Raw genomic sequence first — 116,357 nt, forward strand, 5'->3', positions numbered from 1 at the left:
GCATGGAAATAAAGCCAGTTTCCCGTTTGTGCTATTGCAGCTGTTGGCTCACACAATTGTCACTGGAGTTTGACTACCAAATCAAGGCCTGGTGGGAAGTACAGCAGCACTTGCTTCTCAGAGAGAGCGCTTATTTTCCGCTCACAGGGCACAGATGAGGACTCCAGAAGGGGGGAAATCCTTCACAAGCGTCCTGTGGTTAGGACGCCTTCATTCTGCTTCCTGTCCACAATCCCAGGATACAGATTCCCACTTCACATGTGAAGAACGAAGACAAAAGAGGCAAATTACTTAAAACCATTAACAATGTTGTGGTCAAGTCCATTTGGTTACTGAAAGCAAGCAGTCAAGAGAGAAAACTGAAGGGAGCCTCTGAGCTGAGTGTTGTTAGGAACACTGGCTGACACAGCCTGTCCTTCCTGAGGGGTACCGGGTACCTGGCTTTTGTCCCTTGGCATCCCTCTATCAGGGTACTTCCATCTGTTTGCCTCCTTGCTAACAATCTGGTAACATAGGGCACATGTTTTCGCTGACATTTTGCCCCAAATAACCACATGCCAGAGTCACCGTAACTGGGAACTGAAGATAGGCACTTTTTTCTTTAACTTGTTTTAATTAATTAACTTAATTTTAACTTGTTTAAAACTAAGAAAATCAGCATTTTCATGCATGCGTATTGCTATACTCCAGTCTAATTTGTGTCTGCCCCCAGGTCACCAGCCCCAACTCTTGTTAACCTTCTTCCTCCCCCAAATAAGTCTTCTTTCTAATTTCACACCAAATCAATCAAGGCACCTTAGAAGCTACTAGAAATTCTGGGAGCAGGAATATTCTATCATAAAAACATTGTACAGACCTGCCAGCATGACGCCAACTGGAAGGCTTACATTTGGGAGATACACTAGACACAAATGCCCTTCCTGTTCAGCCTAAGAAACTTTTTTGATTCCTTCCTAATCCCGAGGGAAACATGAAGTCACAGCTAACTTGGAGCTGACCTTGAGGTTAAACATGAAGTCACAGATATCTTGGAACTGACTTTGAGATTATACATGAATTTGGTTGACTTACGTAGAGATCTCCTGGCTCCCAGCTTGCCTGAAGCCTCTTGATTCCTGCCATGTCCACAGAGATGGCAATGTAGACCCTCATTGTTCTAACTTTTCTTCTGGGTGGCCTTGTTATTCCGTTCTGGACACTGAGAGCCAAGGAAATATGTGAAATGCTGGGCAGATTTCCTTCCTGGAAGAAAGTAACATGGGACTTTCACATGTGAGAATTTTCTACTTTCCCTGCTTTGTACAATTGCAGGACATCTGGGGCTGCAGCAGCCATAGATGGCCATGAAGGGGATAGGCCTAAAGATGGGACAGCATGCTGAAGATGGTAGGACAAAAAAATAACAACACTGTGTCAACCAAACCCTGACTGGGCATAGGACAGTGTGCTAGACTTGTAGGGTTGGAATGAGGGTGGCAGAGACTCAGTCTGCTCCGTGTGCATGTGTGTGGAGGGGGGAGGGGTGAAGCATGTGGAATCCAAAGAACAACGTTGGCTGTCGATCTTCAGGAGCCATTTATCTTGTTTGGGGGACCTGAGGCATGCTGGTTAGGTTCAGCGGGATCTGTCTTTCTCTGCTGCACCACCATGATGGGCTCTATACCTGGATTCCAGGAGTCGAACAAAATCCTTACACTTTTGCCACAAGTAATTTGCTACTTGAGCTATGTCCCCAGACCCTTGTTTAGTAATCTTTTATTTAAGGTTCTAACTTTAATTTAACAAACATTTATTGTAAGATTACAGAAAGATCCTTGAGGTTTTTTTTCCTGCTAAATCACCTCTTACATTGCTCAGAAGTATCAATTTAGCATATTACATAAAGATCAACAATTAAGAATACACTTGAATTGGTTTGAGCATATTGACAGAAAGTAAGCTAAAAATGGAATTTTCATGAAAAAAAAAGTATTTCTTTGCTTTACAACTTCAGAAACCCCAAATGATCCTTTTCCCTATCACGTTGTCCAAAGGGATCCTGCAACCACCCTCTGGCTCTCTGTCTTACTGCAGACTACCTGTCAACAGTCAATCAGCCATGGCCCAAATCCAGGAGTGAAAGCAGTCCTTCTTCCTTTTAAATCAGTGGTCTAAAGTATAGTGTCTCTGCAGCATCTCGGGTGCTTAGAACTGTTTATAAGACCGTGGTGAGACAGGCACTGGAGGGAACGTATTCAGAACAGGATTCAAAACATAAGCACCAGCCGGGCGGTGGTGGCGCACACCTTTAATCCCAGCACTCGGGAGGCAGAGGCAGGCAGATCTCTGTGAGTTCGAGGCCAGCCTGGTCTACAAGAGCTAGTTCCAGGACAGGCTCTAAAAAAAAAAAAAAAAAAAAAAAAAAAAGCTACAGAGAAACCCTGTCTCGAAAAACCAAAAAAGAAAAAGAAAAAATAAAACATAAGCACCACATAGTTGACAGCTAATGATATTACAATCAGTACGACTTCAGTTACAACAGCTGAAAAGAAACCTTAGGAAGGGTGCTTAAACCGTCTTGCTTGTCTCTAGACAGGCAGAGCTGACCACACTCAACACCCTGCCTGATCAGTCACGTGTCCCTGTCATCAAATAGCTCACATAAGGATAAAAAGAACAATGGTTCAAGGCAAAATGTGTTCATAAAGAGTCCAGGGAAGGTAAAAACCTAGTGCAGTATTCAATGGGCCCAGTGCTGTCTTCCTGTGACCTCGGGAATTCACTTAATCACCCATGCCTCAGTTTCCTCCTCTGAATAAAATGGATATAAGACTGACGCATGAAGTAACAGAGTAAGTTAACAGAGCTACTATATGGCGAGGCCCGAGGCTTTCAAATGTGGTTCTTGTTGTTCCCAGATGCAGTGTGTAAGGAAAGTGTCAGAAATGTAACACGACCAAAAGCTGAAGAATCAGTCATCTAACCAGAATCACTTAGGCTTTGGTGGTAGAGAACCAAAGGAGATGCCTACCACCGGTGGGGACCACAAGGGGGCGCCTGGAGACGTTAGCGTCATCGTTGCCCGTGGCAACCGTGTTCCTCTGACTTCGCCAGCGCTAATCCCAGCAAGATGGCCCTACGCTCCTGGACCCCCGACAAGGGGTTTGTCAGCGAGAAAGTGAAGCAGCAGGCCTCGGTCTCCACAAGCCCCTCCCTGGAGATATGCAGCTTCCCCGCCACTCTGGGCTCCTCCGTAGCGGCCGCCGCGTTAGAGCAGCTCTTAGTTGTGGGTGAGAAGTTCTAGAGACACCAGGAGTCAGGTCCTCCTTGGAGATGGTGGCCTGCTAGACGCTTGACAGGAGTCTGGGCAGGCGTTCTCCTCCTGAAACTACAACAGTTCCTCGTTAGTGGGGGAGATGAGAGACAAGGAGAGATTAAGTGTTCAGCGCGCCTGCTCAAGCGCTGTAGGGTGAAGGATGACTATAACCATTGGGTGTCCCAGGCCATCGACCTGGACCAGAGTATCTGATTTCCACTTCAGCCGGCTCCTCTCGCCTTTCTTTCATGGGGTTTTCTCCCGCCACCCTTTACTGTGGGAAACTGGAGACTTTAAAGACACGTAGAAGGAATGCTTAAGAGGCACCTGTTGTATTAGGCAAAGAAAATTAGATAAAAGACAGTGGGATTGGGAGACTTGGATCAAAAATGATTTTGCGTGTGTGACAGGCTAACACACGTGGTACGCTTTGGCTCTGAACTGTCTCCCACGGGATCATAATATATGGATGCTTGTTTCCTGGCTAGTGGGGCTGTTTGTAGGAGGCTGGGAACGCTTTAGAGGGCGGGGTTCAGCGAAGAGAAGTCTGTCACTGAGCAGGATGGGAGTGGACTTTGTTTTTTGTTTTTGTTTTGTTTTGCTTCTTTGTTTAGTTTTTTGTTTTTTCAAGACAGGGTTTCTCTGTAGCTTTGGAGCCTGTCCTGGAACTAGCTCTTGTAGACCAGGCTGGCCCCGAACTCACAGAGATCCGCCTCCCAAGTGCTGGGATTAAAGGCATGCACCACCACCACCACCGAGCTGGGAGTGAACTTTGAAGGTCTTAACAAGCCCCGGGGTGCTGCTTGCCCTCTGCTTCCAGGAAACAGCTTTCCTACACACTGGCTGCAGTGATCTGCAGTGCCTTCCCCACCATGATGGACTGGGGTCCTCTAAACCCTGAGTGAAAATAAAAAACTCCTTCCCTAAGCTGTTTCCATTAGGCATTTTGACCACAGCCATTCAAAAGTAACTAATAAGATGCTTATTCAGTTAGAATTCTCAATATGTTAGTCCCAAAAAGGCATTTCTAGTTGGGAGCAAAAGCCGTTTAGACCATTAAGAGCAAAGCATCTAATTGTTTGACTGTGGCCACTGTACTGCTTCAGGACAAGCATTTCTGTGGTGGCTTGCAGTTGAAGTGATTTCCCTCTCACCTTCTTAGAGAACTGAGTTTAATTTCCCACTTCTCCATGGACAAGCAGAGGTAAGTATTCCCACAAAAAATGTTAATAATCAACGACAAAAATTGCCCCCTGTGTAGCCAAAGGTCATTGTTAGAACTTGAACCCTGAGTTCTCATCATGCTTATCTCTAGATCAGTGTGTCCATTCAACCCTATTAATCATGCACAAAATAGTTTTCATATGCTAATAATGTCTTGTAGTGTAGAGCAGCATTGGGCTGCTTTCCGCCTCCCAGCTCTCGGCCGCCTGGCTAGCTTATGTCCTGAAATAACAACATACAAATTGTATTATTTTAAACACTGCCTGGCCCATTAGTTTCAGCCTCTTACTCACATCTTGATTAACCCATATCGAATCTGTGTAGCACCACAAAGTGGTGCCTTACCGGGAAGATTCTACAATACGTCCAGAGCTTCATCACATCTTGCTCAGAGAGGAGAGGCATGACAATTTATTAACTTCCCTTCCCAGCATTCTGTTCTGTCTACTCCACCCACCTAAGGGCTGGCCAATCAAATGGTTTCTTTATTAACAAGTGAAATCAACTCAAACAGAAGACCCTCCCACATCAAATGTCTGGAGAGTTGAGAAATTTTCTATTTTTTCCTTGATAATTGTGTGCATGCATACATAGTATCTTGAGCATAGCCATCTCTCCTTCCTCTCACCCACTCCTCCCAACACCAAACTTCCTCTCTGCCTCTTTGTTACTTCTCCTCCTCCCACTGAGCTCAACTAAAGTTACGTGTAGAAAATACTGACTGAGCTTACTGACTCCACCTGGTGCAGGTCTTGTATAGGTGATCATAGCTGCAGTGAGCTTGGAGGTGCAGTGGCCATGTCTGGAAGACAGCCTGTCACAGCATCTCAGGATCTTTTTCTTAGGAAGAAACTTCATTAACGCTTCTTATACCTGGGTGTGGGAATCCCAGCACTTGTGAGGGTGAAGACAAGATCGGAAGGTCGGGGTCATCCCCGGCTACATAGCAAGTTGGAGACCAGCCTGAGCAACAACTGAAATTTTCTATAAATAACTTTATCTAAAGTAACAAATATTTCTTGCTCTGAGTTTAGTTAGAAAGTGTGTAAGTCTCCAGAATATTCTAATAAGCAATAACAGGTATGTGATCACTTACTCCATAAAGACCAAAGAAAGGACTGTAGTGCACTCTTGCCTTTTTAACACATCTGGCTATACAGAACATAGTTCTGCAGAAGAGTCTAGCTTCCCTGGAACTGAGGGAAGATGCTACAGTTCACTCTACCGAGAGATGGAAATGGCTACTTGTGTTCTCTTCCTAGAGCTCCCTATTTGCCGAGACTATGGGAAAAGGAGAGTTCTTTGAGTACACCAGTGAGCAAAGGGGGATTGAAACACACTCTCACATCTCCCTAGTGACAAATATCGAATCTCATCTACAGTTTGCAGTTTTGTACAGAAGTACCTGACATGAGGGATTCTTTAATTAAAGTGATTTGGTGTGTACTTCAACATAATTTTATGTTTTATATATATACACATATATACATATGTGTGTATAGATATGAAACCCTTTAAACCTATATTACAGACACCTGATCTTTTTCTCATTTGTAAATGCTTATTGATATTTCATCTATTTAAAATCTCTTCCTGTCATGAGATATATCTACAAAGATGAATTTAGTGGGAGATTTTCCTTAAAGATAATAAAACATATATCTAAGTTAGGATACTATGCAATAGGAAACATATTCAAAGGAAATTCATAATGTTCAATAGACATTCAAATAGCATAAGGTTCAGCATTTGAACCAGATCATAAAGGCTGAACCAAGCAGGATTGGAACAAATCCCTTAAGATATCTTAATATTCTAATCTTTTGTTTTCCAGAAAAATCTCTGCAAGGTGACTATTTCACTTGCAATGAAGAAGTTAAAACCTTCCTTAAGAACATTATTGTTGCTGTCAAAAAACTGGTACTGTATTTATCTTTAAGATATTTTTCAGACTTTCACTTATACCTTCATTAACCCTTAATTTATGTGTGACTCTACTCAAGGTGCATAAATATGTGAACAGAGAAAATATTTAAATATTAAATATTAAATGTTAATATTTAAGTAGTATTATTAAATATGGGTTTGCATAGAAGTCAAGATTTTCACTGTGCCTAATTAAAGAATCTAGTCCCCTTCCACTTAATACCTGAGTCATCAAATCTTTCAAGTAGCAGACATAAATCCCTCTATTTTAAAAAATAACCAATATTTATAAAAGTAATACACGTTCTTTCTAGAAAATTTACAAAATAAATCAGCAGAAAAAAAATAAAAGCCACCATCAACTCCACTATCTTCAAATATTCACAATTAATTCTCTTCAGAGCACAGGTGATACCCGCATTGAATTTTATTTTTTGCAGAAACAATACACTAGTAAGAAAACGTCCTACAGCCTGATCTTATGAAGGCATTTTCTCAACTGAGGTTTCCTCCTTTCAGATAACTCTAGCTTGTGCCAAGTTGACATAAAACTAGCCAGCACACCACCACCCACCATACCCTCTCCCCGACAGCTGACGTGACGCTGAGCTTTGGGAAATTATGGTCGAAAAGGAAGAATTTCTTCTTAGGTTCCAGCGAGCAGCCCGGCAGACCCCTCTACTACACATGATAGAGTATGCAATTATACAATCTGACTTTCAGTTGGTAAATGCAAGAGAAGTTTCTCGGGTTACAAAATAGCTATGTCTTTATCTACGTAAAAGATGATCTTTGAGTGTTTCTCCTCCTTTAAATGCATTTGTACCTAAAGCAAGCAAATGAATCATCATTCTCAAGACTGTTTAGATTTAGAGATATGAAAAAGCCTGGGGGCTGGAGAGATGCTCAGCAGTTAAGAGCACTTGCTGCTCTTGTAGAGGATGCAGGGTTGGTTCCCAGCACCCACATCATGGTACATGACTCCAGTTCCAGGATCCAGGGCTCTCTTTTGACCTCTGCTGGTACCATATGTATACATGGTATACACTATACATGGTGTACACATGTACACGGATACATATATTTTAAAGGAGAAAAGCATTGCTCTCTTTATTCCCACATGGGTATTTATGGGAAATTTGATTTTTAGTGAGTGGCCTTAGTTTTGCCCTTCTTGCTGGACTCTTTCCATTTAAATGAATTGAAGCTGGATATAGGAAACAGGTATCCAGAAGGAAAATGTTCTGAGTAAAAGAAAACCAGCAGAAATTAAAAGATAAATCAGCAGTGGCAGATTAAAATCTGATTGTAAGTCGTCATCTTTCCCTGCCGTCTGCCACGTAAAAACAGCAGCAGGAGAGGTCTGGTGGAAATGGCCTTTCAACCCCCCAAACAGACAGACCCTTTCTTAGGAAATAAACATTATTTTTCTGCATTACCTTTTTAACAATGCAATCTAATTATTTTTTCAGGAAGAAATGAGAAAAAACACAGTTGAGCTTCTGGAAATTGAAAGTATGGAACTGAGCAGACTCTATTTTCTGCTGGAGACTGTGCCCAACAGCATCAACAGGGAGCTAGAAGGTACTTCCGGCCGTCAGTGTCAATCACAGGCAAAGAGAACCCCAAGGGGTTTGGAAAAAAGGGTTTAATAGTTGTGCTTATATAAGCACTCATAGATTACCTGGTGTGAATATTGTGATCAGCAGCAAGTCCCCATTTCATTTTTAAGTGGCATAATATACTCTATAGAAATTTAATTTATGTAATTTTGCGGCTAAATTGATTAAAAGATGGCTCAGTCCATTTCTGATAGATAGCTACCCACGTAAGTTAGGCACTGTGGGTGTCCTCACGTTTTGTTTAAATGGCGTTGGTGACTCTGGGTACTCTAGGTAATCTTGTTGTGATTGGCTTACTTCACTTAATGAATGTCTTCCAAGTTTATTCATATGGGAGCACGTGTGGGATGTTCTTCCTTTTTAGGTTGAACCACATTCCCTGGTACGTACCCACCAGGCTTTGCTTATGTTTTGTGAGCTTTTGACTTTTGGCTGTTGTGAATAATGATGTTTATGACCTGTGTCCGACTGCACAGGTGAGCTCCGCTTTTAACTCTCTTGGCTCTGTATCAATAAATGGAATCAGGGGATTGCATGATAACTCCACATGCAGCTATTACAAGCCAGCCATCATGTGTAGCCACCAGCAATGCACAAGGATTCATATCCTCCATATCCTTGCCAACACTTGTGCTTTTATGCTTTTGTTTTAATGAGATCTAGCCTACCCCGCATTAATTAGACTCTCATTGTGGTTTTAATTTGAATTTTCCCCAACGATTGGTGCCTTTGGGTGTCTTTTCCTGTGTTTGTTGGCTGCCCAGGCCCCTTGTCCTATAGTGGTTATAGTTGTTGTCATTGTTGGGTTGTGGCGTTTTTATTACTCTCAATGTTAGCCTCTACTGGAAATATCATTTACAAATACCCGCTCCTACTCCAGAGCTTGCCCTTACCCTCCGTTGATGGTGAGCACTGACATAAGCTTATAATCTGAAGCTCTAACTTGTCTATTTTTTCTTTGGCTGGCTATGCTTTGGGTGTTGTATCAAAGAAATCACTCCCAAATCTGATGACATAAAGATTTTAACTGAGCCTGAAAAGATGGCTCAGTGGTTAAGATCGCTTGCTGCTCTTGCAGAGGACCTGGGTTCAGTTCCCAGCTCCCACATGGCAGCTCACAGCCATCCACAGCTTCCGTTCTAGAGGCTCTGATGCCCTCTTCTGGCCTCCATGGGCACCAGGCATTTACAACGTTCACAGAAACTCACACAGGCTTACTCACGTACACATAAATAAAAAGAAATGAATGGAGTTTTTAAAACTGACCTTAATCCGTCTTTTCCTCTGAGAGCATCTCTTAAATGTTTTGATTCGGATTTCGTGGCACTGGAGATCAAACACATGGTCTCCCACACACGCTAGAGGAACATCCCATTGCCGAGATGTATTTCCAGTCCCTAAGAAATGTAAACTATTAGCTCTTGCATTTATCTATTGGAATCGTTTAGTTAAATTTGTGGTGTCAGGCCAGGACCTAACTTTATTTTTCCAGCAAAAAAAAAAAAAAATCAGTCAAGACTCATAACTGAGTTCCTCTCTAATAATCACCTTGAGCATAGAGAGTAGCCCCCGCCCACGGGTGACACCCCCTCCCTGGGTCAGAGTTTGTTCAAGAATCAGCCAGTATGGCTCCCTTATGTCAGCATAGACCGACTCTAACTGTCTTCACAGTTTGACTTCCCTCTGCAGCTTTGCCACCTTCACCCCACCAGAGATATTCCTAAAAATATTACACATTTTTTACACGTAGACCTTAGAATCTGTTTCCCCAGGAGCCCACCTTGAAAGATCAATTCAAATAAGAAAATATTTTATTTGTTTGTATTTTGTTTTTTAGCTTTGACTGTATTTGTTAGTTTGAAAACAGGGTTTCATTCAGCTCAGGCTCTACTTTCCCTAGGGCTGAGATGATAGGCATGGGACATCCTGCCTGGCATGAAACATCTATTTTAAAGATAGGTGTGCCAGTTATCTACTTGCTGACTCTCAGTTCTCAATCCATATTTCAGTGTCTTATGGACAATAAGGGAGCTGAACCTTATAGGTCTTATCATTAAAAGCAGTGAGGGCAGGAACCTGGAGGCAGAAGCTGGTTCAGAGATCATGAAGGGCTGTTGCTTACTGGTTTGCCCATCATGACTTGCTCAGCCTGTTTTCTCTTGGAATCCAGGACTACCAGCCCAGAGATGTCACCACCCACAATGAGCTGGGCCCTCCTCCATCAATCACTAATTAGAAAATGCCCTACATTTGGATCGTATGGAGTCATTTTCTCAATCAAGTTTCCCTTCTTTTGGATAACTCTAGCTTGTGTTGAAAAAAAAAAAAAAACTAGCCAACATCCCCCCCATCCCTTGCTAACAGAATGCTACTCAACTTTAGCAGCAGAGGACACTGGGAAGTATGAGAGAGAAGGAAGAGGTTTTGTGTTTAGGTTCCAGTGTTCGGCTTGGCAGACCCCTCCACTGCATGTGATAGTGGCAAGCCTCAGCCCTACAGGGCCCCTCAGCCTTCGATGCCCAACGCATCCCCATCACCCAGAAAGAACCCTTTTGAGTAGCTTCATGGTAGTGCCAAAGAGAGACACAACTCAGTGGGGGACTTCTCTTGATTTCCTTGAGCAGCTATGCTCCGTCTGTGTGAAGTCCTCTAGCACTCTAGAGAGGTTTCCAGAAAGTTCCATGCATCTTTTTGCTGTTCCATAGAGCACAGCTTTTTCTAGTAAGGGCTGTCTCTCAAGGCTGAAGCTGCAACTTCCCGACTTCCCATACTTTCATCTTTGGTTGTAGCTAGTAGGTAGCACTTTTATTCATTTATGTATTTATTTGTCCAAAGACAAGCACCACTGACTGGCTAGTTCGTGGCACTCTTAAAAAAAACTTTTGCTGTTGGATTTCTGAGAGTTCTAACCTCCAACTGTGTCCTAACTGGTCCTGTAGGTTACATAACCAAGCAGTATGCTTAGCGTTGCATCAGCCGGGAAGGAAAGCACAATGACGCATGCGCGCAGGAAAACAAGAAACAGACTAATTAGAATCTCCATCCGAGGGAGAGTTAGAAAAATGTTTCTGGTTTACTTTCCTTGGTTGTTTTTCTCTGTTTTCCAGATCAGGTTACATTTCTATAAGCAGAAAAAAAATATATCCGTAGGAAAGTTGCACATCACGTTAGCCTGTAGGGTCCTTGATGCAGGCTGTATGTGTAACCGAGAAAGTTTAATTGGCTTTCTGTCAGTATCAGAAACACCAAGGGCAGACCAGTTAGAAAGGTCAGAATCTCCAGGCACCTCCCAGACACATTGTTTGGAAGCAGAGCCTGCACGTGAATAGGATTTCCTAGTGATAAAGATGTGCATCTGAGACACAAAGTTGGAGAAGTTTTGTTACCACAATTTAATTAGTGACCCAGAAAAAAGATAGACTGGGGGCAGTAGCCTGAGTCTCTAAGGGAAGCTATCAGCTAGTTGCTGGGGAAGTTGCCGTGTAGAAGTGTGTTGACCCTTGGTTAACATGCTGGATAACCCTCTAAAGTGGTGGTTCTCAACCTTCCTGATGCTGTGACCCTTTAATACAGCTCCTCAGGTTGTGGTGAGCCCCAAACCATAAGGTTATTTTCATTGCTGATTTATAACTGTACATTTGCTACCGTTATGAATTGTGATGTAAATATCTGGGAAGTGGTAGGGGTCGCGACCCACAGGTTGAGACCCGCTACTCTAAAGACTCCCATAGTTGCACTGGGTTCTCACAAGCAGAGAGTCTTGAGGTAATGGTTTTTGCACCATTATAGTTTTAGGATATATAATCTGAAGAGGAGGGTGGGATAAAGAACCAAGACAGCAGAGAAGGGAGAGCCAACATGGAGTGCATTACAACGTCAGCTGCAACTAGCCACAATTAGTGAGGAGAGCATGCTTGCGCCAATAAAGCTCCTTCTCAATAGCATCCACTGTTGGGAAGGAAGAAAGCAGCACTCACGCCCTGCTTCCTTTCACCCACGTTTCAATGTCTGTCCCTCCTCCTGGACTTCTGACCACACATGCATGGTCACGGATGGTCAATCCTGTACGAGAGACAGCAGAAAGTCCTTGGTGGGAGCTAATAGCATGGGGCCAGTGGGAGTCAGTTGCGGCCAGACTCTGCCCTGTGAAGCTTCTCGGGGCATGGAAGCTGGTTACACCCGACTGAGATGGTCCAGATGACTAAGTACAGAGGGTCTGGTGCAGAAACATGATGAAGGGAATAGTTCAGTGAAAGGCCGTTCTCTTAGGGTAGGAAGAGCACCTCTGTGGCTCTCCCTGGAATGACGGGCGCGTTTTCACTTGCTTTTAAGAATGTGTCAGAGACGCTCGCAGACTCAACATTTTTGAGCTGCAGCAAATGAGAATCAAGATGGAAAGGATGGATAACGAAGTAGAGTTTCTAAAGAAGAAAATCTGTGATCTGGCAGAAGTGAATGAAGCTCTGGGGTAGGTACTTCTCCTTTCAGAGACTGGAAATGCTCATTGGCGAACTAGATGCTTCCTTCCGAGGCACCTCCCAAGGTCGAAGCTTACAGTGTTTTCAGTTTCTGCTCTTACAGAATTAAGTTTGCAACCCTGCTCTGCTACAAGGAAAGCCCTCTTGTTGGAAATACAAGTACATATCAATGAAATTCTGCTTCATCCAGTTCAGTTCCTTAAAGGTCTTCAGTCTGGCCTATAATCTACTGATGGGTGAAGTTAGTTTGAGGGTTTATACAGAGTTAACGAGACCATGTAGGTAACTGCCTATAGTGTGGGAATCTCCCGGCACCCTTTCTTTATTCCTGAGCTGTTGCCTTGAGCCAACACTTTATCCCTTGGGTCTCATTTTCTGTAAAACAGGATTCAGAACTCCTGGCCCAACCTAGCCCATAAGAGGAAGGTATATTCTAAAAGGAGAAAACGTTAAAAAGTTTGAAGAATAACTCATCACTGTGAGCAAATTTGCAAGTCTCAGACATAACTATCAGCATGCTGGCATTCCATATTAAGAAATGTTCAAGGGGCCCCATCATAGCATAGACGTTGGTGCACAGGGACTGGTATGATCTCAAAGCCCATGGGCTTGCTTTCCAAACTAGGTCCTCAGAACACTTGCCCTGGAAGATATGTTATAAATGAGGCTCATAATTACATACTGAGTAATACTAATTATTCTAGCTCCTACTAAGGATTCACAAAGCATTTTATGCATGGACCGTGCTAGCCACCATTTCCAGAGATAGCTATAAACCAGACTACTTCTAAACCGATAACCAGAAATAAAACATGCAGCTGGATACACCAAGTGACATCACCCCTTTCTGCTCCCATGATTTTGGGGTTTGAGTGGGGATCAGGATCCAGAGGGGGGCTTGTTCACACAGAGACTTCTGGGATTTTGGTAGGCCTAGCTGGTAGCAGGGTGGGGATAAAGATGAGTATTTCTAATAGCTTCTGGGTAACTCTCATCCTGTAGTTCCACCATGATTGGAAACTCTGCTGTAGATAAATCTTGAGGGAAAGAGGAGGTCCAAATAGAGGTTGGTGGATTGATGAGCCAGGACTGTAAAGCTACAATCACCGCCTGCTCTTCTACTTTTCAAAGGCAGATGTATTATCCAGATCCTCACAGGCTCTACAAGCAGCCGTGAGACCCTGCCGGCTCCTGCTCACTGCTGGGAAACTATGGAGGCTTTGGGATGTGTTTTCCCTAGGCCTGCATCCTGCCTGTGTGTGCCTGTTTCTCAAAGCACCACCATCTGCACCACCAGCAGCAGCACCACAAATAGTTGAGGTTTTCAGTTGATTTGGTTTCTTCCATGAAGAGCTGAAATCCTTGGACTGATTCCCTTTCTAGTTTTCCCATGCTCAACCCACAAAACACCCAATGATTCACTCCGTCACCACATCTCCCACGCGGGCTGTTTTTATTTATCTTTTGTGATGTTTTGAGGTTTCAAGTACCCTTCCCGCCATCAAAATTCTCTAAGCTGGACACTAAATGTTAGGAAAGGACTTTGTGTTGCAAGAGCTTCTAAAGACTGAAACACGGAACAGCATCAATTATTCCTTCTTCCAACCTCTTCGCTATCTCTGTGCTAGATGTTTCCTCCCAGAATTCAGATCTTCCTCGGGGAGATGCAGCCTACAGTGCGTGTGTGAGATACATGACACATTTTGTGCTCAGATCTGGGAAGCAAGAGGAGAATCAGGTCTCAAACGTCGTCTGAGCAGTAGACTTGGTAGCATCCTCGCCTTCCCGTAGGTTCTGTCCAGAGGAAGGCTAGATTTCTCTTGGGCCCACTCCACAGAGTTATGGCATCAGGGCTAATAGACACACGACAGAATGTATGTTTCTTTGACTGAATGGCCTGCCTCCAAACACTCACGGCCAGATTCCATTCACTCATTCAAAATGACTTCTGAACCATCTTATTCTTTAAGCCAAAATATCCTCCAATATCCTGGCACATGAGATGGGTAGGGTCAAGCGGAGCCGGGGGACTGACGTTTTAGCAGTGACTAAAAAAGTTGCAAACTTGTTCTGCTTCCTTATATGCTTACCAAGTTTAAATTTCAACCACGAGAGCAGTGAGAGGATAAGCATTGTCACCGGGGTATCCACATTCCTTCCTTCCCTGAATGCCAGCCTTTTCTACCGAGGGTCCTTCTCTCCTTCCAGGGTAAAGCAAGCAGAGCTGGCAAAGCAGCATGCCAAGTTTGTCCTGTCGCTCAACCAAACCCTGGAAGAGAAAGCCATAGCTACCATTTACATAAACGACACCTACACCAGGATAAATTTTGAGAGGGAAGAGATTTTACTGCAGAAGCAATGTCTGCAGGAGGCCCATGAGTTAATGGAAAGGCATAAAGTGGAGTATCTTGAGAAGAAAAGTGAGTTAGATGCCCAGGTAAGGAGTGGGGCTTATTCTTTTTGAATTCAGAGTTGTCTTGAATCTAAGGTAGGCGATGGGATTTTTTTTTTTTTTTTTTTTTTTTTTTTTTTTTTTTGGTCTGTCCTGGAGGCTAGCTGATAAGGTGCACTGTGATTGTCTTCTGGGAACTACTGCACAGCAGGTGAGTGAGAAGCTCATGGATGTACTTATTTGCTTTCTTGCTTGTTTGGGGGCCTCCAGGAAGAGACATTCACAGTTGTGCACATTCAGTTCATAGAACAGAATACAGGACAGAATTCTCTGTCGTGGTCCCATGCCTACGTAGAGATGAGGGATTTGCCACCATCTTATCTAGTTCCACTTCTGTATACACAGAACGCAGGAGTCGGGCAGAATACCTGCAATGCCTGCTATTCCAGTTGCAGCAATCTGAGACAGGAGTAGCCTTCAGAGGGGCTGCCAGACCCCAGTGCGCAAAAATCAAACTGTAGTCTGAAGCCAGACGCAGAGGTGGCCACCGCCTCTTCTGCTCCCGGTGGTGATTGGCTGTGCTGTGTTTGGCAAGGTAACTGCCCAACTGCTTAGGGTTCTTTTATTTCTCATTGTGCCTTGGTTGCACTGGAAAAGGTAGAGCCCTCTCCCTTCTTCCTTTATATAAAGGAGCTGCACCTAAGGTGGGAACTTCTGCAGAGCTTTGGTTGTGTCCTTCCCAAAGTGGGAATGGGCGTAAGCTCGGGGACTTCCTCCATTTTCACCCTGAGCCGCCTGTTTCCACCTTCAGACGCAGGAACTCAAACTTGAGCTTAAACGATACATTAAATAGGAAGGGAAGAAGGAAGGTTAATTTACTACATTACTTTTTTTAATTTTGTGGGGGTTTTTCTAATTTTTAACAAAATGTATCTATCAACAAGTTTTACTCATATGTATGTGTACCCTGGTGCAGAGATATTGATTGTGGTCACATTCATTCAAAGTAGATAACACTGAAGAAAGGGGCCGATGGCACCAGTGGAAAGATAGCCAGGCATAAGCGTCCATAAGTGTCACTCAATACGCTTTCCTACGCCTCTCTGCTCAGTATTACCTTGTTCTTGATTATTCAGTTTGCTGACAATCAGGTTTGATTTTTAATAAGCATCACTCATTTCCCTAGAGTATGACATGTGGCCAGATGTTTGATTTGAGAAAAAAAAAACACAGGAAAACTTCCATTATTATAAACTGCCCTGTCTCCAGTGACTTTGTATTCTCCATCTTTAGTTGGCTTTGTTTTTAAAGGTAGTGTGAACTGGGGTTTCTAGGGAAGTGATTGCTCCCTTCATTCCCCTTATCTGCTTAATGCACAGTAGTGTGGTACCCACGGCTGTGATGTTGCGGCAAGTCCCTACAGTGGTAGGATGCTTTCATCCTTCCTCAGCAGCGCTCCCTGCCATACAGCTCCTGTAAGTGTGCCATGTCAACCATGTATAACTGAAGTTTGGCCCACAGGACTCGTGCGCTTGTCTTTTACACTAGGGGATAAGCAAACACTGGTTTGTTTCATTTTCTTTTAAATTGATAGTTTACCTAGACGGAAAATGGTGCTTTTAAATGAAGCAGGAATTGGGTTGACAAACGGAAAGATCTCTCTTAGCTCTGGTGTGTTAATCAGCTCTGTAATTGGCTTACCGTTGTCACTGTAGGTGAAAGAGTTTAAGCAATACTGTGAAGCCAGGAGAAAAGAGACGTACAGTAAGAAGAAAGAATTGACCAGGTTGCAAAACAAAATAATAAAAATGAAGCAAACAGTTACTACCAGCACAGTGGTAAGAAAAAAATAAACACCTTCCTTTAGCTCAATCTAAGCATACCTGTTTTTTTTTTAAGTTTATTTAATTCATCTTCCTGATGGCCTGAGAGGATACCGATGGCAAGTTAACAGTTCCTGACGCTTTCTTTAAAACTGCATGTAGAACTAGCTAAATATATATCAACACCTGCTAATCTTTTACCACAATTAGCTGAGTGACTGGGCCTGTGGTCTTATCAGAAAGCACATGCAAAACCACACAGCGCAGCAGTTACAGGAAAACAACACACTTTTCTGCCAGAATGCATCCATGATTCCATCATATGTTACAGGAGGGGCACGTGCTAACCTTCATGATGCTATATGTCCATTATGGTATCTAATTTTTGTAGCCCTGGTAAAAGTGAAAGGCTCCTCTCACACGTATGTGTTTGAAGAGAGCACAATGCCTTTAGATTCCCAACACGCAGAGGTCAGACTAGGCTGAAGAAAGTCGCCCTGCTCAGCACTGTGTCTTCTCTGTGGCCAAGCTCAGACCTCCACTTTGAGCCTCCTAAAGTAGGAGGAAGCACTCCAAGTTTGGCAGCTGTAATAATCTCACCCCAGAACCTGCTGCACCCCTTGCCAGCCCCGAACTGCATCACATCCACCTGAACTTAAAGCTGGAACCACTAACGTAATAAATTGGGGAGGGGGTTATAATACTGCCTAGTATGGTGGATTTTTGTGGAGATTCCCAGAGCATAGACTGAGGCCACAGGAAGGTACAGACTAGCAGGCCCATGGGATCTTCAGTTCAGACACCTCTTTGGCCAGGCCACACTGGGAACGTTGGCAGGAAAAGAATGGAATGTGATTCTTCAGGCAGGGGTGGCTGAGGGTTAGAGGCAATGAATATTAGGTCCATCCGTTTGGCTGGCATGTACGATTCATGAAACCCAAACCGGAAAATGTGAATTTGGGCACTGAATAGTAGGTCTAACCCCAGTGACTTGATCAGGGTTCTCTCAGCATCCTGCTGACTTTGATGGCTCTTCTAGAACTTCTGTTGACTCTGGAGCTGTGCTCCTACAGTCAGTCATGTGGTGCTCTAGAGAGAGAAGCCTCTTTGAATATATTTTAGTCTGTTGGGTGACTTTCTAGAAAGTTACTAAATTAGCATCTGTCCCCAAAGTGGTAACACACCAGTCACTTAAAGAATGGCTCATTCAGTTTCATCTTGAATACAGATGAATTTATTAGAGGAGATATGTACACACACATACACACACACACACACACACGCACGCACACACACACATGCACACACACACATGTATTTTCTCACTACTGATTTTAGTCATCTACCCCAACAAATTTTGTGTTTTCTGGTTGTTTCATAATTGCCTTTTTTTGCCAAATTGAGTTTTAAAGAGATCATAAAAATGATTTCTTTTTTTTTTTTTTACTAAAGCGGGGCCCTATCACAAACGTTGCTTGGATGATGTATAAACTCCTCAGAGAACCTGAACTGCAGTTGTGAGTCATGCGCTGATGACTGGCTGTGATATTTTTGTTGACTTTTCACTAGATGCTTAGTGATCACAGTCTAGAGATGTCCCGGCTGCAGGAATCATTACCCATATGGGAGAGAAAGGTAGAAGATGTAAAGAGAGTTTGCACAAGTCTGGAGGAGAAGCTGTAAGTGAGACACTTCATTTTTCCCGGGGCCCTGCTGGATGCCAGTTAGCCAAGTTGTTTGCTTGTTTGTTTGTTCGTCTGTTTGTTTTTATCACCTTAACAAAATACCTGGTGTAAGCAATCTATGAAGAGAAAAGCGTCCTTTGGTCCACAGTTGCAGAGGCTACAGACCGTGCTCATGTGGTCCCTCTGTCCCGTGCCATGTATAGACTGTACATGCGTGAAACAGAGAGCACACTTACAACATAGGAAGCAGAAAAAATGGAAACTAGAGACTATGGCCTACAGTCCCAATCAAGGATCTGTCCAGTGACCTTTCACCTGTACTAGACCCTGTCCCTTAAAGACTCTACAGTCTCTTCATATCACCACCCTGGAGACGGATTCTTTAATTCATGCATCTTTGGAAGACCAGTCAAGGTTCAAGGGTAACAACTAATAAGTCACTTTCATTCTCAGAAACACATCGTTAATATTAAACGGGAACTATATTCGGTTTATTCAAATCCATGCAATTGCTTTATAGACTCACCACCCCACTTAGTCAGATTTCAGATGAGCTATGGTGTGGGGAGGTGGGGATTGCAGGTGATGTAGACACTTGCCAAAGAAAGGAACTCTTTGGAATGAATTATCCTTACTTCAGTTCCTCAGTCTAAACTAACAACACAGGAATATGGGAAGGGCATTGATGGGGCACAGCATGAGTCTGTAACACGCCCAGCTACACGTTAACATGTGCCTTACACTTAGTTGAGGAGTCTTGTATCCTTTACTGAGAAAACACAGGGAAGCCTTGAGCAAAAAAAATTATTCTTACATGAGTAACCGTATTCAGAACCCAAAGAAAGTCTTCCGTTCATCTAAAAGATCACAGTCTGCTTCCTTTGAAGAAAGTGTTGTGTAGCATGAATAATAAAAACCCAGAGAGAGAAATTGGGGTTCAATCTGAAGATCAGAAGAGCAAAACAGCCAAGCCACTAGTGAGCTCTTACTTCTAAGAAATCCTCAGACTGAAAGAGTAAGCGTTCCTGTCTCATCCTGCCTTACACTCTTCTCTAGTGCTGGGATGAGAGGTGTGAGCCACCACCACCTGGATCTGTTTCTGCATTAACCCTGTGTAGTCCAGGGTGGCCTTGAACACACAGTTTGGTAACTAAAGATATATTGGTTAGCTTCCTTTCCTTTTCTTTTTTTTTTTCTTTTGGTTTTTCGAGACAGGGTTTCTCTGTGGCTTTTGGAGCCTGTTCTGGAATTAGCTCTTGTAGACCAGGCTGGCCTCGAACTCACAGAGATCCGCCTGCCTCTGCCTCCCAAGTGCTGGGATTAAAGGTGTGCGCCACCACCGCCCGGCCTTCCTTTTTATTCTTTAAGCTGATTCTGCATTTCATCACTGAGAAAATTAGGAGACAGTCTCCTGGAGTCTTTATTTCCTTCCTTGGTGCAGTTCCTCAGTCCCCAGAGATGGGGAAAGTGAACCTTGCTCTCGCTTGGTGTGGCTGAAGAATCAGTGTTCTATAGGACTGTGAAATTTGTGTGGCCCTTAACCTCCTGCTGTAAAAATCTTTGATTTCCTGGTGAATAGCACCATTGCTCATGTTGACATCAAAATGTTGAGCACTCCATGAGTACAAAGTGTGTGCGTTTCTGTGCGTTGAACAATTAAGAGCACCCAAATCACCACGAATCCATTGACATTTTGATCTCTGTTCTCTGCCGGGATTGCTTTCTAGCATGGTATGCCAGCACTGCTAAAGTCAAATCTGCTGTTTGTCTCTCTTGGTTGCTGTGGTCTCGCTTTGCCAGTTAACTGGGTTTTAGTCCATAGGACATGCATATTTGGGAGCTAAATATTGCTCACAAATGACATCCAATTCCCAGCACGTATTTGCCATTAAAATGCCTAAGATTGTGAAGATTCTGCATTCTTAGAAGCCTGAAACAGTATGCAAGTCTTCCAAGTTACCAAAGACTTCTACTCTGTCAGCTTTAGTCTTTAACATCCTCCAATTTACAGTGAAGTTGTAGCACAGCTTATTTTTCACCTTCTTTCAAGGCATCCTCCCTAGCCGGGCGGTGGTGGCGCACGCCTTTAATCCCAGCACTCGGGAGGCTGAGGCAGGCGGATCTCTGTGAGTTCGAGGCCAGCCTGGTCTACAAGAGCTAGCTCCAGGACAGGCTCTAAAGCTGCAGAGAAACCCTGTCTCGAAAAACCAAAAAAAAAAAAACAAGGCATCATCCCTCACTTACCTCCCAAAGGCCATGTTCTCATGTGTCACTCACTGCACTGGTTGCTCCTTTTAAGAGTATTTACTGATGCGTTCTGGTTCGGAATTGTGTCATTCTCGGTTCTTCACTGACCTCTGTTCATGCTCTTGATTGTGATTTTATCCTGTCTCTTAGGGGTTTTTGTTTTGTTTTGTTTTGTTTTGTTTTTCGAGACAGGGTTTCTCTGCAGCTTTTTTAGAGCCTGTTCTGGAGCTAGCTCTTGTAGACCAGGCTGGTCTCGAACTCACAGAGATCCGCCTGCCTCTGCCTCCCGAGTGCTGGGATTAAAGGCGTGCGCCACCACCGCCCGGCCTGTCTCTTAGTTTTAAATAATTTCTATACTCTGAAGACATCTAAATGCAGACAGCCAGCCCTGATCTCTTCCCCAGGCTCTAACTGCAGTCTGCTAACTGCTCAGCTTCTCTACCTGGGCAGGTCTCCGCTGGGTTTGTCACCTATAACCTGCCTGTCTCAGTTCCCTTCCTGTTGCTGTGAGAAAGCACAGCAACTAAAATAAACTTTGGGAAGTGTGGTGGTTTGAATAAGAATGGCCCCCATAGACTCCTATATTTAACTACTTGGTCACTAGGCAGTGGCGCTATTTGAAAGGATTTGGAGGTGTGGCCTTGTTGGAGGAAGCTTGTCAGTGGGGACGGGCTTTGAGTTTCTAAAAGCCCATTCTAAGCCCAGGGTCTCTCTCTTCCTGCTGCCTGCAGATCCCAATGTAAAAGTCTCAGCACTCCTCCAGCACTGTGGCTGCCTGCGTGCCATCATGCCCCCCACCATGATGATGGGACTACACCTCTGACACTGTACGCAAGCGCCCATTAAATGGTTTCCTTTATAAAAGTTGCCACGGTCATGGTTTCCCTTCACAGATCTGGAACACTGCCTAAGCTAAGATAGGGAAGAAAGACTTTCTATCGTTTCACACTTCCAGGTCACTGTCCTCCACTGAGGAGAGTCACACCAGGAGCCTGAAGTCTGGACTGCTGCCATTCCAAACACTGTTACCTTCATCCAGAGAACTCCCTCACAACAGGGAACATGGAACATGTCTGCTCTCTGGCTCGCTCTCAGGCTCATGCTTAGGTAGCTCTTTTTCATACAGCCCAGGAGCACTTACAAAGTAAAAGTGCTGCCCATGGTGGGCTGGGCCCTCCCACATCAATTAATATGTAAAACAACCTCCCAAAGATAAGCTCACAGGCCAATCCGCTCTAAGCAACTCCCTAGTTGAGGCTTCTTCTCAGGTGACTTCAGGCTGGGTCAGATTGCCAATGAAAGCTCATTTGGAGAATATCCTAAACAGAACTCTTGGTCTGCTCCTTCCCGGGTCAGAAACGACTCTTGCTGAAGTTTTCTGCATCACTGAATGTGACCCAACCATGTACTTTGTTTCTCATGCCAAAAGCCTAGGAGTCATCTGGAATTCGGGCTTTCCTCACTACTGCCTACAACACAACTTGAGTGCTAAGCAAACCTCCTCCTCTTCCATACCTTCAAACTCTATCCTGTCAGCTGAGTTGAGGTTCTGTTACTGTGAAGAGACACCATGACCACAGCAGCTCTCATGAAGTAAAGCATTTAGCTGAGGATTGCTTACAGTCCAGAGGTTTAGTCCACTGTCATCATGGTGGAAAGAACAGCATCAGGAAGTCAGACACAGTCCTGGAGAAGTAGCTTGAGAGTTCTAATCTGGATCCTTAGGCAGCAAGAAGAGAAAGACATGGCCTGGCGTGAGCATTTGAAACCCCAAAGCCCACACCCCCCTCCCCCCCCCGTGACACACTTCCTCCAATAAGGCCACATCTCCTAATCCCTGTTGAGTAGTGCTACTCCCTACTCAAATACCAAGCACTCAAATACATGTGTCTACGGGGCTATTCCTATTCAAACGATCACACTGAATACACCTGTGGATACCCACTTGTGACTATCACCCCTGCCGGATTATACTGCAGTTATCGCTTTCAGCATGGTTCTTCCTCCATTTTTGTCTTTTTCCACAAAGACACGAGTCCTCTTTACAAAGCATGGATAATTTATGGTTGCTCCTCTGCATTCCTTCCCGGTTCCCTTCAGACTCAAACATGGAATCCTGCCTGACCTTTCGAACCCCACATGATCTAAACACCATGGCCCCCTCCCTCCCTCCAGTCAGGTCATCCTTCCATTTTAACAATACCAGTCTAGCGCTAATCTCGGGGTCTTATCTTTCCTGAAGGCTTTTAGATCTGTATGCAGTTGGCTCCTTCTCGTCATTTAAAGGCTTTCATGGGTCAGCCCTGTAGAGATCATCCTAAACCACTTGAGCATTCTTGTTCTCAGGGTTTTAAGAGCCTTACTCTAGTTTGCATTTCTTGGAATATTTAACACTCCCTGAAATATAGTTTAAATTTTGTATGTCATTTTATTCTGACCACTCACTAGATTTAATTTCCATAAGCGTAAGGATTTGACGTATTTTGAGTCCCTAGTACCAAGAACAAATCTTGCACAGTACAAGTGTTCAATAATTTCTTCTCAAATACATGAATAAGCAAATGGTACATTCATTCATTAATTTCAGCAGAGTAAAAACATAGAGTGATAAATAAAAAATAGATTTTACATAGATGGGGCCAAAGAATTTAAGATGTCATAAGTAAGTGTGACTTTGTGGAAAAACAGGTTCTAACATTCATGGGTTTTCTTTCCTGTGTTCATAAGGTTGTTTTTTCAGACTCACAAGGAATTCCTGGATGGGACATCTACTTTGAAGAAGAATGGGTACTTGAATAAGATACAGCAGGTAGGGTGGCAGAAATGACTTAGCTGACAATTACATCTTATGTTTTAGTTAATATATTAAGTGTCCAATAAATGTTGAACATTTCAAAAGTAGTCTTTTCATAGAACACTATGAAAATTCATAGCAACTAATTCAGTTTAGCTCCTACCCAAGTAACAACAAAGATTGTCCATGTGAAATGAATAGGATCCAGTTTGGTTACTTTTCATTTGATAGTTTTATATCAGGAATAATTATGTTTAATGGACATGAATATTAGGGAAATACAACAATCATGCTATTATATGGCATCTGTATAGCATGACTATCATTCTACATTTAATAACATTAATGTTATTTTAAAGTATTTGAGTTAGATTTATCACCAGGAGAATGCTCTAGATATTTTATTTTGTTTCTTGTTAATCTATTTTTTTCTATTAAATTTTTCCCAAGTTTTGCTTTTATTTTGATTTTTAAAATTTTACACCAAATTTACCCTTATGGAAATTCAATCTAGACATTTTCTAAACTTAATTCAAAATAAAATGAAAAAAATAAGTAACCATGAATATAAACCAAGATTTATCTATGAGCTATTCAATTAAGCATTCAATGGGAAAGTAAAAATTAAGGAGTGGGAAATATGAATTAGATCTAACATAAGGGAATTAGTTGAGTATTAATTAGCATTGCTCACAATATGCTATTGAATGGCAAGTGCTATACTGTAGAGCAGTATATATCATAGGGTCTATTCATTTATGAATATGGACAAATGCCTGAGATGTCTCTAATTACTGGCATTGAAGGAGAAATGTCTCTGGTCCCTCTTCTCTACCTCCATAGTCTCGCGAGTCCTGCAGTTCACTCTTAGAATAAGTATCCTCTTCTCACAGCTTCTCTTTCTGTCTTGCTCCAAATCAGCGAAGGTATGAAATCTTTCCTTTCAGCGAGTTCCAGAAGCAAATTTAACAACACTGATTACTCCATAAGCTCCTGCAAAAATTTTCAGTGAATGTGGGAGAGATCTCCCATTTCAACATCTCCCAAGTCTGTTGCCACTTATATTAGGCCCTGCTTACCACATTTTTTACTTTCTGCTTCTATATAGTCAATGTTTTATATTCCATATGTAAATGTGACCGTGCAATATTTATCTGCCTATGCCGATATTATTTTGCTTTACACATTGCCCCATCCATGTTTTTATCAACAACAGGATTTCCTCCTGCTTAAAGGCCAAATAGTGTTTTAATGCATGCCAGCTGTCACTAGCTTTCCTTTGAGAGACACTTAGGGTTGGCTGTGTACCTTAGCTATTGTGAATAGAGTTATGGCAAGCATTTCTTTGGCCTGTCAATACATTACTAATCTAGCCTGTTTGTTATAAAATGCCATACACAGAACAGTAAACAACTGCGCATAACTGTGCAGTGTATATATATATAATTTTCTGATGAATATAATTAGTTATTTTTAATGATAAAAGTTTATCTTTTCTTTTTTGGTGAATTTTGGTTTTGTAGCCTATATCACGAGAATATTCTCCCCCATTGTCCTTCTAGACCTTCCACATTGAAGTCTACAAAGCATCTGGAATTTGTGTGTGTGTCTATGCTATGAGATCAAGGTCAAGTTTTCCCAATTGACCAAAACAGTCCTTTCATCTACGATATTGCTTTTCGGCTATTGCTGGAAGTCAAGTGGGAGTCATATCATAAATATATGCTCAGATTATAGACTTTCTGTTCTGCTCATTCAAACTATTTTTATAACAATAGTAATTTGTAGTAAGTTTAAGATAAGTCTTCACAGCCAAAAGAGGACAATTTTAGCTAGTCCTAGGCCTTTGGATTTCTAATATGGTCTATTAGGAAGCCCATTTGGATTTTGATGGGACTTGTCTTAAGGCTATGAATGACCTTGAGAAGGATTTCATATCTTCACAGTATGGAAGCTTCTAGTCTATGAAGATTGCCTATATCTCCTTGTATCAAATCTTCCTTGTTTGATTGTTTGTTTGGTTGGTTGGTTATTTTTAACTATTCAGTTTCACTGATGTAGCCAACCTTTTCTTTTGATTAATCCTCATTCAGATTTCTGTCTTTGGCTTTGTCTGTCCCTTTGTTTGATGCTGTTTCCTTTTAGTTGGCTCATTCGCTGAGTTTCTGTGTCTCCTAAGTTCTGCTGTCACATGTCCACACGACTGTACCACTGTCTTCTTTAGCAGACTCTAGCTGTGTATGCTATTGCTGATGCTTCCCTGCTTCAGTTTGTCTTTCCCTGCTTTCCCGTGTTTCCTGTGCTCTTCTCCCACTGCAGCGCTCCAGAGAGAACACTCTCACTCGTGCTTTTAAGTGGGCTGCTATATTTCTCAGTTGCTAAGTATTTGGTACCTTTTCAAATCTGCTATCTCACTCTCCCATTTCCAGTTCCCAGCCCCAGCTGTCAAGCAGCCATGCTTCTTTGAGCAAAATAAGCAGAAGTTATGTAGTTTAATGTTTGATAATTCTAATAGCAGATGCTTTCATGGATCTGTGGTCTATTATTTCTCCCTCTTGGGGGGAAACTGTAAGCTGGCTATTGTGCAATTAAAATGTTTAGAACACAGTTTGATACCTACGATGATGATGATTTCCTCGGGAGAAGATCATCTTTGACTTTATGTCAAACATGGGGGGGAGGGGTGTTAGCAGTGTTACCTTAATCCACCTCAACTTTCCCTGGGAAAAACCCTCCCGCATCTCAGCCTACAGTGACAGAGGAATCACCAGGCCTGATGTCTGGATTTTCTCTCTGCATTGGCTTTTGTCCCCTGGGCATCTAAAAAAACTAAATCTCCATATGGCACTTTCCATATTGGTGAATGCCTAAGGGCAGAAATTTTCTATGGCAGCCATCTCACGCTATGTTCTTGCCTTCTCCTAGAACAAGGTTGACTTCTACCTCACGATATTATTAGCTATTGAACACTCACAAGAAGACTGTTCTCACTGTATTATTTTCATGGCACTCAGCCAGAGAGTCATTTTGAACTACCCACCATTCCCACTAAAGCGAACTTTCGTCTCTCACTTAAAGCATCTCAATATAGACTTCCAGCTACAAGCTCTTCCCTCCTGAAGGGCATCAGTGGGCACGGGTGGCTTTGTTTGTCCTCATTTAGCATTTTTCTGGATCTGTCAAGGAATTGGGCTCAAACACTTCTGCCAAATTCAAAATCTCTTCTATCAAATACCATCACGATTCTTGCATTCTAATGCCTATCCTCCCATATTCTGTATCTCTACAATTTACAATACCTTACATATATATGTGTATGTGTGTATATCACTTCACTTCATCCGTGTGAATTCCATGTGTACATAGAAAATGCAAAGTTTGCCTTTTAGAATCTTCTGGGTTTTCTTATTTCTCAAACATCTCCCATCGGTGTTGGGTTGAAGGAAGAACTTCATGGTGCTGACACTTTGCTAAGGGGTTAGAGGATACAGAAGATCCAGTTCTATTTACTGTGGAGCAAGCATGGTCAGTGAATCATTGAGTGAGGGCTTCTAATGGAACGACATTTCCTTTGCCCTATTACACCTTATATTCTTGGAAAGGGACACAAAATTGTTTTATGATCAAAGATTGTCTGTAATATTCCCTTTCAGCATGGATTATCATTCTACGGCTTCATGTCAATGTTTACAGCCTTTATTTTCTTGTCAAAGTTCCCAGAAAAAGCTCCAAAGCATGCAGTCACATATTTGCTGCAGAATTAAGCTGCTTGCCCTCTGTGCGAGATCTGCTGTTTTATGAGCAGCATATGCTATACTCTTGATACTGCTCATCCAAAGACTACTATCTATCGAATCAATTCCTTTAATCCTATCTCTTTCTCACTCCCCTTTTTCCAGCTGGGGGAAAAACTACACAAAGCCGAAATGGACAACATAGAACTCCAAGAGAGTCTGAACTCACTCACCAGACAGTATGAGACGGTCACAGAGGAGGAAGATAAAGTGTACCTCCAGAAACAGAAGGTCGATGATGAGTACGTCTCTCCTCTGCTTGCCACAGCTATGGCTGTCTGCTTTGCTGTCCATGTGATGGCCCATCTAAGCTCATCTTTGCTTTCAACCCTGTTGACAACAAGATGCTCTTTATTTGATAATCAGTTGGCATACTTCTAATCTGCCTCTACAGTGCTAAGAAATGCTTTTCTCTTCTAGATCAGATTAAATCCGTCAAAATTAAGTGCATTAGTAACACTTGTAAATCAGACCCAGGAAACAATAATTACTGTGTGAGACTTGGCAGAGAGTGCATTCCCTTTCTCAGGTAGGAGTTTGATTCCCTGCCATGACTTCAGAAAAGACTCGTTTCCTGTTTACTACCTATTGAACTCCATTTGGTCCCCAAAGTTTGGTAATTTTACCTCCCAAATATTTCTCCGCTCCATTCCTTCCTCTCTGCCCCACTGCTTGCTTTGACCTGCCTCTCCAAACATCTCTTCTCTTTCACCCCCAACTTGTCTACTTCCAACCCTTTGACTCAACACTGTCCTATAACAACAGGGTGCAAACCTTTGTTCTTGTTGGTCTACAGAGACACCAGAAAAGGCATTCCGTCTCATTCTTCCCGTGCGCCTAGGACTTCACCTACTGCTGTGCGGGTGCTAGTGCTCACTGATGCCTTCTGCAGGAACACCACACAGTGGTGTCTTGAAAAGTGAGATGTTGTAAGAAAAGAAAGCCCACTAGTACAACCAGAGTTACAGTCCATGAAATCTAACTGCTGTGCACACCCAGGGCCATTTATGTGAGGCTGAGTTTACGCTCGTTCTGTAACCTTTGAGCTATACGGTTGCTGCAACCAAAGGGCCTCATCTGATTGCACAGAATACCAGCGGTTACGACTCCACGAGTGAAAACTGTCCCCGGATAACTACTAGAGTAATCATCTAGAATAGTAAATTGTGCTGATGGCAAATGACCACAGCACTAAAAATTCGCTGTCGTTGTGGCCTTTTGTCTTCAGTTCAGTCTCCATAACACAATACCATCAACTGGTTGGCCTAAACAGAAATCTATTTTCTCTCTGCTGTAAATGCTGGGAACCTTGACGACACTGCCAACACGAACATGCTTAGGTTCTAGTGAGGAAGTGAGGACCCTCTTTCTGACTTACAAATACCTCTCTCGGCCGGGCGGTGGTGGCGCACGCCTTTAATCCCAGCACTCGGGAGGCAGAGGCAGGCGGATCTCTGTGAGTTCGAGACCAGCCTGGTCTACAAGAGCTAGTTCCAGGACAGGCTCTAAAGCTGCAGAGAAACCCTGTCTCGAAAAACCAAAAAAAAAAAAAAAACAAATACCTCTCTCTCTCTCTCTCTCTCTCTCTCTCTCTCTCTCTCTCTCTCTCCCTCTCCCTCTCCCCTCCTCTTTTTCTCTTTTACATAGAGAAAGAGTGGCACTGATCTCATCATGAGGACCCCACCCCCAACACCTCATCCACACTAAATCCCTTCCGAAAGGTCCCATGGCAATATGTGCCCAAAACATCATCAAATCCTTAAACATAGAAACATGGAACTTAGAGAGCATAGGTTACTTGGCTTCCGGCATCACATGAGGTTTTGAAGGTGAATCACTTCGATGGGATGCTTTCTCTTCCAGAGAAGTTCTTATCACCATCATTTAAACAAAACTGCGACTTTCTCTTAGTTTCGTTTTCTCTGCTATATATCAACACAAAAAAAAATACCAACCATAAGAAGTCTCATTGATCTGCATACCCTGTCCAGTAGTGAACTATTCCATTCTAGCAATGAGACAGGTATTGTAGCCCTAATTTTTGAGATACTGAAATGGAGACTTATCCACAGGGAAGGTTTCTTGCCCAAGGTCCCATTGTAGTTCAGCCTGCCCTCAGAGTTGGTCTAACTGAGTTCCTCGCCTTTCTCAGGAACACCTGATGGAAGTTGTAAATGTATTAAGAGAGGCGCAGTCACTTGATGGAGTGCTAGACAACTCCCCCTGCCGTCTTGTGCTAATATTACAGTTAGTGTTCTTTTGGTGACTTGAGAATTGTAAAGTTTATGCAAGTTCTATGTGTAAATTTACATTAATCCACTGCTTGAATAGAGACTTGTTTGTTTCTATTGGTTTATTTGGTAAATTATTCATAATCTAAGCGTCCCAAGCTCCTTTTCATTTTTTTTAAAGATTTACTTATTTTATGTGCACGGATGTTTTTATTGCATGTATACTTACTTGTGCACTGCCCGTGTGCCTGGTGCACAGGGAGGTCAGAAGAGGGCACTGGATCCCTGGTGCACAGGGAGGTCAGAAGAGGGCACTGGATCCCTGGTGCACAGGGAGGTCAGAAGAGGGCACTGGATCCCTGGGGACTGGAGTTGTAGATGGGTGTGAGCTGTCATCCGGATGCTGAGAATCAAACCCAGCTGGTCCTCTGCAAGAAGAGAGCTCTTAACCACTGAGCCATCTCTCCAGCCCTTGCTTCCTTTAAAAAGGATTTATATATGCAAATTTTTGTATTGGTAAATAGAGAGAATTTTTTTGCCTATGGTGTCTAAACTCGGCATTCAAACCTCCAGCTCCTCTGGATAATCATCCCCACGTTCAGTAAAATGGCCATCACTTCTTTTTCCACGCTAGAAATCAGAAACAGATCGCGCTCATTAATCAGAAGGAAAACTTCCTAGCACAGAGAAAAGTCGACATCAAAAACATGGAAGAAGGATACGATACCCTGGAGAGTCTTCACGAGTATGTTTGTGCCTTTGCCATCTTTACTATTCTTGTGTTTATTTCTTTAAGCTGGAAACCATAAGTCTGTATGGACATGCAGTGTATTACAAGGAAGTAAGTTTATAATTAGCTCTCTCTGTTTCACATTCAGAAAGGTCATGGTCAATGAATATTTTACTAAAGGGGTAGACAGGTGCTCCAGAAACAGAGTGACAAAGGGAAGGACCAGACTTAGGGCCGGTGACAAGTGTGTGCCTGCCCATTATCTCAACACTCTTCACCATTATCCGTCATTTCTGCCATTCTAAGTCACTTACACTTCTCCCAACAAAGTAGTACTTAGTCCCAGATTTAATTTTTAAAGGTAAAAATGTGTAACTTATGGAAAAATGTTACCCTAATCTCTCCGTAGAAATAATTATTAACAGTTTGCTGCACATATTTTGTATGCATATTAATAGAAAGACAGGTGTATCTATTGTGCAAATTTAAAATTGGAATTTATGACTCTATAACATGATCTTCCACTTAAATTTTTTTTCTATGTAAAGACGGGAGCTGGGCTCAACACGGTCATCTTCATACTCGAGTTCTCGGTTCAGTCTCTGGCACCATCAGAGCCAACAAAGCAGAAACAAAAGACTGAGTAAGACTCTGAGATAGCTACAAGAAAAAGAAAAAACATTTCAAGACAAAGGCATAAATAACAACTTTCTGAATAGACTTCCAGTAGCCCAGACATAACAACAAAAACTGTCAGACAGGTTATAAAGTTATAAAGTACCAAATTATAATTTCCTTTATGTGCTTGAATGCAAAAAGTCTCAGCAAAATGCTTGCAAACCGAATTCACCAAAACATATAAAAAATGATACTTCTTGACTGCGTTGTTTCATCCTAAGAACGCATAAACAGACTCAGGAGCGCAAACCGCGCACAAAAGAGCACGGTATTTGAATACAAGGCAGTGACAAGGCCAGCTTACACAACCAGGACATGTGGTGTGGAAACCACACACAGCAGAGGAGCTCTGGGTGTGACACTGTATTAGATAAGGTCACTACTGCTGGGAAAAAAACACCATGACCAAAGCAATCTGGGGAGGAAAGGGGTCTTGCCCTTCCACATCCTGTTCCTCATCTAAGGAAGTCAGGGTAAGAACTCAAGCAAGGCAGGAGCCTAGAGGCAGGAGCTGATGCAGAGGCATGGAGGAGTATTGCTTATAGGCTTGTTCTCTATGGTTTGCTCAGCCTTCTTTCTTATAGAACCCAGGACCACCAGCCCAGTGGTGTCCCCACTCACAATAGGCTGGGCCCTCCCACATCCACCACCAGTTAAGAAAATGCCCCCACAAGTTTTCCTACAGCCTGATCTTATGGAGCCATTTTCTCAACTTTGGTTTCCTCCTTTCAGATGACTTTAGCTTGTGTCAAGTTGACATAAAACTAGCCAGCCAGCACAAACATGAGGTATAGGTTCTTTGCATGATTGTCTCTGCATAGATAAGCAACCACTTAAATATCTATTTTTCTTTGTGCTAGCTTCAGAAGGAAAACTATGACCTTCTCCTATGAAGGAGCAGGAAAACAGAATTGGGCACATTCAGATTTTACTTTTCTAACAAATAACGCAAATTTATTATTAGTTATAGATTTTTTTTTGAGATCGGATCTCACTATGTAGCCGTGGCTATCTCAAACTTACTATGTAGACCAGGCTGTCCTTGGACTCACAGAGATCCATCTGCCTCTGCCTCTCGAATGATGGGATTAAAGGAAGGTGCCACCACACACCCAGCCCTTTTGATCAGTTATTGTGTGGTTCTTGCTGTGGTCACCAAGAAGCTCAGAATCAAATGTGTAGCTCAATGTTGTTATGAACTTTGGTAATTCTGTATTATTTTTACCTTATTTTAAATTGGCTTAGATCATTTTTGGAACATGTTATGCACATATATAAATCAACAAACTCAAAAAGCATAGGTAAGATTGTGAAGAACCTTAGAGATCTAAAATAGGCTACTAGATCATTTCAAATAGAATATGAGACAGAGGTGTGGTTGTTCCTGGTTGACTTAATTCCATTTTGAATTCTTTAATTTGTGTTTCTGACCTTCAAAAACACATGCAACAATATTTCAAGTGTATGTTTCATTTATGAGTCTTTCCGTCTTTGAAAAGACACAAAGTCACATTTTACCTAAGTGGTATTTGACTTTGTTTCTGTGTATGAAGCAGTGCTGGGAGGGAAAAAATTAGAAACAAAGCCTTCTGCTCCCTGGGGTGGAGTCTTTGCATTTCCTTCCAGCCTACCAGGAGAAACGCCACACACTTAAGAGCCGCTCTTAGTTCAAGAATGTGTCTTGCCTTTTTGTGTTCTGTATTGTACAGACTTAGAGCTGTGTAGAATGCAGAGTGACTCTACAGTCTGTTGATCTCGACCCCTCCCATAGCCCAGTGTTGGGTTCCCGGAACAGTCCCTGGGCAGCAAGCCCCTCACCTGTGCTGTGGCAGGGTTCTGACTTTCTGTGCTTTCTTCTGCATCTTTACAAATGTTCACACCCTTTCCTTGGTAAGATCACACCTCTATTCTGGCCATCCACATTCCTCTCTTAACCAATAGCCTCCAGAGACTTAAATGCTTTCCTAGACCCTCTCCTCCATTTTTGGATATTCAACCCAAGGCTTGCAGGAGCACTTCAAATGCCCCTCTGTAAGAAGGTCAACAACATTTCAGTTGTTTTACAATTAGCCATACTCATTATAATAAATATGTTAAGACTTTTATATGTATTTGACAAACTACAAATACAAAATCCAATATGTATATTTATTGTTTTTAGAGCAACAAAGGAAGTGTATCGGATACAAATAAAAATCTTGAGCGATAATCTAGAAAAAGAAATCCAGAGGAGGTAATGTGATATTGTGTGTGTGTGTGTGTGTGTGTTATAATCAGTAGTATGTATTATCTACAGCCTAATAGATTACTGTCTTAAATTAAATTATCTATAAATTCACTCAAGTCTAGATGTGTTTGTTAGATTGTGTTTTGTTTTGCATTGAAAATAACCAGAATTTTCCATCTCAGTCAAGGAAAATCACCAAAGACTGCGACTGCCAGTATTGACGTAATGTCTGCTGTCCAGCCAGACTTCTGGGTCAATGTGCAGAAAGGGTGACATGGGGGATAATAATTAAGGTCACAGACTTTCACATGGGCCACTCTATCTTTTAGTTCTAAGTATGGTTCAGTTAACCTCTTCTCATCCCTACTCCTTGAGTTGGTAATAATGGTGGCCCCCTCCTTACGAATTTGTTGTGGATGTCAAAGAGACGATCCCTCAAAAGTATGCAGATCAAATGTACCTAATAAGCACCCACTAGCACTTAAGGATATTTTATTAGTATTGTTGTTGTTGTTATTTTAACTTATAAAGCTCAAGTTGTACATTTTTACCAGTCTCAAAAAATATAGGGTTTTTTTTGTTTTTGTTTATTTTGTTTTGTTTGTTTTGAGAACCTAAACCTTGAACGTTTCTTATTGGTGTTTTGGGTGCTTTGGGTAATCCCATTACTATTTCTGCCCACACCTCTGCTTTCTCTACCTTCCCTGGCGCCTCCATCCTCAACCTGAAAGAGGAGAGCAGCCCAGTGTGGTTTCCACAATGTTCTGATGGACGTCAGAACAGTTCCTGACTGGGAAACTGCCAACGACGGGTGGTGCTGAGGCCGCCAGCATCCCGCCTTCTCACCCAGGCAATGCAGTAAAATGGTAGTCAGACTTGTTTTGCTTTGTATTTTGTGTAAGCTGCTGTGCCAATATAACGGCCATTCTGTTTTGTTCTGATGTCCAGTGTCATCACTCAGTGGAAAATAGTCTGTGCACGAAACAGGCACGCACGCTGGCTGCTTAAGATAAAGACGACCATGCGAAACATTATTGCTAAAATTGAGAATGCAGAAGAGAGGCGAACTGAATTGCTTAAAGAGGTAAGGAAATCCAAAGTGTTTAGAATTATTGGTGTTCCCCACCTTAGAAATCATTAACATCCGCTCAATATTCAAAGAAACCTTATTTTACTGAAAAGTATTTTCCTTTCTCCTGAGTGTATGGTTAGTGTGAGTATTGTTTTCCTTTCTTTAGAGGTCTGTCTACTTGGTGTGTGTTAACTAGAGATGTTTAAATCTTTTTTGTTTTATGATATTTATCTATTATGTATGAGCAAATGCTCAAGTGGAGGTCAGAGGAAAACTCCATGGAACTAGCCCTCCACTTCTACCATATGCGTCCCAGAAATGAAACTCAGGTCATCAGCCTTGGTGAGATGCAGCAGCTTGGGGGCAAACTGGCCCAAGGGAGATGCAACAAATGAAGGAACAGTGCTCTCCAAGGTGTGCCTTTGAGGCACGCGAGCAGATCCTCACTTCCCATGCACCCTGTAAGACTCCTGTGTTTACCCTTTGTACAATCACCACTGTCCAACCCTCCCGTACTCTGTGTGCTGTAGATACCATTTGGTGGAAGACTAAACTTTTAAAGGAAAAGAGTTTACCGGGCAGTTTAGCAATGTAAAGCTAACTGTGACGCGAGAAATGACAAATCTCATTTCCCTCTGCTTAGACAAAACGTAGAGAAGAGGAGATCCGTAGCTTTGTGAAAGAGATTGAGAACCTTAAAGTGAAATTGGTAGAAGAAGAAAAGGAATTTGTCAAGAAAGAAAAAAAGTTAATGAAAGAATTAAGCAAATATGAGGTAATTTTTATTTTGCATCTAAGCATAACTTTGGAGGATTCTGTGAGGGAAACGGGAATGATAATACGTGTGATCTTGATCGTGTGGATGTAAAATAAATCTTCCAGTATGAACAAAGGCAGGGTCACAAGTCTACTCTGCATCTTTCTTCTTTTTCTGAAAAAAATAAACAGAAATAGGACAGTTACTTTTTCACTCAAACAAAATAAAGCAAATTTTGCCAAGCAACAGGCAAGGAACATTGTTGGGAAGGGTGTAGTTGTTGTCGGAAGCCAGCGGGAGATGGGGGAGTGCTGAGGAGCGCATCCCAGAACTCCTTACACAGTCCCAAAAGCCAACCAGGGGTAAATCAAGGAATGGATATTAGAGAAAGTGGAGACGACAGACTCCAAACGCATCGAGGCTTCTAGATGTTGTAGATTGCAGACAGCCACCCACCCACCCCCACCACGCACACACAAATACACATTTTCTGAATGGTAGTATTAAGTAAGGGCAGGTATCTTGAAGGCAGCCCCTGGAAGAACAGCTGAAGAGACTGAAGTTCGGGGTAGAAGCAAAATCAATGGATTTTCATGATTCGGGTCAGAAGTTGGGGTGTATAATGATTGTCAAGCACGTGTACGTTTCATCCAAGCTGTAATGTGCATGCTTCTAATTGTTGGTGAGGCTCTACACACCCTGCTGATGTCTGTCTTGCTTTGAATTCACTGTGTGCCGGACACTGTGTTACTTAGTTTTCTGTTGCTGTGATAAAATGCCATAGCCATGGTAGCTTAGAGAAGAAAGATTTTTTTTTTGACAGTTCTCCAACTTTATTTGAGATTCAGTAGGTTAGTTCTCATCCACATTGACTGCCTGTAGATTTTTGAATGTGGTAACAGACACGTAAGTTACCAATGCGTAGAGTTTGTTTGGTGAGTCCTCATCCTATTACGTTTTCTGACAAACGTACCTGGATACGGTATGGAACATTCCTTATTCCTTTGGCCCAGACGGCTTTATTGAGCTGGTATCAATCTGCACATCTGGAGTCCCCCATCTCCTTCATGGAAAATTTCCGGATTTCTTTGAGTGGCCTAGGAGCACGCTTCTTGAAGCCCACGCCATGGATGCGCTTGTGAATGTTGATGGTGTATTCTCGGGTGACAACCTCGCTGATGGCAGAACGGCCCTTCTTCTTCTCGCCACCCTTCTTTGCGGGAACCATTCTGCCCGGCCTAAGCTGGAAAGGACGGGGCGCGAGGGATTGTGGGAAGGAAAGCCGAGTCGAAGAAAGATTTTTTTTTTTTTAGCTTACAGTTCCAGAGGGCAAAGAGTCCATTCTTGGTGGGAGACAATGGCTGCGAGTGACATACAAGGTGGTCAGAGCAGGGAGCTGAGAGCTGCTATCTCAACCACAAGCCAGATGCAGAGAGAGCAAGCTGAAAGTAGGGCAAGGTATTAAGAACTCCAAGCCTGCCCCAGTGATACACTTCCTGCAGCAAGGCCACACTTCCTAAGCCTCTCAAATGACATCACACACTGGGGAGCAAGGACTCAAATGCCCAAGACTATGGGGGACATTTTTTCATTCAAGCCAGCAGAGGTACATTAATTAGCTTTCCATTTGCATGTGATGAATACACAGGAGAACAAGTTAAAAAAAATACTTTTATTTTAAACTCATACTTTCAGAGGCTCACATCCATGGCTTGCTCCACTGTTATGAGTTTGTGATAAGACAGGACTATAGGTGGATGTTTCCTTCCTGCCCACCAGTTTTCAGATAACCAACTCAGAGGCTGAATATGAATTATAAATGCTTGACCGATAGTTCAGGCTTATTACTAGCTAACTCTTACACTTAATCTATCTTTCTCATCTACCCTCGGTTCCATGGTGGTTCCTTCTTTCAACACGGCACATTCATCTTGCTTCTAGACTCCTCTGACTCTACCTTTCTTCCCCCCAATGTTCTCAAATTTGACTTAATCTCTGCTTAATCCTATCTTGCCTTATAATAGACCAATCAGCTTTTCTATTAACCAATGAGAGTAATACATATTCACAGTATACAGAAGGATTACTCTATAGTAGAACATCATGGCATCAAGAGACCGTGTAGAATGAAGTTGCTGCTTTCTCATGGCCAGAATGAAAAAAGAAAGAGAGAGTCTGGAAGGAACCATGGGCAAAACACCAGTGCAAGGCACATTGCCCCATCAGCTGCTCCCTCCAGCTAGATCCCACCTACTTGTTTCCAAACCACCACCACTACCACCCCAAATAACAATAGGGAGCTAAGTGTTCGATGCAAAGGTTGTAGGCAACAATCCTGATTCAAAGTGAGGTAACCCAGACTCAGAACGACTAACATGCTATGTACTCACTCATAAGTGGATAGAAGATATAAAACAAAGCAGAGGATCAACAGACTACGATCCACAGCTCCAGAGAATTGGTGGGGCGGGAGGGTGGAAGGGGAGAAGGGAGGAAGGAAAGAGAGTGGGAAGAAATATATATAACTCAATAAAAAAAAAGTTTTTTTTTAAAAAAAAAGATGGCACCGACATCCCTGGCCCTGTGCAGACAAGTGGAGGTGAATGAATGTACTCGAGTGTGTGGCTGTAATTCCCATGTACCCTTCTTCAGAAGAGCAGTGTAGAAAATACATAACTGAATTTCTTAACCTATGCAATGCTAAAGCCTGGAGATATTTGTTTCTGCTTCTTCATTATAATATCTTTAAATTGCAGTTAAAGCATATGCATATTTATCTCTGGCTTTTTTTCACAAACATTCTAATGGTAATTCTGGTGGCAATACAGAAGCTGTGAGGAAGATGCTGTATCAAAGAGATGGAGAGCCGGGCGGTGGTGGCGCACACCTTTAATCCCAGCACTCAGGAGGAGGAAGGCAGGCGGATCTCTGAGTTCGAGGCCAGCCTGGTCTACAAGAGCTAGTTCCAGGACAGGCTCTAGAAACTACAGGGAAACCCTGTCTCGAAAAACCAAGAGAGACAGAGAGAGAGAGAGAGAGAGAGACAGAGAGAGAGAGAGAGAGAGAGAGAGAGGGAGAAACAAGATCTATACTAGGGAGTTAATCATCCTGAAAATTGACCTTGGGTAAACTTCTGGGGTTCTTAACCCACTAGTCTGGAAAGGTAGGATGAGATCATCACAGTATCATCCTGCAGCCCTGCTTATATTAAGGACGACTTACCTGTGCTGTGGGAATGATCTGTGGGAAACCAGAGTCTAGGGACTGGCACTCTCAGTGACCTGCAAGGTGAGACTGAGCTACATTTGAACTTGGGGTCACCAAGGCAGAAGGACTATGATGTCCACGCATGTGGGTATCCACCTTTCACATCTAACGTGCCATCATGGTAGAGTCCAAGATCAGTGCTTGGGTCTACTGGGTTATGAGAATGCCCCCCAACCCCCAATAAAAACCCATCTTTGTCTTTGTTTGCTCTGCCGGGTCACAATCCTTCCTTCAACAAGTACACAACTTGAATAAAAACTAAACTAAAAATAAAGGTTTTTAAATACCAAACTCTAAAGTTGACCTTGTGGACTTGTGTGCATCTGACTACCTAACTAAAAGATATCCAAAAATAGTCATTATATAACCACACAAGGTTTGGTTTTCAGCCTCCTAATGGATTCCATCAAGATGCAGAGAGATGATGAGGGAAGGAACTTTAGTAAGAAGATAGCATGTTGGAAGACAGTCTTCTGATGACTGTCTTCCCGAGAGAAACTCTTCTATATGATTTTTCACAGAAGAATATGAGTCCCAGACATCTCAGTAGTTTATATGAAAATAAGCAGCCTCTTTTGAAGTGTGAGCTGTGTGAATATAGCAAGTCAGCAGGAACCACAGTACAGTGCATCCAAAGAAGACACTGATGACTGTCTCTGCATTGATGAAAGGCACCATGTCTAGTTTTTTGTGTTTCTGGCAAGCACCCTTGCAGGTGTGACCTTTCCCTGCAACTTGGTACTAAGGGGTGTGCAAGGGAGTATTGGTGCATTCCAGAGTAATTTCCCTGTGCAGTTAATCAGTAAAAAGTAGACTTGAATCTGGAGGATCACATGTTTGAAGTAGCCTGGGTTAAGCAAGACCATGTCTCCTAAAAATACGGCCCAATAAACAAACAAACAAAAATATAGACTTCAGTGGGAAGTTAATCCTTAAGAAAGATCAGGTCAGGGCAAGAGGAAAGTTCTGTGAATTGGTCTTGATATGAGGGTGTTTGTGCAGTGATTTGAGTAGGAATGGTCCCTACAGGCTCATAGATTTGAATGTGTGGTCACCAGGGGAACTACTTGGAACTGTGGCCTTGTTGGAGGAGGTGTGGCCTTCATGGAGGAAGTGAGTCACTGGGGTGGGCCTTGAGGATTCAAATGCTCAAGCCAGGGCCAGTGTCTCTCTCTCTCTCTCTCTCTGTCTTCCTGTTGCCTGTCAATCCAGATGTAGAACACTCAACTCCTTCTCCAGCATCCTGTCTGCCTGTGCGCCACCATGTTTTCTCCACTATGATGATAATGGGCGAAACCCCTGGACCTGTAAGCAAGCCCCAGTTAAATGCTTTCCTTTGTAAGAGTTGCCATGGTCATGGTGTCTCTTCACAGCAATAGAGCAATGACTAAGACATTTATGTGTCCTTCCAATGGAAGCACAGACCTTCATTTCTCCTTCCTGGTGCAGGTCATGGTAAGAGCACAGGGCTGGTAGACATCTTTGCTACCTCAGCCTGAGGCTGACATGAAGATTCAAAGATGGCTTCCACCTTTATCCCAGCCATCCAGGAAAAGGATAAAAGGGTCATTTCTGTGGAGGGCCTGGGTCTAGAAGCAGCACCCATGACTTGTGCTTATAGACATACCCACATACAAGGGATGTCATACTCCAGATGGGAACCAGGTCCCTAGCTACAACTCAGAATGCCTGTCATTGAAGGAAGAGAGAATAGAGAGTAAATATCAGCTCACTGTTTCTGCTTTTTAAACACCACGTACAAATCTACTCTAATTTTCTAAAAGAAATGATTATTACATTGGAACTAAATATAACCCAAGATTGATGAATGTTTGAGTTAGGTTTCTATTGCTTCCATAAAACACTGACCAAAAACAACCTGGCCGTGAAAGCCTTTATTTGGCTTACATAGCCCAGGCTATGGACAGTACATTGAGGGAAGCCAAGGCAGGCACTCAATGCAGGAACCTGGAGGCAGGAACTGAAGCAGAACCTACAGAGACACACCGCTTCCTGGCCTGCTCTTCACAACTCGCTCAGCCTGCTTTAACAAGCCACCGGTTCAGGACTGACATCTTCCCAGCACAAACACACATTCGACTGAGCCCTCCCACGTCAGTCATCATTCAAGAGCATGTTCCACAGACCAATCATGTGGGGCCATGTTTTCAATTGAGTTTCTCTCTTCGCAAGTGACCCCGGCCCGTGTCGAACTGACAAAACCAAGCAGCACAATTAAATACACCGATACCTTCCTGCTTTCCTCAGCGCTCCTTTTCCCATTTATTCATTTATATCCAGTTGTTTCTACATTGCCCACGTTTCTTGGAGCATGAATGAAACACAGACAGTGTAGACAAAGGCGGGCAAACCTTATAGAACGTGATGAGCCAAAGGCGGGCAAACCTTATAGAACGTGATGAGCCAAAGGCGGGCAAACCTTATAGAACGTGATGAGCCAAAGGCGGTTTTTCTCAAGCACGTTTTTGTTGTGTAGACAGTAGGAACGGAGACACAGCAGCAGAGACTCTGAACTGACAGCATCTTTGTAGATGGAATGACAAATCTCCAGGGCGGCTGTTTAGGACAGCCCGTAGCTATCAACCACAGAGTGTGTGTGTGCCAGCTACCTCTCTCTGTACTCCCCTCCCCTTTTACTCCAAGCTGTACAACTGGTCCAACTCACTTTCCTCAACTGACTTGACTTTCTTTAAAGGACCTAATTATTAGGGAAGTGCAGATTAACAAAGAAAAAGAGGAAGAGCTAGAGGACACCATCCCCTACCTTCAGGTAGCAGAGGAAGACTACAAAGAAAAGAACAGGGACCTCAAGTCCCTCCACAGCGATATTTCAGGTGTGTATGAAGCTTTGGTGACGACTCCTCTCCCCTCTGCTCCGCCAGCACTACAGAGGTGAGAATCCACCAGACACCCAAGGATAAGCGCATCTAACCTGCCCATCCCATTAAATCCACTTTCTAGTTTGCTTCATCTACCACTTCCTCTTTCCACACCAAGTTCTTCCTCCCAGTCAGTTCCCCCTCCCTCTTCCCTTCTCCCCTCTGCTCCCCTCCCTTCTCCCCTTCTCGCCTCCTCTCCCTCCTTCCTCCAAGTAGAATGCCCCCCCCACACTGACCTATCCTTAAGACTTATCATAGATGGAACTTTCAGAGGTATGAACCATGTCTGTAAGTATGTATCTTTTGCATTCCATCACACAGCATAACATATTAACACAATGTGTGCATATAGCTATGTGTGTTCAAATAAAAAACAATTGTTTCCACCACAAAAATTAGGCCATGTGTGTTCAAATAAAAAACAATTGTTTCCACCACAAAAATTAGGTTTGGTCACCTAACCCTGCACCTAAGGTCCAGAATGTTTGACTCTTGCCTTCATCCGGAAGTGGAGGGCATTGTCCAGGTACTCTGAACAGGTCTTTAAGCAGCTTCCACTTCCAGATGTCGTGTATTCTAAATGATGACAGAGCCATGGGAATCAGAAGGCCAGATCCCAAACTAAAAGAAGGACAGGGATGGAAATGATAAAATAACAATCTTCTGGGGTAGGAGAGGGAGTGAACTGCTAGCAGATAACTGTAAAGATGTGGATTAGCACAGCCTGTATCAATAAGATAAACTGTGAAGGAAATAAATACTTAAAAATGAATAGCAATTACTTCCAAGAATTTAAAATGTCAGGACTATATAGATATAATAGTAGGAGCCTGAGCAGTCACTCTTGTCTTCTTCCATCTGAGTTGATTTTCTATTTCTTATCAGATTTTCATTCGATCAATTCATGTAGGCTTTCACTTGATGCTTTAATCGGGTTCGTAGAAACTTCATTCTCCCCCGTCTTTCCAAGTTCTCCTCTTAGTACAAAGCAGAGAGTGAAGAAAACACTGTAAAGAGAAAGATAGGCAACACTTCACACGCTCTGAATCTCTTACAAAGGAAAGATGGGAAGGAGAAGACAGCAGCAAGGAAGAAGGAATGGAAGGGTGAAGCACTTAGTGCCTGTTGGATGGACGGCACAGGCGCAGTTCCCACACCAGGCGAGGAGGGCAGTGAAACACAGTGCCTGACATGTACATCCATCTCAGCACTCTCCCGAAGCCCGACACCAGCGTGTGGAAAAGCATGCCTGCAAAGTTGCAGTTTGACAAGAAAGGAGGCACCAGCAAGGAGATAGCCCTCATCTGTTGACCTTCTGTTTACCTGTTGTCGGATAATAAGCGTCATCAGATTTGGGGAAAGAGTGACCGGGTAGAGGTGACAGAAGAAAGGGGAATATGAGCAGAAGAGCCCATGGAAAAGGACATCATAAAGCCCCAAAGCTCTCTCTCTAGAAGGCTGATGGTAGTATTGCTGTATCTCAGGGCTGTGGAGATACAGCAATAGAAATGGTAGCTAATGCAGCAGTTGGGCCCCCAGGTGAAGCCCTTCCTCTGAGTTGTAGCTGAGAAACTACTTTCCCTTAATGCGAGCAAAGAAATGGGACAAGGGTTCCAAACGGAGCATTTAATATGGCTGAGGGCAAATGGCATGTCGTGTTGTGGTGGTATCCCGTTCCCCTGCCTGGTTAGCAGAGTGTAGCCAGCCAGTTGGGCCCATTTTAGGATAAAAAGCTGATTTCTATAAAAAAAAAAAAAAGTCATCGGGAAGATACCAAGTCATGGAAAAGTAGTGAAGAACTTTTATCTTTATCAAGTAGGGCTAGACATAATACCCCACAGTGACTGGAATTCCTCCCCTGAAATTGCCTTCTGAGATTTGCCCAGGCTGGAGAACCAATGTCATGTTTAAGAGCATGGATTACTCTCTAAAAGGTCCCAGTTTGATTCTCAGCACCCACGTCGCATGACTTACATCAGGTGACTCACAATGGCCTGTAATTCCAGCTCCAGAGGGAACCAATGCCTCTGGTCACAGTGAATACAAACACATACACAGACATACACAAAATTAAAAAAAAATAAATCTAAATTTAAAAAAGAAAAAAATTTATTTCCCCATACTACATTGCTCCACCCCGTGATTATTCCACTGAGGAAACCTAGCTATTTAAACCCCAAAACAGATACTGAGAATGGATGGACACCTTCCTGTAAAGTAGCTGGGTAGTGATTAAACATACCTTGCAATTGCGGTGCAGATTTTGGTTCACATTCATGCCATTGACATGAAGCATTATGTCATTTGGCTTGCTAGTGACTAATCCCTTCCTTACACTGTTGTGATGACCTAAAGAGCGAAACTTGGTTGAAACAAAAACTATAACTTTATGGGGAGGTTGAAGGGAAGAAACCTAGATGTGGGTAGGGATAGAGAATATATGTAGACAGCAATAAATACACCAAATTTCCCGACGTTGTGCTAAGACTGAAAAGAATCACAGCCTTCTTAGCATATAAATTAAGAAAATTGAGCTAAGCAGAAGGCACAACTAAAGGGATTCTTTTTATTGTTTTTATATTGATTTTTATTGAGCTCTACATTTTTCTCTGCTCCCCTCCCTGCCTCTGCCCTCCCCCTGGGATTATTTTTTAAATGTGGTTGAGGGACTGGAGAGAAGGCTCAGTGGTTAAGGGCACTTGGTACGCAGTCGTGAGGATCGGAGTTCAGGTCACAGCGCCTATGAAATAAGCCAGGAGTTGCTCCAACCCCAGAAACTCGGCCCGGATGCCTCCACACGCCTGTAAGCACAAACATGTGTGCGCCGCTGGTTCTCTCACACATACGTAAACAAACCAAACCAAAAGAAACTGACAGATCACGGGGTGGATCCCGAGGAACCAGACCCAGGGGTAAATGTGCTTAGAGCTTACCACAGTGTGATTGTTAAGCCTGTGCATTCTTACACTGAGATACGTTTTTTTTTAAACCAAATTACTTCGCGGACAGTTATTTTCTCTCTCTCCCTCTCTTTAAACAGCGAAGGAGCAAGAGGAGAATTTATTGAGCAACTACATTTTCCGCTTTAAGAAAGATATCATCAGATACTTGGACAACACGGTAAATAATGGCTGTGGTTCGTCTGTCTTGGCTTTCTGTGTTGTGCTGTTTGCAGTGTCAGAAATTGAATTCCAGGCCTTTAGATGGTAGACAAGTTCTGTACCACCGGAGCTACATCCCCAGGCTCTGGTTTTCTGAGCAGGGTTTTCCTGTGTAGGCAGTCTTCAACTTAAACTAGTGAATCTCCTGCCCTAGTCTCCAGAGTGCCGGGATAAAAGGATGCTACCACCCACCCTGCCTCTCTTCCTCCTTTAATTTGAAATACTGGCATGTACGAATGATACTATTTACTCAGTTTTTCTGAATCTGACTTATTTAAGTTATTCTACCAACATCGGTGTTTAAAATTGTATTCATTATCTACACATGGAGGGAAGTTTTGCACCTGAGAAAACCAACTTAATGGAGGGAAGGTTTATTTGATCTCAGAGGTCCCTGATAGGCTGGCTCCTCTTGTTTCTGAGCTTTCAGCACGAAGGTCTTGGCTGAGAAAAGCTTTTCACCTCAAGGCCACCAGGGGGCAGAGAAGAATATTAGGAAGAAGGAACTGGGATCAAGCTACAAAAGCATAGGCCCAGAAATCCATTTCCTCCACCCAAGCCTCCAAATACTCTGTACAAAATTTGAATCGCTCAATGCACTAATTTTGTTCATGATCTAATCATCTCTGAAACGCCCTCAAAGAATTGGCCAGAAGTGAGTTTCACACATCTTCTATGTATTACGGTTCTCAATTCCGTCAGATTAACACATGATTAAGAAGGTGAGGGCATCTGGAACCAGCTCAAGTATAATGAGAGAAAAAAATATGGACCTGTGAGGAGACTTAGGTGTTCTCGTTTATAGGATGGGGATCAGACTGCACTCTTTGAGGCGGAATACGCAGAGATTGTGGGAGATAGAACAGGAGCAAAGAAATGTTTACTATCTTTCAAAATACACAATCTATAGTTTCATTATAATTTTTTATGTGGAGTTGGTCAATTAAACATGAAATTATCCTATTCTTTGAATATCTGTATATCAAACATGATTTTTGATATGCTGTGGGTAAGAAGAAATATGGACAAGAACATTATAAGCAAGTGTAATGTACACGCACACACATGCACACACACACACACACACACTCACATACACACTTTTTTCTAATAAGATGTTCCTAGTGAGTAATATGACGGATAAAGACCATGAGGTTTATGATGCTATAATAATTAAGAACTGCATAGAGAATTCAGTAAGAAAAAATATTCAGTAAATGATGTTTTTAAAGAATTGGGGTTGATACTATAGATCTGTTGGAAGAGTACTTGTCTGAAATGTGTAAGGCCCCGAGTTCAGTTCTCAACACTATGTAGACTGGTTATGGTGGATCACAATTGTAATGCTAACATTCGGGAGGTAGAGACAGGAATATGCACAGTTCAGGGTTATCCTCGGCTACACAGTGAGTCCTGAAGCCAGCCTGGGATACTTGACACCTTGTCTCAAAAACGAACAGTAGAAATATAAACAGGTAAATACATATTCATAGAATAAATATCACCTCCTTCTAGAACATTCCGTCTTCCTTTAAAATGTCAGTGCATTTTTCTCCCGGCTCCCCACTTTGGCCGGTTTCGAAGCTTGTCCTGTTTTGTGAAACTTTGTTAGTATCTAGGGTACTTCACTTCAGGATCATGCGCCACCTTACCAGAATCCAGAAACAAGTTTTTAGGAAGCAGCTTTTGCTAAAAGACGGCTCAGGGATGAGTGCAGAACCAGGTGACCTAGGCAGACTAAGGCTGGTGCCCTGCCCTTTGACCCCTAGGAGATAACGATGTCTTTTATGTTTGGGCAGGACAGTTTGAAAATAGAATTAAAACATTTACGAGAGATTGAAAGTAAAAAAACCAAAGAACATTTTGAAATTCTAAAGAACTTAGAAAATGAAGTCTATGTAAATGACCAGAAGGCAACTCTTCTCATCCTGGAAAACAAAAAATTAAGAGAAGTAAGTTCAACAGCACTTCACTTTCCCTGGATTGATTGCCTGGACCAGCGGTCCTCACGTGAGAAAAGACAAGAATAACGCACGTAACAAACTTTAGAAGGTTGCAGTCTTCCACCACCTCCACCCCCCCCCCAAGTCACTCTCACCTCTCCCCACAAGAATACCACCAACTTCCAACACCAGAGATTGGTTTTGCCTGGATTCAAACATTACATGTGAAGGGCTGTTGAGTGAGGTTTCTGTCCTGCCCGGTTCCCGCAGTTGTTAAGTTCCAAAGAAATCACACAGAGGTCTACATTAATTATAAACTGCTTGGCCTAGTATCTCAGGCTTCTTGTTAACTCTTATAACTTATATTAGCCCATAATTCTTGTCTGTTAGCCACGTGGCTTGGTACCTTTTTTGGCGAAGCAGTCACATCTTGCTTGCTCTGTGTCTGGCTTCCTCTCTGTCTGGGTGACAACTGCAGACTGAAACTTCCTTCTTCCCAGAATTCTCATTGCCCCACCTCCTCTTCCTGCCTGGTCGCTGTTGCCCTGCCTATACTTCCTGCCTGGCTATTGGCCAATAAGCATTTTATTAAAAATAATACAAGTGACAGGATAAAAGACCATTGTCCCACAGCAAAGGGCGATGCTGCGTACACGATTTTGCTCAGTCTCCTACCTCTGAGGTTCATCCTCACTGAGTATAATTCATTCTTCTGTATTCTGCATAGTATTCCTCCATATGACTAGTATTTATTTCAACAGTACTATTATTGGGGGTTTGGAGAATTTCTTTGGGCTGTTACCTGTTCCTAAGCCCATTCAAGTCATATTATCTTGATAGACAGAAATAGTTCCATGGGGTATAGATCCTAACTAAAACTGCAAAGGAGGTACATCTTCTGTCGTCCTGAAGAGTGCCAGGCTCCCAGAGGGCAAAGCCCTGAATGCCCCTCCCACCAGCAATGAGTGACAGCCCTGACACTCACTCTGTGTCCGTGCCACACTAAGAAACGAATATACACAGACTTCCTCTTAGATCAGTCTGACCAAGAGCAAGCCCAGTTTTGGAATCTCCACTTTTCTCCCCATGTCTTCCGACTGTCTGAAGCCTGTTTTTAGCCAGGCTATTGTGTGTGCCTGGTAAATCCCCAGTGCCTGTCTGTTGTGTTTCTGTCTGCTTTGTGGCTGTGTCTGACCTTTACAAAGAGCTCAATATTTATTAAACAGCACAGAAAGCATAGTATGGGAAAGAGATGAAGGAATTCTTTACAGAAATCTTTGACAACTAAAGAAACACCCGTGTTGTTGGGCACTCAGATACCTTCATTTGTAAAATTCATGTTCTAGCTTTCCTTGCCTAACTAAAAATTAAGGTGTCTGTACCATATCAACTGATAACTCAAGAGCAAATAAGTCTGTTCATTTAACCCCTAAAGTTACAGTCTCAATTTATTTACCACTAATTTTTGGGCTTATATCTCAAAAGAGTAAGGCTTGCCTGTTTATACTTAATATTTACTCATTTTAATTTTAGAATGGTACGTTTAATAATTAAATCTATTAAATTCAGATTTTAGTGCTCAGAACTATTGATTCCAACAGCCTTTTTTATAATACAAGAATATTACATAATTTCTATATTTCATAATGTTACAAGACAGTCATAACAGAGATTTATATACGATTCCTTTGTCTGTGAGATGTGAGTTAGAGTCTGTCACTCACTGAGGACACTATCCTTAGTATCTGCAGTTGAACGTTTAGACGGACATGCTACATCAAGTGTCTCACAGGGTGAATGTTGTTTCTTTGTAAACATTTCCCCCACTAAACTGTGATAACCTCCAAGTCAGGGTCTTCATCAATGTCCCAAGAGTCTGAGACTTGATCCTTTTCAGTGTGCATAATAATTTCAAAAGTCGGGTAGTACATTTTGTACCTTTTTTTTTTTTGAGACAGGGTTTCTCTGTGTTGCTTTGGAGCCTGTCCTGGAACTAGCTCTTATAGACCAGGCTGGCACTGACCTCACAGAGATCCACCTGCCTCTGCCTCCTGAGTGCTGGGATTAAAGGCGTGCGCCACGACTACCCAGCTCAATATGTACCTTTTAGATGAGAAAATCCTCCGATTTTTGTTTGGGTCTTGTTATAAGAATTGTTAACCAATAGAGAAGAATAAAAAAACCATTCCTTCAGTAGAGCCTGGTAATGGAAGTAGCCTGGCCACTGACTAGCCCGATGACATTATGGAAATCTCTTCACGGCTCTGTGCAATTTATGTCTGTCTGTTAAATGTCGAAAATTATCCCAACAATCACATGCTTCATCCGGTAGAGCGAAAACAGCTTAAGGACTAATGTTTTTCAGAAAGATGTGTGTACTCTGAAAACTTTGGTTCTCAGCAACCCTCAGATACTCAACTCAGCATCGGGCAGCTAGCCTTTGACACAAACTTGAGAGGAATTTTATCCTGAAGCATCCGGCTAGTCTCTCCTCCTATAGAGAAAATATTTAACATTTACTAAAAGGATGAGAATTTTCGATTGCTCTATTTTGTGCAAGGAACATTTTTCTTGTGGATATGAAGAACTAGGGCAGAAGTTCTTTTATCTTCTTCCTTTGTCCAGCCTTATTAGAGCACCATGTTTATTCCTTTGGTTGCTGAACCGGTAAGAAAGCAGGACCCTTTGTCTTCTCCGGTGAATGGAGGGAGACACAGTGGAACAGTCGGTGGCATGGTGAAGCGTCAACACGTTTGATGAATGACGGCATGAATATTGTACTCTGTGCAGTGAGCAGGCGCTGATGGCTGTCGTGTGCCTTTCGTTCTCAGCATCTTGCCTACCTGAAGAATCAAACCGAGACATACAGAGAAAAGCAGCAAACCACCGTGCAGGACTCAGGGGACCTGTCTTGGCAACTGATAGCTCAGCACAGTAAGTCGTGCCCCACTCAGCTTCGCTCTTATTTAAATCAGTTTTTTATTCATTTGCATCCATTTAAAAATTTGACAATTTTGAGGAATAAATGAGCCCTGGCTGCCCCTGCCACCACAGCAAAGTGTAGACCGTGTTCGTGACCATATATCTTGTCACAGTTTAAATATGAAATGTCCTTCCCAGGCTCCTGTTTTGAGTTCGTGGAGCCATGCAGAAGGTTGTGGGGCCTCTAGGGGGTGAGGCCTGGCTAATGGAAGCACATCTTCGGGAACAGGCCTTTAAAGGTTATAACCGTCCCTGAGTCCGGCCTGTATCCTCTGTTTCCCGGGCTACCAAGAAACATGGAATCTCCACCACATAGCCCCATCAGCACCGCCTGCTGCTCCCCTGTGCCACAGTGAATGAAGTCCTCTGAAACCATAGGCCTAAATAGCCTCCTTCCTTAAGTCCTTTCTGCCAGGCATTTATTCCAGTTACAAAAGTGGTTGCTGCCACCTGTCCCTTCCAGCTGATCTTCCACCCACCTCCAGGCTCTGGACGCCACCAACCTGCCATCTAACACTAACAATTAACAAAAAGAGATGACGTAGTATGCACCCCTCTGCTCTTGGCTTCTTTGCCTCTGCAAAGCATATTTTAAAAATTCGCTCGTGAAGCCCGATGTGCACGTGTATGGTGGGAGAACTCACATCTGTAATCCAACACTTAGGCTGAAACAGGAATTGATGCGAGTTAAAGACCAGCCTAGGCTACATAGTAAGTTTCATGCCAGCCTGGACTAGAGTTTTAAACTATTGTGGTCTCAAAACAACCACAATTAACAAGCCACACGCTTTCGGGAGCCACAGCGCCGCCTGCTGGTGCACTGCCGCAGTAACGGCTATGCATCGTCTCTGGTGAAGAGACACCAATGTCACGGCAACTCTTAGAAAAGAAACATTTAACTGGGGTGGCTCCTTACAGCTCAGAGGTTTAGTCCATTATCATCATGGCAGGAAGCATGGTGGTGTTCAGGTGGTCATGGTGCTGGAGGAGCGGAGAGTCCTTACATCTTGACCCACAGGCAACAGGAAGTGGTCTGAGACACTGGGTGTGGCTTGAACACAATATGAGACCTCAAAGCCCGCCCCCACAGTGACACACTTCCTCCAACAAAGCCACAGCTCCTAATAGTGCCACTCACTCTCTGTGAGCTCATGGGGCCACTGACATTCACACTGCCACACCAGCTGAGGGGCACTTGCCTTCTTCATTTATCATAACTGAAGCAACTAGTGACATTTGTTTGGAAGCATTTTTCTGGATTATTTTACTTAGTATTTCTTTTGTGGTACTTAGGAATGGAATGACTGGGCTGCATGGTTATTGTCTGAGTGCTTTTTAAAGAAACTGCTAGCGTGCCAACATTGTTACTCAAATTTCTCATCCAACTAGTGATGTGAAAGAGACTCTGTTGCCCTATCTCCTCACCAACACTTAAAAATTTGAGGATGCTATAAACATTAATTTTTAGAATTTACGCAAGCATAGAATGGTATGGCATTGTGGTTTTGATCTGCCTTTCCCTGCGATGGTTATTAGTTCCTGTGGTTCTCGGCTGTCTTAAAATCATCTTTTCTTGAACTACCTTGAACCAATGAACTATTTTGGCATAATAAATATCAAAGAGCACTTTCTGCTCTTTCAGACAACTGGAGTTCAGTTCCTAGTACTCATGTTGGCTGTGACACCATCTGCAAGGGATCTAATGCCCTCTCCTGGCCTTCTTGAGCTCCTGAACACATTGTGATTTCCACTCATACATAGATACTTACACACATAAATAAAAAAATAAATTAAAAAACAAATAATACCCAACAAATATCACAAGGTTAGCAGCTTGAGGCAAAGAATTTATTTAACTGGTGACGTGATCAGAGTTTGGAGAAGACCCACCTGTTGTTCTCTGGACACTCAGCATCTGGGGGCTGAAACCATCTAAAGACCTGTACCTAAGCTCAAAGTTGAGGTGGCTCTCAATGTGCCTGGGGGAAACTCCCGGTCAGGACACCTTCTCACGGTCTCCACACATCACTGCTGGGTTCCAAGGAAAGTGTCACAGGAGAACTGAGTGGCCTCTCGTGGCATTGTCGTGTCCTAGCCTTGGAAGTCAGCATATCAGTCCCACACGAGTCTCAGGGTAAAGAACAAAGGAGGAGGTCAGCACCACGATGCAAGAGGCGAGCAGGTGCAGCAGAGACATTGCGATCTGCTACCTGTCTACTCAAGTTTTCCACTCATTACCTTGTGCTTTGGGTGTTCTTATCATTGAGCTAAAGGCTTTATATATTCTGCAACTTAGTTTTCTTTCAGTCTGAGGCTTGACTTAGGTCAAGTAGAGGCAGAGTTTCTCCTCCTCCTCCTCCTCCTCCTCCTCCTCCTCCTCCTCCTCCTCCTCCTCCTCCTCCTTCTCCTTCTCCTCTTCTTCTTCCTCCTCCTTCTCCTCCTCCTCCTCCTCCTTCTCCTTCTCCTCTTCTTCTTCCTCCTCCTTCTCCTCCTCCTCCTCCTCCTCCTCCTTCTCCTCCTCCTCCTCCTTCTCTTCCTTCTCCTCTTCCTCCTCCTCCTTCTCTTCCTTCTCCTCCTCTTCCTCCTCCTTCTCTTCCTTCTCCTCTTCCTCCTCCTCCTTCTCCTCCTCCTCCTCCTCCTCCTCTTCCTCCTCCTCCTCCTCCTCCTTCTCCTCCTCCTCCTCCTTCTTCTCCTCCTCTTCCTCCTTCTTCTCCTCCTCCTCCTCCTTCTTCTCCTCCTCCTCCTCCTTCTCCTCCTCCTCCTCCTCCTCTTCCTTCTCCTCCTCCTCCTCCTCCTCTTCCTTCTCCTTCTCCTCCACCTTCTCCTCCTCCTCCTCTTCCTCCTTCTTCTCCTCCTCCTCTTCCTTCTCCTCCTCCTCCTCCTTCTCCTTCTCCTCCTCCTCCTCCTCCTCATCCTTCTCCTCCTCCTCCTCCTCCTCTTCCTTCTCCTTCTCCTCCACCTTCTCCTCCTCCTCCTCCTCCTTCTCCTCCTCTCTTTTCCTTCTTCTTGCCCTTTTGCCCTTTCACCCCTCCATCATTCTGGAAGTAGAAACATATAGATAAAAATATTTTTAAACTTTTAATTATTAAAACGTTGATTGTTTTTGTAACCATTGTGTTTTAAATGTTTCAGAACACTATTCAGATTTCCTGGCACAATTTCAGATCAATATTAAGGTGAGGATTCTTCTTGAATTCTTCTGTGTATCGTGTTTCCAAAGGAGTTCACCTGCCATTAAATGTATGTATGTGTGCGTGTGTGCATGTGTGCATGTTCACATGTGCATGTACTGGTTTGTACTCATGCACATGTGGACAGAATTGTGAGACTACGGAAGGTTGACAGGGTAGGGTCAGCATCACATCCATTGTGTTAAATGTCACTATGAAATCTTAATCCTTTCAAAAGTTATCTTCTCACACTACCAGTCAGCCAACATGATCAGTCTCTCCCTCCCTCTCTTCCTCCTTTTTTCCCTCCCTCCTTCCTTCCCTCCTTCTCTCACACCTTCCCTCCCTCCTCCTTTTCTTTCCTTCTGTTCTCATTTGGTCTTTGTCTTTGCAAGTTTAAATACGATACATCTGTTTGTGAGCCTGTGCTGACAGCTCCGACTCACTCTGTATTTACCAGGTGTTCAGCACCTCCCTTCCCCTCCTCCTCTACGTAGGGAATGAATCAGGCAGGCTGCTTAGAATATAGCCTCTGCATAGTTCTAAAAGTCACTTCGTGTGACTAATGCCAGTTTTTCATACATAACATCATTTTGGAAAGAAACCACTCAGAATGTTATTTTGTTGTAATTATATTCACACTCACCCCTAAATGCCATTCCTTTAAGGAACTGGTGAGCACTGGAGAAGACACCTTGCAAGAAATTAAGACTCTAATAGAGAAACTACAATACAGGGATAAGAGGATCGAGTCCATTAGTGCCTGGCTGCTGGGCAGCATTGAACGGCTGCGTGTTCTTATGCTGGAGGAAACACCATCTGAACTTCGTCGTAAACAGTACTCTGGTGAATTCGGTAATGTAGAACTTCCTGCTGCCTTGTAGTAGCTAGTGACATCAAAATAAGGGGGCTCCTCAGAGACTGGTCACCAAAAGGAGGGAAAGGACTGTGCTCACTGATGTTGAGCATCCCACCAAACACGGGTACTGACCTTGGGTTGAGTTTGTTAGAATACTCTGTCAGTTCTTTCTTTTGCTTAGGATAGTTTTCAAGTGAACTCATCTCAAATCTCCTTCATTATAAAAAACGAAATCCTAGATAATCTATTATTGAGACAGGATTTTACTGTGGAGTCTAGTGTGGTTGTGAAGGGTCTTCCTGCCTGAACTTCCTGAGGGCTGGAATTATAGGCATGAGTCCCCAACACCCAATTCAGAAACATTGTTTAAAAGGCTTTTAATTCCTACATTCTGGGACTGAAGTGATGGCTCAGTGGTTTAAAGCACTCCTTGCTCTTGCAGAGGATCAGGGTTCAATTCCCTGCCCGACTGGATGACTCACAACCATCCTAGCTCCAGGGGATTTGCTGCCTGCCCTCTTCTAAGCTCTCTGGCTACCAGGCCTTTACACAGTAGAAGTACATACAAGCAAAACATTCAACCATAAAAAATTAAATGAATTTTATAATAATAGTAAACTCCTTACATTCTTGAACAGAAAAAAATGAATATAATTTCATCTTGCCTTCCTCAGATGAATTTGGTGCTAAAACAGCAATTCTCTGAAAAAGAAATATATCAGGGGATGTCTTCTGAGTATTTCTGAAATGCAGACGTGTAGCCTGACCTCTGACCTTGCTTCATGGGCTAACAGCCCAGCCGTCTACTTCACCCTCAATCCCTGTGACTGTGTCACATTAGATTGGCACCCAAACTCTGCTCAAAATAGGGATGTCGTGAGAAATAGAGGGAACCCTTGCATGGATACAGCCCAGAACTCCCAGTGAGGAAGTCACTTGAGCAGAAGGGACCATGGGAAACAGCTGTGAGGGGATGGGATGATGAGGAACACCGCCTAGCATGGGTGCGGTTTCTGAGATCATTTGGGTTGAACATCAACGAGTAAGCATCAGATTGTGTGTAAAGATCAGTGTAGAAGGTAAAATGGGTAAAAGTAAAGCAGGGGAAAGAGCCAGGGCTAAAACGCATTTCAGTACTGGGCACAACCTGTTTTTTGGAGGCTTGGCTGGGTAAGTAAAGTTTGAGCAGCTGGGACGTCGTGGGTCAGCCCTCTTCACTGCTGAAAGCTGTTTTTGTACAGACCCGGGGAGCCTGGTGGAATGCACTGTACACACAGTCTGTGGTCCCCAGCCACCTGACTGCTCTGTGCATTTCCCCGACGAGGCACAACCACATTCATCACCGTAGACAAAGCACAGTTCAAGAGCTCACTCGTTCCTAAGTGTCATATAGTTCAGAGCAGGGACTCACTTGTCTCCTGACTCCATCAGGGCACTTATTCAGATGTAGCCGAAAGCTAAATGCTAAAATGTGGCTACAATGCGGGTTCTAGACCATGGTTTCTAGTCCTTGGATCATGGGTAGTAAAGAAGCTGGTGGTCTCCAAACATCAGTTCCGACTTAGGAAGCAAATATTAAATATTCTGCTTATATTTGGTGTTGTCATCCTTTAAAATTTGTGCTTTTGACTATCAACATATAGAGAAATATAAATCGCTAACATGTGATTTAGCTTAGGATTCAAGGTAGAGGTAAAATAAGCTGGGGACCACTGGTCTCCATATCCTGGGGTCAAAAGGCCTAAGCAGGGTATAGTGGTGCAGGCCTTTAATCCCAGCACTCAGGAGGCAGAGGCAGGAAGTCTGGTCTACAGAGTTAATTCTAGGACAACCAAAGCCACATAGTGAGACCCTGTCTGAAAAAAAAAAAAACAAAAAAACAAAACCAACCAACCAAACAACAACTACAGCCAGAAGTCTTTCTGTCTGTCATTAGTATCCTTGAGGAAAGCTTACAGACTGGCGAGAAGTGGAGTGTATTATAGCCATGTTCATTCGTATATTACATATGCCTGTGCTTTCATGCTATAAATGCCAGAGTAGCTGTGACACAGGCCATGTGACTCTCCAAGTCTAGAACATCTACTACCTAACGCTATAGAGAAAACATTTAGGACTAGCATGTTGGCATTGGCAGGCTTGTGTCTAGTCCCATGGAAGGCTCTTCTGACAAAGCCTGAGCTCACACAGGTTGACGAAGACTGATTTTGTTTCTAGACCACACAACGGTAAACATCTACAATGAAATAAAATGAACACCCAGTCTCCCCCTTCTGAATTGCCTGGGGTTCTCCAGAATCCCTGGACCGCTTCCAGGACAGCAGCCCTCTGCTGCCCCCTCCTGGACATAATATGTCATTACAACCCTTCAGGTACTGCCCTGCTCCACACCCATTACACTAGCGTCTTTATTCTATGGAGTACCCCCCGGGACAAGAAAAGAGACAGTTAAAATTAATGGAGCTCTTCTAGTGAAGAAGTTACGGAGGTAAAGCTCTCTTATTGGGTGCTGAAAGCACACAGGAACGTCAGGGACAGGCGCAGATAGATGTGAGCTGGCTAAGGACCCCAAGCTGAGGGACTATTGGTGGCGGGGAGGTCGCTAACTGGAAAGAGGAGTGAGTAGAATCTCAGAACGCTAGATGTCAGAATTTACCTGAGCCCTGTGATCAGCTAGCTTCTTAGCTTTTCTGTTTTATAAGCAAAAACGTAATGAGATATATCCAAACCAAACAGTAACAGCACAGGTCGCTTTTAAATTATTAAAAACGTTTTGGGCCAAAGAGATAGTTCAGTGGGTGAAAGTTCTTTGCCACCAAGCCTAACACCCTGAGTTTGATTCCTGAGACGGGTGTACTCCTACATGTTGTCCCCTCAACTCCACATGCTTTGTGACACATGTGCTCTACCCACTGCCCCCAACACGCCTTTGCAGGGACACACACACACACGCACACACACACATGCACACACGCACGCTCAAGCAAGCAAATACACACCATACGGAGTGATTACAATTTTTTTTTAAAGAATTTCTTTTCGTTATTTTCATGCCAGAATGAAAACAAATCAAATTTAAATATACTCACAGTCCTTCATTTTTCTTCTTAATCAGAAGGCTACTGCATGGCATTTCCATGTATGTAACCAGTTTTGGCTAAACCTCCCTACCCATAGGCTCCTCTTTCCCACCTTCACGACCTGCCCCCACTTGGACCCTTCTTCCCTGCTTGCCCCTCCCCACCGTGCCATGTAATCATTTCCGCCTTCCTATTACATGAGTTCTGTTACCCTCCTAGCTCCTTCTCTTGCAGCCCCCGGTGCCTGCCCCACACAGACCCCTTTCTAGTTTCCTGCCAGCCATTCACACTCAGCCCCACATTACATGCACACTCATAAAAGTTAAAAGCTTGGGATCTGTATATAAGAGCGAATTAGACTTTCTGAGCCGATAACCTGATTTAATATTTCCACTGTCGCTCATTTTCCTACAAGTTTCGTATTTTTTTTTCCTTTATGATAGAAAAAATCGCGCTGTACACACGTACCACACTTTATTATCATCTGTAGCTAAGCATCTAGGCGGATTCCATTTTCCTTGCTATTGCGATGCATTAGCAATGCACACAGGTGAGCGCATATTTCTGTGGAAGGATGTGGAACGAGTCATATGGTAGCTCTAGTTCTATTTTCTTGAGAAACCTCCACACTGGTTCTCATCGGGGCTGAGCCAATTTCACTCCAGCCAACAGTAGATGGGAACTCCCCTTTCTCCACGGTCTTGCCAGCAAAAAGCGTTTGTCTTCTTGGTGACAGCCATTCTGACTGGGCTAAGATGGACTGAATCTCAAAGTAGCTTTATTTTGCATTTCCTTGGAGGCAAAGGCTATTGAGGACTTTCAAAAACACTTATTGGCCCTTTGTATTTCTTTTGAGAATTATCTGTTCAGTTATAATTCCAAATCCCTTGAACATTATACACAGTAACTTAGGTTACACGAGTGTTTTTTTATTGATCAAATCATATATTCCTTGCAGAAGACTTTTTTAGATCACCTAATGTTTTAAGAGTTAAAAAAATCAACTCTTACAATTGTCAGTTTTCTTTTCATTTTTGTGATGGAAAAATTACTCAATATTATTGTGCACATTTCGAGCATTTAATTCTGAAAAATAAATTGCTTTTAATTTTATAGTTGCAGCAGAATTGACATCTAAGAGAGAAAAACAAAGTCATCTGCTGAACGATTTGAAAGGGTTCCAAATCACCCCAGGTTACATAACAAGACTGTCTCAGAAAGGTCAACCAAACCAAACCAAGCCAAGAAGTTCTCTTGGAAAAACAAAGCTCAGATTAGGAAGACCTTCATTCAGACCAGTGGTTCTCAAACATTCCACAAGGAGGCTTGAAGAAAAGAATCTACCTTGAGGCTGTATCCCAGACTAGTTCAACATGAGACATGAGTGCCCAGGAGGAGGTCAGGCATGTTGGTTTTTAAATCTTGACGTGGCTCCACTGAGCAGCCAAGTCTTAGAAACTGATAGTTTTGGGTAAATGTTGTTAAACTCATCATTAAACCCAAATTAAGAAAAAAAATGCCTTTCAAATTATTCTGGACTAACTAGCAAAATAATTACTCTAGCCCACAACAGTAAAAACTACAGTGTATCCCAAGGACTTCAGTCAAGACCAAAGCTAAGCTGAGGGCTATTTTGCACATTTTTAAAATAGACACCTTTTTCTTTTTTGGTTTTTTTTAAGACATGGCTTGCTGTAGCTTAGGAGTCTGTCCGGGAACTAGCTCTTGTAGACCAGGCTGACCTCAACCTCACAGAGATCTGCCTGCCTCTGCCTTCCGAGAGCTGGGATTAAAGGCAGGTGCCACCACGGCCTAGCTATAGACACATTTTATCAAACTATTTACTGAACATGAGCGACCAAAGTGGCTATAATATTGATAACCTTGTTTCTATGAAAGCAGATTGTAAAACCCAATATTAAGTATCTGCCCTTGGAGAATTGTAATTTTTTTATGACTCCTCCTTTTACACATATTCTTTTGCTGGGATGGTATACAGGAAGGTAACTGTTACAAACAGCTTAGAATGCAAAGGGCCCAGTGGCTCGCCACGGGCAATCAGACACATCGCCTCTCAGGTACAGACTACGTAATTAGCCACTCGAGGATTCTTGGAACAAGTCAGGACTTTAGTGGACATTAATAACCACAAAACCTATGTAAAACACAAATAGAACTTAAATGTTTTTTTCTTACAGAAAAGAAGCGAAAGAAGACTCGCAAAATGGTCTGTTTTCCTCGCTCCATTCTTGTGAGGAGAAACGCCTTAACTAGGAGCAGTAAATAACTTAAGGAAACAACCTAGAGAATTCCAGAGACCCACTGGGTGAGTGCACCGAGTTTGTATTCTGCTGCATTGCATTAATGTAAGTCTCCAAGGTTGCTATGGAGCAGAACCGGAGAATAACCCCTCAAACACTACCACTACAAATGAATACACATAGCCAGATTATTGGCTCAAGTGTTAACATTTCTAGTCTGTTCCCATGGCTGTGACATGAGTCTCTCCAAGCCTTCAGAGGATGAACGTGATAGCTTACCTATCCAAAACCAGCCACAGAGGAACCAGCTAGGTGTTCCTGTAGCTCATTCTAGCTAAGATACTTCTAGTTATAAGATCCTGACTCAGAAATGCATTTGAAGAAATAAGATGAGAGGAGGGGAGTATGCATATTTATCCAGTAGACAAATGGGGCATTAATCTTAATACTTAAAAATTTTTAATTATTTCCATAATCGCCGTTGGAAAAAGACTCACTTGTCAGAACACTGAGTTATTTTACAGTTAAACTCTTTATTGTTTTCTTCTTTACAGGAACAATAACTTGAACACATCCACAACCAATCTGTCTGTCTATGAACAGAAAGCTCATTATATAAATTATGCTTTATTTTTGCAATATTACTAAAATACTGTACTGGTGAAAATAAATAGACACAGACAAAAAAACACCCTTTGCTTCTGCGGCTGCCCTCATTCTCCACGAGTGGGTCTGCCTTTGTAATCCCTTAGCGGAGAGAGCCAGAGGCCGAGCTCACAGGCAGGAGTAAGAATGCCACAGCGAAGGAGTTCCGAATATACTTGATGCTGGGTTTTCACAAAAAGCTGGGAGACACTCAAAAGCACAGGCGCACAGAAACATGGCTATCCGGGCTTCCAGTGTGACAGATAACATATGTATAGCACAGTACCATGATGCTGTGTGATTTCCGAGTCCAATCACAAGGTCCATTAAATCAAAGGATAAAAAACAAGCATTAAAATGTCCAGATAATCTTGCTCCCATGTAGGACAGAATGCTATTAATACATTTTAATTTCTTCTTTACTTTTTTTTATTAAGAATACTTTTTAGGGGTTTTATTTGTTTTGTTTGTTGGCATTATGTATTCAGTGTCCATTGGCCCCTTCTGAGAGTATCCGCGATGGTTCGGTAAATTTTGCAGTGAACAGGTAAAATAGGGCTGGTGTTGGTACCAAAGCCAAGAGCGGTAGGTCGTGTTCCAGCCTGTCAGCTCTGGAGATGGAGACAATCCCGTAGGCATGCAGCAGCCAGTGGCTGAAGAGAACAATGAGTCTTTTCTTCCTGACCAGGAGATCATAGCAGTTCTATGTGATCGTGTATGAGAAAGAAGAGAAACACAGATTAGCAAAACTCAGCTAGACCACTTGTCTTCACCAGTCACGGCCAAGAACCCTGACTGCATGAGCTAAATAGACCTCAAGAGCTGCCCCAATCACCCAGTGCAGCCACCGTACTGGCCAGACGGCCACAAAGGCCCTCAACAGCCACACTTAGTCACATCTCTTGGTCCTTTTTCATTTACATCACTATTCACTTGGAAAACATGAGCTTCTTCAGAAAGACACGAACTAGAAGAGGAAGTCTACAGTGTATACTCCCTACGTCCAGATCTACTGCATCTTCATAAACCTCACCTTCATGATGCTAACGTTTCCAGTATCTGCCGTCTGAGTACACTCAAGACAGCAGAAAGACTCACTAAGAAATCACCTGATTTCTTTTCATCTTCAGCGCCGTGTGAGGACGTAGAGAAACTCAAAGGATCAAATCAATATAGAAGTAAAATCGAAATGTGCTAATAAACAGTGAAGGAATTTTCAGTGGGTTACCCTTCAACTTTTTCTTTCAGTTAAACAGCTCATGGGCTCATCTCGACCTGGAGTGTCTTTCCCTGGATTCAGTTCCTGAGAACAGATCTAACTGAAAACACAAACATCCTCAGAGCAGACACTTGGAGACAGAGAACCAAAGGAGTGAGCAGCTGATCTGAAAGAGCATTGCTCATCCGTAAATATGCAGATTTTATTCAAATACTCCAACATACACCTTGATCTTTTCCTGGCTAATGAAAAGTTAGAATTAATTTCCCGTCTTCTCTGATTAAGTCACTTGCAATGCTGATTAAAGATTACAAAGAAGCAATGAGCTATCTACAAACTGAGCAAGCTGAACAATCACCATCAAATCGTTCCATTCAGTTCCTCCATTACTGCCCCTACCTGAGGCCACTACGAGTTCCAGGTATGGCCTCACCTCACACTGTCACCAGTGTGTTAGAAAAAGAGGTATCAACAACCATCTCTCAAAAGAGTTACCTTGTTTTCTCTAGTGTCCTTTTGAGTATAAGAAGTTTGAGAAAACACACATTAACTGCTGTGAGCAGTAGATTCACAGCACAGCATGAGGGTCTATGAGCTGGGCCTTTAAATCCTTGGGAGGTCTGCTCCAGATAGAGCTTTGTAATCAGCGCTATTAAGGTACTTAATGGAAATTGTGCCATTGTGCTGTCTTAAGATAAACAGAATCTAAAAGCCACATCATTGGAAAGAAAATTACAGAAGAGATGTACAAAACTGCCCATTTTGAAAAATTTTAAAAGTTTTATGAATGTCTGTCCTAGTTAAAATGTCAAATATATGATTTTTTTCTCATTTTATTGCTTATACTGTAAACAGATAATACCTTAGTCCTTAAAAATAAAGTATTTAAAAATGTGATGGTAGGGTGTTCTACTTTACAACAATGGCCTACATATCAATGAATCACAATACTTATTTTTGGCCAAAAATATTTTGAATTCAAAACATAATCTGGAACAAGATGGCTCAGTGGGTAAAGGCAGTTGCCACCAAGCCTGACCACCTGAGTTCAATACCCAGGACCCACAGGGAAGAAGAAGAGAACTGAACCACCCTCACACGTACACTTAGGCTTTTGAGCACACACACATGCACACAACTAAAAAATAAAAGGTTAATGAAATAATTTAAATATACTATAACAAAATTAAGACAATATATACAATGTAAAACTTTAAAACATTTAAAAAATAAGGTTCCTCGTTTGTTCTGGCTAGTTTTATGTCAACTTGACACAAGCTAGAAGCATCTGAAAAGAGGGAGCCTCGGCTGAGAAGATGCCTTCATAAGACCCAGCTGTAGGGCATTTTCTTAATTGGTAACCGATGGGGTGAACCCAGCCCACTGTGGGTCCACATTCCTGGGCTGGTGTCCCTCAGTTCTATAAGAAAGCGGGCTGTGCGAGCACGGGGAGCAAGGCCGGAACTAGCGCCCGTCCACGGCCTCTGTGCGTCACCTCCTGCCACCAGGCTCTTGCCCTGTCTGAGCTCCTGTCCTGATTTCTTTCTATGATCAACAGTGACGCGGGAGCAAAAGCCGAATAAGCCCTTTCCTCTCCAAGCTGCTCAGTCCCGGTGCTTCATCACAGCAATAGGAACCCTGACTAAGACACTCATTATAGTGGTGTTCCACTGAAACAGTAAAAAATCACAAAAGAGCCAATCGGAACTGAAGTGCTAGTATCGGTGTAATCAGCGAAATAGCTACTGTAGGGCAAAAACATCCCAACCAAAGGAGAAACTGAGAGGGAGATGCATAGCTGGTGTGGAATGAATAATCACGGACATCTCTAGTAAACTATTTTTTTTTTAATCAGTTCTGTGTGTAGTGAAGTATTTCTGTGTGTCTTTCAAAACAGTATCAGTGAACTTGAATGTGTCGATCGATAACTGCATTTCTGCTATATGGGTAAATTCTGTAAGATGACTTTTCGTCATCTTGTTTGATAGGAGCGCTGACTACTTCACTAATTTCCCAAGAAAAGATACAATGCCGTCCCACATAACCTCCCATAAAATTATCGAAAGAGGTACAAGTGACATTAATTAGCCAAGAACCAGTGAATCAACTGCTGGATCTTACCATCTCCTATGTACTTACCATATCATATGCACTATTCCATTCGATTATCGCGTTTCATTCAAAAGAAAAAGTAAAACCTAAAACCGTAGCAAAGGAAAAGCAGTTTCTTACCTCTATTTCAGAAGCTGACATGTACACAGCCAGAGTAACCAAAGACAGCACTAATATCATGTACGGGAAGGCGTAATCTGGAAAACAAACACGGATCCTGCATTAGAAACTGACAAATGAAACCAGCAGCTAAAACACAGCCCTTGTGAATTTGTTCTCAGCCCTTCAGAGACTTGAGTCCTATCACCTATTGACTGGCAGCCAATTCTTTGTGAATTATATTTTCGGCCTTCTAGGCCACACAATCTCCACCTCAACTCCCCGACTCGACAGATGTGGCATGCAAACAGCTCGGGACACATGTGAATGGGCAGCTATGCCTCTTTCCCAATAAAATTTCATAAACAACAAAATATGAGTGTCATATAATTTTCACACTATAACAAATTTGTCTTTTAAATTTTTCTCAAACTCTTAAAAGGGCAAATCGATCTCACACCTGTGAGAAGCTAAGAGATTTGATCCAGCTGAAAGATTAATTGAAAAGAATCAAACTCTCTCCCTTGTGTCTAGAATGCTACAGGAGCTAGGTGCCAAACAAGATAACTGAAAGAACACTCAGTGTTCTGTTCACGGGCCAAGAAGGAAGCTTTGGTTGAGAAGACTATTCATAGGAGTAACCCAGCTGTCACTGTCTTTAGAAAAGTTATTTGTCATACAACCTTTTGGTAGTCTTCCTAGCAAAATTCTGTTAATTTCTATTTCAAATACAATACAGCAATAATATCCCAAGCAAACACTTCCCCTACAGAACATTAGTTTCCCCTTTCCTACTATGTCTAAGTTAAAAGAACACAAAATAGGCAAGTTGAGAAAAAAATACCCTGAATTATTTCTATACAGTTATTTTTAAATAACTCAATTTACAAAGCTTCCAATTATTCTACAATGCATATCTAGGACAAACGTAATTTTGGATGTAGTGGCCAAAAGCCTCAATGATCAATAGGCCGCAATTATCAATTTAGCTTAGAATTGAGTTAATAACACCTATAACTTTTTATGTTAGGGATTGTGCCCTCGATCAGCCACTACAAAACAAAACAAAACAAAACTCACTCAAAGCACACATAAATAACAATGCTAACTATATGCGGTATGATCTCATAAGAAAATTCCAACTTCAAGGGGACAGATGGGTACTACTGGGTGAGACACAGGATTAAGAGCGGTTCTTACAGGCTAGGATGTAAAGCTGAGATCTTGTGCTAGGGCCCGGGAATCAGCATGTTCTCCCTGGTGGGTCAGAGGTAGATCACACAGAAATACTGGCTAAAGAACCTCCTAAGCATTCCCAGCCCTTTCCTCCCCAGGCCATAGATCCCCAGTGTGCTGAGCCACCAGCTACCAGAAGCTGCCCCATGTACTATGTTCACACTACATCTCTTTGTTTAAAAAAAAACAAACTTCTTTTCCCAAATCATGAATTTGGTATGTACCCTCTGTGACTAATGCAGAAGACTGCAAAACGAATAAGAATGGAGGCTTGTTAGCAAAATCTTCAGTCTAACGCTCCTGCAATGGAGCTATTTCTGTCATACTTTACATACTATATTTTAAACTAATTCACAATAGCTGTGGTTTAGGAAACAATACTATCTGGCTATCACCCTAACATTCCAAATCATTTCCTTATTTCCATGGCTTCCCTCTTTCTTCCAGTTCCTAAGATCTTCAGCCCAGAACTCAAGTCCTCTTCCTCCTCCTCCTCCCAACAGAGGGTGACAGGGTGACTGGGTAACAGTGAGCGCTGTCTCACTACGTCCTTGACCCAGTGTTCTGTTTGTCTGTCTCCTTTGGGATGGATCACTGTGGTCCTCAACCCAGTGCGTTCACCCAGGTCTCACAGCCAGTGAAGGTTCCACCAGCGCAAAAATCCCATGCACGCTGCTCCATCATCAATGTGCTTTGTGACCACAAACACTTCCTTGCCCCAAGATAGGCAGAATAAAGTCCAACACCAAACTGCTCCTTCACGGAGAGCTTCCATGAATATTTTGGTCAGACTTAGCAGTGGTTCCCAAATTATCGGTAAGCTCAGCCTTGATCACGCCAACACCTGAGTCCACCAGGGTCAGAGTGTGCTCCTGAGGGTTGACGACAGCAACTGTCAGCTCTTTATTGTTGTCCCACTTGGAAAGGTCTATTGGGCTCTCCTAGTGAATCTTGTCCAAGGATCAGAAGCATGAAGGATTCTACAGGAAAATTTCCTTATTGTAATAGAAAGTATTAATTACAGAAGAAATATGATGGGCAATATTTGTCTGAAAAGCAATGTCTCTCCTTCCCCTTCCTCACGGTGTACTTCCTCGCGCATCCTGAAGATTCTAAAATGGAAGTCTGGTCACGTCACTCGTCACTCTTCTACCCAAATCCCTGTAAGGTCCCTGGGGTAGCTTGAATGAGAATGTACTCCACTGGCTTATGTCTGCTGAATACTTGCTCCAGCTGGTGGTCCTACCTGGGAGGTTTAAGGGGCGTGGCCTCGTTGGAGGACGTGTGCGGCTGGAGGCTGACTTTTGAGAGTTTAAAGACTCATGCCATTTCTGCTTCACTCTGCTTCCTGCTGGCAGTTTGAGATGTGAGCTCTCAGCTATTCTTGCTGCCATAGCTGCCACTTGCTGCCACAATTCCCTGCCTCAATGACCCCTTAACCCTCAGGAACCTTGAGCCCAGATAAACTCTTTCTTCTGTAAGTTGCCTTGATCATGGTGCTTTATCACAGCGATAAAAACTAATAAAGTCCCAACACTCTAGACCCCAGGGCCTAGGGCGAGAACAGCTGTCTGGCCCAGCAGGTACACACTGAAGTGGGCCGACACTAACAGGGACGGCTAGGAGCTGGACAGCGCCTGCCTGTTTTCAGACACTGCAAGTGAGTCAGATGCCCTGTGAGCTAGACGTGAGGAGGGCCTGTGGCCACCACTTCCTCTTCCAGTCTCACTTTCACCTTGGACCAAGTTACATCATCAAGCTGTATAGTCCCCATCCCTGCCTGCGTCTTCTGGGAAGACTTCTTAGAAAAGACATACGCGACACGCACTGTTTATGGAAAATGGAAATGTACTCAAAAGTACCCCCTCTGCTCCCCCGCCCCGCCCTGCCCCGCCCCGCCAATGTTTCCTCGGCTATCTGGAAAGTGTCTGCTCTCTCTCCTAGTACTATGTAAGTCATTGTTAAATGACTTACCCCTTGTCCTTCTGAGATACAGTCCAACCTCAAGAGTTGCTAAATGAATGTTTAACACACAGACTTCCTTTTAACTTTATAGAAAAGATTTTTATAAAGGACCTTAGAAATCTAAGACAACAGTACACAAAACTTACTGCCAACATAAAATTTCATCTACTGTATATATAAAGCGACTTTTTAAACTTTCATACTAGAATTTTTAAATCTTCCAGTTTAGTTACAACCTTCAGCCTCATTCTGTTGAGAAACTCTAGTCCACTCTGTTTTTAATAACACCATGTTTCAGCAAAAATCTACACTAAGGTTTGCCTTCAAAGGTTAAAGGATGACTTTAGTTAAATCTGTGAACTTTAGCTGGGAGGAGAACACTGAGTTTTCACTCATCAAACTTACACAAGAGGCCTCCACCCACGGCCTGCAGCACGGTCAAAATGGGGAAGAAGTAAAGAGCAGCATAAATGCTTTTGAATCGCTCCGACTTCCCTAGTCCGCAGGCGATCTTCTTCACCAGCAGAGGCCGGAGAAGCATCATGAGCATCAAGCAGAATGCGTAATAAACAAACACGATGGTGTACCTGCAAAACAAGGGACGTCTCAAGACGTGTGCAACATACTTCCACCCTTGACATTCTTAGATCAAAGTTCTTAAAAGAAGGCTTAAAAGCACTAAGTCTACCCATTAAGATACTGAAACTGGCAGAAGGAGGCACAAGCAAACACACACATGGTTTTTTTTGTTTGTTTATTTGAAAATATCTCAATAATCCTAAAAATTGTGTTGGATAAATGGCTCAACATTTAAGAATATTTACTGATTTTGCAGAGAACCTGGGTTCGTTTCCCAGCACCCCTAAGGCAGCTCACAATCCTCTGTACTCCTGCTTCAGGGGATCTGACACCCTTTTCCAGCCTTAGCAGGCACCACACACATGTGATGCAGACATATATGCAAGCCAAATGCCCGTACACATAAAATAAGGTAAATACATCTTAAATAATAACTTTAGAAATGTTTATATATTTTAGAAGAAGAAATAAACAAAATATTCAACAATAGCAAAGCAGTTAATTTTATGGTAAACTCATACTGGACACCACACAGCCATGAAAATAGGCAGCATACAGCATGCTGTGGGATAATGCTCTTGTATACTGTAAAGATTTGTCACTTGTATTGTTTTAATAAAGTGTTGATTAACCAGTAGCCAGGCAGGAAGTATAAGTGGGGCAACCAGACTAGGAGAATCCTGGGAAGAAGAAATGTAGAGACACAGTTGCCAGACTCAGAAGAAGCAAGATAAGAAAGCCTTGCTGACAGAAGGTACCAAACCATGTGGCTAAACATAGATAAGAATTACGGGTCAATTTAAGTTGTAAGAATTAGTTAGTGATAAGCCTGAGCAATAGGTCAAACACTTTAAAATTAATGTAAGTCTCTGTGTGGAACTGAACCACTCACTACGACCGGGTGGGACAGAAACTTTCATGTACAGATGCATGTGAATAAGGTATCTCAATCAGTATGACTGGATATGTCAATTAAAAGAACAAGTAGTAAAAGTTTAATATAGACAAAAAAGACAATAACTTTTCATAATTTAGGCAAGTAGTTTGAACTATGGATTTGATTAGAATTTGACTTTGACAACTTACCTGTACTAGAGAGATAGCTAGCAGTTAAAATGGTAGAAAGCTCTTGCAGAAGATCCAAGTTCAGTTCTAGCACCCATGTCAGGAGGCTTACAACCAAATGTAACCTCATCTCTAAGGGGCCTGGGACCCTCTTCTAGCTTGATGGCACCACACACATGGCATACATTCACACACACACATAAATACACATAAAGGTATATCTTTACTAAAGTCCATTTCTATTATGTGTGCACATGTCCTGGTGTGTGTATTAACACTTCATCTGATTTAAGTGCTAACAAAAACAAGACAAGAGAAAGCAATGACAGCTTGAATCACCTAGAGAAGATTCTGGAACGTGCAATTAACTTTATCAGCACAAAACAAACCTTTATGAAACACAGAAAACGTATTCCTAGAATTCTATGTGTGCATGTATTTTTTTTTAATGTCAAAAACACTTCCCCTTCTCTCACTAAGATGTTCTGGGCTGACAATACAGTTTAGGTGTTGGGCTTATTGTCAAACTTTCTCTCTCTGTCTCTATCTCTCTTGAGCATGGCAGTACATATCTGGAATCCCAGTCCTCAAGAGGCTGAAGCAGGATAATGAGATTGAGGACGGTCTAGTCCATACAGTGAGACTATGTTTTAAAAACAAAAATAATATTTGCTCCTGTTATTCGCTGTATGCCTTCAGAGAAGAAAACAATTTCTACTATCTCTTCCCATACCCAGACGCTTACAATGATCTATCTGTCGCAATCAATGGAATCTACAACCGTTTCTTTCTCAGTGGTCTTGGGTCTAAAGAAATACTCACAGCGGGTAGACTGCTTCGTGGGTGCAGTGCACTGTGGTCACGTAGTCTGGACTCGGGTTGTAGAGCATCGTGTACCAATCGGACAGCATCAGTACTCGGCAGGAACGGATGTAAAGGACGCCCACTGGGTCACTCACGAGCAAGGTGATAATGGCCGCCACACTGCACTCAAACAGTGCAGTGATGTGCTGGAACAGAGCGCTGGAGCTGCAGAGACAGGGGCACAAGCCCAGCAGTCAGCTTCAGTCGAGCGCGCGCACAGCTCAGCATACAGGGCCTAAATGTCTCAGCTATGATCTGGAAGCTGCACTCTCTAAAGATCAGACAAGTCATGCACGCCAGTACCTCAGACAACCTGTTGTTATGGTCCGAAGGTTTGTCTACTCTAAAATTCTTACGCTGAAATACACTCTCAGTGTGATAGTGTCGGTAGGTCAGGGTTGTAGAATCCTCAGGAAAGAGATTAGAATTTTTTTTGAGGAGGTCAGAAGAACTTTCTCTGTCCCTTCTGCCATGTGAGGTCACAGAAAGAAGGTGCCAGCTACGAAGCAGAAGGCAAGCTCAGCAGCCACGAGGTTTGCATCACGATGCGCCACTTCCAGTTTCCACGGAGGCAAGTAGTGTGTTTCTAGTCTAGCGGGGGCTGTGGCTCATGGCTACAATCTCAGCACTTGGGAGACTTAGGCAAATGGAGTATCACAAATGTGGGGCCAGCCTGGGCTACAGAGTAAATTATACATCGTCTTGGACTACAAAGTAAGATCCTGTCTCAAAACAATTAGAATAATTATTATTTAGCTAATTAGTCAGTTAATATCTAAGTGTTAAATACCTGGTTAATTAACTAGCTGATTAATTTCATTAATAGCCTATGTATATGCATGTATATACATGCACTTATTAGTGAGTGCCTGGTGCCTGTGGTAGTCAGAAGAGGGTGTTGGAGCCACTGGAATTGGAGTTATGGATGAAGGGGTCAGATACCGTGGGACGGGAGCTACAGATGGTTGCAAGCCACCGGTGCTGTAGACATTGAATACCAAACCTGGGTCCTCTGCAAGAGTAACAAGTGCTCTTAACCACTGAGCTATCTCTCTAGTCCCTTTTTACTTGTTGAAAGAGAAGACTCCTCAGAGATCACTTCATGTCCTGTGTTTTCCAGATTTCAGCTATTTCGTGAGGGTTACTAGAGCTCCTAATTAGCAGAACCGGATTACTTTACAGACATAAAAATACTGACAGCACAAGTCTAGATAAGCGCATAATATATGATCTGGTCTTGTAGGCTTTTTATATAATTCGTGTTTTTAAAGTAAAAACCACACCCAATTCCCAATGACAGGAATCTTTCCATCATGTTGCAGTCCGTCTGTAGTCAGCCACATGATCTACAAAAGTAAAGGTGGATTCTAAAACTCATGCACTAGACTGCATCGTATTTCGGTCCACGAAGGAGCACGTACACGATGGAGGTCCACAGGACTGTATTCTGTGTACCCTGTAGCCGTCGGCGTGTGTGCTCTGGGATGCCGCACAGTCGCGGGGGCGCATTTACTGATCTGTGTCGCTACACCTGATGGGAGACTGTGGTACTTCAGGATCCCTCCTGCACTTCAGAGAAGGATGTCCCTTTCCACATCCCCTTCTACTCCTCGGCCACGCTAGACTGCTTCAAGTTTCTTTGCACACATGGGGCAGGCTTCGTCTTCCCTCAAGACATACTTCCTCTGTGTGGAAAACTGTGTGCTCTTTATCATCCGCTCTGGAACTGGGCCCCAGCTTTATGAACTGTCCTAAGACTTCCCCATCCCAGGCCTCCAGATCCAGCCCGCTCTTAGCTCTCGTTTCTCAGCCATACCACACTCCCTTCTGCCTTCATAACGCCAGGCAGTGAAGAGTTTAGAGAGAGTGAAAAGACCAAAGCAGGAAAAACAAGAGCAGAGGGCAAAACTAACACCTAAACAAGAATCTGCTCCCAGCCCCTCCCCAGAAGAACCAGGCAGATGCTTGTCAAGAGCCTCTGCATGCGGGGACCCCCACTTTCATCACTACCTTCCCTTCCTTTAGCACCCCCACCTTGGCCACTTCAGATCACATTGCCATCCCTCCATCTTTTTTCTACCAAAACTGTTTCAGCATTTCTTAAGTCTTCTAGGTCCTATTAGGCATAATTTCTCTCCCCATTCTTTGTGACTCTCACTACATCCCTAAGATGGATTTATATTGTCATCACGTACCCATCTCTCCTCTCTACTTCTTCTCTCCCTTTGATCTTCCACACATAAAATACACTGCTCAACAAATGCACTAACAGTGCACTAGTCAGCTCTCATAAATATACGAGACCATAAGCATTAAATGAAGTTATAAAGTATTTGTTCTAAAACAGTAACAGCTTGTGATCCTAACCAACTCCTGCAGAAACTCAGTATCATCTTTAAGAAATAATATTCTCTAGCAGAGTCTCATTAACACCTACTAAGATATGCCCTGCTATTTCTTTTTCATTTCAGAAAAAAAATAGGTTGTCCCTTTGAAACAAGTGAAGGGTAATTATTCTTCTGATTGACAGTCAGGCAGGGGATATATAGGTTAGCAGAAGATCGCACACTCAGCATCACAATATGTGATCTTTATTCCAGCACTAGTCCACCCAGGTACAATCAGAATGTGCTCACCTCTTTTTCCCCGAGTACCATTCAATGAAGAACCAATGTAGAACAAGAGGAAGCATCGCCATAAATCCAAGATAGAGCCAGTCATAAAGCTCGGGGGACTCTGTGCAAGGCTGACAGTACTTCTGTGCATTGGTCCTCTGGCCTCTTGGGCACACCTACAATATGTAGAAGCATTGCTTTATACACAAGTAGTGTTTTGGGATCATTCTATAAGGGAATCCCATTTTATTTTAACCAGTTTAGTATATATGGATAGCCTTTAGAAATTAAAAAGAAAACCTGTAAGCAGAATAAAAAGAAATCTAAAAAAGAAAATACTTCAAGAAATCTACATCATCTGTGCTGTCTGCAAAACACTCAGTGAAGACTTCTACTTAATAGCTAAAACAACTAATACTCAATGAAAACCTTGTAACATCACATAAAAATTATTGCCGAAGTGTCCTGGGGTTGTCATATCAATTTACTGTACAAAACACTTTGATAAATCATTAAACAATAATTAGACATTATAAAATATTTTTAATATCTGTGACTATCAAGAAAGATTTAAATAGTTATCAACATGCTAATATAAACAAGGCTTTTATTAATACCACATTCTTATACATTTGTGACTATATTTAAAACAAAAAATTCTTCATGCACAAAGTTGCCAAAGTAGATAGTTCTTAAAATAAAATAATATTAACATAGGACTTACCCCACATTCTCCATAGATTTCACTGGAGCCGTTTTTAAATAATAGGGTCTTCCCACAATAGAGTCCAAGGCATGCTGGTTGAATATCGACAGCTTTTTAAAAACAAATGCCAGTATAGTAACATCCTTTGTGGTTACAAGTAATAAAAACCTGGTAACAGCTGAACTGGCAGAAGTAGCTCAACCTCACTTATAATAAAATGTACTAGACAAGTCTTGATGCATTTAAGTTCTTTCACGCTGTGACACTACAGGAAATTATACCGGCATCCTATTGTTCACTCTGAGCCTCAAACTGGTCTCCAGCCAGCACAGCAGGTTCTAGCCCCAGGCACCTAACCCTGAACCTTCCCACTAGCTCCAAGAAGCGGTCCCGAAGACTAGACTTTGGAATTTCATTGATCCTAAGCCTGCACTATCTGGAAAGTTTGATTTGTGGAGCTCAGGGTAGAAGGGGAGAATGGCAGAAAGTTGTCATTTCCCATGTGTGCGCTCGGGCAGGCACACCGCGTGCCATATATATCACACAATTTAAAAACTAATTAAAATATATCATGTTGTCCAGTTGGGGCATTGGGCATAACAGAACATGTTAACAGAAAGGTTGAAGGAGAAAATTTTAGAATAGAGCGTAAGTCTCTAAAACAAATCACCTCCATATAAAAGCATTATTTTAGCTTTTATCATTTCTGCTGAGGGCAGGGGTCATTTTCACCAGGGCTGGCACTGAGCTTCTAACCAACTACCTGAGAATCACTGCCTTGCAATTTCTTAAAGATATGAGGAAAATTAAAAACAGCTCTTTCTAAAGCAAAACCCTGAGGACCTCCAAATCACCTTGGACTTCACCTGGGAGAAATGAGTGAAGGTGTCTTTTGAACCAGTGACGCCTGATTCTCCTCACTGCCAAATAACCATATGTAGAGTATCTGTTCAAGGGCCTCAAAGGCTCGAGACAGTGTGGCTGCCTTCTCTAAGAATCTGCCATATACCGTGAAATAAGTCCAAACCAATGGTGGCCTACATGTGAGTTTACACACTTTATTATTATCACTTAACTATAATTTCCTCAAACTTTTCATGCGTCCACAATGTGGAGATTATGGTTACAAGGTCCTTTCTCCTTTCAAATTCCTGTAGACTTGATTTTTTTGTCCTTACATTTTCAAGGAAAACCAAACAGAAAAACATAGTCTAAAGTGTCTCACGTTTGATTATTTAAACAGTCTAAAATGTCTCACTCTTGATATTTTCACTTTTAACAAGTACTTGACATCTTTTATAACCCATGCTTCTTTATTTTAGAATATTTAAAAAAAAAGACTTTTATTATGATAGTATTATTTTTTTATGTGTTCTGTGTGTGTTTTGCCTGAATTTATGTCTGTGTGCCATGTACCTGCCTGGTGCCTCTGGAGGTCAGAAAAGGATATGGGATCCTCAGAAACTGGAGTTACAGAAGATCCTGAGATGCTGTGCAGGTGCTGGGACTCAAACCCCGGTCCTCAGAAAGAGCAACAAGTGCTCTTAACCACTGCGCCAGCTTTCCAACCAGTCCCTTAACATTTTTTTTGTTTGTTTTGTTGCAGCAATTGAATTATAATGAACTAAATACATGAAATGAATTGTTTCAGGTTTTCTGGGAAGAAAGTTAAGGCACTGATGGGCTTTGCATCTAAAAGATCCCAAAACCAAGGCCTGAAATCAGTGCAACAAAGAAAAGCAAAGCTGATTTACCTAACCAAAATAAATAAATAAATAAATAAATAAAAAGTAAAAATCTGTACAATTACAGTCCATAGCCATTGGTGAACCATGGCTAAAATGTTGACCTTGGTTTTCTTCTGCAAAAATCTGGCCCCTTGTGAAAGACTAATGGATTTACATTTGATGCCAGGTGTAGTGGCGCACACCTTTAAACCCAACACTCGGGAGGCAGAGGCAGGTGGATCTCTGCGTTCGAGGCCAGCCTGGTCTACAGAGCGAGTTCCAGAATACCCAGGGTTATACAGAAAACCCCTGTCTCGAAAAACAAGAAGAAACAAACAAACAAAATTTACATTTGAGGTTGAAATAGTAAGCTGTGTGTCAATTTGCTTCTGCTTTCCTGCCCTGCACTAACACCCGCACTTCTAATTCTCAAGTCAACCATAAGGAGCGCTTTCCTGGACAAGAAACAAAGGAATGAATGAAATAACGTAGGAAGAACACAACAAAGCCTCAGCCCTTCCTTCTGCACACCGCCCCTCGGTCATCTCCAGCCATTCCGGAGCAGACCATCCCAACCCCGGGAGAAGTCAGAGCTGGAGCACAGGGCAGTAAAGGACAAGTGTGCCCGCCACGCGAGACAGAGCTGTCGGCCGGAGGCGAGCCCGGGACAAGGAGGTGGAAAAGCAGCAGGCACGAAGACAGAGATTCCCCCGGCCCCCAGCAGCCTAAGCGACCACTTACCCATTGGCCACACTAGGATCTCCAGAGAAGCCAGGGGATCAGCCGGTCCGAACGCAGAACCCGAACATCCGGGCCACAGCGCTCCCCGCCGCTCCGCCTCCAGCTAGCCTGGCGAACGCGGTGGAACCCCGCCCCGGCTACATTAGGTTCCCAGTCCCGCCCCAGCAGCGCCGTCTCCGCAAGGCTGAAATACACTTGGTGGACTATCCGGCCTAAGATCACAGGAACCCGGTTTCCTAGTCTAGGCTCGGAAGCGTCTCTGTCCCTTCCGGGTCTGCGCTCAGAGGCTCCACCCTTTCCGGGTTCAGACTCACCGGGCCTCGTCTGGGCAAGGGCCGGAACCGAGGTCCAGCCTCCAACCGGGTCAAGTCTACACCGCCTCTAGCGATTCCTAGACTGGACCCAGAGGTCCCGCCCCCGTTTCTTAGATAAGGCTTAGTAGCCCCGCCCCCGCCGTGAGATTAAATTCTCCAAGGCCCCGCCCCCGTCTCTGTGGCCCCGCCCTCGTGGTGTGGCCGAGCCTCTGGATCCCCGCCCCCATGTGCGAACTAGTTTCTAGGCCCCGCCCCCGCCGCGTGTCTAGTCTCCGAGGCCCCGCCCCCGCCCTGTGTCCCTCTCCGAACCCGGTGGGCGCGCCCAGTCTAAGCTTGCAGGCTTGTCGCCCCGTGGTCTCCGCTCCGACGCCTGGCCCTGTGGTTGCCACCGGCCTTGCGCGTTCTCCCGTGGCGTTTGACATTTATCCCCTGCTTGGAGAGAGCGCCGCTGTGCTGAGCGGCAACCCCGGACGCAGACAATGGAGGCGGCGCTGTCAGTGGCCCGGCTGCCTCCGCACGACCCGAAGACACCCCCACTGTCGGTAGTGGATATGCACACGGGCGGCGAGCCCTTGCGCATCGTGCACGCCGGCTGTCCGGAGGTGGCCGGGCCCACGTTGCTGGCCAAGCGTCGCTACATGCGTCACCACCTCGACTACGTGCGACGGCGGCTGGTGTTCGAGCCCCGCGGCCACCGGGACATGTACGGGGCGGTCCTGGTGCCGAGCGAGCTGCCCAACGCGCACCTGGGCGTCTTGTTCCTGCATAACGAAGGCTACAGCTCCATGTGCGGCCACGCGGTGCTGGCGCTGGGCCGCTTCGCCATTGACTTTGGACTGGTGCCTGCTCCCGCAGACGGCGTCCAGGAGGCCCAGGTCAACATCCACTGCCCATGCGGGCTCGTGACTGCCTTCGTGGCATGTGAAGGTGGCCGCAGCCGCGGTCCTGTACGCTTCCACAGCGTCCCGGCCTTCGTCCTGGCCGCAGGTAAAGGGTGAGACCCTCTATCTAGGCCCCGTGTTCTGGGACACACTCCAGAGGAATCTAACCACGGCTCTTTGCTGAATAAACCTGCGCAACTAACCCCACCCTGCTTGCCTTAGCAATTCATAAAAAAGGTAATTCAAAGTTACTGCAAACACGCCTCAGCGTCTTGGTGGATGCAATTCAGTTATCTTGCCTAACCAGGCAAAGCCTGGGGGAGCTTGGCGTGGAGTGGCGAAGAAGTCTGTGCTTCCTTTACATCCCGACTCCACACTTGGTAAGCATTCGTAGAGATTTCACAGTAGAATGAAGTTAAGAGCAGAGGTCAGTGAGGTCCAATCTATCTTAGAATATGCTCGGTAAGCACATTTCTCCTAATAAGTTACTTAACATGACCTGTCTTTCCCCGGCTGTTAGGCTGTTAAGTGCTTTCCCTCTGCAGGGAGAATGTCAGTTCCAGGCCAGCATGAGCGACACGGTGAGACCCCTTGGCTTTGGGGAGGAACTCAATGACTGGGCAAGAACTATATTTGCAGGGGCAGATATTTCCTGCTCTTGCCTAAATCCACAAGTTCACAACCCCTCAGATCCCTGACTGAGTCTGTACCTTCATTTATTTCCACAGGTTCTTAGGGTTAAAAAGGAGCACATAAAACATTCTTAGAATTTTATTTTTTTAAAAGGTGATTACATGTGGACAGTTTTGTTTTGAGATAGGATCTCACTCTGTAGCCCTGGCTTGAACGACACCCTGGCAACTTCTATTAATAACTTTGATATTGGGGCTGGCCTCCATTGCACAGAGATCTGCCTGCCTCTGCCTCCTGAATGCTGGTAGAATTTTTTTAACATATCTGAAAAAATACTCATCAAGAAACAGAGACTTGGGCTGGAGAGATGGCTCAGAGGTTAAGAGCACTGGCTGCTCTTCCAGAGGTCCTGAGTTCAATTCCCAGCAACCACATAGTGACTCACAACCATCTGTACTGAGATCTGATGCCCTCCTCTGGCGTGCGGCATACATCAAGACAGAATGTTGTATACAAAATAAATAAATAAATCTTTTTAAAAAAAGAAAAAGAAACAGAGACTTGAAGATAGTGGGCTTGTTATTTCCTGGACATACAAAAACATGAACAGGATTTCCAGGTTCCCGAGTATAGGTCTTTGCCATCTCTGCAAGTGGGTCATCTGCAGAGGAACAACCCTGTTCCTCTGGCAGCTGGTGTTTTATCTTTTATCCAAGTTATCCTTCTAACCCAAGTGCTTATCAACCTGTGGATCACAGCCCTCCTTGGGGTTGCCTGGCCCTTTCATGGGGGTCTCTTAAGAGCCTCAGAATAGACAGATATTTGCTTCACGATTCATAACAGTAGCAACATTACAGTTACAGAGTAGCAACAGAAATAATTTTATGGTTGAGGGTCACCACAACGTGAGGAACTGTATTAAAGGGTCGCAACAGCTGGAAAGTTTGAGAACCTCTGCTAGAGAGAGCCTCTAGCCTGCCACTTGCCAGGCCCCTGTGCCCCAGGATAGCTATGAATGTGGTCCAACAGAAAAAGTAAAGTTACTTAAAACATGGAGTTGTTGTTTGTTTTTAATGGCTTACCTGTTTCTTATTGTCTCTGGGGTGCATGGCTCTCTAGCATGAACTTTGCCACAGTAGAAAGTCGGATACACTTGCAGGATTGAGTTTTTCAGTTCAGATGTCTAATATCTGACTGGAAGTAAGCTGGGAGCTAATTTGGTCCATCCAGGAATGAGGTTACATAACACTGCTTTTTCTCCCCAGTCTTCGAGCAATGCAAAGCATTCTTAGGAAAGCTGCTCTTGATCCTCCCGGAATAATTAGCCTCCGGATCAACCCGGGTGTGAATGACTCTGTAGCAGAACAGGCTTAGGGTAACCTCAGTAGGCAAACACCCGCGGGGATGAATGGCTCTGTGGAATTCGATGCCCTTGGGGGAGAATGAGTATAACAACCAGGCTGGCGCTTGAGGGAGACCATTTATGATTTTAGATTTAAAAAAAAAAAAAAAATGAAAAAAGAAAACAGCCGTTGAACTAGCTGGCTCCCTAGTTTCTCCCTAAGCAAGTCAAGCGGCAGGTTAGAGAGTCCACTCTGAGACCTAACAGCTGGCGGCAACGTTCATATTAGTCCCCGGTTGGTAAGGGGAGGGCTAGCCAAACCTTTAGATACCAGAGTTCCCACCAGCATCTCTGTGTGACAGCCACAAGTCAGTGGGCTTGAGTGCTCACGCTGAAGCCTTAGGAACAGGAAACCTTGCATCCCCGGCAGCACATGAAAGGCAGGAGGATGGTGTTGGAGAGCCTTGATCTGCCCCTTCCCATCTCAGCGACCATGTTCAGGAATGTCACCATCTCTGAAATGAAGGTGCAACCATACCCACGGGGGAGGGTTACAGAGTTCACTGCAGCCCCATGTGGTAAATTACGTTTGTTTTGTTCACTTTATCCCAGGGGTCTACCACAGTAGGCTGTAAATGAATAGGAGTTGAACGATAGCTAAGTAAATGAAATTTGGAAAGTGTGCCTATTGGCAATTGGAGTCTCTTGAGAATGCCATTCCTATTGGAAATTAAACTTTGACTTCCACCTTAGCATTCACCAAACCCACTAACCCGTGCTGGGTATTCTCTATGTATTACTGCACGGATTTTCAAAGCAGCTCTTGTAGGGGGACGTACAAGTTCCTCTTTCTGTGCAAGAACGGCAAAGCTGTGCAGAGGAGCAGAACCAGGAGCCAGACCCAAGCCTGGCAGGTTCATCCTTTCATCCTGAACATCTTTGCAATTCACAGAGATCCATTTCGATTTTCTGGAAAGCTTATATATCCAACCTCATTCACAGCGTGTGCCGCATTTGAGATTTTTGTCTTTTTTGTCTAAGTGAACTTGAGAAGAAAGGGCTGCTTTATTCAGCCTGTAACTCTTGGGTACCCACGTGGTAGATACTCTTCCGGTAGGAATGTCCTAGGTGTAACCCGAGGGAAATCGATGTAAAATCCTAGTGATGAGCTTGCGTAGACAAAGGAAAGATGCTAGATTTGGGATGGAGTTCTAAACACAGGTTACATATTTCAGGGGAACGGGCTGGGATGAGAGTCAGGGGCTTCTGCGTTGGACTCCAAGCTTTGCCACTTCTTTAGTGGGCTTCTCAGAATTATGGGAGCATCTTAAATTTCAGCACCTGTCTCTCAGTGCTGAAGTAGTGGAGGCAATGTGTCTGGCACATGGAATGTACTCATGGTCTCTCAATTTCCAATGCCAGCAATTTAGTTATTTAAGAAGAAAAGTGGCAGGCAGCCAGGCATGGTGATGCATACCTGGAAGCCCAGTGCTGCTGGTACGGGACGTGCTACCATACCCAGCTGAAAAAAGAAATCTCTAAAATTTCCCTTTTGGCATTATAACTGAAGATCGCCAGTTTGTGAATAACGTTCAGATCCCACTGAAGCCTACTCTACTAGTGTGTACTCCTTCGTGGTGTTGACAGGTGGCTGTCCCAGAGTTTTCCCATCTCCTAGTCACCCTCTATGACAACCTCTATTGTGGGTCCCTACAACAGAACCTCAGAGTAGTTAACAGACATGCACATATAATCAAAGAGCAACACATCAGATATATTCTAATTGAAGCAAACAATTTAAACAAGAAAATGCACGTAGCCCTCATTTGCCCAACACTTATTTTGAAAATGGATTTCGGTTTCATTTCTTTCTACTGTGAGCATTTCTCCTGTGATTTTTTTCCCCCTAACAAACTTACCTGTAAACACCTCTTGCAGATCTCACAGTGGACGTTCCTGGGCATGGAAAGGTGGTGCTGGACATCGCGTACGGTGGGGCATTTTATGCATTTGTTAGTGCAGAAAAATTAGGACTTGACGTGTGTTCTGCAAAGACGAGGGACCTTGTGGAGGCAGCAAGCACGGTGACAGAAGCAGTGAAAGCTCAGGTGAATCCCCGTACTACCTTGATGACAGAGGCTCCCTCAGTGCTTGATAAATACAAACGATCACATCCATAAGGAAAGTATGCACCTGCGCCTGCAGTCAGACTAAGACGAGTGTACTGGCTAAAGGACTCTCGTATGATCCTTGTGAATCCCAGCTTTGACACTGGGAGCACTCATAACCTGACCTCTGTGGGTTTCAGTTTTCCCACTCTTTAAAATCACATCAGTTTAGGTGGTTAGCAACTCAAGAGTATATTCTTTCATTTCTAGCATAATTCTGCCAATCGACCTAGAGTCAGGACTCATAGATGAAAGAACATTACAATATTTGAAAGTTACGTGACAATTTAATTAGTGGTCAGAATAAGTAGCGTGATGGTATCTAATATACTTGCATTGATCATGTTATGGGCCCACTTAACAAGGCATTAGTTTGAAAAAAAATATAAAAGATAGAAAAACGAAAATATGTAGCACTGGGCTCAAGAGATGGCTGAGGGGTTAAGAACACTGGCTGCTTTTACAACGAACCCAGGCATTCCCAGCACCCACATGGAAGCTCACAACGTCCTTAATTCTAGCTCCAGGGGATCTGATGCCCTCTTCTGGCTCCTTGAGTACCAGGCACATATGTGCATAGACATGCTTGCAAGCAAGACAGACATAAAATTATTTATTTATTGGTTTTTAGAAACAGGGTTTCTCTGTGTATCTCTGGCTGTTCTGGAACTCACTCTGTAGACCAGACTGGTCTTGAATTCACAGAGATCTGACTGCCTCTACTTCCCTGAGTGCTGGGAGTAAAGGTGTGTGCCACCACCGCATGGCAAAATAAAAATATTTTTAAAGAAAATATACAGCATATTACTGTTTGAAATTACCACTTTTTAGGGCTATCAATACCAATAAACCGAATTGTTTTACCATGGTTTATTCTAACACTCTTAATTTACTTCAGCTTTCTATCCTATCAGACAGCTAATGGCTTAAAATTTTAATACAAAATAATTCCACTTAATTTTTTTTAATGAAACCAAGAAACGGGGGGGGGCTCATTTTCTTAATAAAAGGAGTAAGTTTGAGCTTTTTGTTAAAGCTTGAGCTGCTCAGGCAGGTGATAAAGGCAAAGGGTAGGCTTGGAGAGAACCCAGAGGCCTTGTACTTCGAGAGAATTGAAGTTCCATCATGGGAGTATCAGGCAGAATACTTGTCAATTACTGGCCATCCATATTGTTGGTGCAGGTTTAGGGAAAGACGTTTTGTAGAGCAAGGTCCAAGGTTAATGCACTCTGAGTCCAACCTTACTCTCTTACCATATATTTAACAAGAATTTGTTGTGGATATCTGACATTAATCTAGGACAAACACCAGTGTCCCAGAAGCTTGGTCCCTTGGAAGGAGCTAGCATGCCCATGACATGCGCGGTAGCCATGACGTGCGCGGTAGCCATGACGTGCGCTAGTGGAGGAAAGCACAGAACTTTAAGCAATGACAAAAACAAGTTTGCAGGCCTCTTTAACTTGGTTTCATAGACTGGAGTTTAGGAACCCAGGTCTGTTTCAGTGGCTTGTGATAAATGTGTGAAGATGAGTATGGTGATCTCAGACATTATGGTCAGATATTACAGAAGTCCAGGAAAAGCTCACCTACTGGTCCTCCCAGGAACCGAAGCTTTCTGCCTTTGGTCCTGGATCTACTTTCCCACTGATAGCCCCGAGCTGTGTGTCTGCACAGCCACTGCTTTCCATGGAACCTCTAATTGTGTTCTGTTTTCCCCTCTTCCTTCAATTGTTTCTTACTTACGAGTAGCCTCTGAATTCTTTTAACGATCCTTCAGAAAAGTTTTACTCTGTTAGATTTTCCCACATTCTCCCCTTCCATGGGATGGTTTTAGCTCAGGCATAGCCAGCCTGTGGACCAACCCATCATGAATTCAGCTCTCCACAGAGGGTGTGTACTGAGCATGCATATAAAATACGTACTGCTCTTGTAGTTGAGGTTAGATAAGAAGAACTTCCTCAGAAGGAACTCAACATAAGAATCATAACTGCCAATAAAACTGTATCTAGAGAGTAACATAATATCAAACATTAATTTAGGTGATTCTCAAAAATGATACATATTGAGAAAATTAAGTCTGTCATTGACATTATTTCTAAAGACAAAATTTGAATCAAAACATTTTACATATGGTCATTTTATTGCAGTTTAAAATCAAGCATCCCGAGAGCGAAGACCTTGGTTTTCTGTATGGAACTATTTTAACAGATGGAAAAGATGCTTACAGCGAGGAGCCCACCACCAACATCTGCGTGTTTGCAGATGAACAGGTGGGTACCAGGGCCGCGACTGTTAGACTTGAACCCTAGAACAGCCGGTAGAGAACACTCAATTCCTGTCATTACTGGTTCTGACACAGGTCGACAGAAGCCCCACCGGCTCGGGAGTGACAGCCCGAATTGCTCTGCAGTATCATAAGGGCCTTCTGCAGCTGGACCAGACCAGAACCTTCCAAAGCAGCGCAACTGGCTCTGTGTTCACGGGGCGTGCTGTGAGGGTCAGTGTAACTCTGGCTTCTTGTTGGGAGACAGAAGAGGCAGGGCTGGGTGCTGGATGAGTTCCTGGACTTGGGAGTGAGCCTGTCCAACCATCAATCCTCAAGGTGTAGTGTTGGCACCTCGGGTTTGACCCACTGTCCTTTCTATGAGTCAAAACTATGTTCATCAAGATATACGAAGACACGGTTAGCCTTGCCCTCACTCTCTCAGAAGCAGACAGGCTACACTCTGAGTGAACATGTGAATGACTGAGTGCAGAAGCAGGTGAGAATCCCGCTGTTTCTATTGAGACAGACAGGAGTGGGCATTGCAAGATTGAAAAATGGCGCCACTTTTCTCGTTTAAAACTTTTTTTTGCAACAGTTATTTACAAAGAGCGCGTATACATTTCTGTGCATTCATTGCTTTGTAACCAGTTTGTTTTCAAACGAAGCAGTGAACAAATACCTTTAATTCCCAGTAAGTACTGAGGGGTATTCCATGCATAAAGAAGAGCTTGTGGAGCTCCTCAAATATTAAGGTGAAAAGGGCTTTTGAGACCAGAAGATCTGAGAAGTACTGCATTAGAGTGGGAGCCTTTTTGGTTTTTGACTTATTCTATGGAAGTACTGTAATTCAAAGAGTAGCACATAAAAGATGCGAGTTGTGGAAATAGAATTTTTGTAATGAAATCAAATGCAAATGTGCTAACAGTGAATCTGCTCGCTAGCAAATGAAACCTGTTAGAGAATGATGAATCTACATTAGTGGATGAACGCACTCATGGAGAATCCTTTAACGTAGGAAGCAATCTACCCTAACGCAGCTGTTTTTCAGGATTTGTTTCTGAATACTGACGGTCCCGCTTAGCTGGCTTCTGGGTTCCTAGTCCCTCTCCCATGTGCCCCATTTCCAGTTAACTAAAACACAATCTGACCTTGTCACCCCCTTAAAAACCTTCCCGTGCCTGAGGATCAACACCTGGGTTTCTCTGGCTGTAAGAGCCAAGAGCCCAGCCTGCAGGACACCAAACAACCGCAGGATTTTCCCAGCTTGCGCCTCTTGTCTTCTTTTTCAGGAAGGGAAGTGCGGGGATTTCAAAGCTGTCATAGTGGAGGTTGCAGGACGAGCCCATTACACGGGGACAGCAAGCCTGACAGTGGAAGACGACGACCCCTTGAGGGATGGCTTTCTTCTCAAGTGACCTTGCCCGTGAGCTTTAAGGTTTTCCTTCTAAAGTAATTACCTGTGAGTGGTGTTTTCTCTGTATTATATGAAAATCAGCGTCCAGTTACCCATATAGGCTAATTTTATAATTTCTAGAACAGTATACTAAGGCTAAATGCAAGGCATTATTCTTCCTGCTTGCAAACCTTTTGAGCCTAAATATCACTGATGTGGCATACAAAGTGCAAAAAAATTCAGAAACGTTTCAATCAAATTAAAACCTAGTTTCTTGATCTACGCTGTGGAAATGGAAGTTCTTTGTTTTAAAGTTTCTTTGGATGATAGCTTCAGTCATAGACCACACAGCAGTAAACTTTGTGAGTCTGTTATTTTAATGCTTCAGTTTGAGTGAAATAAAGGCCTCCATAAGCAGCATGCTGAGGAAGCGGGTTATTACGAGGTTCTCAACACTTGGCATAAATAATCCTGGAAAGATGACCTGGAGTCAGCTTCTTTGATAGGCATCGTTATAGGGGCTGCTGGGGTGTTGCCTTTGCTGCTGAGCCCTCATCATCTACACCCACTGGTACCCAAGTGCCACAAAGTCACTGACTGGTGCTGCAAAGACCAACAGGTAACCAGATTTTTGCCATCCCTAGGATGGTGCTTTTGGGTTAGGGAGTGGTATTTTGTTCGTTGTGTGTTTGGATGGTTGTTTTTCCTTTGGTTTATTCATTGGTTTTAAGTATTGGCTCTAGAAGCTCATGCTACACTGTTGAAATACAGATGGGAAGTGAAAATTAATCTCTGAACCTTTACAATGAAACGAATCTCATGTCCTATCAGCTGAAGCTTGACTGGTAAGTTCTTCTTCACTGACGGGGTACTAACAAGGAAAGTCCAGATTAGAGATAAAGAAGATAGAAAAGGTAGGCTCGGGGGATCTTGCACAGGTCATGTCTTTTGCCAAACAAGTTCTTTAAGAAGTATACCATCTTGTATACTGTTTGAGGTGGGGAGGGGGGGGCGCAAAACTAGCAATAAGCTATTATACTATTATACAATGGGACAAAGTCAGCAGGAAGCTAAGTCAAGCAGTGTTGCCCAAGGGGAGCACAGGATACCTCAGAGGTATCACAGGCCACACACACAGAGTTCTTGGGACTGATAACTCCAGTCTCTTCAGTGGGAAAAGCCAAGATCCCAGGAAAGGAAACACAACTTCTTCTAGGCCCTGGCTCCAGCCCCAGCCTGGACTCGGGCAAGTCTCCCTGGACAAGGACACGGACTTAGCTTCCTTTTGTCCTGTCCTGAAGCCTCTGAGAAAGCCTTGGGTCAGCTCAACTCTCAACAATCAGCTGCTTGCTAGACTTAGAACATGAAAAAAATCACATTACTAGCATTATTGCCAGTTAATACTTACCTTTCAGCCTCTTAAAAATATTGCTTGAAAGCCAGTTGTGGGGACACATGCCTGTAGTCCCAGCCCTTGGGGGTAGAGCCAAGAAGATTATAAAGTTTGAGGTCAGCCAATTCATTCAGGCCCTGACTTCTAATAATCGGGAATAAAATAAAATGGATCATTGTCTGTCATCTATTGAAACATTAACTGTGATACCCTCGGAGAATACAGTAGACCTTTTGTGAGGTGTGCAGTATAGTACTTCAGTTCTGAGCACACCAGATACTGAATTAGTCCATGTTAAGTGGCTCCGTCACTCAGCAGACCTTCATTGACTTATTTTTGGAGGTCTGTAACTTGATTACCTAACCCAAAGAAAAAATATGAAGTGAATATCTGTTATTTCCCCATTACCTCCAAGCAGTTCAGGTTTGTGTCAACACCATCAGTTACCCCAAAGGAAAAGGGAAAGAGGTGCTGTCATCATCAACTCAGGGTGACTAAATTTCCATAGAGTAGGGGATTTGCCCCATTTAATGAAATAAAAATAGAATCACTGTTTTCTCTCTTAATCTCATGTCTCATTAACTAGAACAAACGCATTGTTTTAGAGTCACATTTCTTGATGGCGCACATATGCAGCCTCTGTCTGAAAGAGCACACTGCAGTGTGTGCAGTGAGTGTCCCGTGGCTACCAAGGGTGCAGAACTTTTGCTGTGGCAGAGTTAGGAATCGCCAGTTCTGGCAGTGCCAACGAGCCGATGACGTTTAGTTATTTCTCTTCTTGTTTTAGAATTGTCTGCAGATAGTACACTCCCCATTAACTGCCTCAGGGTAGAGCTCTCTGCCTCGCCTGTAGGACACTATTGCTTCATTCCACTTATGTATGGTAAAGAGATTCCAGACAGGCATGTTGGCTCACTCTGGTATAGCCAGTCCAGAGAGTGTGACTCCAAGAAACTGGTAATACCTAACATCCAACATTCTAACCCCAACTGCGTGTGGCCTAGAATTCAGACACCGACAGCTTCAACACTCTGCTCTCAATGTCGCCTTTGTATTTCCCGCCTCTCTTCCTCCTCTCATGGTACTCCAGCTTTGTGTACACAGTCTCTGTCAGCCACCCTAGCAACTCAATCTCCGTTGCATTTCATTCCTTCATTTTTAAAAACACTTATTTCCTTGTTATACGTTTGTGTTTGCCTAAGATTGTAAGTCTTTTGGGACAAGGCCCTTATTTGCTCCGTGCTAGAACTAGGCATTAATGGTTGCAGATTGAATTTACTAAATAAGTTAATCTATAAGGATTATATTTTCATATTGAATGATTGTCAGCTGGGGGTTGCTTTTACCCTGAATGGGGAACGCGGCGATTTCTGCAGGCAGTTTTAGTTGTTGCAGCTGAGAGACGTGCTGCTGGCAATCTAATGGGCAGATACTAGAAATGTTGCTGAGGGCTCTACGTGGAACAGTTCCCACCAGAACAAGAACGACCTGGCCCAGACTGATAGCAAGAAATCCTTAAATGCACTGTTAAGTTTCCTGTAGCGTACACTGAAATAAGCCCATTAGCCCTAATGCAGACTCAAAGACCTGCAAGTGGCCTAGTTATTCTTTAAGAATTTCTCAAGCTTGTGGGTGCATTAGCATCTCCGGGAGAGCTTGTCAAAGCACTAGAGTCTGGATCTCCTCTCAAGTATCAGAACAGTAGATTCTGCATTGCTGGAAGTTCTTGAGCCGTGCTGATGTTGTTGGCTCCAGACCCGCATTTTGTGAACAGCTGCTTTAAAGAGCACAGGTAACCGGAGGATTGACTTAGCCTTTCCTCCTCAAGGTCATAGCCACGGACTAGAGAGGCAACCTTGCTGGGCAGCCAGGCCTTTCCTGGTCCTGTCTCTCCCCACTCAGTATCTGCCAGAGTGTCTGTGACTGGCCATGCCTTAATATACCACACAGACCGCATTCTAGAGACCAAATGGTAATAGTGGGGAACCTATGTCTCTCTCTGCCCTCTGCTCATGCATTAACCAGTTACCATCCAGAGGTCCAGGACCCTGAACAGTAGATGACATCTTCCCTCCTACATCCGCGTGCCAGTCCTTGAGAGTATCAGCTCCGAATCAGGCTTAAGGGAGGGAGGAGTCCAGACTCAAGAATATTGAGTGTCAGAAAGAAATCTATTAAAACAAGTTTGTTACATCAGTAGTTTTCAAAGAGTGACCCTTGGACCATCATCATCATCACCACCCATACAAATTCTTGATCCTCACTCCATTATCTGAAACTGAGATTGTTACATAGTCACGCATAACATGCCCTCTGAGTGTTTCTGTTGCTGGCTTAAAATATAGACGTATAGGAAACACCCCCCACCCCACAAGTTCAAGAACTCCTGATGTGGACTGTTTTCCTTTCTTACCTGTGGACGCCAGAGATGCCCACAGCATCAGTACCCTCACAAAGGCTTCCCTGTAGGACCTCTGCGCCCGACAGGAAAGAGCAAGACCACCTCGGTAGAATCTGCCATTCATGTGCGGGCTTTTCTGATTGTCTCTGGCATGGCAGGGTGCTGGAGGTAGACCATACCAGCCCTCAGACACCCAGACGCTGGCGGGATCGCCTCGAGCTGGGGAAGGAGATGATGTGGGCCGGTTTTCTGGGGTACCCGGCTGGCGTCCCGCCCTGCGTTCTGCGTAAACAGGCGGTTCCCTCGGCAACGCCTGGAACCCACGTCAAGGTTCTACCAGTGCGGGGTGGTGACCGCCCCATTTCGGCCGAGCCCCACCCACTCCTCGCGGCGGGCGCTTGGGTTCGCTCAGCCCTTCACCCTGCTGCGGGATGAGCAGAGCGGCGATCTGCGCGGGGCCCCATGGAGGAGCAGGCGCGGCCCCCTGGCCGCCCGCCCGCGAGCGTGGCCTTACCAGGCAGCGCTCATCCGGGCGGGGCGGCTTCCACGGCCACCGCGGCCGCGCTGTCGTTCAGCGCCGTCGCCACGGTAACGCTGGGAAACCAGAGTGATGCGGGCCGGCCTGAGGCGGCGGGGTCTCGGGGTCCAGCGCCGCTGCTGTGGCACGGGGCGGCGGTGGCCGCCCAGGCGCTCGTGCTCCTGCTCATCTTCCTACTGTCTAGCCTGGGCAACTGCGCGGTGATGGGGGTGATCGTGAAGCACCGGCAGCTGCGCACGGTCACCAACGCTTTCATCCTGTCGTTGTCCCTGTCGGACCTGCTCACCGCGCTGCTCTGTCTACCCGCCGCCTTCCTAGACCTGTTCGCGCCTCCCGAGGACTCGGGGCCCTGGCGCAGCTTCTGCGCCGCCAGCCGCTTCTTCAGTTCGTGCTTTGGCATCGTGTCCACGTTCAGCGTGGCGCTCATCTCGCTGGACCGTTACTGCGCCATCGTGCGTCCGCCGCGGGATAAACTGGGCCGGCGACGCGCTCTGCAGCTGCTGGCCGGAGCCTGGCTGGCGGCGCTCGGCTTCTCGCTGCCCTGGGAGCTGCTTCGGGCGCCTCGGGAGCCCCCTGCTCCGCAGAGCTTCCACCGCTGCCTTTACCGGACCTCGCCAGACCCCGCTCAGCTGGGCGCCATCTACAGCGTGGGGTTGGTGGTGGCCTGCTACCTGCTGCCCTTTCTGCTGATGTGCTTCTGCCGCTACCACATCTGCAGGACCGTGCGCCTGTCGGACGTGCGCGTGCGGCCCATGACCACCTACGCGCGCGTGCTGCGCTTCTTCAGCGAGGTGCGCACGGCCACCACCGTGCTCATCATGATTATCTTCGTCATCTGCTGCTGGGGCCCCTACTGCTTCCTGGTGCTTCTGGCGGCGACTCGGCAGGGTCAGGCCACTCAGGCTCCCTCGTTGCTCAATGTGGCGGCTGTCTGGCTGACGTGGGCCAATGGGGCTATCAACCCTGTCATCTATGCCATCCGCAACCCCAACATTTCCATGCTCCTAGGGCGCAATCGTGAGGAAGGTTACAGGACTAGGAACATGGATGCTTTTTTGCCCAGCCAAGGCCTAGGTTTGCAGGCCAGAAGCCTCAATCACCTTCGAAATGGCTGTACCAGCAGGCTAGGGGGTTGTAGCAGGATGCCTTCTTCCAACCCGGCTAGCGGGACAGGAGGGGAAGTGGTCATGTGGGCTCGCAAAAACCCAGTTGTGCTCTTCTTCCGAGAGGGACCACCAGATCCAGTTATGGCAGTTGGCAAACAGCATAAATCTGAAGCCGGAGACAGTAGCCACTAAGAAGGGTTGAGGCGAACAGCTTGGAATAACAGCAGATTTCCACCCCTCTCATTTAGTGAGGCAGGGATCGGGAAGAATTGTGAATTTCATAAAGCCAAACATTTAAAACTAAAAAGACAGAAATGGGAGGGGTACCACTTTATCCCCAAACATAAAAGTCGCAAAAGACCATCCCCTTTCTTCAGAAGTGCCAAAAGGAGTGTGAAATGCAAAATGTAAAACAATCTTAAACCACACAGCCAAGTGTTGTGAGGTCTAAGTGCAAAAAAAGCAACAAAAATAAAATTTACAGTTACTGCAAAGCTCATGTTACAGGAATCACACTGTGAAACAGATGCCATTGAACTGAAAGATTTATTCAAATACTGATTTGGGGGGAATGAGCAAAGACCCTCAGATCTGTTTGAAGGCCCCTGTACTTCACCAGCATTCAAAGAAACCAGATTCTAGAGTCTGCCTGCGTGACCTGTTTCAGGTGCTTAGAGCTGAGAGCTAAAACAACATTACACCGATTGGTGCCCTCCCCCGGAACTTCTGTGCGAAATTCTAAATTTAGAGTCTATTTTGAACCACTTCCGGATTTTTGAAAAGATCGTTTATTACTAGATATAATTCAGTGGTCCAAAGGGCACATGAACATAATGTGGTTCTTTAAACAGAAGTTCAATATTATCCATAAAAACCGATGTTCCTTTGAAGCCCATTTTAGTCCCCAAATTAGCTGTCTTGGGAACCTAGGCTCTGTCCTTATTCTAAACTGTTGTTCCTGTTTGATAGCTTGTGTAGATGCCACTCCAAATGCTTTCATTAATAATAATAATAACTTTCACACTGGAAAAATCTTTGTCTACTGGGATAACTGTGTTTGTGTTTTTGTTTATTTTGTTTTTTGATAGAGCCCAAAATGTAATTTGAAGTCAGATTGCTTGAATCAGGTGAGTGCTGCTCAATATTAATATGCACATATATGTATCATATATATGTCTTCTACATACTGGCTGTGCTACTCACCCTTTAATTGCCAAACGTGATTCCAAAGAGGAATTCTAAAAGTAATATGGAAAGTATGGCCACATCCTTGGAATAGTCGTAGAATCTCCTACGAGGACATACTTTCTATTTAGAAGTTTGGATATTTTTTAGTAGCAAATATTATAGCCATCATTGGAAAGATAATTGGTATGGTATTGCAATAATTGGTTTAATTGCAAGATGAGACATACATCTGTAGGCACAGGTTGGAGAGATACCTCAAGCAAACTGAAAATACTTTCAGAAACTTGCAAAAACAATTTTTTACAATAATCCAGAAGCACAATCTATGCTTTGTATATGCAAAATTTTTCACACTGAATGTCACTTTGATTTTTTTTCTTTCCTCTTCCTGCTTCTCTTTAACTCAGTATTCCACAGCTTTAGCTGAATAATCATTTTTAAAAGTATGAAAATGCATATTATGTGAAGATTTTTATTGTGAACTAGCCAGCATTATTTTTCTTGTAAAGTATTTAAAATGTTTGTTAGTATGTAAGCCTGTATGCCAGACAAATGTACATTACTTTGTAATCAAAGATAGAAATACATGATCTCTGTCTTGATGATCAAAGATTGTTTTAATTTTTTTTTATTCTCCGGGTATCTGTCACCACAGTCAGAACTTGGTAAATTATCTGGGTATGTTATTGCTACGTCAGTGTGGCACAAAGGCGATGAGGAAAATCCTCCCTTCTAAAGCCTGTTGTCAAAGGTTATAGGCTTAATGCAACCAGAAGAACATTTAATGGGTACCTGCTGTCTTTGCCTGCCAAAGTGTGTGTGTGTGTGTGTGTGTGTGTGTGTGTGTGTGTGTGTGTGTGTGTGACAGAGAGAGAGAGAGAGAGAGAGAGAGAGAGAGAGAGAGAGAGAGAGAGAGAGAGAGAGAGAGATTTTGGATCATGTGAGAAAATGGAAGTCACTGATCCACTGGTTTGAGAAGTGATAGTCTGAACATCATGAGATGGGAACGCAGGAATTCTGCTATATTGCTGTATGTCATAGAGTATGTGGTTAGATGAAGGGGGTAAGCATGTTACATGGTGGGTGTCACTTACGAAGAAGATTGAATCACACAATAGACATGATATGGCATTAACTTGCCTGATGAGTGCAGGGGGGTGAAATCTAAGATTGGATGTGACAGGGTGTTGGGCTTCGAGGAAGAGAGGGGATTCCTCTCTATATTGTCAGTGAAAGTACATTTTAGAAAAGCAATAGTCACGAAAGAGATGATTCTAGAAGCCATACTGGTAGTCATTCTCAGAGTCATAGCTACCAATGAAAGAGGGGAAACAAAAGTTCAAATTTAAGTAGGTGGACAGTGTGTGCTTCTGTGTGTGTGTGCGTGCGTGTGTGCATGTGTGTGTGCATATGTGTGTGCATATGTGTGTGCATGTGTGTGTGTACCTTTCATCTGCGACTGTAAGACTATTCAATGATAAAAGTAGAATTTTTCTGCAATCTGTTTAGCTTCATACCCCTCATTCCCTGTCTGTCTAATGGCAGGGTAAACAAAGATGAGACCTTCTGGTACCATGATCGTCATCCTCCCATCACCATGGACCACTTTACTTTTGCTTTACCTAAGGTCAATTTTCTTGATGCTGAAGCAACTAACAGATAGAAATCACAGATCCTTCCTGTGAAGAAGGCTCTGTGGAAAGAAGGCTTTCCACCTCCCAGAGGGCTGTGTGCTTTCTAAGAACTGTCCTTACTGAGTAGACAAATTAGTTTTCCCTACCACCAACAGTGTATAATGGTTTCTCCCCACATCCTTGCCAGCATCTGTTGTCACTTGCTTTCTTTTTAAATTGAAAATAAGTTTTTCATATATTATGTTCTGATCATGATTTCCCCTCCCAGTTTCCTCCTAGATCCCCACCTCCCCTCCTATCCAACCCCAACCACCTTTCTCTCTCCATTCAGAAAATAAACAGGCAAATATAACAAAAAACAAAACAAGATTTTAAAAAACAAGTACAAGAAACACACAGAGAAAGACACATACATGCATAAAGAAAATCCATCAAAGCACAAAACAAGAAATAATAATATACAAATTACTGGCAAGATAGAAAAATGCCCAAAGAAAGCAATATTGAACAAAAAGATACAAAAAGACCATTGACTTCATTTTGCATTGACTGTCTACCACTGTGAGTGGGGCCACCCTAAAGAGTAGTTTAAATACCCGGCGAGACTCCATTGGAGAAAACTAATTTTTCCTTTGAAATTGGTTGCCAATTGGCGATAGCTCCTTGGTTAGGGAAGGGCGCTCACGTCCACTCCTGCCAGAGTCCTGCTCTGGCAGAGTCCAGGTGAGGAAGAGGTTTGGAGTCAGTGGTAGAAGAAACGAGACTTACACAGAGATGATGCATCTAACTCTGTCCTCCTCTAACGGGCAAGCTCGCTCACATTGTTTATACACAGAAACGTGAGGGCATTGTGCTGTGCTCACAGGCTCAGCTGTGATTATGACTCCTAAGGGATTTTCTGACGGTATCATCTTGATTCTGAAACCTCACCTTCCACCTCCCTTAGAGGTTCTGTCAGCTCTCATGTTTTATTATTCCTTAACTTGAAGCGAGAAGCAGCTTTCAGCATACAGGAAGGTCAGTGAGTCTCTTTCCTAGCCATGAACTGGCTGGAAGCTCCTGGGGTCACAAGGTGAGAGCCAGATCCAGGGCCGGGTTCAGTCTAGACGAGCAACTCTCATGAGTTTATTCTATTTTATCTCTTATGCAATACTTGCAGCCTATTTTCTATGCTAACCATTTAGTTGTCTATGAGTATCATTTATACAATGGGATAATTTCTTTCTCTGACTAGCCTTTCTAAAAAGAGGAGATCTTTATTCCTTTTTAATCCTTTCGCACCATCCTTTCTCCATTTATATAGGTACCCGAATAAAACAGTGGAGGGTGGAGCCACTCCAGCTTCTTCTTTAGAATCAGCGCCTTGAAGGGCATACTAAATCCTTCCTGCAATTATGTTGCATGCCACCGGAACTTAGATGTTACGTTTGAAACAATATAACTCTTTTCCTCTCTTGACTGGCCTCTGAGCTGTTATGGGAGCTTCGGTACTTGGGTACAATAGATGAAATCAGGATCTTTGTATAGAATGTCTGCTTTAATTCTGAAAGCTATCTAGCTGTATGCATTTTCTTAGATCGTTAACCCTCTCAAGATAATCATCAGGACATGGGGGGCTAACATTGCTACCGCAGGGGAGGACCATTATTTTGCGCGGACTGACCATAATCAGACCAAGTGTGACAGCTGCAGTTTCAATACTTGGGAACTTGCTTAGGGAAATTGAATTTGGACCATCTATGTTTTTCTTCAGAGAATCTTGGTTCCTCCAAAGTCCTGGAATCAGGTCAATTTTTATAATTTTTATTAGCTTGTGCTTTTACTTCCATTGCCTCTATATTCATGAAAATACTATGCTACAAAAAAACCCCAATAGTCCTGTTATGGCGATACATGTGAACACACAGACCAGTAAATGCAAGCTGGGGGTGAGGGGTGGTGTTTGCTGGACAATCCAGGCAGGGTTGTAGTAAGAGGCCGCCTGTTTGTTTCTGGCTGCTCGGCCCCAAAATAACCACGTAGAAACTGTATTAATCAAATCACTGCCTGGCCCATTAGCTCTAGCTTCTTATTGGCTAACTCTTACATCTTAATTTAACCCATTTCTATTGATCTGTGTATCACCACAAGGCTGTGGCTTACCGGGAAAAGTTCCAGCGTCTGTCTCTGGCAAGGCTACATGACTTCTCCTTGACTCAGCCTTCTTTCTCCCAGCATTCAGTTTAGTTTTCCCTGCCTAGTTCTGCTCCATCCTATTAGAAGCCCAAAACAGCTTCTTTACTAACCAATGGTATTCACAACATACAAAGGGGAACCCCACATCACAGGGCCTTACCAAACAGCCTTGATAATGGAAGAGCCGTCAGTGTCACACTCCTGTGCCATTCCCAGAGACAGCAGGGCCACTGCCACACTTTCCCTTCTCAGCACTGGGAGTCCATCTGACTTTAAGCTGTGCAAGGCCTGTGCTTACTGTCACAGTCTCTGAGAGTTTATATGGGCTTCAGTTCTGTTGTGTCTGGAAGATTCTGTTTCTTCAGTGTCCTCCATCCCCTCTGTCCCTTACAGTCTTCCCACCTCCTCTTCTGCAGAGTTCCCTGAGCCCTGAGGGGATGGGGTTGATGGAGACATCCCATTTAGAACTGAGTGTTCCAAGGTCTCTCACTCTTTGCACACTGTCCAGTTCTGGGTCTTTTTTTAATTCCCATCTACTGCAGGAGGAAACTTCTCTGTTGATGGTTGAGTGCAACATAGATGTATGGACATAGCAGAATGTCATTAGGAGTCATTTTATTGCTATGTTCCTTTAGCAGAAGAGCAGTGTTTGGTTTCCCCTAGGCCCATGGCATATCTAGCCTCAGGTTGTTGGAAATCCAAGCCATGTCAGGGATGGATCCCATCTCATGGAGAGGGCCTTAAATCCAATTAGATAGTAACTGGTTACTCCCATAAGCTTTAAGACATCATTGCGCCAGCATATCTTGCTTGCAGGTCACCACTGTAAATCAAAGGGTTTGGGGGTTTGAATACATGGTCACAGGGAGTGGCACTGTTTGAAAAGATTAGGAGGTGTGGCCTTGTTCAAGGAAGTGTGTCCCTAGGGGTGAGCTTTGTGGTTTCACAAAGCACATTCTAAGCCTAGAGTGTCTGTCTTTCTGCAGCCTGCAGAGCTAGCTATAGAACTCTCAGCTGCTTCTCTGGCATCATGTCTGCCTTTATATGTTGCTTAGGCTTTTCCACTTGTAGCTTTTAATATTCTTTCTTTGCTCTTACATTTAGTGTTTTGATTATTATGTATTGTGGGGGACCTCTTTTCTGTCCCTGTCTATTCTGTGTTCTGTATGCTTTTTGGACCTTGATAGGCACCTTTTTCTTTAGGTTATGGAAGCTTTCTTCTACGATTTTCTTGAAAATATTTTTTGTGCCTTTAACCTGGGTTTCTCTTCCTTTCTCTCTTCCCATTAATCATAAATTTGTTCTTTCCATGGTATCCCCAGCTCCCTGGATGTTTTGTGCCTGGAGTTTTTTGTTTGTTTGTTTGTTTTAATCTGACATTTATTCAATCTTATCTTAACCCCCCCCCCCACGACTCTCTCTTCCATGACTCTTGCTCTCTAGATGCGGCTTCACCTCTGAGGTTTTCATGCGACTTTCTAAATTTTTCGTTTGCAATTTTATCTCCATTTAGGTTTTCTTCAGTGATTCTATTTCTACTTTCGTGTCTTGGATCGTTTTCTACGTTTTATCATTCTACCTCTTATTTGTGTTCCTATAGATGTTATTAAGAGATTTACTCATATCCTCTTTAAGGTCCTTGAACATTTATAACTACTCTTTTGAAGTCTCTGTTCTGTGCTTCAGAAATATTGCATCTCGTGTTATTGGCTTCTGGTAGAGGCATGTTGTCTTGGGTGTTAATGTTTGTGTTTTTATGCTGGTGCCTAGGCATCTAGGCTTGGAATGACTGAACTGATTCTGGGTGTTGAGATCTGGTCCTGTCTTTGGTTAGTGGGTATTGTTTTTTGTATCCTATTGCTCTCTCGTGATCTTAGGAAAGTGGTGGGCTTTCTCTTAGGGATGCTTCTGCAGGTCAGTGGGTGGCAAAGAGGAGGGGATCCTGCAAACAGGTTGTTGGGCTGAGGGTGAGAATAGAGTATTCATGGAGAACAGGAAGGACAGTGTAAATCACCAACTTGAATCCCTTCCAGGACCCAGGAGGTCTCAGTTAGAAAATGTTCCTAGGTATTGGGGGCTGACATAGAGAAATGGATATGGGGGAGAAAGGGAGACTGAGGGAGCCCACAGGAAGAAGGAAAGCTTGTTCCACACCAAGGTTTGACAGAGTCCCCAGAGAATGGAGGTGGGGTGGAAAGAGAGGCACCTGATGCAGGCTGCTACAGGGCTGGAGTGAGACTGGGGGGAGGGGACTAGGGTGCCCACTTGAGGTCCCATATAGAAAGTGCTTCTAGATATCAGTGCCTAAGACAAAAGAATGGGGAGACTGTGCAGAGGGTCCAAGGGGAGGGGGAAAGCCTTGACCACACAATATTCAGTGGAGTCCCCAGTGAATGTCACTTGCCTTCTTTGTGCTAGACGTTCTGACTGGTTAGATGAAATCTCATTGTAGTTTTAATTTTTCCTTCCCAGTGGCTATGAACATTTTTTAAAAATCTATTTATTGGTCATTTGTCTATGTCTTCTTTTGAGAATTATCTCTCCAGTGCATTTGTGAGTTTGATGATTGAATGGCTCATTTTTGTTTTTTGCTGTAGGATATTATTTTAAGGTGCATCACATTTGCTTATGCTCTGGAACATTTGTTTAGTGATGTAAAGATGTGTTGCTTTTGTTTATGCTGCATTTGTTTAACTCCATAAAGCTGTGTTACTTTGCCTGTTTAAGACACCTGATGGTCTAATAAAGAGCTGATTGGCCAATGGTGAGGCAGGAGAAAGGATAGCTGGGGCTGGCAGACAGAGAGGATAAATAGAAGGAGAAATCTGAGAGAAGGAGAATGAGGAACAAGAGAACAAGGAGAGGAGGACATCAGGGGCCAGCCACCCAGCCACCCAGCCACCCAGCCACCCAGCCACCCAGCCACCCAGCCAGTCACGGAGTAAGAGTGAAGTAAGATACACAGAAGTAATAAAAGGAAAAAGCCCAGAGGCAGAAGGTAGCAGGGATGATGTAAGAAAAGTTTACAAGAAACAAGCCAAGCTAAGGCCAGGCATTTATAAGTAATAATAAGCCTCCAAGTGTATGATTTATTTGGGAGCTGGATGACAGGTCCCCCAAAGAACAAAGAGTACTAAGAGTAAAAAACAAACCTCAACATTTTGGTGTACCAACGTGAGGCTGTATTTCCATGTAGAGCCTGAGAAAGTGGGAAAAGAAAAACGTATATGGCTCCTTTAAGAGTTTCTGCCTGCTGGAGAGCCCTTGAGCAGCCAGTACAGTACTTTTGAGTAGGAACAAAAACAAACAAAAAACCAAAAAACAAAAAACTGCCTGCTACAGTGTAAACATCAGCATTCTAGACCTCTAGAAAGGTTGAATACAATTCTCAGTCAGATGATCCTCAAACCAGGCCACAAGCTTTAGGCTTGGCTTTCATGACCCGAGATCCTACAGAACTTGTGGAGGATTCAGGAGTAGCTTAACAGGCTAAAGTTTGCTCATAATTCCTTCAAATGGACTTTCTATGTCTTTAGTTTGTTGTTCTTTATCAGTTGCCTCTACTTTATGGATTCTTGGGTTTTGTGTCTTGGTCAAATCCTAGAATTCTTCAAAGCTGAGGTTGTATGCTCCATCCTCCCCTTTGGATGCCTTAATGCAGTAGTTTCTCAATTTTGTTCTCTTATCGTTAATGTTCTTTCTTTCTTATGGTCCAGTCCATTGAGTTTTTCATTTCCAGTATATCCATTTGTCTACACACACACACACACACACACACACACACACACACACACACCTCAGGTAATCGTTGCTCAATTCCCACCCACAAGGCTGACTTTCTCACCTAAGTTGTCTGCTTTCTTTTACAAGTCTTGAGTTGATTTTCTTATCCCATTCATCTGCTTTTGTGTATTTTCTTTTGTATACTTTATATATACAAAAATATTTTGTATATTTTCTTTCATTGATCATTTTTGCAAGGAAACCTGAACTCTTTATCCATCATTTTACCCATGTTAGTATCTTTGGATTCTGTCTCCAAGAAATTGGGGGAGTCGTGTGGCCTTGCACATTCGTGTTTCTTGTGTTCATGTCCCAATTTGCACATCTACCAGTTTGGACACCTCATTTGAAGATCTTCTTAGTGACGAGTCTGCTCTTCAGGACTCAACCCTTGGTGACATTCCTTAAGGAAAAACCAAACTGCTGTGACAGCAACATCAAACTGAATTAGGTAAAAAGCACAAATAAAACTTACTGAGTCAAACACTTATACACCGGATGACCTTAGGCCAGAAATGCTTATCTCTTTAATGTCATGTGTGCTATGAAGGTTAAAGTCGTACACGGTAAATATGAAGTAGCCAATGAATGGAATAAAGGAAGGAGACAAAAAAAAGGAGCAAATGAAAGAGCAACACTTAGAGGACAAAACAAAGATTGCTATAAGGTGGGGGAACAGCAGTGAAAACAAGGGTGGCTCCCCAAAAGGGCAAAATGTAATCAAATTAGTTACGTGTAATACATGGAGTAAAATAAAAACATAAACACTGCTAAAAGCATCATTTTAAAGGTAGGGGAACTGCACGGAGAGAAAGCAGAAATGTTGGTGTTGGTGTTCTTGGCTCTCCTACATCAGAGTTTGTCAGATGGACCTAAAAGTTGTCAGTTGAACTTAGGGAAACTTCTCTTTCCTAGTTTATACTTGGGCTGAACCTAAACTGGAGAAAGGGCAGAGAGCCACAGAGTTCCCTTCATTTTAGCACCTCTCGTCATTCCTTGCGGACCAGGACCCTCTGCTGCCACTCTGACCTTACCATGTGTGGACCAGAGGGGTTCACCCATGCCCCCGAAACTCACCGTTTTAACTCTGTAGTGGCCAGTGTTTCAGCGAGGGGATAACAGCCAAATGCCCTGGGACTCATAAAGCTAACAGAATTGAGATCTCTACAGGGAACCCAGTCTCCATCCTTTCAAAGCTACTCGCATTTGACACTGTGCTGGAGGGAAAATTTCCAGAGCGGCTGTGGTCGGAGTCTATACCCAGGCAACCCTGATGAGCTAGGCTCAGCAACCTGTTCTCAATAGGCTAATTAAACAGACAGTTCCTAGTGAACGCAGGAAAAAAGATTTATTTAACGTGGGTAAATTGGAAAGAAGAGTCACGCAGTCCAGTGACCTCTAGGTCTATTTCTGGGTTAGGTTTAAATAGAAGATAAGAGTTATGCACAACTGAGTAGTCCTGGTCAAACTCTAGCCCTGCGCATACCCATCACTGTCTCAAATCTAGTTTTTCCTGCAAGGTGGTCTGGTGAGTTTTGCAAAGCCGTGCAAAACTTTTTTCCGGAAGATGAGCTTCCCTTCCGGCTGGCACCAGGACCCCAGTCTTTGCCTTCTTTCATCAAGAGGCTCCTGGGAAAATTCCAACTGCTTGGGGTTCGTTGTCTTAATAGTTTTATTGCTAAAGGGAGGGCGCCCTTGTTTCTAGAACTTGTTATTCCTGCTAGGGTGGTTACAATTTGAATGCCTGAAATACTGCAAACTGCCCACAAGGTGGCTCCATTATCAAGCGCAACAATTTTCAAAGCTGGAACCTGAAAAACCATCTGTAAAAGTTGGTACCTCAGGGTGCGTTAAGCTTTCATAGTCCTTAAATGTTTTAACATCTCTTATCGTGTATAGCAAAGTATATTTTTTAAAGATCTGTTTTATTTTTAACTATGTGTGTATCTGCTGGTTAGCTAAGTGATCTTTTTTTTTTTTTTTTTTTTTTTTTTTTGGTTTTTCGAGACAGGGTTTCTCTGTAGCTTTGGAGCCTGTCCTGGAACTAGCTCTTGTAGACCAGGCTGGCCTCGAACTCACAGAGATCCGCCTGCCTCTGCCTCCCGAGTGCTGGGATTAAAGGCGTGCGCCACCACCGCCCGGCTAGCTAAGTGATCTTGAACAAACTAATTTTTGTTTTTGAGTATCAGTTACTTCCTTTGTGGGATAAACCCACAGATAGTAAAATAAATGAAATAACCTAAACAGAGATCCAAATGGAAGCGCTCATTAAATGTTGGCCACACCCAATGTTCCGTTCCAGGCTCTGGAAAACAAAAACAAAACAAAACAAACAAACAAAAGACAAAACAACAACAACAACAAAAAAAACCTTCACAGCTTCATAAGACGAAAGCTCTCCCGCTACAACTCTAATGCCATTTTCTAAATCTGAGACGTTGGGCCTGCGTTTCAGTTGCGATGACAAGTTCCCTCCACGTCGCACAGGACATAACGTCACCACTAACCCACACCGTTAACGGAACACCGATAGTACTGAAGCTGAGCTTATCCTTCAAAGAATTAAGAGGGGAACGCCACCCCCAACTCCCGCCGCCACCGCTTTAAGCAACATTCATTAGAAGAATTTTGTTTTGTTTTGTTTTGTTTTTTCTGAGACAGGGTTTGTCCTGGAACTCACTCGATAGGCTGGAGTGATAATAAACTCACAGAGATCCGCCTGCCTCCGCCTCCCAAGTGCTGGGATTAAAGGCCTGCGCCACCACCGCCAGGCCATTAGAAAAAAAATTTAATCATAACATTTAATTTTATTTCTTGTTAAAATGTTTTAAACACATGCAGGCTCTTTTTAAGTGACATCGTTAATACTATTTATAATAATAATTCAGAGCTGGTGGAATGGCTAGGCAGATAAAGGTGCCTGCAATGGAGTCTGATGACCTGAGCTTGGTCATCTGGTCCCCCATCGTGTAAGAAGAAAATGTCTCAAACAGCTTGTCCTCTCTCCTCCATGCCTGTACCGCCAAGCCCTTGAGGGTCCAACGCCCTCTTCTGGACTCCAAGGCCTCTGCATCAGCTCCTGCCTCCAGGCTCTGGCCTGCTGAGTTCCTATCTGACTTCTTTTGATGAGGAACCTTGATGTGGAAGCATAAACTGACTTAACCCTTTCCTCCCCAACTTGCTTTTGGTCATGGTGTTCCATCACGTTCCATAGAAACCCTAATAAAGACACTGAGGAAAGTAGCAGATGTGAGTTCACCAAGACTCAGGGATCTTGCCTTTTGCCCCTCAGAATGAGGTCTTTAGGAGAGTTCAGGTCACCTGAGTCCATTGACGATAGTGAACCTACAACCTCGTCCATCCCTTCTGCCTGGAGCTTTTACTAAAGCCTACATACAGACCCGCCCCTTTATGGAAGCCGACATACAGACCCGCCTCTTAGAGGAGAAGAGCCCTCCTACGTCTCTGGAAATGGGGAGTTAGCCTTTCAGACTTAACACTGAGCGCACGGATCAGTGCCACACAGACTGTTGGGAACTGGGAAAGGTCAGGTTCTTGGGGCTCACCAAGGTAAGGCCTAGGGCAGGAGGAGGGGGTTTTCAGTTACAGAGCCTCGTTTCAGTTACACAGGACTCCCGTGTGCCGGGATAGAGTCGTACAAATAAAGAGTGTCCTGGGTTTGGTGGCAAGGCATAGAGGAAGAATATAAATGTGACCTTGTAGAAACCTGCTAAGTCTCCTTAGCTGCTAAAGTTCCTGAAGTGGGCCTCTTATTGTCCCCTGTGGTCAACACTGAAGGGCAAAGCAGGTTGGGAGGGAAGACCAGAGGAGATTAAAGGGATGGGAGAGACTGAGGATAGCTGAATAAGAGGTAAGGAGAGAGAAGTTGGCTGGAATACGGAGAATCAGAAGATTGATTAGAAACTGAACAGTTACATTTGACGTACAGCCCTCCGGCCAGTTTTTTCTCAGTTTTGAGGCAGTCTCACTGTGTAGTGCCCTGGCCTAAGTCTCTCTCAGGACCTCTGACCTCCGTGCCCTGCGTGTTGGAGTTGCACCCATGCCCCCTCAAGCCCAGAACCCATGCGCGAGGCGCTTACGCTCACGGAAAGCGGTGAGATGGACAAGTGCATTGCCTTGGGGAGCAGAAGAGTTGAATGAAGCCACATCCACTGACCACAGGCGACCAGGCTGCAGATGCCTTCTTGGTCCCTTCCATTGTTACCGCTTCTCCATAAATTCTCTCCAGAAACCCAACTAAGTAGACACAGACTATGCTAGACTATTAAAATGCACCATTATCTCAAAAACCAATTTAATTTTATTTGTTCTTTGGCTTGTATAATTGGGCTAATATTTTTTGCATTACTGCATGTCTACATAGTTTTAAAGAGCTGATAAAAAGCTATTTGTCTGTTTCGCTATAGTCTACTCAACCAGCTTATTTTTTTTTTTAATTCCTTAAAAATGTAGAGGTGGAAAAGCCAGAGTCAAGACTGGCTTTTGTTTTAAGTTGATGACTGGGATAGAGGTAAGACAAAAGACTTTGAAATGAAACCTTGAATGCTCGATATAACATGAGGTGGATGAGCTGACAATCTTTTTTTTTTAATCAAATGCTCATATGTACTAAAGCATTTAAATCAGTAACAGAGGTGAACTTGAGGTCAGTGCTGTCAAATAATTTCTAAATAGTTTCCAGATTAATTCTTTGCCTTTGGTGCCAAGAATGCTAATCATCTTTGTTTACTTTTAAATTATCAAACTGCAGGTGTGACAGTCAAAATATGTGACAACCAGGATAGCTGGGACATAGACACTGGATTTAGATCCTCAAATAGGCTTTTCTGATGCATCCTGGCTGAAGAAATAGTCGCTCTAATTTGGGGGAGATTGGTATGTAGATGAGTTGGAATGCAGCCTCCTTCCTGGTCCATTAAAAATTAAGATTCGGGAGAAAGAGTCTGACCAACAGCATCTAGCATATAATTCTGTTTTGATGTTCTGATTATCCTTGTACTGAAGAGATGTAGATGGTATCGTTTGAAAGAAATGTGTTTGTTTACTATACAACATTACATCAATAATCATAATTAAAGACCTCTTCCAGTGCCAGGGGAGGGGGCAGAATGTGGGCTCTTGGATGCTGGCTTCTCCAATGTCAGAATATACCTGTGCTTTGGATTGCTCTTCTACCAAGCACAGATATCCCGGGATGCAGGATTGGTGCTGCAGTGGGGGAATGGAAGGAGAGGTTGGCTCCACGTTGCTGGTTGAGGCAGCTCTTGGCACTGACCTACATAATATCACCAATGAAGGAGCCGTGCAGCTCTTGGCCTTGAGGAGAGCATAGTGGTGAAGAACAGATCATTCCCCTAGAGAAGCCACCTAGCCTAGTGGAAGTCCCAACAAGGGCAGGGGACATCCAGGATGAGCACTAACAAAAGGAGATGGCAGATATCTGTTAGAGCCTTAAGATCACCTGTAACCGTGGAGGTCATGTTTCATCCCTTTTGCAAGTTTCTCTGGGTAAAGAGACCACCAACAAAAGGAAGCCTTCATCCAAGTGGTTGTGAGTCCCTGGCCTCACAGTAATGGAGACTGAGCCTAAGGCCAAGCAAGGCAAGTGCCCTGCCATTGCTCTATAGCCTCCAGGCAGTTTTTACTTCTAGTTTTTGAGACAGGCCTTGCTAAATTCCTCATGCTGGCCTTTGTTCTTCCTGCCAGGGCGCCCTAAACAACAGAGACTACAGGTCAGTGCGTCCAGACTTTACAGAGTGACGGAGGACACAAAGCAAACGGATCAAGCACTACAAGAGGGGCCCTATGGTGGGTGCTGTGATAGTCTATCCACACATACCCTTCAAGACCAACTTATCGATTTCCTCAGCTGCCACAATTATTACTTATTGATGATGCCAAGCAAATTCTTCTCCAAGAATCACCACCCATCGAAATAGATTTCTTTCCTTATGCCTACTTCCCATGTGAAACTCATACCTAATAAGTGGTCAGTGTAAGGTCATACTGGTAATCTGGGGCAGCTCACATAGGCCATCCCAGCTCCCAGTGGGATTAGTTGAGGTCCTTTGTAAGCAACATCATCACAGTTCAGGTCATGCTAGCAAAACTAGCTTCTCACACTCTTCATTTTTATTCTTTGATTCCAAAACAAGCCGCCTACCTACATACAGAGAAATCTGATTCTGTGTGTTTTTTTCCTAGGAAACATGACGTAAGGGAGTTTCCTAATAAATATTTATAAAATCTGTGTAAAAGTATATTGTGACTAAATGTACCAAAAATATGTTATAATTAAGTTAAATACCAAACCTCATGAAAACAAATGCTATATTTGGAAACAATAATTTTTGATAATTAATTTTAAAACTGTGTCTATTTTTAACCGATTAACATCTGCTTCGCCAAATTTAAAAAAACCTACTTTTTGTTCAGAACATTTGAGGTTCATAAAAATAAGTATCAAAGATGATAAACTTTTACTTTGTCATGTTTTAAATTTATCTCCTATAAACTTTTACATTAATTGTGTAGTCATGAGATACATTTTTTTCATCCTGAGGTTGGCTATTTTTCAACTTCATCTTTTCGATAGTTTGACTTAGTGTTTTTCATACTGTATGTTCCTGTCTTTCTGTGTATGCACCACATGCATTCAGGCGACCCCAGAGTCCAGAGGAGACCATTGGGCTCCCTAGAACTGGGGTTACAGCTGGTTGTGAGGTTGTGTTCTCATATAATTATTTTGAGGTCATTGCTGGAAACCAATAGATCACGTGTATGTAAGTTTCTCTCCAGGCTCCATTCTACAGAAGGGAATATGTCCATTCTTTTTTCATTACCAAACTGGGCCACTCTAATGTCAAAGTAAGTTTTAAAACCAAGCAATGGAAGGCTTTTGGTGCTGCTGCCTCAAGATTGTATTTCCTAGTAGATTCTGAAATTAGCTTTTCAGCTTTTGTAAGATATCCAGGTGTGACTTGGGTAGATTTTAATGGATTCTGTCAATCATTTGAAGTCTATTTCCTTTTGTCAAGAGTCTCTCCATTGGTTTCAACAAGGTTTCACAGTTTTCAAGGAGAAGTTTAAATTTTTCCCATTATGTTTAGTCCTTATTAGTTTGCTATTTTCATGCTATCGTAAATAGAATTATCCTTTAATTTGCTTTTGATTTTTTGTTGTCAGTGTGTGACAATACAACTAACTTCTATGTTGAGCTATCCTGCAAACTTGCTGAAGCTCTTAGTTTTTTTTTTTTTTAAAGGATTTACTGGTTTTTATTTTTCATGTATATGTGAGTGTCTGCATGTATGCCTGTGTTCCTCATTTATGCCTGGAACCTGGGGAAGACAGAACAGGGCATCAGATCCATGTGAACGCCAGGACCAAAGCCACTCTTCTCTCCCCTGTGAGAACAGCAAGTGCTCTTGACCACTGAGCTATCCTCCAGGTCATCATCCCCCGAGAGTGGCTTTTCAATGAGTTTCTTAGGTGGGTTTGTTGCTTGTTTCGAAGACAGATTCTTGCTATGCAGCCCTTGCTAGCCTGGTACTCACTCTCTAGCCCAGGTTAGCCTTAAACTCGTAGAGAGTCACCTGTCTCCGCCTCCCCAGTGCTGGAGCCAAAGGTGTGAAAGGTGTTTTGGGGGAGGGGGGGTAAGGTGTTTTGGGGGAGGGAGGGTTGGATTTTTCTTTGTATAACATCATCTGCAAACAAAAATAGTTTGAGTTTGTCCTGTCTGACCTGAATGCCTCTTATTTAGTTTCTCTTATTTAAATGCACTCTGCTGCTGCCAGGGCTTTAAGTAGCAGAAATAAAAGCAGACGTTCCTGTCTCGTTCATGGCCTCAGGGTTATGACCACAGGGTTCCTCCAGGGATGGCAGCCACTGCGTGTTCAGCGTGCGTCTTTTTCCACAGTGTATAAATGCTCTTGTTTCTTACTGCTTTTTTTCCCTTTATTTTTCTTTCTTTTTTTTCCCCTACTGTTTTTAACATGAGAGGGTTTGGATAGCATAATTTTTTTTATTCATGTGCTTAGGTGATTACACATTTTGCTACATCGTCTAATAACACATTTGGCATGTTTTTAATGTTAACCCACTGTACACGCCTGTGATTGGTGGTATATAAGAGGTAATGATGAGTAATTCTGCATTGTTGCGGTCTCTGTTTTCCCTTGGATTTCTCCATGTAATTTCAGTCTCTATTGTTAGTTTACAACTGCTAAATCTTTCTGCTGGACTAACCCTCTTGAGCATTGCTCAGCATAGTTTGAATGTGTGAGAAGTGAATCAACAGAGCACAGATTCCTCAGATAACCTGCAGGAGTCTGCATCAGCTGCACCAGATTTTCCCAGCCCGTCGAGGAAATTGCATACTCCGACTGATGGAGTACAGGGTGGGGGGGAGGGAAACAGTCTCCAAAAGAATGCTGGTCTGTGTATCAGTTAGAGCGCTTTCAGCTGCACGAAGTAGATATCTCAATGTAAAACGGTTTAGACAATAAAGGTGAGTTGTTAGTTTATCTAACGGAAAGTTGAGCTGCTCTGGTCGACCCAAGCTCCTTATCTGAAGCCTGGAGCACAGAGGCGATTTCAGAGACTTGGTTCTCCCAAGAGCAGAGCATGGAACCGACCAGGCGTGAGAGAGTCACTCACTGCAGTTAGGGTGTGACTTAGGGCACTGGGTCTTCCTCCTGTAGAATTTTGATTAAGAAAGGCTGGTGCTAAGGTTGTATGAATGTCAGATTCTATTTGATAAAGGACTGTATTCTGTTTCCCTTTCCTCCTCCTCCTCTTCCTCCTCCTCCTCCTCTTCCTCCTCCTCCTCCTCATCCTCTTCCTCATCCTCTTCTTCTTCCTCCTCCCCCTCCTCCTCCCTCCCCCTCCTCTTCTTCTTCCTCCTCCCTCTCCTCCTTCTCCCTCCTCCCCCTACCCTCCCCCCCCCCTTCCTGGCAGAGGGGCTTGCTTTCAGACTGGCTTGTGTCTTGGCTAGTAGCTGTGAGCTACAGCAGTAAAAGGCAGGCCACAATCTTTCCCTGCCCACCATTTAGCAAATGTCCTGAATTCCACTTTGCTGTTCAAAGTGTCATCACGCATCCTCCCTAATCAATGCCCCTGGGGAATTTGAGTGCTCCACTGAACCTGGGGGTGAATTCATCTCCTCCCACCCCTAAGTTACACCAAGAAGAGGAGGGAGATGGTGTCAGCGAGACACCGAAGCGCTTCCTACATTCTTCTTTAGATGAAAGGTCAAATATTCCGGAGACTAGGAACTAGTTTCCTACTTGTGACAAATCCCAGGACTTGCTTTGGGGCTTCTCTTTTTCTATAGTGGGAAGAAAGTAAATAGATACCACCTTGTGCCAAAATCAAACGATGCATAGCTTATCAACCCGACAGATCACTAGTTATTTCCCCCTTTTATTGAAAATAGATTCTTTCCTCATACCATATATCCAGCAATCCTGTTTCCCTGCCCTCTACTCCTCCCAGTTCCTCCCCACCTCCCCTCCCATCCTGATCCACTCCCTTTCTGTTTCATTAGAAAGAACAGGCTTCTAAGAGATAACAAAACATAACAAAATAAAGTATAATGAGATAAAACAAAAAAAACCATTACATCAAAGTTGGCCAAACCAACAGAAGGATTATTTTTATAATCATGGCACACACTGCAATTTCTCTTCTGCCTTTGTGTCACCACGCACTGCATGTGACCCAATACAGAGTCAACTTTATGAACTGGGAAGAGACAAATAGGGGCAACAGTAATGCCCCGACCCCTGAATCTGGCCACCGGTTACAGGGTAACTGGGCCATTGTCATGTAGAGACCTATTTCTGAATTCGCGTCATTTTAAGCTTCTACATCCAGATGAACTTTTTCCTAGGATGATGAACAAACGCGAAGATTCTGTCAGCATTGCTGGATGTAGTCTTCAAAAATATTGGAGGATAGTGGGTATTACAGAGGGGAGACCTGCCTGTTCAGAATGTCAAGACAAAAAAAAATCTTAAGATGATACCCTGTCATAAAAAAAATGGAAGGGTTTATTTTTAAATAGCTTGCAGTTGAACATTTAGAAAATTAGGGTTAGCCAAATTATCCTCATTTTGGATGTATTATATATGGGAAAGTGATACCTGCAAGGCACTGTGCTACCTTGGCAAGTCTCCCATGAATTGTGTGTATGCATGCCTGTCTCTCTCTCTCTCTCTCTCTCTCTCTCTCTCTCTCTCTCTCTCTCTCTCTCTCTCTCTCTCTCTCTCTGTGTGTGTGTGTGTGTGTGTGTGTGTGCCCCCACACATCTAGTGCTGGGGTTACAAGCTTGAGCCACCGTGCTTAGTTTATGTGCTTCTGGGGATCCAATCCAGGGCTTTGTGTGTGCTACACAAAAGTGCTATAACTGAGCTATGGCCCCAGCCCTTAGATTAATATCCTTAATACAATTAGACAGAGAGGGAGGATGCTCACGCTCCTTCTTATATGTTTTTTAGGCTCTAAGTCTAATTTCCTGTTGCTGATGTAACAGGTTGCCACAAACCATAATTTAAGATACTACCGCAACACACATTGATTCTTCTCATGTGCTTTATGTGGTCAGGAATCTGAAATGAATCCTGTAAGAGTAAAATCTAGGTGACAAGTAGGGCTGACCGGTGAAGGTGTCTGGCGTAAATCTACTCGACGCCTCCTCCGGCTTCCTGGTAGCCAGCATTCCTTTGCTCACAGTCAAATCATTCCGGCCTCTGTTTTTCTTCCTAGTTTACCTTCTCTCAGGACCGCCTTCTTAAGTACGCACTCACGATTTCATCTCGTCCATCTGGAAAATCCAGAATCTGCTTCCTGCCTCAAGATATTTAACTCAGCCACGCATGCAAAATCCCATTTACCACCCAATCTCTTCATAATTAGGATGGGGGCCTCAAATCAGCTTAACCCAGTGAACAAGACATGATTAGAAATAACACCCTAAGTTATTTTCCAGACCAAGGAAGGTACACGCCACCAACTAACCAATAATCCCATGTTGCTATGCGTTGTGTCGGTTGCTTAGTTTTGCTGCTCTATCACCTAAAGGTCTCTTCAGCTCAGATAAGGCATGGCCTGGACTGGAACGGCAGGCTGCTCCAGCGCTGAACCTGTGCTGACTGGGATATCAAATCAAGTGAGTATTTTGACTGTATTGGAAGGAAGTTGAGCTTGGAGAACAGTGAACTTGCCTCTGAGGGAGGCAACGAAGCAGTTTGGTTCAACAGGACTTAGTTGCCGGTGTTGGTTCAGCCTGACCCTGAGTGGTTATCTTAGGCATATGTAAGCACAATTTGGTGAAAAATGTTTCTGGTGATAATTAATTTATTCCCATGTGTACAATTAAGCACACATAAATCTCTTTGAGGAACAAAGTGAGCTAAGTAAAGATCAGACATGACCTACTACATTGAAACTCTTTGTAAAGTACACATGACACCTTCCATAATGATAGGTTCTATAGATTGAGAAAAATGAACTTAAGATAAAGGTCTTGTGGGGGGGGACCCAGTGTGGTCTCAGGTCACACACAGCAAAGGTCACCAGGCTAGAAAGCATTTCTGTGCCGAGTCTTTTGGACAGAATTTGCTTTCCTCCAGAATTCCCTAGTACTTCTCTGTGCTCACAAAGACCTCTGTGCTCCCTATGTGATGGGACAGCCTGGCTATCTCTAGAATGTTGTCTTTCCAGCATGACAAGGTAAATCATGGGCAGGTAGTATCCACAGCAAAGCCACATGGAGTGGCCAGAATTTAGGGATTTAGAGACAGCAATATCTTATGATTAAAGATTATTTCAAAATCATGGATTTCCATGCAGCTGTAAGAACTAGCTAGCATTTTCATGTGCCCTTTGCACAGATGTTCCCCCAACTGCAGGATTGTTGTGAAAGGACAGTATAACATGACAACCAGGACAACGGTGCCAATAATATGCATAAGATAAAAAATACCAAAAATGATCCCCCAGCTTATCCTCTTAAAGCCACAGCCACTTCCCTCCCCCACTCTCAGTCCCCAGGAATGCAAACCGTTGTTTCTTTTTTCTACAATTTTGTCCTTTAAGGAATGCTAAACAAATAATATAACATAGATAAGACCTCTTGGCATTGGTTTTATTGACACAGCATGATTCTATAGAGACTCCTCCAGACTGTTTCCAGGCATCAGTAACTGGCTCTTTAGATGGCTGAATAAGGTTCTGTCACATGGAGGCACCAAAGTTTGCCTAGCCACTCTTCTGTGAAAGACACCTAGGGGCTATTATACGTGGGGTTCATATGCACATTTAGGCGTAAGTTTCTGTGTGAACATAAATTGTCGATCCCCTGAGAGAATGCTCAAAAATGCAGTTGTGTCTCATGTTTGGCGTTTCTGGCCACTGCTAGCCTATTTTTCAGAATGGCCACACTGTTTCTTGTTCCCTCATCAGCTATCTGCTGGTCCTGGTAGGACCAGCGGTTTTGGGTTTCTCTTCTTGACTTTAGCTATGCTGATTGATGTACAGTGATATTTCACTGTAGCAGTGATTTAAAACTCCGTGGTACCCGATGATGATGGCCATCTTGGTTTTTGCCTATTTTAACCGTTATCACCACGGCACCTCTAGGGATGTGATGTTGTGCCCACAACAGCCGGGAGAGTCCTGTGACCTTCACTGAAGCTGTCCCATTGGTTCCATTTTACAGAACAGGCTTCTGAACAACTTCAACAAATTTTCATTTATTAAAAGTTAAAATCGTGAAATATACTTTATCTAATTCACTATATTTTAAGAAATGGTTTCTCACAATTCTAGTCAAAAATATTTAGAATTGGTAATAAATACACCAAATATATTTCAAAAAAACTATATTCAAAGGCCAACTACTTAAGTACTTGTATCTTTACTCCTTTATATTAATTAAATAACATAAATTACCCTTCATTTCTGAAAATAGAAATTGTGTCTTTCACTAACTTAAAAGTAGATCAGATACCTCTCATTGATAGTCCAGAGTAGGTTTCTATTATAATAGCTTACTACCATTCTGCTTTCTCCTCTCTCTTCATTACTTATTTATAGCTGTGATAAAACACCATGACCAAGACAACTTATAAAAGAAAGTGTATAATTACAGTTTCAGAGGGTTGGAGTCCATGATGACAGAGCAAAGACGTGGCTGCGAGAGCTCATATTTGATCTGACATTAAGAGACAAAGAGAGACACTGGGGATGGAGCCAGTCCTTTACAGCTCAAAGCCAGCCCCAGTGACACACCCCCTCCCACAAGGCAACACTTACAGGGTTCTATAGAACTGTGCTGTGTCAATAGAACCAATACCAACAATACCTCCTAATCCTTCCCAAAGAGTTTCACCACCTGGGTACCGATTATCAAATTGAGCCTATGGGAGTCATTCTCATTCAAACCATCATCATACCTGCCATAAGACAGGCATCGGGCACAGCAATCTGGAGGCGTTAAAAAAGCAAGCTCACACACTGGTTGCAGTATCTTAGGTATAAATAGCAGATATTCGTGAGACAAGAAACAAGTGTGACAAGAAATACGCGCAGAGTTCTTACACACTATTGGGCTTTGTGAGTTTGCAAGTTGGGTATATACACAAGCCCTCTCAGGGAACATAAGTCATAAGTCAATCCTATATTGCTTGGGAAGAAAGTTCCCCTGTAGGTCATCAATATTTCAGCTCCCTTGCCCCAAATTTAGGCCCACTTGCTTTTTCCTTTATTAAATAAAGTTAAATGTGTTTTCTTTTTTAAAAAAATTACCTCTACTACCCTTTCCCTAGCTTCCCTCACTGTCTAAGTAGAGGACTGCCAGAGACTTGATATACTTACGGGTGGTGGAGCCAGTAAGACACTGTGTAGCCAGGACTGTTGCTAACTTGCTTAGTGGTTCAGCTGCGAGGCCATCTGAGGTGACAGCATGTAACAGGACATGAGCCAGTGTGAGCTATATCCTCCCAGAGGAAAGAGAGACCGAGGTCATTGCACCCTTGCTCCCAGGGAATAACAAAGCCTTCCCACCGGCTTCACGAGCCAACTGGGACTCCCAGCCACCCTTGCACGTGCATGTAAGTCACTCTCTGGAGGAGCATGAACTGGCCACAGTGGAACATTCTTCTCCTGTGCTATCATCCACCCTCATTTTTCTGCTGGGAAATCTGTGAAAAGTCAACAGTAGGTCTGGTGGAAAGAAAAGAAAAGCGAAATCCACACGGTGTCTTCCTTCTGCACACATACCCTCCCTAGATATTGCTATCTCAAGAGTGATGGTGGAGGGCTTCATGCATGGTGGTCAGAAGTCTCTCTGGAGAAGTTCTATTCACTTGCGCTGGCTCCTTTTCTCTCTGTGTGTGGTAGAAAGAATTAGCAGGGGGTCATCTCCTTTGGAGTAGCGTGTTTTATGCTCCAATTGGAACTTGGGTTCAAAAGTAGAAATACATGTGTAGGAAGAACACTCATCTTAAGGTGTAGCCCGGGCTACTGCTGACTGGCCCACAGGGAAGAAGTTGGGCTGCTTCAGTTCACGCATCACTGGATTCTTCTCCATGGGCCCAGCCAGAAGTCTAGCAAAGCTGGAAGGCAGAAGTAGGGTGCCGGCCAATTCCATCTTTCCCATGAAAACGTTAATGGAGTTCCCACTAAACTGACTTGAACACCACTCCAAGACAAAACATCCCCATCCCAGGGCTGGCAAAGCTTCGCTCTTTCTCCTGGAGGAAATGGGTTGGTGGGGGGGAGGCGTTCCTCATGCCTAAGAAAACACGAGGCCCAAATCTATCTCTAAAGAATTATGGAATAAGGGCAACTTCAGTGTTTGTCGGGTCCTGGCTCTTCCCCAATGAACAGAGCTGAGAGTGGAGGAGCAGAAAGGCAGTGTTGCTCTAAAGAACTGTCTGTCTGTGCTCTGGGGTGGCATAGTCAACATTCACCAAGAGCCAGAGAGAGGCAAGGAAGGTACTCTGAAAACAGTGAGTGAGATCCAGTTGTGAGATTTACTTGCATGTATTATTTAATCGTCAAGGCACCATGTCAGGAAAACATCACAGCATTATAAGGCTAGTTTCGCATATGTGAGAAGTGAGGGGTGGGCTGATCTCACAGACAGTAAAATGTCTAGGACTCATGGACAGCTTGGTTCTAGGTCCCCTACCCTTCCCCCCTCAGCAACATCACCCCAACATTCACCACAAGTGGATCTTGAGTCTTTAAGTGAGGAATTAACAGTCTGGAGTGGGAGGAGGGTGGTGAAGGATGGAGACAGAACATTTCTGGGAGTCAAAACTTGCTCGGTCTTGAAGGACAGAAAGGGGTTGGGAGATAAAGGGCTAGAGACAGGAAATAAGATAATCCAGAAAGGAAATGGGATGTGCGGCTATCTAGAAGAGAGGGAGATTACATGAAGTGGCGAAGCTAAGCAGTGTGGCATGCTCTGGGCACCAAGTTCAGGATGCACCGGGAAAGGGAATGGGGCAGAATTGGAGGTAAGAATTAAGACTGGAGATCTACGAACGCCAAAAAAAAAAAAAAATGTGACTTCAAAGCTTAGGGGATGCCTGCAATGGACTTTCAGAAGTTGGGAGGCGAGCAACATATTTTAGAATGTGTATTTTGTCTGCACATGGAATCATTGCAAAAAATTAGAGCCTGGGATACAGCAAAGAGTAAAGATGAGAGATGGGGAGACTAAGTAGTGTAGTGAGAAGCGGTGGGGCTGCGTCCCGCCACCCGGCCAACGGCTAACTTTACACCCGAAATAATTACACGGAAACTGTATTTTTTTTAAACACTGTCTGGCCCATTATCTGTAGCCTCTTATTGGCTAATTTTTACATCTTTTTTTAACCCATATTTAGTAATCTGGGTAGCACCACGAGGTGTGGCTTACCAGGAGAGATCTTAACCTGCGTCCATCTCGGAGAGGAGCAGCATGGAGACTCCCTATGGAGACTGCCTGAAGCGTCTCCCCAACTCTGCTTCCTTTTTCCCACAATTCTGTTCTGTCTACTCCGTCTACCTAATTTTCTGTCTCTTAAAGGGCCAAGGCAGTATCTTTATTAATAATGAAAGTAACACATAGACACTCCTCCATCATTTCCCCTTTTTCTGTTTAAACAAAAAAGAAAGGCTTTAACTTTAACATAGTAAAATTACATGTAACAAGAGTTATCAAGCAAGAATTACAGTTACAATATTTAGATCTATTTTATCTTTTATCATAACTAAGGAAAGCTATAACTAATTTATATTGGTATGGATTTTAAGGTCAATTTGTTATATGTATATGTATTTCTGATCTTGATTAAGGTGTTATAATTGTGTAGTTCATTTAAAAATGTAATGTATAATTAGAAAATATAGGTTGTTAATGGATAATCATTGATAATAGTTAAGCTTGTAGTCATGTTATTAGATTTTCTAGATATGTAGAGACATATTTCAGTTAGATAGACATTCTTCATATCTTTCAAAGACTACAAAATATGGCAATTAATATTTTAATAACTTAGGGTTTTTCATGACAATGAGACACGTCTGCTCCTGGCAGCACCAATCTACTTCGAGAGGAAGATGGGCATCGAAGAGGCTACTTATGGAGTTTGTTAGCCATTTGGGCAAGAAACTGCTCTTGCCTGGACTGTTGCATAAACTGGACACAAGGAACCCACAGAAAGAGGACTGCTAAATTTGCCTAAAGGTGAGATGGTCTTTTGGGGTTCCTGATTCATTAAAGAGTCTACAAGACGTTCTGCAGGACACAGCAGAAAGTGACTGAACTGTCTTTGGAATTTCCTGCTTCATGAAAATGTCTGCTAAACACTATGGGCCTGAAGGCCAAAGATGGATGCCCCAACAGTACAGAGGAACTTTGGGTGACTGTCCAGGCAGCAAATTGTCTCTGTCATTTCTAGAGTTTGACAGTTACATATTTCTTCTTTACTTAGGTAGTATTATATCCTTCTGGAGTCTTTGATGGAGCTAAAAAATAAATAGATAGTTATAGCTTTCCTTAGTTATGATAAAAAATAAAATAGATCTAAATATTGTAACTGTAATTCTTGCTTGATAACTCTTGTTACATGTAATTTTACTATGTTAAAGTTAAAGCCTTTCTTTTTTGTTTAAACAGAAAAAGGGGAAATGATGGAGGAGTGTCTATGTGTTACTTTCATTATTAATAAAGATACTGCCTTGGCCCTTTAAGAGACAGAAAATTAGGTAGACGGAGTAGACAGAACAGAATTGTGGGAAAAAGGAAGCAGAGTTGGGGAGACGCTTCAGGCAGTCTCCATAGGGAGTCTCCATGCTGCTCCTCTCCGAGATGGACGCAGGTTAAGATCTCTCCTGGTAAGCCACACCTCGTGGTGCTACCCAGATTACTAAATATGGGTTAAAGCAAGATATGAGAATTAGCCAATAAGAGGCTGAAACTATGGGCCAGGCAGTGTTTTAAAAGAATACAGTTTCCGTGTAATTATTTTGGGTAAAGTTAGCCGGGTGGCGGAACACAGCCTGCCGCTTCCCACTACAAAGTAGGAAACCACGCCTTGCTCCAGTAAGGAGAGATGGGTACAGAAACTCTGATGGCTGATTACATGTAAAGGGGCAAGGGTGTTCAGACAGGGAGACACTGGGGGGCTTCACCCACATGCAAAGGTGCCCTTCACTCATCTGGAGAAAACAGTGAAGTAGGGGAGCAGGGCAGGGGATGGGGAGGAGAAAGATGGGCGCAACTCGTAGTGTCTTGCATTTGATGTCAAAGCAGGGCATCCAAATAACTATTCCAGCAGAGGCCTAGTTAATGAGTCTGGGCTCCAGAGAGACTACTGGGCTCAGGAAATAGGTCTATGAGTATTCAGAGGTATTTGAGGCTATGGGGTTGGGGCCAATTTTTATCTATTGCTCCAAATTCACTCTCCATGATTGTTTTCTGATTCTGGAGCTGGGCTTGTAGACCGGGTTTCTTGGGGTGCCAGTTGGCCGCTTCTTAGGCTCTTGCAATGGAAGGAGAGTAGAAGCTAAAGGAGGGAAATATTAAGAACCTGCCACAGCATAGTATGCTAGAGATGTGTGTGTGCATGCGTGTGTGTGTGTGTGTGTGTGTGTGTGTGTGTGTATATACATGCTATATTTGTGCAGGGGCCTCTATAGCCCAGAAAAGGGTATCAGATCCCTGCCCCCCTGGAAATGGCATTTCAGGCTGTTGGGAGGCACCTAATGTAGGTGCTGGAAACTGAACCCAGGTCCTCGGCAAGACCTGCAAGTGCCCCGAACCACAGAACCGTCTTTGCGGCCATGAGCCCCACCGCACACCAGCACACCAGGTGCAGCTGTGGAAACCAGCATTACAAAAGTACCCACAGAGCCAGGTTCCCCGTTTGGGGACTCTAATTCTGTCACCTGTCCTTTCCTTCTGAAACTGGGGTTTGGGCCCAGAGACCTTCTTTCCAAGTTCTGACCTTAACAACACAAGCCTCCCTCCTCCTGGGTTCCCTTGGTAGGAAATGTAGTGTGGTTTCCTATAGGAACCACTGTGACAGATCTGACCTGAGGGTTCTCCTGCCTTCTCGCTGCCAGGTGAATGTTTTACAAGTTAGCAATTCTTCAGTGATAAAAGCTCTTGGATGAAGTAACTGGTGGGGCTCCATCTCCCAGTCAGACTGTTGCAGGGTAAGGACCTTCAGTCAAATCCTGACAGGGAAGAGGGCTAGAGAGCTGGTGGGTGCTTCAAAACATTCCGTGTTACTAAGGAAACCGATGAAGCAACAATGAGAGACCATTCAGACCACGGTGGGGGGAGGGCTGAAGCCCCACCCCTCCCTGGTAAGGAAGAGGAATTCAGTTCAGAAGTGAAGTGACTGGGAAGGGGCTCACAGTCCTGAAAAGCAACCCTGATGAAACTCATT

General features: G+C 43.6%; 4 protein-coding genes and 1 pseudogene across 5 annotated transcripts; 3 read left to right on the plus strand and 2 right to left on the minus strand.

The window, feature by feature from the left end:
* The first annotated feature begins 3,109 nt into the window (after positions 1-3,109).
* On the plus strand, positions 3,110-59,161 carry Ccdc175 (coiled-coil domain containing 175). The gene is given in 21 exon segments (XM_042055410.1): positions 3,110-3,269; positions 6,354-6,439; positions 7,918-8,029; positions 12,400-12,535; positions 14,754-14,982; positions 16,653-16,775; positions 18,330-18,439; positions 23,420-23,501; positions 27,386-27,522; positions 30,146-30,256; positions 33,081-33,152; positions 34,095-34,230; positions 34,862-34,993; positions 40,959-41,097; positions 44,183-44,262; positions 46,103-46,255; positions 49,078-49,180; positions 52,361-52,404; positions 53,067-53,253; positions 58,536-58,663; positions 59,153-59,161. Coding segments are annotated over 21 exon segments (2,469 nt in total).
* On the minus strand, positions 35,828-36,249 carry LOC119819518 (annotated as a pseudogene).
* On the minus strand, positions 59,112-74,550 carry LOC119819089 (JNK1/MAPK8 associated membrane protein). Of its 2 annotated transcripts, none has more exons than XM_038337103.1 (7): positions 74,172-74,550; positions 71,722-71,795; positions 71,019-71,173; positions 68,341-68,547; positions 66,280-66,461; positions 62,695-62,771; positions 59,112-59,946 (listed from the first exon to the last, which is right to left on the minus strand). In XM_038337103.1, exons 1-7 carry the CDS (start codon positions 74,173-74,175, stop codon positions 59,728-59,730), a joined length of 918 nt encoding a protein of 305 aa, XP_038193031.1. In that variant the 5' UTR covers positions 74,176-74,550; the 3' UTR covers positions 59,112-59,727. The 2 variants fall into 2 exon arrangements, with proteins under 2 accessions (XP_038193031.1, XP_038193030.1); XM_038337102.1 differs by having other exon boundaries at positions 71,722-71,813.
* A 222-nt stretch (positions 74,551-74,772) lies between these two features.
* L3hypdh (trans-L-3-hydroxyproline dehydratase) lies at positions 74,773-83,424 on the plus strand. The gene is made up of 5 exons (XM_038337886.1): positions 74,773-75,472; positions 79,280-79,449; positions 81,657-81,779; positions 81,869-82,006; positions 83,065-83,424. The coding sequence occupies exons 1-5, from the start codon at positions 74,965-74,967 to the stop codon at positions 83,188-83,190; spliced, it is 1,065 nt and encodes a 354-aa protein (XP_038193814.1). The 5' UTR covers positions 74,773-74,964; the 3' UTR covers positions 83,191-83,424.
* A 792-nt stretch (positions 83,425-84,216) lies between these two features.
* Gpr135 (G protein-coupled receptor 135) lies at positions 84,217-90,404 on the plus strand. The gene has a single exon (XM_038336721.1). The coding sequence runs from the start codon at positions 87,425-87,427 to the stop codon at positions 88,796-88,798; it is 1,374 nt and encodes a 457-aa protein (XP_038192649.1). The 5' UTR covers positions 84,217-87,424; the 3' UTR covers positions 88,799-90,404.
* Positions 90,405-116,357: the final 25,953 nt, after the last annotated feature.

This window comes from Arvicola amphibius, chromosome 7 (genome assembly GCF_903992535.2).
Source record: "Arvicola amphibius chromosome 7, mArvAmp1.2, whole genome shotgun sequence".
In the NCBI taxonomy this organism is placed as follows: domain Eukaryota; kingdom Metazoa; phylum Chordata; class Mammalia; order Rodentia; family Cricetidae; genus Arvicola; species Arvicola amphibius.

What these genes read in the sequence shown, in the direction of transcription:
- LOC119819089 (XM_038337102.1), bottom strand. An exon ending in TGGTACTCGGGGAAAAAGAG is followed by an intron (nt 68,548 to 71,018) that starts GTGAGCACATTC and finishes CTGTCTCTGCAG; the next exon opens with CTCCAGCGCTCTGTTCCAGC. An exon ending in TGTCAGCTTCTGAAATAGAG is followed by an intron (nt 59,947 to 62,694) that starts GTAAGAAACTGC and finishes ACGATCACATAG; the next exon opens with AACTGCTATGATCTCCTGGT.
- Gpr135 (XM_038336721.1), top strand. Translation starts at nt 87,425, where the DNA reads ATGGAGGAGCAGGCGCGGCCCCCTGGCCGCCCGCCCGCGAGCGTGGCC.
- L3hypdh (XM_038337886.1), top strand. Translation starts at nt 74,965, where the DNA reads ATGGAGGCGGCGCTGTCAGTGGCCCGGCTGCCTCCGCACGACCCGAAG. An exon ending in CAGAAGCAGTGAAAGCTCAG is followed by an intron (nt 79,450 to 81,656) that starts GTGAATCCCCGT and finishes ATTTTATTGCAG; the next exon opens with TTTAAAATCAAGCATCCCGA. An exon ending in TCACGGGGCGTGCTGTGAGG is followed by an intron (nt 82,007 to 83,064) that starts GTCAGTGTAACT and finishes CTTCTTTTTCAG; the next exon opens with GAAGGGAAGTGCGGGGATTT.